Source organism: Sinohyriopsis cumingii, chromosome 6 (genome assembly GCF_028554795.1).
Source record: "Sinohyriopsis cumingii isolate HCF-2022 chromosome 6, ASM2855479v2, whole genome shotgun sequence".
Lineage (NCBI taxonomy): Eukaryota > Metazoa > Mollusca > Bivalvia > Unionida > Unionidae > Sinohyriopsis > Sinohyriopsis cumingii.
Genome location: NC_142966.1, coordinates 102,341,599 through 102,462,229, shown reverse-complemented (window position 1 = coordinate 102,462,229; position 120,631 = coordinate 102,341,599). Strand labels below are relative to the sequence as shown.

The window sequence follows — 120,631 nt, the reverse complement described above, 5'->3', positions numbered from 1 at the left end:
TGAATATAAGCACTAGCTCCATTGTCTCTTTCGTTTTCTGATGGACAGTATAAATCGACAAGTCCTTTCCAAATTGCTCAAATAATATGCAGCAATGTCAATCAGCATTGAATAATAATACCTGTTTCATAGCTGTAATTACGTTTGCATCCTTTAATATATCAGCTCGCCAAAACCTTGATGTACAGTTTTATATTTAAAGCTAAAGTGTTGTGGTTTTTTTTTTTTTTTGATGACTCGATTTGTTGCTAGTCAAAATGTTGGCCAAACATTAAGACTGAATCCCATTAAATTACATTGATTTATATAGTTGCTGAATTTGCTCGAGTCCAAAGCTTAGTCGTCCGGAAATGCAGTTTGCATCATAATAACAGTATATATATATATATATATATATATATATATATATATATATATATATATATATATATATATATATATATTAACATGAAGCTTGCATATCGATTTGACACTATCCTGCTGGTTATAGCATCATTTCATACACTCAGTGTCCCATACATGTTTCTTGATGGTGCATCCAAAAGTAACATAAGACTGGGAATCATAAAATAACTGCCGCAATCCAAATCTATCCGCATTCATCAATAGTTGGTTCACGTAGCTACTACATCTCTTTAAAGTCATTTTTCCATTAGAAGTTCGGCCGTGCCTTACAGATGCCTTTATTCTCTTACAAAAGGTTTCCCTTGTGTACAAGACATAGCACGACATTAATTTTCCGCTGCTCTCTCAAATCAAACCTCTGAGGCCTTCGAGCTTAGCTTAGTGCTGATAGGATATATAGTCTGTCAGACAAATGAATTAAGATGATTTGACCACAGCTGTAAAGTGATACAGATGATACATATCTGATGTGTTGCTTCTCCAAGACAGCAAAATAACTTTCAGTCAAAAGTGTTTTTAAACATGTATATAAATATCACAGCAATAACGATGTATATCATATAGTATAAGATCCTTATTCGGATCATTATAAGTTGCCAAACATGTTCTTACTTTAAATTAATCAAGGTCTGAAAAGGACTTTTATTACGTAATATCAAATTTATCCCACGCTCTACATCTAGCGTTGGATACAGTTGTTCAATCCGTTTATATACGGAATATCACTTACTCAAAATGTTACCTCTTAGATGTCTTTGTTACTTCATTGCTGCTACATCTTTAGAAATAATGAATCAAACTTTGCTAAATCCCAATGCGTTATAAATTTCAGTCATACAGTAAAGCTGAAACATTTTCAAATCAAACTTAAAAGGATATGTAATATATACTAGCCTGTGTTCATGTTTTGTTCTGAGTCGGATTAAGCAGCTTATTTAAGATGGCTTGTGACTATTTCTCGACCTGTAACGGCCTCGTCGTATCACCATGCCATGTCCAACTCGTTCTTTGGGTTGAGTCAGAACGAAACACGTATTTAATCATGTATGTGTACTTCACAATGCATGTTTGTCTTTGCTAAACTATTTTAATGCAATGACGAAAAATTTAGATCGGACACGTGGACTGATATGCGTGTGTACGATATAACAAGGGTATCACTATATGTGGCTTTAAAATTCGTGGCGGACAAGTAAAATTGTCACCATATAAATACGTTGCACAGTTCCATATCACTTGCTTCAATATCGATGCTTGATGTAAAGTTATAGTAATAACTATTACAAATCATGCTTTCAACAGATAACATTTAATAAAATTGTCTGGGATTTTGAGGTTTATTTTCAACAGTCGTTAAAATTCAATTATTATTATTTATATTGAAAAGACCATTATTTTATCGATAGTTGATACCTATGAGTGACCTTAAGGTTACCTTTCATGGCTTTTTATCAATCCTTCATATGATGATGTATTTGCTCATCGATTAATGACGTTTATTATGATGATAACTAATAAATATTGCATCATGCCTTAGCATGCAATGTGTGTTCACTGATGGTTCCTTCCAATCAAATCCGTCGTAAACATGGAAAGTATATTCACTGACGGATAAGTCCAGTCAGCTTCCGTTGTAAAGATGCAAAATGTACTCACTGATGAATACATCCAATCAGTTTCCGTTGCAAACTTCAGACTGGATTATAAAATTATAATTTTATAATCTCAAAGACATTAAAATGATGTGCAATTTGCTTTCCTTCCCATACCTAAAGTGAGTATTGGATCATAATTCTCTAATGTCTTAGCACCAACATCTGCTTTTTTCAGACAGTCATTTACTTGCGAGTAAATCCACATTAGCAAGAAACGTGACACCATGACTGAGAATTAAATCTTCCAATCATTACTAAGTTTAACATTAAAACGAAAATATGATTAGATAAGTTTGAAACGAATTATTTCACCATATTGACTCTATCTGTATACAGGTAGTTATATCTCAGTTTAAGCTTGATAATTTACATGGAGGTAATAATTAGCACAAAAGAGAGGAGACCTGAGACCAATAAATAAAATAGGACCCAAAACTCTTTATGAATTGTAGACCAACAACACAACCATGAAGGGTCTTTGATACTATACGTTTAAATTTATGGAAATCTTTTTATCATAGTAGAAGAGTAGGGCAATTACTAAATGTTACTATATAAAGGCATATTAAATCATATGGGAACATTTTTGTTGCATTAACGTATGAAAGAAGTTTAAAATAAATATTTTAGTTGTGCAGACTTGTAACAATTGATATTATTAAACTAAATGTTACAAGCCAAAACGTACACCTATCAGTTGCACTATCTATTTGTAAATCTATCGGTAAGATAGGTAGAAAATGTAAGTATATTCTTCCCATTCAGGATCTTTGCTGCAGATTGGCTTGCTTCTGATGGCAATGTCCCTTGCCATCCTAAGTTTAGTGCAACACGCAAGGCGTCTAATTGCATCATCACCACGGAACGGAAAGTGTCGAACACTTGCATAAGCATGACTCAAGTTCGATGTTTCCCGTATTTCCAAATACGTAAAGATAGTAATCGTTGTCAAATGAATGGTTCGTAAACGTGCTAATATCCAAACGATATTCTCTAACTATGGCCCATTATTTTCAAGTTACGTTCTTGCAAGATATTGTTAATATGTCAGTTGGATCTTTTCTTTGTGGCTGATCGTCTGAGAACGAGACAATTTTGTTCTATTGTTATAACTCCCATTCATCAAAATAGTTTCCTTTTCAAACTGACTCTCGCCGCCCGTGTTGTTATATTCTGATTACAATAAACATTGGTTCTTGGTTGTAAATCATTACCAGTTGTATATTCTTTGCTTAAAATTTGTAATTAAGATACTGTCTCAAAATATAAAACACAAGACATTGCTTACGACTTTTACATACTACTTCACATGATCTCAAATCAGAATGTGCATGCATTAGTATAATTTTCTAATTATATTTTAAATCCAAGTGCACTCACTGGTTCCGACACGCAAACACAACAAAGACTTATCTCGAGCATTTTAGCAACAAAAACAAAACGGTAATTAAATGTGAAATGAGATTAAATTTCATCGATAAATTTGTGAAAGTTATCCTGTTTGCTAATTGAGTGTGGGACACTTATCTTCTCTTTTTAAATGTTGATACCCATTAATGAAAAAACTTGAGATTAGATGGCGTAATGACGCCCCGATTTGGATGGGAGACAGGGATCTGTGTAATGGTTGATTATTCTATATTTACTGAAAATTGATGTAAATGCATGCCGTAAATAAGGTAATTTCCACATCCATCAGTTTTAGGCTCGAATTTACAAATAGTGACCAGGAAAGACGGCTTCAGTTTTAATTGAGAGAGAAATGGGTACAGATTATCAGTACAGTAACTTGATCTGGGTGACTGCATTGCGTATCGTCTGATACGATACTCACTTCCGATCTCACCAAACCCAACGAGATCAGTCATATATATATATATATATAGAGAGAGAGAGAGAGAGAGAGAGAGAGAGAGAGAGAGAGAGAGAGATACCTCTTTGTTTCAGACTGAATCTATTCACTGATGAAACCAACATGGCAGTTTTAGAAAAATAAAATAACTCTCTCACAAAAACCCACACACACAAATAAAAAGCAATAAAGGAACAATAGCCTTACCCCACTAAAAAGATAACAAACATCAGGAACGATAACACAACACACAGCATTATAAGAATCTGCGAACCACCTAAACGATCAGTTAGTGCATTAGTGTTCATTTCGGATCCGTTAAGGCTATCAGTTGTACAAAACATAAAACATACGAATTTGTAATATGCATTTAATTTCTACAGAAATTACATATATCGCAATTAGAAATATAACAAAGGAAAAATATTCAAGGTCGCATTTAAGTTGACGTAATATCAACTGCAGAGACAACACGCCAATCAACTGGTATTTTAATTACCAATGCGCGATTTCGAGAAGCATTCGATACAGAAACTGGAACGGATCTAGATGAGACTAATTTGTCCATCTAATTAGAAAATTCTCAGACACATATCGTTGTTGTAATTTGATGGGGAAATCGACAATTTACAAATAGTCTGCACTTACGCGACGATGGCGCTGTTATTGGATGAAATAGTTATAGTGATAATCAAGATACCCTAGGTGCCCATTATACCTGACAACTTGTTGGTCCTGCTACTGGTATAGATAGGGCAGACCAACATGTAACGGGGAGTTACTCAAACAAAATACTTTAAAGAGAATATTGATCTTACCTCCCCTACCAATGTCGGCAAACTTTAATTCACTCTTTCATATTAAATAATAATGACTTAATCTCTTTCAAGAATAAACTTTCTTATCAGTGAGATGTTTATTGATTAACGTGTATTAGGGTACTCTAATACAAATGTTGTTTGTTTATAAGAAGTTTGCATTTTGTCTTGTCTTTTATATAGTGGGAGGATGTTTAAATTATAATTTCTGTCGTTCAGGGATATAATAACTGTAAGTTTTCCAGTATTTCAAGAAGAAGAAAGAAGTAAATACACTCATTAAATGAACTTTTTAGACATGAATGCTCAATTAGATTGTTACACATATTCGGTTAAGTTTGCAATCGACCTTTCACGGGTTATATTGAATTCAACTGTGGTCTCCAATTGTATAGGCGAGAACATGATTTCGTTATTAATTTTTTCAAAAATTACCCCCACCCCCACTCTCCTTGTTTTAACAAATCAGTTGACGATTATAGATTAAAATAACTGTAATAATATCATTAATTTATTTTGTTTTGTAAAAGTAGATAACTCTGTCTCAAAGACCAGGCTAGAATTGAAAATACACTTTTATATAAAAGTACCATCGAGAGATGCATTAGATTCGAAACCTTAACACGTTTTGCTCTTTTCATACTTAAAAATACAGAAGCAAAATACCTTTATTTTGATATCCGAGTTAAGAATTATCAAAAAATGTATAAAAAAAATAAGTCACAGATAGAAATACAATGAACCATACTTTATAATGGAAATGATTATTCTGTATCCTTTCGTCTCCTGGCCCCTTCATGTTCATTGAGCCTGGTGGTATATTAACAAGGTCAGCTTGCTGGTATTCAAGATCGCACCTACTGCCACGTGGAGAGGGTTTTCGGAAACCCCTTGCGTTCGTCTGTATACGTCGCATTTTATTCACAAATTAAAATAATTTCAACAAATGAATCTTTCAGGAAGAAGCAGATCAGTTCCAAGATGTGGCACATGTATGTGGTCACATATTTTTAAAATTGGTGTTAATTTTATTATCCCAATGATTTATCGTACCGTATAGATTATTAAATGCAAGCGGCTAAGATTCAAAAATTAGTTGTGATAACCTGCAGCAGTGCTATAAAATAAATATGGTTAAAACTCTGAAAACTCCTGCATAACACCAGGCATATTAATTTTGATAACATTGTGCCTCTTCGATTTTACATTGGTTCGGCTTCATGTATTGAGATACCCTTACCTTCTACGGCGAATACAAGCTACAACCACTGAGCCATCCCTATTCTCCATTAATATAGCATATAACCATTTTCCATCATATTTAGTTTCTAAACATGCAAGCCGTTGTTGATTATGGAACCTGCTCATGAAGTTTTCTCACGCTGCAGAGTTAATCCAATATATTTAAGCTTGAGTTTAGTTTATGTCACGGGAATAATACTGTTTCTCCACTTCATTTTCCCATTCTCAACATAACTTCATTTTCATCTTGTTCTCTTTTATATAATTACTGTTGATTTGAGTTTCAGTGTTATAGTTTTAACATTGAAATACTGGTCAAGTGAAATGTTAAAAAAGAAATTTCTATGGGTTTATCTCATATTGGTTTTAAATTTATTATAAAATTATTTAAAATACCTCGATGGATCAAATGCCACAATACTGTATCGTTTTCGATTTTCTGTGAGAATGTGTACCTCATTCCTAACATCCTTTTTTGGCATTCACCTGGTTTTAAAAAAAAATATTAAAAAAAATAAAGCCATATAATTACACTTCTGCTGCGTAATTATTGACCAAAGAAATAATAGTAATAATAATAATAATAATAATAATAATAATAATAATAATAATAATAATAAATAGGATGTGATTATTTATTTCCACTTTTTTTTCTCTGAAAACTATGCCATTAATTAGTGCATGCTCAAATGTAAAGACATGAAAACGCATCTTAACAAACAACAACACAATGACCTCCAGGCCCCACAAAAAGTGATTAAATGAAGAATGGCTCCATTTTCCTCATTTTTCTACCTGTGCTGTGTATGACATTACGTGTCTTTGTGGAGGCACTGCCTAAAACTGATAATATTCTCTTGGATGCCGTACCACACCAGGATTTTCCAAGTGATGCTTCTTTTCACTACGTAAAACTACTTTCAGGAGGCATGCAAAAAATTTACGTGGGTGACCTAAACTCTAAGGAAGGTTATATGATAATACGGAATGTTGCTATATGGCGAACCAACATTGACTCCTGCTGTTCTTTCCTCAGTCCGGGATCTCCTGCAGACTTGGTTCCCACCAAATTTAGCCTGTGCGAATCTAGCTCTGCAGGGATAGAAGCTGCAAAAAAAAAAAAAATATCTAGCAGTTATTAAGGTCTCCTTACATTGGTATCTTGAAAGTATAGCTCTACCTTCGCTCTGGCGGCGCCTTTTCTGTGTTGAATATCTCCTGTGGAAAGTCAGTCAAGATATCTGCTGAAAATGTGCGAAATACTATAATGGGTTATGATGGGTTGTTGTCTGGGCCAGGAGCTTCTACCACTCTTGCTTTCCTGATTGCTTCTATGAACTCTTTTTTGATAATAGGCTGATGTAAAAAAGATCATCTTCCTCTTCTGTGATGGGTGGTTTTCCACAGGTGTGCCCATGAGTCAGCGGTTAAACTGTTCCTTTAACCTGTCTAGCTGTTCTGCTGGTTTGATCAGGGTATTACCATCCTGTCAGCGTACATGCCTGGTTGTGTCGGTTTTCCTTCCTGAGATTCGCCGGGTGATTTTGTAGAATGTTATCATGTTATTTAGTTTAGTAACTTTCTCTGCATCTGTCACATGTTTATCTGCATGTTCCCGCCTATCTTTCCTTGAGCTCGTCTTGACGTCCTTATTCTTTGTGTTGTATTCCCCCTGAAAAGTATTGTTTCTGTGCTCTGGTCTTAGCCTATGTAAGTCTCTGCTTGATTTCACGTCTGTCTACAGTCCACACGATTGTATCTCCTGACAACCAGCCCTTGATCCTCTGTCTTGTAAATCCGAGCAGGTTTACGACAATGTGCCTCGTAGGGTCGTTCCCGCTTCTTTTACTCAGAGCCATCATTAAGGTCAGCAAGAGACTGGAATCTGTCTGAATCTGTTGAAGAGGGAAATGGAGAATATCTTTTGTATGCAGTAATCATGAGCCTGGTGGTATCATATCGTGGGTGTTTCTGCAGTCTGGACTTCTTTATGATGATGCTTCTCCATTTTGCCATTACCAGAGCATTGTCAGAGCAAACTTCAGCATTTATATAGTCCCTCACATCCGTCAAAGTCATCATCCATATGTTGAAGATAACAAGGTGGCCGATTTTATCAACGGTAAAAGAACGGCTGAAATCAACGGTAAGGAACGACAAAATAACATTTTTGTATTATGCAGTAAATGCTATAGGTGTATAGTACACTCATCATCAGTACAAGAACGCGTGATCTTGGTGCTGATATCAAGTCTCGTTTGATAACTGAAAGACATAGGATCTTGTTGAGTTTGACACCTGCTTACATTATAAAAGGAAACGTGAAACATTCGCACAGATCAAGTTGTTGTACTGATAATCTGTAGAAATTGATATATCAATCAAAATTCAAGCCGTCCTCCCTGAGCCTTTATTGTAAACTTCGACTCTAAAATTAATGAATGTGGAAATATCTTTTACCACCACCTGCATTTACAGCGAGTACCTATAGAAATAGATCAATAATCCATTACATAATTCCCTTTCTCACATTCAAATCAAAGTATCAATACGTCATCTTATAACAAGGTTTTATCATTAAAGGGTATCAACATTTAAAAAAAAAGAAAATACGTGTCCAACACTCAATTAGCAAACGATAACACGTACACTAATTTATTGCCAAAATTCATTATCTTTTCATTAACGGTTGTTTGCTGAAACGCTTGTGAGAGGTATTTATTGTGTTTCCGTCTCTAAGCCAGTGAGTGCAGTGGACTTTAAATCATAATTAGGAATTTACACTAATACATTAATATTATGATCTAAGATAATGTGATGTAGTATTTAAAATGTCGGTGACACTGTTTTTTGCCTTAAGATCTTTTGAGACAGAGTTTCCGCAGTACTAATTTTATGCAAAGAATATACAACCATTAGTGATTTACTGCAAACAACGAAGCTTAATGTAACTAGAATATCAGAACACGGGAAGCCAATATCAGTTTAGAAATACACAGATTTGGATAAATAGGAATTAAAACAAACACAAAAATTCATCTTTCTCAGATGAACAATCACAAAGATAAATATACAGACATACAAATATTGTGTTACGAGAAAGGAAGGTTTTAAAAAATGAATCATCGTAGTCGTCAAAAGTTTTACATTACTTAATTTGTATCCCGCCCCCACCCCCAACAAATTTTGTTTTGGAGCTGCCAAAAGCTTTTCATTGAGATGAGATACAATGTACGTCATTTGGGTTAACACCTGATAAAAGGACCTAGTTGAAACGTTTGTACTCATTTACCTTGTCAGGTTAATTATACTTTCACGTCTTCTTACTACAACTGACGCAAGAACGAGAATCTAATATTCACACGGAGCTTCAACGCAGCGTTGGAAAACAAAACTAGTTTCTCTCAGCGTCACTTATGCTTATTAAAGACGGAATCAAGTTAAATCCAGCATTTTTAAGCATTACATTCATTCTTCAAGGTTGTTATCAATGTAAAAGAAAACATTTATTTATGAACTTGAATTGTACTGAGTGTATTTTATGATGGAAAAAAATCAATGAAAAATGCATTCAAATCTTCAAGTTTCCAATGCATCATGAAATTCCGCTTTTAACATGTATTTGTAAAGTAGGAGTGATGAAAGTTTTATATAAAAATAAAAAAAATTGAGTGATTATTTGTTTTGTTATGGGGAGTTTGTATTTGGAAGTTATTTATCAAACTGATTAATTAGTTCATTGCTAGAGCAGATGACAAAATGTATATCATTTTCCAGACTTGGTGGCATCTTGGGTACGTTTTGTTGAAAGGGCCTTCCATAATACCTTAATATAAGAAATTATATAAATCGTTTCACTTATAAGTATAGTGCTATGCTGCTACTTCATATATCTTCGAATGAACTGAGTTTAGCCACAACACGTTGTTGTAGTCGAATGTGGCCATTTTGAGATGTCCCCTCGTAGATCGCAATGCTGGTTACCCGTTCGCGTATTTTGTACAACAATACAAGATTTTAAAATTAAATTACCTGCACAAACATTCGAAGACGAGAATAATATATTCGGGTAGGTTTGTCAGACTGATCATATTGTATAATACTATGTTAAATTAGAGGAATTAAAACACCGAGTTGTGTGTATTACTGTAGTGAGGTCATGTTCCGTCAACATGGTCGATTTGGATTGGCCGATCGATTGCAATACCCACAATCCATGCTTTGTTTACCAAAATGCTTACACGTGCCAAACTTGTATATAAAGAGCGTCGTTGTTCCATGTCGGGACAGATAGGGGTAGGAAGAAGAGGCAGCAGATGGATAGAGGAAAGGGCTGGTGAAGATCGAGATCTAGAATAAAGATTGATTAAATCAGGAAAAATGAGAGAGGTACTTTTTAAAAAGGACAATTTAATGTATGAAATTTTGAAGAATAATTTGGAACTTAGACTTTAAGCTACAAGTTCTCATAAGCAGACGAATTTTCTACACACGAATTTCGGAACCCAAATTTGGATTCCGAAATTTCCACTATGGTTCTATCTGCTGGTATAATTTTATAAGTAAAACTTGAATCTGTAAACTGGTATAAAGGGTGTAGTTCTGTTTTACGGATGAGAAATGATTGAATTGTCTGACTGTCCTGAATTTATCATCTTTCTTTGTTGTTGTATTTATCTCCATTGCTAAAGTCAGGCGAACTCTTGTAGCTTCAAGGGCTGAAAAGGAAAGCTAAAATCCTGAGTAATTTTCCAGACCCATGACGTTACAATATAGTAGCTTTAGATAAGATTAATTCTGTGAATTGACTGTTTTTGTCATCTTTCGTAACAACAGGAATGAACTATTAAGCTGCCACTTTGAGAAGGCCACTGATAAGTCATACACCTGTGACGTAAAGAACATGCAAATGTTACATTAGGGTCTCGTAAATGATAGGTATACTTTGGACTTGTAATATTTATTTATTGCTATCAATTGTTAGAGGTTTGCACAATCAAAGGTATTCATTTGACGTAAATGATAATTGCAAAACCTTTAGAAGAAATATACGTATAAGCCGATAATATTATTCTGATTAAAGTATGTATGTTAAACGTGTAATTTTTCTGAAGGAATGGTAACAATCAGATAGATAGATAGATAGATAGATAGACCATAGCTAGGGCAGATGACAAAATGTACACCATTTTCCAGACTTGGTGGCATTATGGGTCGTTGTCATAAGATCTTGTTCATATATGCGCTGAGCGTTTAATAAACTGTTGCTAACATGCATAAGATAATAATAAATTCTAGTATTATTGGGTTATCGCCAATATCTCAACTAAATAGTATGAAATGATGCCATTTGTCAACCATTCTGTTTAAAATGTTGTCATATATGTTTCTTGAAACGGATCAATAAGTATACATATGCAATGGACACCTGCTAATATGTAGTCTGTATGCTACACGTGTCATGCTGTCTTAAGATAGCATTTGAGGAGAAAAGTAGAAGTTGATAAAACTATATAATCAGAATCTTTACTACATTGTATATATATATATATATATATATATATATATATATATATATATGTGTGTGTGTGTGTGTGTGTGTGTGTGTGTGTGTGTGTGTGCTTTTTCCGTTAAAAAAAATTACGAGTCACCCTCTATCTACCAGGCAAAGCAGTTGACCAGTATTTTTACAGACTTCTGTATATATGGCTCGATAAATGATCCGGAAGATCAATGTATTCCATAAATCTTGATTAGTTAAGACTTGGGTACAACTTTTTCGAAGCTGCATCAGTTTTTCTGAATTAAGGGTGATAACTGCTTTAAGCAGTTCGTTTGACGTTTCATGTATTACTTCCCTTACATGCATTTGCTAAAGAATGGGCTTGCAAGATTTCGTCATGAGTTAATAGGTTCTATATATCCTATGCTTTAAATTTGTCTTCCTTTTTATTATTTCGTATTAGCTGACACTTAATTGATCGTTTCCAAATAATTTTAGAAGGATTCTGATTTCTATATGCATATTTATGTACCTTTCCAATATGACGTCTTAAGCGGTCATTATGGTGATATATATTTATATTTGTGTATAAAAGTAATGTTGAAATACAAATTCAAATCTTAATAGAATCAATATATTGCTTTGTTGTTAATTTTTTCTTTGATTATAAAAGGTCTATTAAGAATATGATTGCAGATAATGTGACACTTTAATAATATTAATATTCTAAATGGCAATCACCTAACCTCCAAAAACAGTATAGAGAGTATTAAAAAAAACAAGGCAACGTAGGATGCAAAAATACACAATGATTGTCGATAAAATGATATCATTATCAATAATTAAGTAACTACAATATATGCACTAAGACACCAGCTGTAAAATTGCCCAAAACCAGCTGCATATTTTTATTACGTAATTGCAACATGCTTCATCAAACGGAATAGCTTTTTTACTTAGCTAATACTTTCTCCAATTGTTAAATAAGCACAGATGTTAATTTCTTTTTAAAGACTGAGAAATGTTTTGAGAAACGTGTTCATTACATATCGTCACCTGCTCTGAAAAGGCGTAAGTTCATTCGTTCTAGGATTCATGTTAACAGAGAGGTATTACAGTCTATATTTACATCATTTTCATTTACGTTACAATGGGTTTGAATATTGCGGATTGCAGTTCGTTAACGTGTCACTAATACAATGATTACATAAGAGTTTGCCAATATGTTCATGCTAAACCAGACATATTCCACAGCACACATCCAGAATTCATGGGTTTTGTATGAATCTTTTTCAAGTTATATGTATACACAAGGACAAAATCATGGAAATATTTTCTGTGTCATCTCAGTAATATTCAGATTATACTGGAGTGCAGACGTCCATATTTGTTTCAGATATGATGTTGCGCTGATGCACATAAAACATGATTCCTCAGCAACATCTGTCTTTATACATGCTTCTTTTCTTGTGGGATTTGTTTTGTTTGTTTCCAGGTTTTTGTTGTTTGATTTTTTATTTATTGGGGAGGTGGGACTGGTGAATTCACAGACTGCGGGTCGATTCCTAATACTTCTCTGGAATATAAGATCCAGAAGTCGATGGCTTGGAACGGTAAATTATTTTGACGTCTTTTGGCGAGCAGCAGAACAGTCTGACGAAGGCGCGCCGGAAACTTATGTTCATGAAGCAGTAGGTGATGGGATGAACAAAGGATGATGTGTAAGCCAACAGAAGAATCAAAGACCATGTAGTAGTTGACATAAGGTCGTGCAGAGACGGATAATCTATAGTCTTCCACGTATTCACCACATACACAGGACTCCAACATATGAAATACTGCACGACAATCACAAACAGCATCCGAATCACACGTTTCCTGTTTACTAATTCCTTCGCAAAGTTGACTTGTCGGACAACAAGAATGTTACGCTCACTCACTTGAGAACTCGAGCCAGCATGTAGTTTTATGCAGACACCGTTTTGTACTTTTTTGGATGACTCTAAAGATCAAAGAATAGAATGAGCACAAATTAGAGTAACGGAATCGTTAATGTCGTACATAAACAAACATAAATAAAAGGGGTCAACGTTTTCTTTATGGTTAAGTTAATTCCATTTATCAAGAAAGCTATTTTTCTTCTGATTAAGCAAATTTGTATAGTTTTCATCCCCAAAATATGAGATGTATTGTCTTATATTAATACTTATAAAACACACACACACACACACACACGTACATGCATACATACATACATACATACATACATACATACCATACATACAGTATTGCCTGTGAAACTCCAGTTCTTAAAGGTAATTGCAAATTATAAGGACACATTATCGTTAAAACATGTCTTGAAGAATATCTATATTGCACTTGCCAAATTCCAAGTTGATTAATAGTATTTATCAAAAAGCATGATTTACAGCTCAATAGTTTTTCCCACAAATCCAAAGAAAATGTATAGAACATATAGAAGAAAATAAAATGTTGACAGGAAATGAAACTCATATCTGTTTGAATATATTTTAGATGGACTGGAAATGATTTTTATTTTGCTTGTCGGTTGGGTTGATGTTTTTGTTGTTGTTTACCGTAATTTTAATTTTACAAATAAAAAAGGCTTTAACTTGCTTTGCCACACGTTTAATCTTTAAATGTAAGAAAGAAGTCAAAGGAAGTTTTACTAAGTTTCTGCTTTTAATTATCCATTTGTGTATTGCAATCGTCATATTATACATGTGTGTGTTGCAGTCGTTGTGCTATCCATTTTTGTATTCCGGTGGTCATGAGACTTACTACGTTCCCCTCGCTTGTAACTCGCATGGTCTTTTTCAATTCCTAGAAATATATTTGTGAATCCAAAATATGTTTAACAGTATGCAGGGTGCTTGATGCATATACAAGTAATAATACAGAGTACGCGCTATATACCGCATACAAAATGTGCTGTATTTTAGGATCTCCAACAAGGTTCGCTTGAAAGGAAGTGTTAAGAAGAAGCAATAGATATGCGGACATCTTTGAAAGACAAGTTGCAGACATTATCTTGCAATTCGATTAGTTTTTGTAGGAACTATCGTCAGCCCTATAAAACCGTGTACTTATGAAGGTACATGTTTTGGATTGAATTTTTTCAGGTTGAACATATCTCAGCGAACATTTGATATATAATCGACCCAAATACGCATTGTGCAATCCTGTTGAAACAAGAAGTTTCGGCGGTAACGGAACGCGTAGACACATTGCTGCAAAATGCTTCGGACATAATGGAATGTGCTGACATATTGAAACAAATGTCGGAAATTACAGAGCGCGACGAGTAAACATAGTACTTCTACGACGTGTTAGATATAATGAAACATGGGTGTATACTACAACACAATGTGCGGACAGACTGTGAAACGAAATGTTCCTGGCATAACGGATGACTGAGTACGGAAACTGTGGAATACGAGAAAATGGCAGTGAGTAATGCAAAGTCTTTTACCATTACGTCTAGATAAGCAGATAAACGGCGTATCATTATTCCCATGCTTCGTTATGTATGAACAGATAAACGGCGTATCATTATTCACATGCTTCATATCGGATAAACACTCCGAGCTGCTATGGCCTGCAATGATCGTCAACTGCTTGGAATATATTCAATTTCGAAAGTTCGAGAGTTTAATGTCAGTCTTGAAGCTATTGAAATTATAAATATCCGGTTCATGGTGACACAACTGTTTAGGGGTCCCACAGGGTTCACAGAGATATATTAGCTCATGTACTGAAGATTAATTTCTAAGTATTATTTTTGTGAATAGAGCTTTCTTTTGATGTCGAAAGTATTTCAAACATTGAATAACTCAAGCATAAATTCAAGAAAAGAACTAATGCAGAAGCAATAAATGCAAGTTTCATTTGACGTAGTTGTATCTCTTTGATTCCATTAGCAAGTTTTGCAGGAAAGATTATTTAGTGCTTGTCCTATCGCCGTCACAAGAGTACTTGCTTCAGTAAGTCTTTTGCACAAGCGTTGCAATCATCAGCTCTGAAGGAAGGAAGGAACATCTATTGAATTATAATAGTTATGATAATAATATAAATTCGTCGCTAGAGTTTGTACTTCAATGGATCTTTGAACAACAAAATATCATAATAAACTGGAAGGAGCTCAATACACAAAGCCTGTTTTGCTAACTCCTTGCTTACTATGCCGATAAAAATGACCTGATCATTACTGTGTGACAACACTGGTAGGACTTCACTTTTTCCAAGTTGTATTTCAGCGCTGTGAAATATGGGAGGGACGTGAAGCTACGTCGTTTCGACTTTTTTTGTTTCTTATTAAATAATATAGAAAAGAAATTATCGTACAAACATCAAATCTAACAGCGGTGCTTTGGGAAAGTAAAATCGTAGAGTCAGCGAAATGTCTTCGATGCCTTTGGAGATTTTCGGCAATTTACGGCCTGCCGTAAATCGTCTGAGCTGTTATCTATTGCGGAAAATTGATTTGATCTCGATAGATGTGTCATTATTGAAAATACTTTACTAACCATCTTGACCCATATCATTTGCGTGGCGTATTTGATGAAAAGGTATCGATTGTCTCCAGTCTGTGCAAATCTGATGAAAAGGTATCGATTGTCTCCAGTCTGTGCAAATCTGATGAAAAGGTATCGATTGTCTTCAGTCTGTGCAAATCTGATGAAAAGGTATCGATTGTCTCCAGTCTGTGCAAATCTGATGAAAAGGTATCGATTGTCTTCGGTCTGTGCAAATCTAATGAAAAGGTAACGATTGTCTCCAGTCTGTGCAAATCTGATGAAAAGGTATCGATTGTCTCCAGTCTGTGCAAATCTGATGAAAAGGTATCGATTGTCTCCAGTCTGTGCAAATCTGATGAAAAGGTATCGATTGTCTCCAGTCTGTGCAAATCTGATGAAAAGGTATCGATTGTCTCCAGTCTGTGCAAATCTGATGAAAAGGTATCGATTGTCTCCAGTCTGTGCAAATCTGATGAACGTTTCAACACTCGTTCATCTATTTTGTTTGATGGAAAATTGACGGAAAGGTTTTTGTTAAATAATTCTATGGAATGGCTTTGCCCTGTGATGTATATATTTCACTATAAAAAAATGCATAGTAAGAAAATTTACAAGAACCTATAAATGCATATTAGTATTAATAATATTAATAATAACAATAGTATTATTATTTTTAGTATTATTATTTATAGTAGTAGTATTGATTTCCTGAACCCTTAGTTTGACAAAAATAATACTAATAAGAAAAAGTAAAATGCCACAGCATTTCATAGCGATCAACATACAGTTATGCTAAAAAGACAACGAATTTAAGGATACATGTATAATATTCGTTACCTCTACAGCAGGCATTTGACCATGTGAGCTTTAAAAATTGATAGAATATATCAAAGACAGTTTGTTTGTACCCTTGTTATTTTTCTTTTGACCAACATTAACATGTCTTACCAGAGTCTGAAGGCTTTCCAATGTCAACCCATAATTTTTTAGCCACTATCCCATAGAAGATGGACATGAGGAGTAAAGGCACTAGGAGCAGCAGCAAAACCAGAAGGACGCTGTACGCCTTATCCAAAGAGATTTCCGACATTCCGGAGGGCCAGATCTCACGACATGCCTTCTTCCCATTCTTCAGGGTTAGAAGTTGTTGAAAGGCAGCTATCGGGCTCATGACTAACAATGTTGTCAGCCAGATCACCAGTATCATTTTTCGAGCATGAGAAAGCGTCTGCCAGCGTCTCGAGGTCAACGGGTGCAAAATGGCGAAGTAACGCTCCAGAGATATTGCAACTAGGGTGTAACAGTTTGTTCCAACGGAAACAGCTGTCGAGCAAAAAGATTTAAAAAATCAGATAATGTTACGATCCATAGCTGAATCATGGCAACATATATTACTATATCGTTTAATATTCCTCAGCCACAACTATAATAATCTGAAGAAAACAAAAGATGAGTTTTGTCCTTAAGTCTGGTAAATAGACACTTCCATAATTACCAGTTGCCATTTTGTTTCTGATATCACTGATTTTTTCAATATGTCATTAGATTACTTTTGATAAAATAAGGACTTAAAAGAAATTACCATCAATAATTGCAGAAGCTCCTGACATGGTATCTCACAAGATGGAGCTTTCAAATATCACATTCTAATGAACTAATCAGCTACAGGTAAGACCTAGTGATTCTCAGGGCTATGCCGGTTAAAGTTCCATATCTCATCGCCGCTATAGTAGCCGGATAGATCTGAGTATGAAGGGACGAAAATGAACACTAACGCTCTTTTACTTATTTCTATCTTTCATATCATTACGCTTCTGACTCTCCTTTCACTTCCGTCTTTACTCCATCTTTGACAACGCACCACCTGGTGTGACTGCGTCAACGGATTTAAGGATAGATAGATAGATAGATAGATAGATAGATAGATAGATAGATACGCATATTTCATGCTCAACACGTGTAAGACCATTACTGTGACAACCAGATAAGACTCACGAGCATTAGCAAACATCCTTTGATTCATAAATAGAAATATAATAATGACAGTGGCCTTCGCTAAATAAGGTAACAGTAGATCTAATCTTCGTGCTTCCAATACGTGCTTATTGTTATTTATAGCAGACAATAGCTCTTTAGAAAATGTGTAAAGTTACAGAGCTTACGTATCGTATACACCAACTTACAAGCACATTCAAACTGTAAACACAGACTTTGATCTGCTGTCGCATAATGCACCGTCGTGTAAGGGTCTATGTTGTTTGACTATGGATTACTAATAACACACTTCATAGACCAAGATATGCAGGTGCAAAACTCGGTCTCAGATCCACTCATGTTCATGTTGCAGTTGGACTCAACTTATATGTAAGTACAAACGGTACAAATTTGTCTGGCTGATGTTTTCGAATTTTACATTTCCTCAGATTCTTCCATATTAATCATATGATTATACATCATGGGTGAAGCGTAGTAAGTGAGCTCTAGATCAAACGAAAAACACTATATGCTATAGATTCATGATTAATTTTCTTTTCTCTTCCAGCCCAGCTTATGTACCAGGGCAGCAGTTTTGTGAAATATTGGAAGGAATTTTTATGTTACGTATAATTAAACAGTATATGTGCTTTTCTTCGAGTGGGCGGAAAGAACGAGTTTGATTCGGCGTAGGAAGAAGTCGAGGTCGTTAGGCCGAGACGTATGTTCCAACGAGTTTCTTCTCCAGACTCGGAACAAAGCATTTATGTGGTTTTGTATTTAATATATATCCCCTTTTTATTCACACATTCTTTACAATTTGTTTAATGTATACTTTAAAAAAATAAGTTTTTCAAAAGATACTAAACAATGAGAGTGGTTGATTAGTCAGTCCACACGCTATTAAACAAGATTTCCATTTAGCGGATCATTGCGCTAGTAATAGCAAAGCTTTCCATATTTCCATGACAGAAAAATTAAACTTCTTTTTCAAACAATCATGACTCAGAAATCTCCGCAGTCATTACAGTTCGAACTGTGTATTTTATCTGACTACCATAAAATGTTTCCAATTTAGAACTGATTAAAGTTAAAAGGCATCCCTATAAAATATATTCATTATTTATTGCTATTTTCATATGGTATCCATTAAATGAATAATACAGTAGTAATAATATCAACTGTCTTATGGTTAGAACTTAGAATACTTAAGAGTCGACTAGTGATCCCACTGCCCGCATAAAAATGCATCGTTTAATTCTATTTGATAATATCTTAGCATTTTGTAGCCAGTATTTAGCAATGTTGTTGGGCTCCAGATATGTATCTCTTCTCTTTCCGTCCAACCATTATATAAACATTGTTAATACCTTCCTACACTATACCCCTCTTTTCACTGTTCCTAAATATGGTATTGTATACATATTCTAAAATAGGTGTCAGTCGGCTACAAAATGTATATGAAAATTTGTAGATATCCCATCTGACCGCGGTGACTCTCTCTTGCTTCGTTGTAATATTGCTTTCTTTATTTCTTCTCCTGTAACGAACATGTAAAAGTTCAGTTTGGATTATTCTGTTATTACAGTAATTCACAGTAAGTGTCTACGCAGCCTGTGAGATCTTCTGTTTGGTGTTTAACTCTTTATATTAGGTATAAACTTCTCCGATGTCTCATGTTAAGTGTTTAGGCTCGACTAAACAGTAACACAAGAAAGAGTAAAAACAACAAGCTTTGAAAAATATAATCAATTTTTCCGTGGAAAAAAATCTGTAAAAAAATGAACAAATATAAATTTACGGTTTTAACAATCAACTCCAAAAACAATACAAGTATAATCCACGAATAAAATTTTTGAAGTCCTAATAATAAAATGTTCTAATGAGTTCAAGTTCGAAACCCGACAAAGAATCCAAAATGGAAGACGATGACGTATGCTGTAACATGTAGTGTTGAAGTATAGAATTCCTTATAGAGACAAGAAAAATCACTCCGGTTTTGGAAATCTGAATAAATATTTTATTGGAACTGTCTTTGTTTAAGAAATACAATTTAAAAAGAAAATTGTTTATATCCTAAACAACGCAGTCCCATAATGACCCCGACAACAAACAATCATTTTACAATAAAAATAGAACTTATTTACGTGGTGGCTACTAATTTTGAATCAAAGGTCAGGATCTAGGTCAACACGTGGTGTTTACTAAAACGAACAGTCAAGATCAAACTATTTTCTGGAAAAAGTATAATCTCCAGTGAACAAATTTGCATTACAATAGCATGTAATGAAAAATAATATAAAACTGACAAACAAACAGTCAAATTGAAATAAATGTATATTAAATCAGATATAATTAAAGCAAATAAACACACACACACACACACACACACACACACACATATATATATATATATATATATATATATATATATATATATATATATATATATATATATATATATATATATATATATATATATCACACTTAACCCCTCCTTAAAGAAAAATAAAGATATATATGACAAAGCTTTCTTTTTACCACAAACTAATTATACATGAGGTTAAAAAATCTTGTATAAATATTCCACTCAGTGTACATGAAATAACACATTGCCATACACTGCAAAGTGCGTCTGCTATTTAATTATCTTTTCCCTTGATGTGCCTGATGTCAAGATTATATTTCTGTAACAACAAATTCACCTTAGTAGTCTTTCATTTTTATTTTTCATCTTGCCGATGAAAGTAAAGGGGCTGTGGTTACTAAATACAATAATCGAAGAAGGAGCTGAACTAACATAAACTTCAAAATGTTGTAATGCCAATATCAATGCCAAACATTCCTTCTCGATTCTTGAATAACTTCTTTGGTGCTTATTTAATTTTTTTAGAAACATAGCACACTGGGATGATTGATGCCACTTTCATCTTCTTGAATCAAAACTGCTTCAACCCCAACATCACTTGCATCAACAGACAGTTTAAAAGATTGGCTGAAATTTGGAGCTGTACGAACTAGCGCGCTTTTAAGTATGGATTTCAACTTGTCAAAAGCCTCCTGACATTTTTCAGTCCCACGATGAATACTAGGAAAGTTACTCTAGCACTGAAAAATGACATTTAGATAAATTATTTGTGAAACATGCATCTGTATGTCTATCAAAGAATTTCCGAGTTGCTAAATGTGCCTTCCAGATGTCGTTGTAGATGATGATATCATTGATGTAAGCATCACAGTTGTCTAGACCAGAAGTAGTCATATCCATGAAACGTTGAAATGTACATGACGACCCATTTATTCCAAACGGCATTACTTTATATTGGTAAAGTCCATCTGGAGTCACGAATGCAGAAATTTCCTTTGTGCTTTCCGTTAGTTGAATTTGCCAAAATCCTTTGAGAAGGTCAAATTCGGTGACATACTTGGCATTCTCGATCTTATCAATTCAGTCATCGATTCTTGTTAATGGGAATGAATCTGTTTTTGTAATACTATTCACCTTTTTATAATAATCAGTACACATACGGAACGTTTTATCTTGTTTTGGAACAAGTATGCATGGTGAACTCCAGTCACTTTTACTGGGCTCTATAAAATCATTCTCCAGCAAATATTGAATTTCTTTTTTCAAGTATTCCTGTTTGAGAGGGTTCATACTGTACGGGTGTTGTTTGACATGTTTCGACTTTACAATTTCAACGTCATGGAAAATGTTCTTGGTTCTTGTAGTAACATCTGGACACAACTGCTCAAATGCAAATAATAAATGTTTAAGTTCATTTCTTTATTGCTCTTGCAAAAGTGAAAGTTTCAGGTCCAGATCTTTCATAATTTCTGAATTTCGAAGATTTAGTCACTCCAATATCAATATAATCCGATTATATTCCTTCACTTAAATCTTCATTGAGTGGGACAGGTACAACTAACTTAATTGCATGTTTAACCTGGCTATCTCTTTCAATATACAGGTTCTCATATAATTTATTTAGTTCCTAGAAGCATTCATAGTATAACTTAACTCGTTCATTTTCTTCTTAACTTTGTATGGGCCATAATATCTAACTTAAAGACAGATTTGAAGAATGTGCACGAAAGAGATAACTCCATTATTACCAAACTCAAAAAATATCTCCATTAATGTTCTGTCAAAACGTAGTTTCACTTTTGATTTGAATTGCTGAATGCCAAATTCAAGAATAGTGGGCTAAAAAGTTCCAGACCTAAACTTTAACCCTTGACCAGATTGGGAAGATATGGGAAGGTCAAATTGAGTAATAAAAACTTGATCAAAGTTTTAATATTCCTCGGAGGAATTGCCGTTGGAAACCTAGTTGACGCGTACATAATGGTCAAATGGTATTGGTTACCTGACTTGGTCTTAGGTAAGGGACTAACACAATCTACCATAATGCTACTGAATGGTTCGTCAAAGGCAGGAGTATGTTGTACATGAGCCTTGGGTATTTTCTGATTTGGTTTTCTTACCATTTGACAGGTAAGACAAGATCGACAGTATTTACCAACATCACTTTTGATTGTAGGCCAATATATGTGGATTAAGATCACGTGAGAAGTTATATTGACCACTAAATGACCAGCCAATGTCGTTTCATGAGCCAGATTAAGTATTTCCTGTCTGTAAGGTTTTGGAGCTACAGTTTGATAGTTCACTGACCCTTCGTCATCAGCAGGTACCTCGGAAGGTCTCCATTTGCTCATAAGAATTCCATTTTAATGAAATAACAAACACAAACTTCATTAGCTTCAGTTTTACTAATGGCCCACTGAAACAAACAGATCTCGGGATCTTTTTCCTGTTCGACGACAAGTGATTGTCGTTTATCACCCTAATTAGAATAAAGAGTGTGTGTGATTTGGATTTTTAACGTAACAATTTTTCAGTCATATCACTACGATGTCTGCAGTGTGACAATTTATAGTGATGTCTAGCATTGGGGTATCATGTCGCAGACATGTAGCAGGATGTCCCACCGAGTCACATTATCCTGATACCAGGCTGACCAGTCCTAACACTAACCGCTTAATGCTGAGCACCTAGTGAGGCAGCTGTTAGTACCATTTTTGGAAGTCTTTGGTATTACTCAGTCGATGATCGAACCAACAACCTCCCGCATCCGAGCTGGACGCTCTAACCACTAGGTCACCGGAGCAGTAGAATAAAGAGAATGATCAAGACATGCGTCAGCTAAAGGAATACCTTCCTTATCTACATCATTCTCAAGAGCTTTCTTTCCCATATCTCTGGTAACTGCACAAGCTGGAAATAAATGAGAGAATTCTTTTTTCAATTGGATCGACTTTCCGATCCAAAGAAGGCTTGTCAGTTACAAGTGGATTAACCACAAACTTGTCTCCAGCTAGGTCGTTGCCTAGTAATAAATGAATGCCCTAAACGGGTACAACAGAGACTGTTACACACTTTTAGTACAAACATTAATTATCGTTATCTATTGATATGCAGGCAATACAAGCCGTAAGCAAGGATATTTTATATATACTGATATACAAAGCCTATCATTCTCTGGGCTAAATAAAACAAAACTAGGCAACCATTATATGTTTACAGGAAACACACGTTACTGCTCAGACTGAAAACTATTGGGAGGCATAATATAGTTTCGGATGTACTTTAGTCATACATATAGCAATGGTGCAGTTAACGCCGTTCATTGGTGGAAATATTGTTGAAGTTTGCTTTTAAACAATAAGATGTCTTAGTAAATAAATCAAATTACAAACATTAATTAATCAAAATGTTGAAAGTATGATCAGTCTATACAGTCATGATGTTGATAGCCGCGAATTCATTATTAATCGAGGAAAATATATTGTTAATTTTGATAATTCATCTATTAACATATATTGTGACTGGAATGTAATTCAAGAAAGGGGACTTGATTCATATAACATCATTGATGATATAAATCAAATGGCCCAACAGGATATCAAGAATAAACTGGAGTTACTAGATCAATGAAGAGTACTCCATGCATGAGCTATGTTATTTCCATGGCATCAACCCATACCAAAACAAGCAGCAGATTATGCTAATTCCTGATAATTGAGGACCAGTTTTCATTTTTATCGGATTCAGATAGTATTCCTCTCGGCTGTAACTTTATTCTCATATACAGCACATCGAGATTATGGTTATAGGAAATTCAATGCAGAGCTATTCAAATAACAGGAAAAACAGTTCAAATATTATTTTCAATATAGTTCAAAAGTTCCTTCTTAAGGGCAACTCAAATCATTCCCTATAAGTAATGCTAATATGTAATGATCAACCCTCTCTCTCTCTCTCTCTCTCTCTTAAAATGGCTAGTGGAACAACAGTAATTGAACATTCGCGGTCTAAAGCAAACCAAGAAACACAACATGATAAAGAAGTGAAAACGTACATTTTATTTTTTAGAAAATAACCTAATAGATGAGATGACACAGAGATTACAAACGCGTCTTCGTACATGATTTAAAAAAAAACTTTACAATTGATGAGAAAAACTCGTTTGAGGGTAAGCTGACCATTACTGAGTATGGTCTAGTACTGAAAAACATGAAAAATTAGATCATTACTGTTTTGTATCTTATAACGTTTGGGTGGATTTATATATAGATATGTAAATTGTAGATCTCAAAACAAACATTTTTCCGATTTTGAGTCTCATGGAATTGTCACATTCATTACAAAATAAAAAAGGATAATAGATTAATAACATTGGAGACAAATTTCAACACTAAATATTGACAACACAATAGCACCAGCATCAACAACAAATATGCGAGAGTGCCGGGTGATCGAATTTTCTAAAGCGCTCGTGTTTCCCGATCAATTTTATCTCACCCATGTCCACCTGGGTTCGAGTACATGGATCTGACCGGGGGGGGGGGGGGGGGAGGGGCTGAGGAGGGGGGGGTGAGGAAGCGTGCCAGTAGTTTCGGTGGGTCGGTGGATTTTATTAAGATTTTCTCTGGTTATTCTTCCGCCAGTTATACTAGCCACCATGAATAGTCTATTATACGTTGAGATATGGTAACAACAAACACCAAAATAACAATAGCAAATAGGCGTAAAAATAGGATTATGTTATACGCGATACTCAGAAAGGTTTACAAAATGTAGATTTATTATTCAAGACACTGCAGTTGTTTATATGCTTTTGTGAACTACCTCGATAAAAACAAATCCGTTTGCCCTCCGCTTAATGACTGAATTTACGAAAGCATTTCTCCATGTCTAGTATGACGTTTTGTAAAATGCTCTAAACTCTTTTAATTTCTAGTGATTCTGTTTGCCAGTGGCAATATATTTAGTTAAGATGTATGTCTAAAATACACAATGATTTGCCGTTCAGATTACATTCATGGCCAGAATTATTGTCACAGATATTGTTGCATACGTATTCAACATTTATTTTATGATCACACAGATATATTGAATATTTTGGAAGTCCTATAGTTTATGAATTAGGAATTATATATTACGATTACCAAAAAGTGATGGGGTTTTTCTTGGCAATTGCAAATGTGGTACTATAACTTCTTCATCTTGATTGCAAACTATCAAATTTAAAAATCAAGTTGTCCTTCAAAAAAAGAACCAAGTCACGAAAGATATGTTTAAAAAAGAGAAAAGACCGGTGTAATAATAATAAATCGGTTGAATCTAACGATATCATTCTAATAAATATCTGCATCTTGTTTTCCAGAAAACTGATGTGTTAAAAGTGTGTTTGGAAAATTTTAATAGAGTCCAAAGAATTAAAGTTTACTATTTTTCTTTCTCAAGATTTGACTTTGACTCAGGAACTCTTCAGCGACACACACACACACACACACACACACACACACACAAACACACACATATATATATGCATGTATGTGTGTGTGTGTCGCTGAAGAGTTCCTGGAATTAAAGTCAAGCCTTGAGAAAGCCCCTCAGAATACAATTACGAAATGTAAAATCTCGTTTTCGTCCTCTCGAATATCTCAGCTGTTTGCTAAATCAAGCTTATTGTTAAAGGTATGATGAATCAGATACAGCTAAATCTGAATGTTCGAAGAAATGTTTAAATGGAGCTAGAGAACTGTTACTTAATTCCAATAAAACCTCATGTATATCCTTCCAAAGTCAAGGCATAAAACATCTATACTCAATAAAAGGTATTTTAAAATACAAAATATCTAATTAAAAATACACACTAAGTGAAAATAAACATCTCATGTTCGCAACAAACTCCAATTTATAAACTATGTGTCAAATCAATCCTTTCACCTCGAAAATTGAGGTTCATACGACATTCATACGAAAGGTTGAAACTTACATTATTGTGAGATAGTTTCATTTCGAGCAATAGAAACCCAGAGGAAACATAAAATGATCTATCAAAATCAAAAGCAAGCGAGTGTTGCTTGGAAGCTGCCTAAGTTATTATTGAGGGTGTTCTTTATCTATGTGAATTGTTCACATTGGGTGTTGTTTTTTATGAGTGTATGGAAATTGTTGTTATTAGGGTGTTCATAATTTTTAGTGTATTTCCATTGTTTTGTAAGATGTTCTTCATTTGTGAGTGCATTGGCATTGTTATTTTAATGGTGTTCTTTATTTATGAGTATATTGACATTGCTCTCAAGAACATTATGTGCATCCAAATCATATAAAAGAAGATATAACTTAACATTATATTTTATTCTGGCCTCATCAGATAAAATATACTAATGTGCAAGCGATGTTGCTGCTCTAGTAGTCATATGATCGGCTCAGATGTCTGTCTCCTGGTTACTGCGCTATACTTGCATGCTTAAAAGGGATCTCATTTGTCATTTCAAAAGTAATCATACAAATAGAAGCTTTCTCTTAGACAATCGTCCATATTTACATCCATGGGATGTCTAACTTAAGAATAAATCAATGCGTCCATTTACTACATCCATGACCATGATTAAGATTAGTTCAGACTTCATGTTAGTACATTGATCAATCGATGCAATGGTTATATTTCATAGTCAAACTTTGTTGTTTGAGTAGATGAAGCCCTGAAAATAATGATGCTGTAAATGGAAACCATTGCAAAATATATTATTGGGATGCCTGTGGTTAAATTCAATAACAAACTGTCACTCAAAGACATGTATTGTGATAGGTGGTGTATATACTGAACGGCTGCTTTAACAATAAAATACATTGCAACACTTCTATTTTGTTCAGTGTTAGGCATTATTTTCCTATTGTTGTATAGCCTAATGTTTCCTAACTGCTCATATATAAACATTTCGACCAGTGATACTTAAAGACGAAATTGTTTGTGATTAACGCATGAGAACATGGATGATATTCATCTATGCATTTCGTCGGGAAACATTTTCTTCCAAGAACTAAGCAATAAGTTAAAGTTACATTGCGATAATATTCACGCTTACCATTTGGTGTATTAAACCGTAGTCACTCTGCAGATACTGCTCGAAAGAAAACACCAATAAACGAGTAATGTTTGCATTCGTGATAAAATTAAGCCTGAGTAACATTTTCACTACTTTTTATGTACTTACCTATACTAATCGCTACGCTTGGTTCTGCCCATCACTGGTGTAGTTCGTGTCATAAATATTAGAATTATTTTGGAATGTGTCCACAAAAAAAGCGTAATATATTTGTCGATCAGGGAACGATTGCATGCGTTTATTGCATCACTTGTGTGAATATGGTGCTGGTACTATGTGCATAAACAAGATATTCTCAAAAGGTGACACAAATCAGCACTGTGCCAGCAAATTTATGGATCAGTAACTGTATTGGGTGGTATTGCTTATCTTTCTTTTTTCCTAAAAATATGTCGCGTGTTTGAGACTGAAAATTTAAACTAAATCAATTTAAACTGCCTTGAATTTTAATTATATCTCACGATCATTGGAGAAGCACAATTAAGCAATACATTGTGGAACATTGAAGGTCTTTCAAAATAAAATAAATAATGATGTTTTTTTCAGTGTTGTTCTAAATTCGACATTGTGAGTCTATGTGAAGCATGGGGAGGTGAATAGTTACTATGAACTTGATAACTGTTTGAATGGATGTTGGATGTAACATTTTGCTGATATAAGAACAAAGCGTTCTCGTAAGAGTAGAAACATGGGTGGTGTTTATGCTTTTGTTAAAGATATGTTATTGAAATCTGAAACGCAAATTTCGAGCGTTCGACAATTTAGGGATTAATAACTTTGAATGCATTATCTTAATATTTCTAAATATCAAGTTATATGTTGTATATACATTTCTCCAGAACGATCTCCTGTATATGAATAAAGTGAATAGGAAGATGGATTAAAGTTGTACCAATCATACATAGCGAGATCAAGATCACTTTTTCCAGATAGGCTACTACTTTTAGCAGGCGCTTTTATTGAAAGAATTAAGGCTTTTGCTGACTATCCGCGATGATATCTTAGGCTATGTTTTTGGTGATGTATTGCATTAAAGTGATTAGCTTTCACTTCTACGAAGAAAGAAAAGATTGTGTGGGATATAACAAATTTGTTAACTAATTTGTACAAACTTAATGTACATTTGGAATAAGCAATTTATGTGGCAGGTTGAAAGATTATTTTGATGGCCATTTTACATGCATGGCATTGTAGACTATATCGTTGCTTCCTGTGGACGTTACCAATTTATATCGTACTTCTACGCTGATGAAACAGACGATAGCTCGCATTTCCTGTTAAAATGTACCTTATGGTTTCCTTATAATATTAAAAACTCCAATAAAAACATTGCTTTCTCTGAACAGTTATTATATTTTAAAGATGAGTTTAAGGAACTGTTTTTGTCAACGTTTATCTAGAGTCTCTTAGTGAATTCAAATACATACGCATTGATCAACCAAAATATCGACACGGATTTTAGGATGTCGGGTGGGATTATAGGTGTCAAAATAGCAAATGCGTCAAAAATAAGTTCTAAAGTAGTTTTAGAGTAATTTGCTCTCAGGAGAATCTTGATTTGAAAAAAGGGGGCAAAGCATTCAGATATCTTTGTAAGATAAAAAAAGACAAACAGATGAGCGTTCTTTTTCTGTGAGAGACATTCCACAAATATCTGGATTGTGTAAGCATGCAAAAAATTCAAATATATCTGAAAGGTAAAGAAAGCAAATATCAAGGGAAACATATTAGTTTTCTTGTTTCTGTGGCAGATCTTCCACAAATAGCTTGGAATACGCTTTAGTGCTGTAAAAACAAACAAACAACTTGTTTTAGCAAATCTAACATAAATGAATCAGACTGGAATAATTTTGTTCTGAACGTACTATATTCTGAAAAAAGTCGCTGAAGAGAGTAACGAGGATATGACTCTTTTGCGTCCGTTATAATTTTCTTCGTTTATCAATGATTTCTTTCGGTTACTAAGAGAAGCTTGGAGCAAAGGAATTTTTATTTAAGAAAATATACCTGATATTGTAGTACCCTTATGTACTGGTGATGTCGCTAATTTCTCCGATACAGCGATAAAAAGACACACACACACACACACACACACACACACACACACACACAGTAACGATTCTGAAATACCAGCTGAATGGCAGTTAACTATAAAGGATTAATTTAAGAAATTAAGACAATCTGTCAAAGGTTAGTAGTTTCATTTTACATAAAACAAAAGGACATTTGACATAGTCAGCAACATTTGTCAAAACTCCGATGGAAATACTTCACTCGGGTTAGGTGAGACACGCCATATGCATCATTTTCAATGTGAATTTGTACAATATTTCCGCCTTATGTGTGTCAGTGCCACTAAGATGGATATAATATTGTATTTCGTGGGAGAATAACTTTATAGATGCTGAATATTATTGTGATGGGATGATTACTGGATGTGGAACTTGTTTTACATCTAGTCAAAATATGATTCTAAGTGTAGTAATTCCAGACTTAATGTATTTGTGAGTGGATATTTTCAATAGTTCAATTAGAAGAATGTTGTGATTGGATAACTTCCTGACCGGTGTGAGACCTGCATTTGGCGCCATTCTTTTCGAACGAGAGAGAAGTTTATGTACTCCCATTTGTTAACAATCAATAGATGGTTTACATAGGATTGGGAAACCATATTTATGACATGAAGCTTGTTTTCATCTATTCACAACAACAGATCTGGTGAACAAAACATATATCTCTTAGTGCGCACAGGAAAAAATGCTGAGATGTGGAATTATGTGTTCCATGAGCACCAGTTCCAACACCCTGACTATAAAGGTTTTCTATCATGGGACTTGGTACATGAAGAGAAAAGAAGTCTGGTGTGGTGGGAGAGAGCAATATGTTCACCATGCAGTTATACATCAAGAATGTTTCAACTGTATGAAGAAATGCCGAAGAGAGGATGGGGAAGAAAAACGGCCTGTGTAAATAATGCAGTACAGATAGGACTTTTGCAGACTTCTATTGGGAATGAAGGGTTGAAAACTATTCTTTTAAGTGAAAATGTCCCTCCCTGCTCCCTCAACAAAATGGATGTAGAAAAGTTCCAAAACTGTTTGCTGAACATAGAAAAAGGTGTCAAGGAGTTTAGTTCTATGATAAGAAATAAGACACATATACTTGATATTCAATGTGACTCGACATATAATAATGCAATTTACAGGCTGAGGCAATGCAGCATGTGCAGTTTTGCGCACAGTCCTTGATTTTTACAATGTTCTCTGCTGTAATCTACTGAATGTGTCTCTGATGATCAGTATTGATACATAAGTGATTGTGACATAAGTGGCTTACATTTAAAATCTCTCCCTCACCCCCTTTTGGGGAATTGTTGCATGTATTAAATGGTATTTAACCATATAGGCCAATCTGTGGGCACCATCATATGAAATTCTGCCATCAGGCCATACTATGCTCTTTTCTCCATGGCCTGAGCTATCTACTGCCACTGTCCAGTGTATAAAACCATTCCCATCTGTCTTTTGTATAGATTATTCTCCAAAATCACACGCAAACCATGGAAAAAAGACTCCATTATGATTGTCATATGCAACAACCACCAAAATGATACTATGGATGCACATGGTAACCATGGAAAAAACAAGTTCCAGTTATGGTATATGTTGCATATAAGACTCACGGTACTAATTCAACTCCAGAAGTAAACATATGGAAGCACTATCATATTCAAAATTCTATAACTTAAACTTTATGGGTGCTGATGATGGGACCTATAAATTTCCATGCACATCTAACATTGATGCAAGCTTATGTGTGGAAAACACCATATGTCCCGCAGCATTTTGTTTATCTACATATGCATGAAACACATGTTATTGATTCTGCACCAAATGAATCAGGCGCTACTTTCATTATTGAGAACTCTTCAGTCAAGCCTGTAAATTTACTAAAATTGCATCAAAAGAATTTTGTCTTTATTTTTTTAAAAATTACATATAGAATAGGCTCTCAAAATATACTTTAACTAAAGTTTTAATTTTCATTATTAACCAATTATGGACCACCAAACCCGTAAATAGTCTATTATTTGTTCACCCATTTCTAGACTGGTTCACAGTTCTTCCGTATAATTAGTACCGTGTGTCCTTAACAAAACTCTACTCCTTGAATGAGAACACTTTCACTGGAAGAGGACTTCTCATGCAGAGTCAAAATACATGGTAACAAAGAATTCCGAGAAACTACTATGTGCCGTATTAGTTTAATAAGAACAGGCTTGGAAGAATAAACAATAAGTGATACAGAGCATTCAGTTTTATAAGGTTCATCCGTCCTCAAAGTATATTCAGACAGGGGTTTATTTGACTCATTTTTTTCAATACAAAACCATGACCTTGACCTCCTTGAAACAAGAGCAATTGGAATAGCTCTTTATTTATTCAGCTGCATATTTTGCAACCTGTAGAAATAAAAAAGAACGCGTAATTTCCTTTTAATGTCAGTTCACATAGGAAGAGATAAGGATTTCAGACGTTTGATTTCTAACTTTTGTGTAACATCTAGAATTGTCTGAGACGATCGGTTACAAAACATGCTGGGAAGAAAACTTCCGTACAAAAGAAAGTTTGTTAGTCAAGGAAACATCATATGTGTGAGCAGCAGTTTCTAAAGTTTGCACGTTTTGCTAATTAAGATAGGTCTTGCCATCACCACAGCTGCAATTCGTAAACATTTTTATTAATATGAGTTTCTGAGCTTATCGTTTTCACTATGAACCTTCTTGGTTAAGCACCACGTATTAAATAGTTGTTATATTTCCCTTAAAAATTCAAATTTTTCCAGCTCCTATTATATAATGCTTAAAGCATTGTCGATATGCCTTAGGTACCAATTCATAACCCTGCAAGATGTATTACTTAACGAGATCATAATGACAGTGAATTATAGGTTTCACGAGCTTTGCCAATACGAACACATTGTAATAATATCGACAAAGAAAGTATTTGTTGTATTGATCGTTTCCTGATAGAGGCTACTGATCTAATATTTCTGATAAAATCATAACCTTTACTTGTGTGTAAAGAGGGTGGGGATGCTTCGACTGACAGTTCTAATTATTTTAATCTATATTGTATTTCCCTTTCCACTTCGTTTCTCTCTTTCTCACTTTAAATTCGTATTTCCAGCTTTTCTTTCTGAAACAGAAGCCTTCTTAATTCATATTCCATCTGGGATTTTCAATTGTAATTACATTAAATTCTTATCAAAATCACATACATAATTTCCAATCAAACCCAAATAGCTATCATCCAAAATGCCCGTTTCCATTCAATACTGAATCAAACATTTCATTATTTTTTAATTTTGTTAATGATTAGTTCTGCTCTTTAGAAATATCATAAGTATGGCTTTCTTGTGCAACTCGTTGACTCAAACCCATCATGGGATGGATTCGAAACAAATTTCCCAACAATAGCCATTGTGAATGCTTGGTGGGTTTACCAAATACTTCTTAAAATTAAAACCTCTAAATGAACAATGAAATTTTCAAAAGCAAGTCATTTTAAATTTCAAGTACAATTGTTTTGTATCTCTTACACGAGATTTTATACAATTCTGATGCTTGACGAGCCCCCAGTTTCTGTTACGATTCTGGTCTTAAATTAGGTAAAAAGATGTGAAGCCAAGACTTTCAGAAAGATCAGCAGACAATGTATTTCTCTACCTTACAAAATGAAAATTTATAAGACTATGACAGTATTATGAATTACATCCCAAATAATCATAAATGCCCTATCAGAAGTCGAAATATAGACTGTTCCGAATGATTAGCAATAGCATTGAATGTACAGATATCCCAAAACTATGCAAGCTCAAATGTCTTTGAAAGAGTTCCCATTAATTCTAACATGGGGTGTTCCCAAGAGATAGAGCACGTAGTAATTTCCATTTATAATTTAAAACAATCATTCCTCTTGAGTTATATATGGACACAACGGTTGACACTGGATATAACTGAAATCCAGATACTGGCCAAACAGGAATGCAGTATTTGTTTATCAAGTCCCTATATTATACATTTTCACCTGACATGTATGTAAGTCATTCCAATAGAATATTTCAAAGTGTAAACAACTGTTTCTTTATGATTCTGAACTCAAAAAGCTATACCAACATCCTATTTAAAACTTTCAATCATGTATGTGTTACTTACAAATGGTTTCCTAAAGTATACTCTAATGGAAACATTTTTTTTATAAATGATCGTTGTCTTAAAGTATAATATGTATGTATATGTATATGTGTATATATATATATATATATATATATATATATATATATATATATATATATATATATATATATATATATATATATATATATATATATATATATATATATATATATATATATATATTTCCATTAAGTTACATTGCTGACCTAAAATCAATAGACATCGAAGCAATTAAAGGAATTCACGTACGTACGTAAAAGCATTTATTAAATTAGCATGGATTTGTATTAAATAATTTATGGACATATAAGTTTCTTCTAACAGAATCAAGATTTTGAGATAGCACATGAAAGGCTCATTTCTGATAACCTCTCTTCCCTATCTGCTAAGTTAGTGAATACGATTTATTACATTTGATTAAAATGTTGGTATTCATACGTATTTAAAACATGTCATTTATTAACTTAATGACATGGGTATTCGAGAACGAGCACAATAGAAAACATACTACTGACGACAAACAGGCGTGTTAGTTCTTTGGGGGAATATACAATATTTGACATGTTACTAATAGTGCTGCTTTATCTGTTGGTTGTTTTTCCTTGCACAACATCACAATGGTGGGAAGCAGCAGTGACCCTTATATGCACAATGGTGGGAAGCGGCTGTGACCTTGAGATGAACATCGGCGGGAAGCAGCTGTGATCTTAATCGGCACAATGGAAAGGGGCAGATGTGACCTTAATCTGCACAATGGAAATGGGCAACTGTGACCTTAATCTGCGCAATGGTGAGGAGCAGCTGTGATCTTAATCTGCACAGCGGCGGGAAGCAGCTGTGATCTTAATCGGTACAATGGTAAGGGGTAGCTGTGGCCTTAATCTGCACAAGAAAAGTGAGCCAAATAATAGTTTCACAATGATTTATAATATTTGTATTATTCAGATTTCGTTATTTCTTTTTCAAAATTTAGGTAAAATAATATACAAGAGAATAGTTCAAATCTATCTTGAGTAGCAGCGACTAAAGATCTCAGAAAAAAAAACCCTAAGCGTGCACTGTATGATCAGGAAAACAACACTTTTTATAGGTCACACGAAAAACCTATTGAGTGTATACAGGCACGTGATGTACACTGTCAAGATCTATCTCAAAATTGTATACCCATGCCCTAATGGTGTATGAAGCAACGCCTTTTCACAAGCGAGGAGTCACAGTCGTTAAACAGTCCGGTATAACAAGGCCTTCAAGAAGGACTTGGAACTTGTCAGAGAAGGCCCACCCAGAAAATAATTGTTCTCCATACGCGTGCTATATAGCCCCAGTGGTTCAAAACCAGTTCAAGGTCACGAGGTCATGACAACAAAAGAATCAGCAAACAAAGCTTTGATTCGGTCATATGAATCTAGAATGTAATATCATCACCATGCAAGTGATGTTTACCATACCTAGGTGATTGTTGTCAGACATGTTTGCATTTTTGTTATTCCAGACATGTTCAAAATACGATTATGTTATTAAATGCATGTATATACTTATGACAGTATTCAGTTCATACATTAGTTTGCTTTAGTTTACTGCGTCTCATTTACAGTATAATAAATGAACTTTGAAAAAGTATTGATTTTGTGCAACCAACCCATTGTTGAGAACAAAACTCATTTCAAAATTCAGAGGTCTGACTGACTAACGGCAAATCACTGGCCATTTCGAAGTCAGAAACAAGATCACAGAGTCATTTTATTCAAAAACCTGATGCCCGATAAAATTATAAGTTGGCATGTCATGGCATTGGCATGGCGTAATTGTTTTCGTGGTGGTGGGGGTTGGGGGTCATTTTCTAATATTTTTTCTGGACGGATCCTATATCGACGATAATAAACTGATTCCTTGCTAATGATATGTATAGTGCAGATGTATTCATATACTTTTAATCTGAGACTGCTCCGGTAGCCTAATTGTTAGAGCGTCCACCTCGGATGCGGAAGGTCGTGGGTTTGATCCCAGGCTGAGTTATACCAAAGACTTACAAAAATGGTACTTGCAGCTGCTTCGCTTGGTGCTCAGCATTAAGAGGTTAGTGTTAGGACTGGTCGGCCTGGTGTCAGGATAATGTGACTGGGTGGGACATCATGCTACATGTCTGCGGCACGATGCCCAGTGCTAGACATCACAATAAACTGCCAAACTGCAGACATCGTAGCGACATGACCGAAAATTGTTAAAGTTAGGTAAAAATCCTAATCACACACACATACTTTTAATTTGTCTTTGATCAGTATATGTAACCAAAAGATTGACTGTCAACAGAAAGTAATTCTAGAGTTAGTTTTTGTAACACAGTATGACACTAGTATTAGTATTAGTATTGGCATTAGTCTGGTACATGCAATTTCATGTACTTTAGGTACAATACATGCACTTACAAATATGTGAAACGAGTACTCAGAACAACACTTCTAAAGTACTTATATATTATTTACTTACTATTCAACTGCTTCAAACTTATGTAACTAACTAGACGGCATACTTCGCTTAAATAACAATATATAAAACATATATTTTCTACATTTGACATGCAAATATTAATGGGCCCTCAACTTTGTTTTGTTTACTCCTCAGCTTTCGTTTGAGACCTGCAATTTACAGTGACTCTAGGGAAAGGTTCACTTTGTTTGTCAAATTCCGATTCTAATTCTGGTCTGCAACAGACTGATGATTATCTTAATGAGAACTTTGCAGTATCGTCTTATGGTGGTCTGTTAGTGCCGCTTTAAATATTTACGTTATGCTGAGTCGTAATTACGAATACGTTGTTTGTTGTTTTTTCTCATTACGAGATTTAGCAAGAATTTCTTTCAACGTGGCACATACAGGCTTCCGTAGTCTTGTTGTGATTTAGTTCGAAACTTAATAGCTAGTGTTTGAGGATCGGTTCAGATATTTTGCTTACTGTATGCTACAAGATGATAACTGTGATCTACTCTTTATACATGGTGACATGTATATATATATATATGGTAGGGAAGATAGGTATAATACTGCATTCCGTACTCTCAAATTCAGATGGAATATCGCTGAATAATACTGTCGCATTATATGTCAGTACCTGAGAAAGACGCAGTATATTTAAATAGAAGTTTGATACGATTCACATGGTGCAACATATGGTAGAGATTTTTGCAGCACTATTTCGTTGTCAGCGTGACAAGTAACCATTAAGATTAACATATAGGCGAGCCTCCCTAGTAATTGGTAGCTGGCGACAGGTAATCTTTATTCTGTTTGGGAAATGGGTGAATTGTCATTAGGACCCCCTAGAGTAACTGTCCGACATATATGTCAATGTTGGGTTAAGTGGTGGAAGTGAAAAGGTTGAGACAACCAGAGACAAACTTTGTCAATTTTGGGCCATTTGCAATAGGTACCTTAAGTCATATTTTCCAGAATAGTTTTGTATAAAAGGCAGAAAAGAGGTAATTATTCTACTCTCGTGTTAAGACTTTGGCGGTTAGAGAAAGTTAATTATAATTGGCTACCCTAAAAGCGGGCGTGTTTGTTTTCTCTGACGAAATTCAAGGTTTTAAATAATATTTCTCGCAATTAGTAAGATACTTTTTCTACCGAAAGGTAAGTCTCAAGGTCTCCGAGGAAATCATTAACTTATCATCCAAGGAGCTGGGGTCTGGAAGAATTTGGGAGACCAGGAACGAGAGAGAGAGAGAGAGAGAGAGAGGGTGGGTCTGTTGTAGAAACGGGAACGAGTCTCAGAAAAGCATGATCTATTGACTCAGTCACATACAATATGTTCAAAGGTGTAAGTTTGTAATTATTTGCTGCAAAATCTATTCATTTCCGTTCGAAAGAACATGATTTGCATGCTTTTGTCTCGCATGTTATATGATCATATGAATTAGTTCGAATTGATATGAAATTGTTCATAACACTTGGTTCATATATAATATAAATAATTTATTTTGGGAATTGTATGCATTACTCTGATACGAATTGTGAGAATGAAGTAATTTGTCTTTCTTAACTAATATGTATCATGTATACTCAGAATCGATTTTACTATATCTATCTGAGTGAATCGCTAGTTAGAACATTATGTACTTAAAAAGACTCAGATGTCAATTAATTCATTTCTGTATCTAATTGTGTGTTCTCTTAACCGAGAAAATCGACCGGTAATTAATAGCTACAGTCGGAGTAACAGTTATAAAAAGATGTCTAGTTAAGTCAGAGTCCTAGTTAAGAATGCGAGTAGCTGTTGATAAAGACATTAATTTATGTTAATAGGATTGCGTATCAATATTAGTGTGACAACCGACCATCGCCTTAGCCTGTCTGAGTTACGAGACGCTGATATCTGACATAACACGAATGGGAATATTGTTCTGGCCAGAAGGAAGAAAACCCGTACAATTATTTCAGTTGCGTTTAATTTATTTGAAGGAAAATAGCTCCATACATGTGCTATGTAGCGGAAAAGGACGGCAGTGATCCAAGTTACGGTTGATGACCCGAAGTAGATGGGCATAGAAATAAAGAGAAAGAGAATGAAAATAAATACGGCAACGCTATAAGAAAAATTAAAAATCTGTCAATAACTGATATGGTGAAATTTGTTTAATCATTATAACAGAACGGCTAATTGCATTTCGCATAAATGTATTATTCAAAAGTCTTGTTCAATTTCATGTTGTTTATGTAATTGATTAAATTGTTGCAGTTTACATACGGGAGCTCGTATTGTCCTACGCTATATCTTTGATCAGGTCTATGTTACTCCATTAATTAATTTCATATTCTATTTTACTGTTTGCTCAATCGGGTCAATAAGAACGAGGTTGATCATGTCCTAGATAAAGATAACCAAATCTCCACAGAAGTGGGGGATCATAACACATATGATACCACAATCTGCCCTCACATCAATTGACAGTTGAAGCACAGGTAACTACAACATAAATATGGCTTAATAAGACTAGCATTGTTCCCCCTACTAAACAAAACGAACTTCGTGTACTTCGTGTTCGCCTTTGACACCAGCAGCGGTTTGGGCAATATGCTATTGCCCTTTAATGACCTGTCAAAATGGTTTGCCTGAGAACATGCATGTTTGTGCTACCGACTTTTTTTGCGACCAATTTTTTTGTTGCAACTGATTTTGAGGAAACTCCTGTTGAAGGTATAAAGTCAGAGGTAGGTTAGGTACCTTAAAACGCTTCGTTGAGTATGTACAAGAGAATGTAAAAGACACTTGTAGAAACCAAGTATTACATCTGTAGATCGATCATGTGTCAGAAGAGCGTATCAAATTCGAAGGGTGGTGAAAGAAGTTGAATTTAATTGCTCTGGTCCTCTCTTATGAAGGTGGTGAATCTTCATGTGTCAAAGATTTATTGGTGATACATTAGTGTTAAAAATGACTTGACACGTTCTATCAGTGCGTTGCCTTCCATGAGCTCCAGACGGTCATCAGTTGTGCATAGTTGTTTAATGGATAGTGACGATGTCATGCCTTGCTGTCTCAAGAACTTGACAACCTTAACGAAAGATCAGGATTCACCATTCTGGTCATGTTTTCATCAGTTGCGGAATTGACAAAACCTCTCCTGCTGCACATAAAAGCTATGACAGAAGAAAAGTTGAAACACGCGAAATTGTTTTTTTTACTTATAGGTGTACATATAGGTATCTATTTAACCGTAAAGGGGAGTATTGTGAGTATGTTGGATCTATATACTACGTATTGAGTAATAGACAATGGTTATATCAGATGCTTCCTTACACCATTTTTCGGATCATTTTCTGTATGTAATGTATATTGTATCTGAACTACTAATCAAGCAAGACAAATTTACATTAGCATATATAAACATTGTCAGACAGAGTGATTGTCATATTTACGGGAATATCTTTCCTGTTGGGGAAGTAATTTATTGTCGTTTGCGATGAATTTTTTCGACATTATGAATGGAATCCTTGATTTGATTAGAATTAACATTATCTTACTTACCAATATTTATAGTCAGACCATTAATGTGGTCGCAATATGTAACGAAAGACATTCAACAAGTAAGTTTACCGTCTTCAAACTCCTCAAACTGCATTGAAAAAGGATGTAGTATTCGTACACACTGGATACTTTGAATTACTGAACAAAACTTAATTTTAAATCTCAAAATTACATGCTCAGTATGACAAATATAGTATACGTCATTGATGCGCTGAGAGAAAATAAAACCTCGGAACACTTTGCCTGTATAACAACCCAAGCTAGACTCGACAACTTCCTAACTTACGCGGCTTATGGGTTATAGTTAGGGATAGGGTTAGGGTTTTGCAAGCTATAAGGCATTTTGGGTTTTCTTTGGTTATTGTCTTGTTGAAATAAATACTAGATTGTACTTACAATTTGGATTATTCTCCTATTATGGCAGGCTCTTAATCTATTTATCAAATATGAATGATACCGTCGCATAATATTCCATTGATCAAACGGAAATTTCTAATACACGCGAAAGTGTTTATCTGCAAATCGTATTTTCTGGGGAGACACTAAGACTGTTAATGTAGGAGAAAATTATTAAAAATATGTTTCATGCGAAAAGAAAAAGACACAGTTAATAATGCTCTTGAAACAAAGATTGCATGAAATGTATATGCAAACTTAAGTCACGATAACAGTATCGAAATCATCCAAAATAAAGTGAATTAAAAGGTAAAATTCAAATTCAAATCGAAATTTGAGTGAGAACAAAAGCAATAAAAAAAATTCCCAAAATTAATAAGTGGAACAAAATCCAGTTTTATGAAGACCCAATTTTTGAAGTATACTTGAATACATTTTGAGATTATTGAAAACACTGAAGACAAGCCACAGTGGTTTGTAGCTTGCAAACGTTTTTGACAATTAATTGCAATTTTACTTGAAAATCCTTGATTCTTTTGCATTTGGTCCATCTTTCATGCATTTGTAAAATTGTGTTTTATGATATTATATTTAACTGTATTGTAAATAATGGTAGCATGTTCTTATTCATTGAAGGTTAGGACAAAGATAACCCTTCCCACAATACCTTTGAATAAACGATGCTGTGCAATTAAACTGTGCGCTAAAAAATACAACCCATCCATTAAAGGAATTGAAGTTTATAGTTTTGAATACTTCGTTAGAAAATATACATTTTACTCAGCATTAATTTTATTTGGTGATCAATATTCACAGAAATATTCTTTGAATTCACTTGATTGATATGATTTTGCTCTGGTTTAAAGGTCATTTGTGAAGAAAACAAAAATGAATCTGTTCGTTACATGATATGAAAATGATGCCGTGATGAAGAGAAGAGGACTGATACGATTATAAGGTGCAATCATTGTGTTATTTTACAATATATTGGACGTTAAACACACCCTTTGTAAAGAAAAGTTCACACTAATCTCAAGAAAGGATAATCAATTATAAAATGTTGAACATTGTTCTTTTTTGAAACGTATCATAAGTTGGAATGATACGTAAAATCAAAACATTATCTTTACCTTTCCTTGTTCATTTTGCAGCTGCTTTGCTAGATATACAAAACGTTGGATGAGTGTGATATACGGAATTTTGTTACGAGTAAAGTGAAACAATTGTACTGACAATAGTGATAACAAAATCTTTCCCATTTACGAGACAAATATATTCGTGTATCTACTCATAAACATAGATTAATGTTAATTGTCTATTGTTTCAAGGCAAAACCAACGATTTGATGAGTGGCATTAGTACATTGATAAAAGGACGTTCCTAAATTTTACAATAAATTTAGGACAGCGACATTTTACAAATTGTGCTTGTAAATATCACGCTTCTTTACTTTGTCAACCTAATGACTCTTTTCATAGGAAAATGAAGATAGTTTTATTATTTGTAAACATTTCATGCGCGGATTGATCCAGTTAAGGAGGAGAAAGAGAAACATCATACAGCTGTTGTATCTGACAGACTTCAGGGCGCAACATCTTTAAACAAGATATGTGATGATTGTTATTTTGATTGCTAGGAATATCGTTCTTCATTTTATGTATTCCTATATTTCAACGTAACTTTTATGAAACCTTGGCAAGTGCGCATTCTACCTCTGTAACAGATGCTATTTGCATGTTTCGATTGTCACATAATTGCCTCTTTCTATCAACACTAATTAACTCTCCGAAGTTTTTGTAACGTTTGTCTTAGAATATTACAAGTATACAATACTGAATGGGTGCAAAAAAGCAACAGTTCATGAAACTACAGTCACTGAGAGTTTCCAAGATTCTTGTACAAATCTAGCTGTAAAACGGATTTGTAGTCTACGTTTTGTTGATTGCAGTTCTAGACGGCACCTCAAACAGTGCATAATTGCACACTTGAGGGTCTGCAGTTGGCATGCTTTACAATCTGCACATCTAGATATTGAAGACGATAGTGGTATGACGGTATAGAGACAGGGTTTCAAACGAAGACGAAACATTATGAGGAACATTTCAGCTAACTAACAGAGGTTACCGGCCAGTAAACTGAATCTGTCCAGAAGATCTCAGCCGTCCATTATCCCTCTATTTTAAAAGATAATTTCTTCGTTTCTATCGAACTGTAACTCAAATATATACATTTTGTGGAAAAGGTTGTTAATATGCAACATCAAGTGTGTGTGTGTACATGTGTGTGCACATGTGTGTGTGTTTGTGTGTGTAGATGAGAGAGAGAAAGAGAGAGAGACATTTGGGGTTTTAACGTAGTTTTAAAACATTTCAGTCATATCGCTGTGATTTCTGCAGTGTGGCAAATTGTAGTGATGTCCAGCACAGGGGCCTCATGCAGCAGAACTGTACCTTCATGTTCCACCCAGTCACATTACCCTGAAACCAGGCCGACCAGTTCGAAAACTAACCTCTTAATGCTGAGCGCAAAGCGAGGCAGATGCTAGTAATGTTTTATAGTCTTTGGTATGACTCGGCCGGGATTCAAACCCGCGACCTCCCGCATCCGAGGCTGACCCTCTCACCACTTAGGCCACCTGAGCGGTCAACATCAATAGACGTAAATATAACTTGAACAAATTACTATAAAACACCGTTGGCAAAGCGACGAAAACATTTTTTCTCAGCCACAACATTTATCCATAAGATCATATGGTTTATTAACATCATAACAAAGAGTTAACATGCAATATATTTGTTATGAATGATTTTATTTTTAATGTCCGTTTAACTGTGCTTGCAGTACTATGTCTGCTTCGTTTGTTTACCTCATACACATTCATACTGAGTTCTGGTTCAATCAGAAAAGTCATCACAGCAGTACTAATTTATTGGTGCAACATTTTAATTTTGTAATGTTTTAAAATTGGTACAAAACCGGTAGTGGAAATATTCCACGGAGACTCTAATGGTGCAAAGTTTGTAGAATTGCATTTCTGAAATATAATTTCAAATTGATTTATTTTCTTGTTCAGCTTGACTGGTAAACATTGAGGTTGAAGTATGTATTAGCCTGCGATAAACTCAGTAGCTAGCAACAGTTAAGATCTCTTTCTTAAGGCCTGAAGTGAATTTAAATAAAGACTTGGTCTGTTAACAGTTAGAAAAGAAAAAGACTGTAATGTTTTATCGGTAAGCTGTCTAGAATTGACCAGAACAAATTGTAGGAAGTTGTGGTTCATTTGAATGAAGAGGATTTTTCTGAATTAGGAGTGATAAGGATTTTTTGCGGGTAAAGTAGTAATCCTGATTGGCTAAGCTAACAAGATGGTGTGTGTTCCCAATCGGCTGGATATGTTAGTCTCGATTGCATGCAATGTATATTGATTGACGTAAGTAAGTAATTATTGCTGAAATCATTCGTTTTAAATTCATTTCAGAAATAATCGTGCATTTATGATAAATGTATAAAATGAATGTCATAAATATTCCATTAACTGAACGAATTTGATTAATCTCTTTTGTACTTAATATAAATCATGTAGTAAAAGCTTTTCTGACACAAACTGTGAGGAGTGAATTATCTGTCATAAATGATTTGTATACTTAAAGTGTCATGCTTTGTATAAAGCATACTGATAATTAACTGATTTTTCCTATGTCTGGAAATATGTACCAGTGAATCGCTAATTAGCAAAGAAACGTAACTAGGACAAGGGGTGAATTAGCTTTAACTCAGAATGGAGTGTAATGTACCGATTGATATAGTTTAGCTGGTCAATGTGTAGGTATCGCGGGGTGTGATGGTTTATCTCAAGAGGTCTAGTTATGTCACGGTCAACTGGAATGCGGTAGCCGATCAGAATACATCGATTTACGATAATAGGATTGTGTATCAGTATTAGGTTGCAAGGGATACTAGCTAGTTATGTTGAGTTATGAAAGACGATATATGACACAAGAGTGTGGGAATATTTGTTGATCCCATTAGAAGGACAAACATTACATGTATTTAGTTTGGGAATTTTAAAGAAGATGATTTCACTTCTATTGAACAGTGGGAAAATGCACAGCACAGTCTACATAAAGAGGTTGATAATCCGAAGAGCCTAGAGATAGAGGGAGATGGAAAGAAATATGGAAATACCGACCAATCACTAGCAGTGATTTGGAAAAGACAGAAAACACCAGGTGATGATATCATTCCGGAAAAAACTGTGTTCGATTTGTCACTCAGTCAATTATATCACTATAACAGAACGGTTAATTGAATTTTGCATAATTTGTGTCTCTCTATTTCTGAGAGAAAGTGAATCAATCTCCTGTCATGTTCGATTTCATATTGTTTATGTAATTTATTAAATTGTTATATATTAAATGCTGTGGGTCGAGCTATTTTATTCGATATATCTGCTCAAATCTCCGTTATTCCATACTTTACATTCATATTTTATATTATAAATTACTCGATCCGGGCAATAACACGGTTGCCGATCATCTCCTAGATAACGATAACCAAAAACCCAAAGGAGTGGGGGGGGGATAACACATCATCGCCACCTTCTGACAGAGACAATGAAAGAGACATACTGAGCACAGAGATATTGGCAACGATATGAGTAAACAATCCTTTACATCCTTCACGATAGACAATACTTACGACATTGGGTATTTTCTATTAAGGTACCGAGGACTCTTCTATACAATATGATTACATTCTCTTACCTTGGATTATCAATATAAAAGTAATTCCTTGTTATCTTAGCAAACTTTCGATTAAAGCAGGTTTTGATCGTTAATTTGCTCTTTGGATTTTGGGACGAATCCAGTTCTAACCAATTCTTACATTAGTATGCATATCTCTTTTTAATAAGTACGCATTAACGTATCCAACAGATATCCTATTTAACAGAACAATGTATTCCTCATGATAGTAACATAAAATCCGTCTATTTCTTCTGCCTATTCTTCTTTTGGCAAATAATCTGTAATTGGCATCAAACTCAGACGTAATATGGCATTTACACTTAATGAGATGGTTTGAAGATGGGCATAACAACATACCGGTATATATGTCAGTATTTACCGATCCTAACCATACTAGAAAAGAAATCTGAGCATGAACATATTTTCTCAGCTAAATCTTTATTGTTAATATTGTAATTAATATATTTTTTCACACGATAAGAAATTTCTTGTAGAAAGAAATAAATTGATATTCATTCAAGCCGAGTTAAGTCGATTCCATAAAATCGCGAAATCCACCGATTTTCATCAACTTTCGGTTTGTTAAAATCGAAAAACGAAAACATTTTGAGTTTATCGTACTAGAGATATTTTCCTGAAAATAGGAATTGGCTAGCAATGGCTCGAACACACTAAAGACTTGTATCATTTCAATATATCTAACTTTCTCTAAACAGGAAAGTAAAACGGAATTACCATATAGCCCAATATTATCTCAGTGTTGGAGCTGTGGTTAGCGTGTCGAACTCATTTCCGAAAGGATACAGGTTTGAATCCTACAATCAGACCACCCTGGGTCAATTACCGCGGTATGCCCTTGGGCAATGCGCTTCAGTGCAATTGCATCAGTACTAAATAACTTATTTGTGTTGCTGTGTCTTAAAGCATCAAACCAAATTAATTTACTTTATTGAAGGAAGCTAGTTTTATAAATATGCCTCTGTACTATTGTAACGAAAATGTAATTAATTTCCCTTGGTAGCAATGAGTTTCTCATACTTGTTTGCTAGCTTGCTTGTAGATATGCATAATGTGATTAATTGCAGCTGTGAATTACGACAAACATAAAAAGACAAAATACAGGAGCAGAGTTTCCATTACATGATTACCATGATGTCACGTTCATTGTCATGGGGGTAGGTTTATTTTATGTAGCTTTAACAATATGGCTACAGTGTCTGCGGTGTGTCTAGGCAGATACTAGTAGCATTTTATAAGTCTTTGGTCTGACTCGGCCGAATTCGAATCCACGACCTCCCTCATCTGACGCTCTAACCACTTAGGCGACCGGAGCGGTCCTTAAAACGAGTGAATAACGAATGTATTTCAAGAGCGTCCGCCTCGGATACGGGAGGTCACGGGCTCGAATCCCAGCCGAGTCATATCTAATATTTTAATAAAAATTATACTAACAGCTGTTTCGCTTGGCGTTCAGAATTGAATTGTTAGTGGTAGGACTGGTCGGCCTAGTGACAGTATAATGTGACTGGGTGGGACATCATGCTACATGTCTGCCGCATGATGCCCCAGTGCTAGACATCATTAAAACTGCCATTGCAGACACTGTACCGATACGACTGAAAATATTTTAAAGCTACGAAATAAAATTCAAAGCACAAACACACGAATGTGTTTCATCGAGTGAATAACGGACATATTTCATTGAGTTAGTAAATAATGATACTGTTTTGTAGAAGTTATTCAATATATATTGTCTCAAAGAAAACAAGTTACTTTTTCAGTTTATGCTGAAACATATTGACTAGCGATATGTATAACAGATTGAAGTAGCTGATTTCTTATTGTATTCCGCTCGAGATTGTAATTGGTTTACCGATTATGCTCTTCTGTGTTTTGTGAATATTAGCAAAGAAACTATCAATAGTAACATATTTCTCCCTCCCAATGCAAGGTACATGCAAGACACAAAATAAGCAAATTATTTCGAAATTGTGGGATTTGAACTTGACTCGTCTTCTATGTAGTTAGCCATATGTGCAATTAGAGAACATGATTTTCCAAGATACAATTCTGTAATGGCATTTTTCTTTGTGTATAGTTTAAAAAGCAATACTAGTATTTGTAATAGTTGTATGTGTGCTATACGTTTGTACACTTCAAGAATTAACTGTGTGCTGTACCTTTGTGCACTTCAAGAATTAAATGTGTGCTATACGTTTGTACACTTCAAGAATTAAAGGTTTGCTATACGTTTGTACACTTCAACAATTAAGTGTGCTATAAATTTGTACACTTTAAGAATTAATTGTGTGCTTTACATTTGTATACTTCAAGACTTAATACGATTGTCTTGCTTTTACCCCCTCAGTTAGCGGTTAGAGCGTCCGCCTCGGATGCAAGAGGTCGCGGGTTCGAAACCCGGTCGAGTCATGCCAAAGACTTATAACAATGGTACTAGGAGATGTCCCCAGTGCTGACTATTTATATAAACTGCCATATTGTAGACATAGTAGCGATATGACTAAACATTGATAAAATCCAAATCACACACAGACAGACACACACACACACACACACATACACCAGCCGGCATGAAATTAGCACATACAGTACAGTCAGGTGATGGTTGCAAATATTGATGGGCATAAAAGAAAACAAATTTGTCTGAATCTATGCTAATGCATTAGCGTTACTGACTTTTCTGGCTAGCCTTGATGAATTTGTTTTCCAAATCAAGTTAGATGAACATCATGCACTGACACTTTCTAAAGTCTATTAACTCAGTCCTGATCAGTGTGACCGTCCTATTCCTGTGTAATCAAGCCCTTTATGATAGACTACCAGACAAATACAATTACATTGATAGTACCAGAATGGTTTAGCACCGTAAGGAAGAAAATTAATTTGCACTCCAACTCATATATCCGCAGCAGTCAGAGCTGCATATTTTCAACTTAATAAGACAAACAATAAGATATTAGTCAAACGGGTTGTGGAACTGAGTTTTAAGTACACCATAAATCATGATGAATTACCTTTCCTCTCTGAACTAATGTTAATGAAATATATTTAAAAGATTTGTGTAATTTAACTTCTATTTCTCAAGATTGCTTAATTACAATTTGTAATTAAGTTATAACGATTAATAAATGAAATTATAAACTCGTTGCTTGATGATTATATTGTGATTTGCTTGAACTATTTTCATCAATAGCAGATTGCTTTGCATTTTCTGCTCGCGAGACGTTTATTTGAAAATCACTAAAGTACACAATGGTGTTGTTTACCCTTGTGTATGTGTGTGCCATCGTAACAAAAAAAAAATATTTTTAATGATTTGTATGTTTGTGCCATGGTAATAAACAATAGTTTTAATTGATGTGTGTGAGTGGGCGGGGGTAATACACACTATTTTTAATGATGTATGTATGTTTGTGAAGGGGGAAACAATGTATCTGCACAGCTTTCAAGAGGTTTGTGTCATTTGTAGTCCTTCGACAAAGTATGCAAGAAATATGGGTAAACAAACCATTCATTTTTCTAAATGTGTAACGACTACTAATCAATTCTTCAAGACATTGAATACAAAACGAGGAAGCAAAATTGACGATATATTTTAGTTAAGGCACACAATGCAATGCATCATTTTAGCCTGGAATCAGCCTACTTTTGAAACACCATTTCTGTGTGTCTAAATATGAATTTCTGTGTCAAAAAACGGGATATTTTTTACCTTTTACAGAGCTTAATATCATCTGCTAGGTTCAAACTTAAAATTTTCTAGTTTAACCTTAGCATTCGGAACATTATTTCCAGAGCATGGTTCCAATGAGAGAAAGTAAATTTCTGCAAATTGGATGACGTCATAATATGTTAAGACGCATTTAAATGTAGTTAAATTGTAGACGACATCAATCATTTGTGCAATTAAAGTAAAACGGTGGCATATTGGAAACAGAGATAGGATATGTTTCTTATTTGAAGATCACTACGATGAAAATGCAGTTAATGTAGAGTCTAGCGTGGAGATAATGAAACTCAATTAATGAGTTGAGCTGCTTGTATTTTCTCCGTGGAATCGTGTAGTGGACAAATAATGCAGTCGTATGACTCTAATGTCCTGGTCTCAGCCCCATCTTAGATTATATTTATCTAATTTGTTTTGTATCTGGAATGTTCACAAAACACCGGTTTCCCTGCAATATCCTGACACGGATGAAATTGGATTGAACGAGTCACATACAAACTTATTTGCTTCGAAATGCCTACATATGTATATGTTCTTACCGCTACCATTAGAAACAAAACAGCAGTGTATGATTGCAGATAGCTTTCATTTTAAACTACTTGAGCGTAAACAATATACCAAGACTAACTATGATAAACGAGACACGGTGCAATGTAATCGTAATTTGCTGAGTAGCCTGCAAGAACGGTTCATCTTTTATCTCATTTTATCAAAATCTAGATGGCATAAGAATACATTTATATTCCGGTGTTTAAATTATCTTTTCACTTTTATTGTGCTCTCTTAACGTTGATTAAATGGATTTCTACTTACAAATCGTTTGACCGCTCCTGTAGCCTAAGGGGTTAAAGCGTCAGCCCCGGATGCCAGAGGTCTTGGTTCGAACCCAGCCGGGTCATTCCGAAGTCTTATTGGAATGGTACTAGCAGCTGGTTGGCATGGGGTCTCACTAGATAGTTTCGTGTTTTGACACCTTCCTGATTTTTTTAAGATAGAAGGCAAGAACCTAATCATCACAAGCCTAGCATTTATAACTTCACACAGAAGCTAAATCTGTAATGTGGTTTAGATTTACATTGAGTTAGGCTTGGAAATGGGCTGGCTTGTTGGTGAATGACTGTTACAGTTAGACGAGCATTGGAGATCAAATGCGTAACTTAGGCTGCAAATAAACATCGGACGTATTTACGTATGTCTGCTACAGAGGTAAATATCTAAAAATCTAGATGGTTGAGGGGTGTTGAAAAGTATGCTAATTTGTTATAATACTAGTGAACATTATTCATGCATAAAGCAATTACTGATTATTTTATCTGTCTTGTCACAGGAGAATATTCAAAATAGCTCTTTGCTGTCAAAAATGAATGTAAAATTTAAGGGTTGATGGCAGTGTTGGTTCAGTATAAAAGCCACCAGTTGCATCTGGAATTAACATGATTGCCGCAGTAAAATCTCATTTGTATGCTTTCTACAAAAATCATTAGTTTGTTTTTATTTGTATCTTCAGTGTAAAATTATTCTCATTTTTCTGCAGTAGGCCTTTTCGGATGAAAATGCGCCAGATAAACTGTCCAGTGAGACCTGGGGCTCAGCATTAAGAAGTTAGTTTTAGGACTGGTCGGCTTGGTATCAGGATAATGTGAATGGGTGGAATATGATGCTACAAATTCAGCGGCATAATGCCCCATGATATATATCACCATGACATGCCACACTGAATACATCGTAGCGATATGACCGAACAATTGTTAAGACTAGGTTAAAAATGTAAATCACACCCAGACGCGCACGCACACACACACGCACACACACACACACACACACACAATCAGACACAAATCGTTTTGTGTGCAAAAGGGTTCAAAAGTTACTTTTCAAGTAACATTTTACTAGTGCAGTGAACTGATGCTTTAAAAGAAAACATACTCTTACGGTGTTCTTATTTCTTTCTTCTATGCTCGAAAATGCCACGTTTACTTCACAAAACTGTGTTTTCAAAGAACAAGAGAAGAGGGAATTATTTTGTTTCTTATTTAATAGCTACTTTTATTCCATTAGATTCAAAGTATTCAAGTATGAAGCCTTTTTCCAACTGCTGTTTAAGCTGGATACAACTGCAAACTGAACAGACCCAGTATGTCAGATTCTATGATGTTTGAAGCTCCCACCAAAAAGCGATTAATTACGAGACTGGTTACGATATGTGTTACACACATATTGTTTTTCATTTAGATTCTATGATGTTTGAAGCTCCCACCAAAAAGCGATTAATTACGAGACTGGTTACGATATGCGTTACACACATATTGTTTTTCATTTAGATTCTATGATGTTTGAAGCTCCCACCAAAAAGCGATTAATTACGAGACTGGTTACGATATGTGTTACACACATATTGTTTTTCATTTAGATTCTATGATGTTTGAAGCTCCCACCAAAAAGCGATTAATTACGAGACTGGTTACGATATGTGTTACACACATATTGTTTTTCATTTAGATTCTATGATGTTTGAAGCTCCCACCAAAAAGCGATTAATTACGAGACTGGTTACGATATGTGTTACACACATATTGTTTTTCATTTAGATTCTATGATGTTTGAAGCTCCCACCAAAAAGCGATTAATTACGAGACTGGTTACGATATGTGTTACACACATATTGTTTTTCATTTAGATTCTATGATGTTTGAAGCTCCCACCAAAAAGCGATTAATTACGAGACTGGTTACGATATGTGTTACACACATATTGTTTTTCATTTAGATTCTATGATGTTTGAAGCTCCCACCAAAAAGCGATTAATTACGAGACTGGTTACGATATGCGTTACACACATATTGTTTTTCATTTAGATTCTATGATGTTTGAAGCTCCCACCAAAAAGCGATTAATTACGAGACTGGTTACGATATGTGTTACACACATATTGTTTTTCATTTAGATTCTATGATGTTTGAAGCTGCCACCAAAAAGCGATTAATTACGAGACTGGTTACGATATGCGTTACACACATATTGTTTTTCATTTAGATTCTATGATGTCTGAAGCTCCCACCAAAAAGCGATTAATTACGAGACTGGTTACGATATGCGTTACACACATATTGTTTTTCATTTAGATTCTAGCAGCATTATTATAATTTATAAAATTAGTTTACGCTTGGTACAGTAACTAATAAGATTATTGCACGTTTGATATATTAAAAATATACTACTTTAAACATTATTACACGCATGATATACTAAAAACTTCATGCATTATTAAACTCTTGATGTACTATTCTCTAGGTGTAGTAAACAGTATACGTCAATGTTTCGTGTTGTAGCTGGTGCTAATAAACAAACTCTGTTCTACAGTACCTCGGTGCTTCTGAGACTCCCTCCCTTTCATATGAAGTTTGCTCTCTGTGTAGTTATACACCTGTCTCTGTCTCTCTGTCCCTCTCTGTCTGTCTCCCTATATATGTGAGTCTGTATATGTCTCTCTCTCTCTTTCTTTATCTCTGTCTCTATCTATCTGTCTCTGTCTGTCTGTCTGACTGTCTCTGTCTGTCCCTGTATGTAGGTATGCATGTATGTCTCTCTCCTTCTCTCTCTCTCTCTCTGTCTCTCTCTGTCTCTCTCTCTCTCTCTCTCACTGGTTACGGCTTTCTTAAGCTTTTCCAGAATACTGTCTCTTAGACGCTTTATTGAAAGTAAAAAATACTTGCTAATTTCCTCGGGGACCCTCGGACATCTTTTTCGGCAGAAAAACATGGATGCTGAATTTCGCAGGTGAACTTACTTAAGACATTGAGTTTTGTCTGGGAAACACGACCTTCGTTTAGCTTAGCTAATCAGGATAACTTCCTCTAACCGTCAAAATTTTAACTCTCCAGTTGAAGTCGAAATAAATCTCTCTAGCCCGCCTGTATTAATAACTATTGTGGAAAATATCATTTTTGACACCTATTTAAAATGGGACTAATTGTCCCCGGATTGTTTCTAATTTGTCGTTTCCTCGACTTGACCCTAGCTTAACATCTCTGTTTGACTTATACTATCTGGTCCTAATTAACATCCAATCATGCTCCGAAACAGAGCATGTTCCATCTTTTGCTGGCAGCAATTTGTTGCGAGCCTAGCCCTTACTTTCAAGTTAATGGTTACCTGTCACGCTGACCACGACAATATCTGCTGCGACAAAACATCTACAAAAAAATTGCACCGTTGCGTACATCAGCTTACATGACATATATGCTTTTACCTTTCATAAAGATAGTTGTTAGGGCCTTCTCCAGTAGATGAACAGGTATAGCGCAGGTGCATGCACGATACATGGTTTGTATAGGTGAGATAATTATGTGTACGCACTAAACATGTGCTGTAATACCTAATTCTCGAATGGACCAATCCTCTTTAATTTTTATATTTTATTGCAAGATCATTGGTATGTAAACAAAAGAAACTAATGTTAACATTAGTTTTATGTTAATACTTCTTTACGTGTGAACGGGACGGAATTTAGATACTCATACCGCTTTAAGGGAACGGGACTTTCTTTATGCCTATAGCGGACTTTGTCTTTACATAATCTTCACGCGTGAAGGGGACATGACTTACTCTTGACACGTGAAGTGGACGGGACCGACATACCCTTTACGCGTTAAGGGGACCAGATTTAACATACCCTTTACGCGTGAAGGGGACGGGACCGACATACCCATTACGTGTGAAGGGGACGGGACCGACAAACCCTTTACGTGTGAAGGGGACGTGACCGGCATACCCTCGTTGATTACACTTTTACCTTACCATGCTACTTGATTGCACGTTTTATCCGTTATGACTTTATAATTCATTCAATATGTTCTCTATTGTCATATGTTACAGCTTAAAAAGCAAGCTGTTTTATGACATTAATTTAAATTAAACATTCTTGTACATTTTATCGCTAAGATAATATTACATAATTTAATTCCTTCACCCACTCGCCAGATCATCGATCATAGGCTATCATTGTTGATTGCAAATAATTGCAAACGTTACTTCTTTTAAATCTATATTACAACATGGCTAGGGACCGTACCGTTGAACTCCGTATCCCAAAAGAGGTTTATGGTATTAAACAGAAAGCTGTAAGATAATAATGAACAAGCCATTTTACAATTTCCATGTCCCAAAATAACATAAATCGACAATTTTATATATGAAATAAAAAGCAATAATAAATCATACGATGATTCGTTATCATTTTCATCAATGTGTGAGTCGACATTATAGCTCGTCTGTCTTACTATTGTAGACATACATTTTGTCCCATAGAGTGTTAAAATCTCTCCAGCATATTTTCCAAATCTATGCAGATTATTATAGATGTATCAGTTTTTTAAAGCTTATCAATAGACATTTTGGCTCTTTGTTTTACTATATTTTAAAGTTAGGTATTCTCCATTATTTCCGAAATTCAATTTTGGCAATGTTTAAGATCGGGAGTGAAATGCGGACTTAATATATTAAATGATAGTGGAGTGCTATCAACTGTAATATTCGTAATTGGTATTGATTTTACTAGAAAAATATTATTTACGTTTATTATTTCAATTGTAATTCGTTATTTAATCTGGCATTTCGAAAACGTATAAGAGAAACTTATTGACGCTGGCTAATCCGATTGCTTTCCAGATGCAGCCACTGGGATAGGTGTGTGGACGGTGGGATAGTTGTATGGACGGTAGGATAATTGTGCGGACGGTAGGATAGTTGTACGGACGGTGGGATAGTTTACGGACGCTGCAATAGATAAATATTCCAAACTGCTAAGGAATTTGTAAATGAAAGTACTAACCGTTAATAAGAATCATAAATATTATGTCCAAGTGATTGAGAGACCCAGACTAGATTACTTTAATTCGTCATGCTGACGTGTCACTTTGGCTGAATCGCTTCATATGGTAAAATTGATCTGTATACATTATAAATTATTAACGTTTTTTTTGCCACTATATACATCTCCACTTAAATGTATATTCCCAAATTAAATTGGCCTTTTTCTCCGCCAGGTGTGGTAAACTAGTTTCACGAAGAAACCACCAAAGCCCTACAATGGCAACATTTTAATCACCCGTGCAAGGATGCTGTATTAAAACCATTAGTGTGATCCCAACTGATCCCATGAACAGTTCAGCAAATTTTCAGTTATGAACAAGCACTTCATCCAGCCTAGAACATATCACACACACCTAGGAATAGAGCATATGGAATTGCTCCATGATTGTAGGTAGTACTTTAAGATAAAGATCATTTGTAAACAATATGTTTCATTAGATTTGAGTTCAGGACATTGGTTTTTCTCTTATATATAATTCTGACTTATCGAGGCTTATAGATCCGTATATATCCATTATGGTATGTCCATATAAATAAAACAGTACAGTAATTCATCAATTAGAAAAGCCAAAACAATTCAATTTACTAAAGTTTTAAGTCAAACAGTGATAATATGTATTGGAAATTGCGTCGGGGCGCCCGGGGCGTCTATTAGAATAACTACAGTATATATATATATATATATATATATATATATATATATATATATATATATATATATATATATATATATATATATATATATATATATATATATATATATATATATATATATATATATATATATAATGCAGCAAAACTGACACTTATCGATCCCTACAATACATATAGATTTCACAAAAACTGTTTTCATTTAAAAACTTTCTTGTTGGATTTCATAATATCATTTTCGTATTCCGTTGCCGGTTGGAGGAATTTTTATTTCTCACAAAACAGGTTATATTGATATTACAGTTATAAAGAAAGTTCCATTGGCTTATTCCTGTTCATCTCATGTAAAATATAAATCAATCAACTGGTTACTTTTGAAATATGTCTGTCTAAAATGTTTACAGTTATAAATAAATATGTCAATCTTGGCAATTCTCCTCTGTTTATTTCAGTAATGCAAGACATACTATGTATGCGCGTACAAAAAAAAATACAGTTTGCGTTCGATTTTATATTTAACTCTTCTGTCGGTTAGCCTGATTCATGTCTGTAAGATTTTCAGGTTTTCAGGTGTAATAACAATCAAGTGATGTTATTTGACATCCTCCAATTATGCTGAATGTATTTTTCAAATGATTAGGAACTATGACGCTTGTTAAGGTTATAAGCAGTGAAGCAATTGAATATTTAATGTTAAGTTTAGAAAACACGTCCGACATTTTTGCACTGCCTCGGATGAAGGTGGTAGCGGGTTCTAACCCAGGCCGAGTCATAGCGAAGACTTATATGTACCATATTAACGTTATCTCCTCTGTATATCTGCCATAATAACAGCATTTACTCCATATATGTAACAAAATAGTTATCTACCCGGTAAATGTTCCATAATAGCATTATCTACTCCGTAAATGTGCACAATAATGTGATTGGACAATACTTCTCACAAAGAAAGTAGAAGTTCCATAACACTTATAGATTATTCAACTTCGGCATATTTCTCTTTATAGAGGAACAGTTTATATTCATTGTATTGTGTATTGAAAAAAAAACCTGCAAAACGTGTATACAAGGATTTAAGATTTGATGATGCAAATTATAAGTTGTTCTAATGAGAAGATGAAACATTTCATCTATATATGTATGTATGTATGTATGTATGTATGTATGTATGTATGTATGTATGTATGTATGTACGTATGTATGCATGCATGCATGTATGTATGTATGTATGTATGTATGAATGTATGTATGTATGTATGTATGTATGTATGTATGTATGTATACATACATACATACATACATACATACAATACATACATACATATACAATACATACATACATACAAACACACATACATACATACATACATACATACATACATACTCCTGTGAGGAACACATATCTGAAAACAAAGTAAGCGGTGGTTTATAGAGACAAAATAACATCCTCAACACATTGAAGTCAACGCGTCTAGACGAATAGGAACATATTATATCAGATACTGACGAGTAAGGCATGTGATTTACCGTTCATGCTTGATAGGTTCATACATGAAGAGAAATGAACACCAGTAACACACAACCGGGTTTGTAGATAGCTTTTAATTCATGTGACAATTTATAGAAAATACGGCAAAACGTCTAAATGATGAAAACGATACAGAGATACTGAAACATTATATAGATATGACACCTAAATATCTTGAAAACCATTAATCCCCGGTTAAATGAAGCAGCTAAACCGTCCATATATATGTATACGGAGATCTACATGGCATTCAGTTTTGAATGTCTCCACGTTTTCATCTATGTCTGTGTTATCTCAATCTACGTCTGTGTTATCTCACTCTATGTCTGTGTTATCTGTTTGTCTGTTGTGTCAGTACTACCCAGCCTTGAACAGTACCGATAGTATCAGTAACTTCATTGTCAGCATATTGTTTTCTATGTGTTATAACTATTTGATATATGTTGTTATTATTATTTATTATTATTTTCTATATGTTGTTTTTATTATTTATATATTATTCACTAGTCTATTCCAGCATATACTTTGCTGTAAAATGATGTGAATGCCATAGCATTCACTATGTTGTCCTCATTCAAATGTTCAATAAATAAGATACAAGTTGCATTCATATATCTAACTGTGCTTTAATTAATATTTATTTTGTTTTGAGTCGCGACTGTTTTCCGGTTATCTCTGTCCAATCAATATCCATCTGCAGCTCTGGCAGATTATATGGTCTAGAAATTCATGTTGATCAAGGTAGTTGCATTTGTACTATCTTTATTTATCATCTTTTTTGGTCTCTTGATCCTTCATTTCTGTTCGATTCCTTAAAGCTCTGTGTAATGGTACTAACTTGCTCTCCACGTTTTATAGTCTGAAAGTGATTTTCTTATTGTACGTTGGTCTCCGAAGCTCCTATACCACGGTTAAACATATACCGGGTAGACTGTACTTATTGTTGAATATTAGTCACTTTTCCTTCCAAACCTACTCTTTTTTTATTATTGTTCTCAGTATTTGTACGGTATTACATAAGGCTTCTAATATCTGTTCTATACATCTAAATGTTTGTGTTATGTTGCTATCATTCTATTGGGTTTCTTCTTTTTATAGTTTCCTTCGCTCTTTCGTTCCCATTTAAATGGTATTTAATTTATTATCTACTTTGTTTGACCATGTGTAAATTGTATACAAGTTATTAACAGCCAATGGCTTATGTATTGGAATCTCGATTTGTTTTTGTACACACTATTACCTGCATAAAGAGTTTGTACGGGATTTGCCATATTACTATTACAAATATTACCACCAAAAAACAGTTATTTGAGTTTTGTTAACTTGCCTATTTTCTTTCAAATCATCATGAGATATTATGCTTTGGACAGTCTTCGATTCCATCACACTATATGAGTGTAAAGAAATAAGTTAATTTATAACTATAAGAGGTTCTTTTGGCTTTTGTGAAGTAACGTTCTCAGTTTCCTTGCGAACCTAAAATTTGTCTTGTGTTTTTGTGATCGCTATTTTCCATTTAATTTATAAGATACTGTGGGCACTTAAGTCACCATCATATCAAGATGTTAAAACTAAAATCTTTTTGTAGCTGATTTACATAATACTTTAAGGAGTGGAACATTAATTTGAATATCAGAATTTTATAAATCCATCAGTTATTTGAAACGCAATTTCAAAATGCATATTACACGAGAAGGTTTCAAGATGTCAAAAAGATCCTAATGAGTGCTGGCTAACTTCATCATTGGGAACATTTTAAACAATTTTGAAAAGGTGTCTCTCACTACCATCAACAAACATTTTATTAGAGAGAGAGAGAGGGAGAGAGAGAGAGAGAGAGAGAGACTTCTACACTATCAACTGTTATAACATGTGTGCTTAATGGCGAACATCCATCAACCATATAGCAACCAGTACACATTTGCGTGTTATGCAATTTATCCATATTAAATTGATGAATTGTCATTTTGAAATTAATTTGTTTGAAAGTTATCAAACCTGAACTCCGTGCAGTCTGGCGCAATCGCATTGAAAACGGGAACAATTTAATAAAGTGTTAAATTTCCTTTGATAGTATGTAGTCATCTTTCGTTTCGTTCTGTAAATTGTATAAGTTATCGATTGGAATGCATATGTTATTCAATCCTGTGATCATGTAGGACATTACTTGCTGTTTTTGTCTTCGACGAATACTAATTTTTGTTCCACTTGTCCTTTGTTCAGTCGGTAACGTGCGTATATGCCTTATACACGGCTCTATCAGTGTACACTTGTTCATTTGACCTCTATTTAGAAACGATGGTAAATAGCTAAGGATTGTGGCCATGACTTTGATTAATCAATTGAAAAGTAAATCACTGTTATCTATTTTCATGACCATGTCACTTATTAATTTAAGGAAACCTTCGCTACAAGAGCATAGTCCAATTCAGTTATTAATGTAACCAGTGAAGAATGTTTAAACGTAGGTAAAACCTGTATATTGTAAATAATAAGATCGCTTAACTTAACAAAGAAACGTAACCTAACGGCTTTTGTGCATACTTATTGTTGGTGATAATATTAGGCGTTGTGAAACATCAAAATTATATAACTATAAGGGTAATGTATTTGACATTGAAATTAGCTTATTGTGTAATGATGCCAAGGAGCAGTCGGATTATAAGGATGATGGGGTAGTTTTGAAATTGTAAATCAATTTTTCATATAAAAGCAATCGACTCCCGAATGTTCCTTGTTACTCACGGTTGTACAGTCCATGGTATATACCGAGTTATTGTATAATTCCTTCTAACGCAATGCCCTGACTGCAAGTACAGTTAAACCTGGAAAAAAGGTAAGTAACCATAAAATATATAAGAGAAAGTGAAGTTATAACTTCCTTTTTAAAATACACCTACTATGTAACGTTTATTGTTTCAGCTCTAATTTTTTACAGCTTTTATTTTTCCTAGAGCTGGTTAATTTTCAGTAAATTGTTGTTTATTTTAGTCTACAGTAATGTTAGCTTCGCGTCTGAAGTATGACAAATTTTATTAGTAGTAATGTTTTAGCCTATTAATGATGACAATTATAACTCATGCAAATAAAGTATGCAATGTATTTATTTTAGAATACCATGCATTTTGTGCCTTGTTCTTAACCATAGTATAAAGTCTGACCGGAATTATTACAAGGATTAAAAATTAAACTCTAATCTAGGACCCTGTCAACGGATTAAATCAGGAAAGCTACAACTTTAATTTAAACCTGGAAAGCTACAACTTTAATTTTAATCTGGAAAGTCACAACTTTAATTTCAATTTGGAAAGCCACAACCTTAATTTCCATCTGGAAAGCCACAACTTTAATTTCAATCTGGAAACCACAACTTTAATTTCAATCTGGAAAGCTACAACTTTAATTTCAATCTGGAAAGCCACAACTTTAATTTTAATCTGGAGAGTCACAACTTTAATTTCAATTTGGAAAGCCACAGCTTTAATTTCCATCTGGAAAGCCACAACTTTAATTTCAATCTGGAAAGCCACAATTTTAATTTCAATCTGGAAAGCCACAACTTTAATTTCAATCTGGAAAGCCATAACTTTAATTCAATCTGGAAAGCCACAACTTTAATTTCAATCTGGAAAGCCACAACTTTAATTTCAATCTGGAAAGCCATAACTTTAATTCAATCTGGAAAGCCACAACTTTAATTTCAATCTGGAAAGCCACAACTTTAATTTCAATCTGGAAAGCCATAACTTTAATTTCAATCAGGAAAGCCACAATTTTAATTTCAATCTGGAAAGCCACAACTTTAATTTCAATCTGGAAAGCCACAACCTTAATTTCAATCTGGAAAGCCATAACTTTAATTTCAATCTGGAAAGCCACAACTTTAATTTCAATCTGGAAAGCCACAACTTTAATTTCAATCTGGAAAGTCACAACTTTAATTTATGTCTGGAAAGCTACGAATTTAATTTAAATCTGGAAATCTACAACTTTAATTTCAATCTGGAAAGCCACAACTTTAATTTCAATCTGGAAAGCCACAACTTTAAGGATCAATTTTAGAAAGATATATGCAAGATTGTACCTCCATCAGTCAGGTTCTTGCATTGTTGAAGTTGAAAATATAGCGTTCGGTCGACGGTATTTTCAACGCCAGTCTTGTGTCTTTTTTTAAAGTAAATCTAAATTAGCTTTTAAAAGAACAAACCCTGAGTTTACGGGACTTAGATGACTTGGGTAACCTGTAGCAAGAACGATTAATTTTCAATCGACCGCTTATGTCTTCGCCAGTCGAAATTATGAACGTTTGACTAGATTTGCTAAACAAAGCCGACTTCCCCGCGTAAGTGAGGATATAAAGAGTATTTGATATCGATCAGACATCATAAATCATACTCAATGATTTAGATTCAAATTAGTGGGCAGTAGTGACAGTGATTAGTTAGACTTTAGAATTATTATCTATTTCACTGTGATCTTATTGCAAACCAGTGTAGATGTGTATGACTTCTATGACCATGATTTACGATATATACATTCCGGTTATCTATGATTTCCACTCCAACTCATCACTGCGTTAGGTGATGTCAAAATTGGTGTTAAGAAATTCTACTGCATGTAAATGTGTGCTGCGATGCTCAATAAAACATGAACACACTATTTCACAAGGTTATTCAAAGTGATAAATTAAAACTCGTTTCATAAATTCGATATTAAACCACTTCCGATCTAAGATTCACTATTTATTCGGTATATAGTTCAATCTTAAATATGTTATGTGGATGCGTTACTATATTATGTACATTTTGAATGCAGTGAAAACTTCCTGATTATAAGGATTAAACCGGAAGTGCGCTCAAGAGCGAAAACTTAATCATGCACTGGTTATAACGGAAAATGCTATTAAATAGGCAAAAAAGCTTTATCCCAGTGGTTGTTTATATAAGTATATAATTTCAGCCTCGACTTCAATAATTAGAAATGCATAGCATACGATGGATATTTTAAACGTTCTGAATATGTTGTTGTCTTTTTTCTTATTTAATCTGTCAATAAATTTAAATGTGTGTGTGTGTGTGTGTGTGTGTGTGATTTGGATTTTTAACGTAGCTTTAACAATGTTTCAGTCATATCGCGACGATGTCTGCAGTGTGGCAGTTTATAGTGATGTCTAGCACTGGAGCATCATGCCGCAGACATGTAGCATTATGTCTCACCCAGTTACATTATCCTGACACCAGGCCGACCAGTCCTAACACTCACCTTTTAATGCTGAGCGCCAACGAAGCAGCTGTTAGTACCATTTTTGTAAGTCTTTGGTATGACTCAGCCGGGGATCGAACCTCCCGCATCCGAGGCGGACGATCTAACCACTAGGCCACCGGAGCGGTTAAATTTAAATGATAGACAAAATAATATTTTATAAAAATGATCTGAAACTTCACGAACACCTGCAGTTATACGAATGTTGCATAACATAGGTAAATGGAGAAACATTACTGAAAATAAAGCATACTGTAAAATCAAGGCTCTCTTAGGGCACAGACGTATATCAAGGTCAACCAGGATGACGTTTGCGGATGAAATTATATGTCATATCACACAATGTTGAGGTCTTTTCTTAGTTTTAAAGATGCTCACTAATCCATGGAAGATGGCCCAATTCTGGAAGACCGTTGTCTGAGATCATTGAGAAAGTGGCTGTTATGAAAGGGACAATTGATTCAAATGCTCGATACACGGTGGAAGTTAGTTCTGTTAACACGGAATTTAATTCGTCGGCTATTTTTATTTTACTACAGTAACATTTGAAGCTCGGAAAGGTTTGTGTAAGACGTACCCCTCATTTGCTGACCGCAGCTCCATAATAGACTCTTGTTTTGCCATAAACGTTTGAATGGGATTGTATTTAGGTGATGAAATATAAATTTACTTTTCTCAACCTGACTCAAGGGAAAATGATAAAGTTTGGATGGGAAAAAAGTACAGACCAAAAATCACTCGATATAGACTGCTAAACGCGTTTTATACGCACTACTTTTCTATGCAAAGTCCGAGCGTCCAGCTACATGGGACTGACTGATAGTGTCACTGGCCATTATTGTGCAGCCAAAGTGTGTCAAAATGTTACGGCATTCTACCAAACCACTTCTCTGCGCACCAGGATCTGAGGTATCCATCTACTCTATGGCAACGTGCCGGCACATACATTCCGAAGGGTAACATCGAAAATTTGCCACATCCTCCATAGAGCCCAGATTTATCTCCAAGTTATTTTTGGTCGAATCCCGTCATCACAGATTCAATGACGGGCAGACAAATTTTGAAAGCCGCCATGTGGTTGTAAGTGAAGTTTTCAAATATATAAACAACATACCGAAAGTGCATACAGAATAACCAGAGTGAGAATGTGTGTAGAGGTCCATTGGAAATAATTTTTGAGTCTGATAATCAGACTAAGAATGGATGTAGAGTACCATGGTGAGTACTTTTAGAGGCTGATAATTAGACAGTGAATGGGTGTACAGATCCATGGGGAATACGCTTAGAAGATCATATCTAGACAGTGAATGGGTGTAGACTCCAATATGGAGTACGTTTAGAGACTGATAATCAGACTGAGAATGGTTGAAACGTTCGATTGGGAGCACTTTTAGAGACTGACAATCGAACTGATAATGAATGTAGAGGTCTATGTCGAGTACTTTTGAGGATACAAATAGTCAGAATGAGAATGAGTGTAGAGTTCCTTGGGGAGTACTTTTAAAGGATACAGATAGACTGGGAATGGGTGTAGATTGCCATGTGGAATACCTTTAGAGGCTGAAAATGAAACTGAGAATGGTTGTAGAGTTACATGGGAAGTACTTGTAGAGGATGATAATCAGAGTGAGAATGAGGGTAGAGTCCCATGTGGAGTACATTTAGTGGCTGATAATCGCACTAAGAATGGATGTATAGATCTATGGGGGAGTACTGTTAGAGGCTAATAGTTAGACTGAGAATGGGTGCAAAGGTCCATGAGGAGTGCTTTTAGAGGCCGATATTCGGACTAATAATGGATGTAGAGTTTCATAGGAATTACGTTTAGATCCTGCCCATACATATTTTTCACTAACAAGAAACTTTATTAAGTAGCACACCAATAATCTGACTTTTATATAAAAAGATCGTATAGTAACAACTGCACATCATATATTTCAAAATGCAGTGTATGATTAAACATATAGCGTTAACAGTGTGTGATGAAACATACACATATATCATTAACAGTGTGTGATGAAATATTCACATATAGCATTAACAGTCTGTGATGAAACATACACATAAAGCATTAACAGTGTGTGATGAAACATACACATATAACATTAACAGTGTGTGATGAACCTTACACATATAGCATTAATGCACAGTGTGTGATGAAACTTACACATATAGCATTAAATGCACAGTGTGTGATAAAACATACTCATATAGCATTAAATGCATAGTGTGTGATGAAACTTACACATATAGCATTAAATGCACAGTGTGTGATGAAACTTACACATATAGCATTAAATGCACAGTGTGTGATGAAACTTACACATATAGCATTAAATGCACAGTGTGTGATGAAACATACACATATAGCATTAAATGCACAGTGTGTGATGAAACATACACATATGGCATTAAATGCACAGTGTGTGATAAAACATATACATATAGCATTAATGCATAGTGTGTGATGAAACATACACATATAGCATTAAATGCACTGTACATAGTATGCAGTAATAAATGCACATGATGTAAGTATAATCAATTCAGTGCTTAGAAAAATGAATGCACTAGATATATTAAAGAATGCACGTTGTTTAATGTAGTTCCATTCTCGTCAATGAAATGTTGTCCACTCTGACCTTTATTGTCATATGATACGCATAACCGTATGTGTTGTATTCGTTGCAAAATCCGACCAACCTGAGGGTTTGTAATATATCTATTAATAACAACAGTCACTTGTAGTGTCTCTTTCACCATACTTATATTTCAAGCCATCGGAAATGGCACACAAATTATATCCACAAAAAAGATGTATAGAGATTTATAAATATATTAGAACTTGCATTTTTTATCTTTCTGTATGAATTTTCTTTCTCGCGGTGGAGGGGGGGGGGGATATTGTCCTATTTTATGTCTTACTTTCCTCTAAAAGAAATTTTCTGCATCTTTAAAAAACACATGGCAATTCCCTTTACTGTACATGTAATCCATTGTCCTAATTCCCTATTGCGTAATTCCCCGGTAATGCAATGCAGACTATTATATACAACGAGAAACTAATTAAATTTTGTGCGCAATTAGAAGTCGATCTGCTTTAAGTGATTGTTCAAACTCTTTTCGCCAAAACGTTTCCCTTATTCAGAAGCACTTGATCATAACGACATCACCTTCTTATAAATGAAATAGTGCATTGCAAAGTGTTACAAATAATCGATGCTAAATTGTAACGGCCCAAGTTGTCATACACAAAATATCACGGACCACAAAGTGAACTGAAACTTAAAAGCCCACAAAATTGTAGAAGTAATAAACGTAATGTACATTTGCAGTGACAATAATAATTGACCAACACGTATGTCAATACACCTTCAAGGGCGTGACCTTGAGAAAAAAAATAATACAAAACAAGAGAGGTGATTGGAAGACAGACTTTCTCAACATCAAAACTGACTGTTTAATAACTAATTGACTTGGATTTCATCGCTGTTTAACGTAATTCGGATTTCTGCAAATGAGTTTCATTTTTTTTTCAACATTATAAAATAGATAAACTTTATGGATAAGAAGCAAATATCAATTTCATAACTGTTTTTGTGAATATTTCGATCAGACTCCATTTGACTATTTGTTTGTTGAATGAAAATATTTAACATAAAAGAACCTACTTATAAAATGAATTTGGAACGTTGTTTCTAAAATCAGTCTTCCAAGCAATTGCCAACTTAATAAATTCGGTAGCTGGATATTTACCATCTATTCAGATTATCTTAGAGCTCGCCATTCAAATGACAAATGTAACAAATCATTGCATGCAAATTGATTATGTGCCATTAAAGAAAAACAATCCTGATACATTTCCTTGGTTGAACTATAAATCCATTCTAATTTGCACAAAACCCGAATCGCACATGGCTACAAACGTGACCATTAATTTACAGCTGCATGACCTAAAACTCGTCACAGTGACAGACATTGATAGATTATGTGTACTTAGCTCTGGAGTGTTAAGATGCAACTTCCAATGTATTTTGGAGTTATTTTCTTTCGGAATATAAGGTTATTGGGTATAACAAGATTGTCTTCTTTGCTAGGAAGGGTCGCTTTTAAGACTACCCACAGTGCATTTCGAGTCGAAGTAACAGGTATAATTTAATGAAGCAGAGATAAACAGAAACCTAATGACATGATATTAGTGTTATATATATATGTGTGTGTGTGTGTGTGTGTGTGTGTGTGTGTGTGTATAAAGGATTAATTCAAGTAGCGAGTGCATAATGTCTGCTAGCATACATTACAGCAATAAATTACTTTGGAGTAACCATTACCGGCAATACTGAAGGACTCATCTATCAAGGATCATCCATTGTTTTGCATGCTAAGCTAAATCAAAATATATTTTATTCATGTTATTGTTCTGAATAATGTCAGGAAAATATTGGAGTGTTCTTACTATTACGGATATTTTTGTAAATATATACAATTATTATTCTTGAGGATTTAAGTAATAGTTACAACAACGTAGGTGCTTACCGTGCCACATGTGCTCACACTTCGTACTCAATATTGACTACTTAGTGATCATTACCGCCATCTTATTAATTTATATCGTCTACTTAGTACTCATAACTCATTATCGGTTTCTTAGTATTCATTGTCATCTGCTTCGTACTCATTATCGTCTACTTCGTACTCATTGCCGTATGCTTAGTACTCATTATCCTCTACTTCGAAATCATTGCCGTTTGCTTAGTATTCATTATTGTCAATTTATTACTAATCATCGTCTACTTAGTACTCATTATTTTCTATTTAGTACTCATTATCGTTTCCTAGTACTCAATACCGCCTACTTAGTACTCACTACTTTCTACTTATGACTCATTACTGTCTACTCAGTATCAGTACTCATTATCAACTTCAAAGTATTTATTGACGTCTAATTCGTACTCATTATCGTCTACTTAGTACTGATTATCGTCTACTTCGTGCACATTGCATTATACTTTGTGCTCATTATAAACTACTTATTACTCATTTTCGTCTATTAATCTACTTATTACTCATTATCATTACTCATTGCTCATTAATCATTATCGTATTCTTCGTGCTCATTACCTTCTACTTAGTACTCATTACTTTCTACTTTTGACTCATTGTCGTCTACTTAGTATGCATTACTCATTATCGTCTACTTCGTACACATTATAGTCTAATTAGCTCTCATTGTCGTCTATTTCGTACTCATTACTGTATACTTAGTACTTATTTGTCATCTACCTATTACTCATTTTCGTCTACTTAGCAGTCATTTTTGTCTGCCTAGGACTCATAGCCGCCATCTGAGTAATCATTACCTTCATCTTTTTACTCATATTCGTCTACTTGGTACCCATTACTCATTATGGTCTTCTTAGTACTCATTGCAATCCACTTCGTACACTTTATCGTCTACTCAGTATCGCCTACATATTATTCGTTATCGTCTACTACGCACTAGTTATCGTCTTTTTCGACTAATTGCCGTAAACTTAGTACTCTTTATCGTCTACTTATTTCTCAGTAACGTCTACTTAGTACTCATTATTGTCTACCTGGTATTCATTACTGACTACTTAGTGCTAATTATTGTCTACCTAGTACGAAGTACTAACTACTTAGTAATCATAACTTCTACTTATTACTTTTTTCGTCTACGTATTACTCATTATCGTCTTATTAGTACTCATTGCCGTCTACTTCGTACTCATTATCGTGTGCTTAGTATTCATAATCGTCTACTTCGTATTCATTGCCGTCTACTTAGTACCAATTATCGTTGACTTCGTACTCATTTCCATATACTTCGTATTCATTATCGCCTATGTATTACTCATTATCGCCTACTTAGTACTAATTGTTGTCTATTTAGTATTCATTGTTGTCAACCTAATACTCATTACCGTCAACTTAGTACTTTTTACGTTTTACTTTGCACTCATTATCGTCCACACTAAATACGAAAGTGTGTACTTTAATTTACAGTCCTTCATGCTGTCCTCTTTCCAAAAACAAACAACCATCATGCCATGAATGGATGCATTTATAATAATAAATCTTTAAAACGTGCGAGAAATAAAAGTCTTCAAGCCCTGTATGAAATGCACCGGAAGCGATCCTTAAACTGACTTTCTCACTACTCCATTTTGGCAACTTCATGAGTATGCCAATTGGAGCTTCTGAAGTGTTATACTTATGGTGATTTATAAACTTGATGTTGAGGTTGTCAAGATACGCAGTCTTTTCAAAGCTATATGAAATGAGTAATTGAAGCCTACGTGTGGTCTAATACTTACTTTCATTAATATATGATTTATTCTGTTCTGCTAGCAAATGATTTTGTGGTGGCTTTAAGTCTTATGGTATATCATTGACTGGCTTAATGGTAAGGAAGGTTTTGACTGGCATCTTGAATTAATAACTCTCCACTTCCTTTTTGACCCACTCTTAGAAATATCTAAATTATAGAGCTATTAGATAAATAGCAAAATCACAAGTTGATTTAATAACAGGAGTTTATGGTTAACCTCAATAGACAAAGAAATTGACGATTCAAATGTTCTAAATTTGAATACGAAGGAGCTTAGAGTTCAGCTGATTATAATATGTCTTTGTGTGGAAAGAGGTTACATGAGAAACCCGTTAGACGCGATTCGTTATGAGGCTTTTAACGCGATGGCAGCTTTTTTTAATTTAAGTTGACCTCTATTTTTAACATCCTAAATACATGCTCTCCAAAAAGCCGATTAATCATATCCTAGCAGGTTTTTAATCCCAGTACTGGGTTTAATGTTGCCTTGACTTCACCGTGTGCCATTTACACCATATTGGCATGTATACAATTCAAAACTGAGGTATATATGATGTATGATGAAACCTGGCGAACAAAGCAAAAGCTATATCATCAAGAGATTAGTTAAAATTGATGACATTGAAATTTGAATGCACATATTCTATGGAGAAGTTTTTCTAAAAATGTGTAAACGCGATCTCGCCTATATCGCTATGTTACTCTTTGGACCCAAGCATCGCGTTATAACTGGTTTATGTGTATATCTTTTAACTTATTTGATTTTCTGTCACATTCTTTTAAGCAAATAAGCGTCATCCAAAAGTGAGCTGTCATGTACATATTTTAACACTGCTATCACTACCCCTCACAATGATTATTTAGCAACTTGCAGTGGATCTGTACCCATGATACCAGTAAATACCACAAGTTTTACATTGTTTACAACGCCGTATATAACATTAAGCTTAAAACATATCTAACCTATTCAGCCCTGTTTCTAACATTTATTTACGCTCTAGATAGATAGATAGATAGATAGATAGATAGATAGATAGATAAATAGATAGATAGATAGATAAGTAGGAAGGTAGGTAGGTAAGTAGGTTGGTTGCTAGGCATATAACACTAAGGGTAATTTATGTATCTGCTAAAAATCAATTTCTTTTTACCTCAGGAATGAAGAGCCGGTCCAGAGAGAAACCTGAAAAACGCTGTTGGAAACCCTATCTATCCTCAAATTATGATTTGTTTTGCGGGGGGAAGGGAGGTAATCGATCTCATACAAGATAAAGTTCAGATTACGAACTCCTTTAAAATGTCACAGCCGTCTAATGGGACAGCAAGTTGAAGCTTCTTCAATGCCCGTTTTAATGTTATTATAGTATTTTATAGCGATCATGTTCTCAGTAGAAATTACTATGTTTGCACTGCGTCTGAGATTGGTAACCACCATTTCATAAACATTGTCCCGACAATTCGAACATTGTTTTAGGAAACCTTTCTCCTTCAATGACTTTTGCTGGGATTTTGTGAATCGTCCTCTCCTCGGGCCCTATGGCCAACAGTCATTCTTTAGTTGTATCATTGCCTTATCAAGAGGGAACTGTTTTCCTTTATGATATGTCAATTTCGCCTTGTTTGACACGTACACGTTTATAACATCAGCTGTACTCAAACATCAGAATAAATATCACACCATTTGGGAGGAAACGTTTTATTTTTGTCTTCAAAAAGTCTCTTCTGTTATTTTACATTTAATTTATCTGACTAGGAATTGATAATGCATTTGCAACACTTTTTGGGGGCGTACAAATGTTCGTCTTTTATTCATATAAAGATTTCACTCTTTCTTCGTACCCTTGCAGAAAGGAACCCGTACATGGTCTATATAATATAAATACACAAAGCTACATATTTTTTTGTTCAGAGTCGGTGGATAAGAGTCTAGTGAGACAGAGACATAGTCATAGACCCTATCATAAGAGCTCTTTATTTTTTAAGTCGTAACAAAAGAAGAAATGTTATTGTATTTCTATTACAAAAACATCCACTCTTTAACGCTTTACAAATAATTTTAACTTTTCTGTTTTGAATGAAATTTAAAACAGATTTATTTTCATAAAAGTTCTATTCACTGCGTCTGAGCAACACCAGAGTAGTTCCAATCTGCGTGTCTTATACGCAGATACGGATTGACTGAGCAACACCAGAGTAGTTTCAATCTGCGTGTCTTATACGGAGATACGGATTGAACTTCTGTATCAAACGCCAGGTCAAGCTTGTAAGATTAAATGGATATGTAAAAATAATTTATAATCGCGTATCAGCAAGGTCTCAGAACATATTACCATTATCTCTACATGTTTCCTTTTTGTGTGTGTATGTGTGTGCTATACTGTCAACACATCTGACATCGTTCAGCCAAATGTCAAACCTTTATCCGTCAGATAAAATGGTGTAGTTGTACCTAAAAACGATTACGATATTGACCAGACCACCGCCTAAGTTAGCTATAAACATACTTTGATATTTTAGTTACGAAACTGGATTCATTATCCACCAATCATATAACGTGTAAAATTTTTGCCCTCTACTATGCACTAATCGAAGACGGAAAAGGGAGATTTTTGAAAACAGAACCAGAAAGGTAATATTGCTTCCATCGTGAAGAGCTTGATTTTATTGGCTAAAATATGCAAAACTGCATGTCTTCGTCCAGTTATAAATGTACAGGATTTAAATTAAGGATGATGAAGAGAGATATAGAAGCTAATAATAATAATAATAATAATAATAATAACAAACCAGTTAAAACGGATGGATTCAGGAAAAATATATAAAAGCTGATCGGAGAAAATGGTGGTGCGAGGAAGGAGGCAACTGAGCTCGAAACAACCGAAACGTTTTCCTAAAATATAATTTTCTTTACAGTTAGATTGTTAAAATTTCTAAAACTTATAAAATGCATGATGGTTTTGTCTCACAAAGACCCGGCCTAATTGTTCACGTCCTCTCTTACAGCCACCCACCCATACCCCTCAGCCAATCCTATTTCTGGATCTGCCACTGATATTATTTTCACAAAAAAAGGGTAAAATATTAGAAAAAAAACTTTAAAAAGTAAGCTATTTTTGAGAAATAGAAACACAGACGTGAACATTATGTCTCTTTGTAAAACGCGCCTTATAATTTTCTCTTTTCTGCACGTTCTTTCATGAGAAAAGATGTTATAACAAACAATACATGAAGCAAGTTATACATGAACTAATACCATTTGAATTTCAACCAAAACGTTGCGCGAATGATTATATAGTCTGTTTCAAAACGTTCTAAAGGTATAGTAACCAGTTTTCTCAACAACAAAAAACACTTGACAAAATAAGCATAATAAAAATACAAACATATTCAACAAGAAACTCCGCTATCTGGAGCGGGTACATACGAAGTATAATCTGCAGTAATTTTTGCTGGGCATTATGGGTAATTGTCTGAAGGACTCACGTTACTAATGATATGGAAAAATGGGAACCAATCTGTAAATTGATGAAGATAAAATAGAGTATGTACTGGCTTGGCTGGCCAGGAATGGATAATAATGAAAGTTAGATATTAGTACGAACAAATGATCTTTTGAGAGCTTATCTTAGTTGCAACTGAAAACATTAGAGACATTATTTTTTTAAGGAATTTCATATCTTTAACTGACTTGATTATGTAACACTCATTACTGAAATTAGCACCTGACTCTTTGGTGCGGAATTGAAAACCAAACACACATCGATGCAGAAAATGCAGCGGCTCATATGGTTTTCTTTACACAGAAGCTGTCATCCAGAATGCTTCTATGCTATAAATATAGGTTTAATCATGAGCACTCAAAAATTTTAAGTAATTGCTGGAAGGCATTGTGGTAAATATTGATAGAGTTAGACTTGGACTAGTAGAACCCCTATAGCACATTACAAAAATATTCAAAGAAGAAGGTAACACCGGTCATTATACTTTTTCCTGAAATTGATTTATATTAACCTGCTTCAAAGAACTTAGCTTTCGTGTTGTTAAGGTTTGCAATTATCGGTTATAATTTGGTGAATTTTTTTCTTCTTCAGAAAATTGAAAAGACATACCAATTATTTTGTGTTTAAATGGACTTGAAAGATATACAGACACAATTTCAAGCGACCTTCAAAAATTAGCGAGAATGAAGCCATTTTGTTAAGACTGACATTACAAAAGCAGCTTACTATGAAATATGTCTCTGTAGAAATTATTTACTCCTCCACCTCTTCTCTCTCTCTCTCTCTCTCTCTCTCTCTCTCACACACACACACACACACACATACACACACACAGAAAAGGGCACTCAATTCACAGAAGTGGAAATTTAGTACATTATCCAAAATCGCAATTAGCATTGCCTTAAGGTGAATATTAAAAATTTACATCAGTCGTTATCGATCTTTGCACATATTACAAAACTCCCGATTTAATTAAGTGGAATAGGAATTACGTTACCTGGAGTAGATTACATTCTGAAAGCTAAACATGTATGTTTGTAAAATTCTCTGTGTATAGCAGAAATATTGTTTTTAAATAAATCTTTTCTGACTTGAAGTGAATCAGGACGTCCGAATTATCAACGGAATACCATATGTGAGTCACTGTACGAAAATCTTACACCTCACTACTTTTTCATACATCTGCTGATAGCTATAATTGTTTTTATATCAAACAGCGATTCTAATCTCTGACATGTAGCGCTTCGCTAGTATTCGCATCTCAGCACATAAGTAAACATGTAACTTTATACCTTGTTGCATTTTTATTACTCGGAAAGATTTTTAAGAAAGCATTTATGTTGACGTCATGTAGTTTAATTACAGGGCACAAGAAACTTAAACGCCTAATCAAACCGTTTACACAATCACAATTCTAAATTATGTGCCTAATTTAGATCTATCTCTCTCTCTCTCTCTCTCTCTCTCTCATCTTAATGAATAACTATCGATTTTAAAATCTTCTTCGTAATACGATTCCCAAAATATTTGATTGAAGTAATATGTTAAAATGATTTAAAATATACATAATAAGCGGGAAACTATTATAAAATCTATATATCTGGAGGAAATGTAATGTAGACAATCGTGTAAAAATATCAGAAAGTAACTTTTTTATTCCAATTTCATCGAAAGAATCCATTTAACAAATAGTTGGAATCCTTGGTAAGAAAAGATAACTGTCTTTAACTTTCAAAATTACAAAACATACGAAAAACATTAACAATGAATTCTTCGAAAAGCAACAAAAACAACAAAATAAATTTTGCGGAACGAAGCATTCAGTTTCACAATTTGATAATGAAACCGTTTCAATGAAATTACCACTGTGGTTTTTCCAATGGAACATACTTTCTCTAATAGCATTATCAACCCAAAAGAAAAAAGAAGAAACTAATAAAATAGTAAGCTACTCGAATGTAAAATTCTGCTGATGGCCCTTCCAGAACGTATTCTGCAAATATTGGCCTCTGTTGGTTGCTCTGTTGACCAGCGTCTTTGCTGACATGTGGGAGCTTTATCAATGCGCTGAATAAAATGTTGTATGTATTTACTTTTTGTCGAGTCCGCCTTGGTAGAAGCGATTATTTGTGAGTCCGTACGTCCGTTTGTTAATATTCTTAATTACGGTAAATTTTGAAGTTGTTAGATTAAGTCCAATATTAAGCCTTTTTCAACCTTTAGCTAAATAAAATATGCGCATCTTATTTTTAAAAAATTATTCTTCATAAATCAAATAATATTGTGGACTCTGCTTATTATATACGTGTGCAGTGCACGGTAGGAGAGTTTTAGTGGTTAGAGTATGTGAAAATGTGACCTACTTTTGTACCGACTGATGCCAAATGTACATACTTTGTTGTCCCTGGAGCAATCGTAGAAAAATAAGAAAAGCCATCAAGTGTATCAGTGAAAACAAATGATAATAAAATGTACCTGTCTTATTTATATTTTGGTTATATGGTGTACTTCGCCTATGCCTATGACTGAGTGTAGAGTTCTGATTTTCCTGACCACTGTCATTTTGTAAAGATATTTACTTGAATTTGAATTCAAGACCGAGCCTTGATTATGACCTTAGACTGTTCTGGAAGTGTACTTGTTTCCATTGGAAATGATCCATAGCCAGGTTATTTTGTCATATGGTATGTCTGGTGATAGTCTGTATATAAAGGACGAAGTAAACATTCATTCCTGTTTTAATATCTGTCTGTGGAATACTTTCAGTCGTGTTCAGTTATAATTTGAGAGGAATCATTTATTTAAATTCTTCATTGGAATTACAAGGTTCGCATTGACGTTTCGGACTAAAACACCATTCGGAAGTTATTGAAGACTCATTCAAAAATATTATGGATATATCATTGTGGTACATCAAGACTATTGGTGAATCAACTAATTCAAAACTCTTTGGTACATCAGCAGATTCAAGATTATTAGAATTCTTTCAGAATATTCTTTACTTTTGGACCTGTGATATGACATTTAGGATTCTTTAGGATTTCTTTCACACTGCTTTAAATTCCACTTTAATTTCCTCTTTGTATTCTTGAATTAAATCATTTGTTGAATTTTACCAGATTTGTTGGTAACGCATCATTCTTTACATAGTTTAAGACCACAGAGTCGTTACACCTGAAATCAGAAACGTATGAACATAGTTTATAACGAGGAAAACGTAATTTCGATGGATATTTTACTACATGTGTACAAAAGGCGACATTTTCCATAACTGATCAAGAAGATAACATGCAGATGCCATGAGGTACACAGGTAAATTTCGAACCCAATTGTCGTCGAGTCTTTCATATTGATCCGGTTCATTTCTTTCTGAATTTCCCCGTAAGCATCAACATTTTGTAGAAAACTGGGGAAAATGTAGGTTGATTTTCGCTCCAAGAGAGTAAATTTGTTTGAATAACGCTGTTATTCTACCATGTCCAGTATATATAATGTGTGATTTTTTAAATTCTTTTCTTTTGTATCTCCGATTCTGTCGTATTGCTATGAAATTTGTTTATTGTTTTTCAAAGCAGAAAATATAGAACGGGTACATAGAAAATATTACAGGTGGTTAGCAGATGTTAAACTTTCTAGGAACAATATATTTGTATATAGAGAATTGTGCCAATATCTACTCTGTGTAAATAGATTTGTGCGCACCATCAACAAACTGATTTAAATTGCTAAACGCAACAAATGTCATTCTTCTAAATAGAAACCATTCCATGCTTACCATCAGCAAAATGAAGAATTATAATACTGGGTTTCTCATCTGAGAATGATACTACTACTGATCGCAGGCCTTGTGGAAGTCTGATATTATCCATATTCGATCCAGACAGTTTCCTTTTTATCGCATCTAAACCAAAGACTTAAAGATTTATTTCTTTCTCACTGGAGTTTTACAGTTGCTTCAAAAATGCTTCAGATATGTATAAAGATATAAAGGATATTTTTGACATCGCTTCGTACATTATAATAATTTGGAAATGCCAGCCACTGAATAACTTTATAAAAGAATTAAAAGTTTGATTACATCAATTAAGTATGGAGAATCGTAGACGTGTACGAAAGGGACTTCACGAAAGGATGTGAACTTTATGTACAATAATGATGCCGAAGATGAATACCACTTTGTCTTTATCTTTCCTCTATAGATCTCACTTAGAAAATCTCGTATGGATCATTATTATTGGTATAAACCAAGCATGTTTAAAATAGTTCAATGACTTAAAATGAAGATTTAAAATATGTAAATTAATTAGATAAATATTTGTATATAGCACTCTTACTCAGATTACCCTCTCTCTCTCTCTCTCTGTATCTCTCTCTCTCTCTCTCTCTCTCTCTCTCTCTTGGATTTTGTACATTTATTTATGCAAATGTGCATTGAGTATACATTTAGCATTGTACTGACTGTCAGCTTTGTATACAGAACGTCAAATCAATACAGTTTTGTGGTGTTTCCAGTTTCTCAATACCGAGTCTTTTCTTATATGCACGTTACAAATGTGCAATAAGAACAAAAGTTCATAATTATATCGGACTTATTTAAGTCAGATTTGTTTTGAACCGAACGTTCTATGTCAGAATGTTTTATATATTTGTATACAATAACTTTAATTTGTATTTTATAACACCATGTGTAATAATGATTTGTTAGGCCCTGCACTAATGATATGTCTAGCAATGTATATGCGCGAAGCCCTATCACTAGCAAAATACATGTGCGAAGCCCCGATTGAAGCAATGCATATGTGCGAAGCCCTGTCAGAAGCAATGTATATGTAAGAAGCCTTATCACAAGAAATGTATATGTGCGACGACTATCACATGTATATGTGCGACGACTATCATATGTATATGTGCGACGACTATCACATGTGCGATGCCCTACCACAAGTAATGAATATTTGCGAAGCCTTGTTTCAAGCATGTTCGACACCCTATCAAATGCAATGTATATGTGAAAAGCATTATCACAAGCAATGTGTATGTGCGACACCCTATCACAAGCAATGTGTACGTGAGACGCGTTATCACAAGCAACTTATATGTGCGACGTCCTATCAAAAACAATGTATATGTGCAATACCCTGTCGCTATCAATGAATATGTGAGAAGCATTATCACAAGCAATGTACATGTGAGAAGCCTTACCACAAACAATATATATGTGCAACGCCCTATCACAAACAATATACATGTGTGAAGCTCTGTCTCAAGCAAAGTTCATCTGTGACGCGCTATCTCAATCACTGTATGTGGGTTTCACGGTTAGTATCTCCCCTTGAAAACACCAGAGGGCATCTGGGTACAATTCACTTTCGGATAGTTCAATCAATTAAGATGGCAGATGTAGATCAAAAGAAAGATGTCACAGACCGCTCATATTCTGCATGCAGGGTCGATATCTCACTATCTTAAAAAGAAATTCTATCAATATTTGATCAATTGTTTTTACATCTTTTATTTATTTTTTCTCACTAACTTGCATTGCTTCCAGCTTTCAAATAAATATTATCTGCCCATTTCAGAACTTCATTATCTTTCCATTACAACATTATACTCAAGTTTGTATTATCTGAGTGTGCGAAAGTTTATCGCTGCTTAAAAAGTTCTTGCAATTTATCTCGCTTGAAGAATAATGAAAATATGTTTATTTTTTACAGCTTCAATCATAGCAGTTAATGGAGGTTGAACGTCAACGAGAAAAAAAGTCTATCTTCTTAAGGTTCTTTTATTATTGATTTAGACTGTTGCTTTTATATTAATGTTAATTATATTTTTCATGAAATAACTTGAGTATTTTTTTAAACTGTACAAATGTCAACCACGCTTAAACAGACAAACGCACGTACGAGTCTCATTGATGATTATTTTAATTTTATTTCCTTGAACGGTTGGAAATTTTAGAGTATACAATTTGGACAAATACTGATGTTATATACACTATGCATGTTTAGGACATTTGTGGCTCTCACATACCTGCCTGTCTGTCTGTATGCATGTCTGTCTCATTTCATCAGGTGTATAGGTATGTATATCCTCGAGTGAATGTTTGTTCGCATACGTATATTACATAAACATACTGCAAGTTAAAAACGAGTATAAATGATACTAAGATAGAAAGATTGAATGATAGGTAAAGAATATTTGTGAGTATTCATTTATTATTGACTTGTAGTGCATATTCTTACAAGCAGTTTTTTTTTTTAAAAATCATACTGTTTGCAATTTTATATCCGGTCACGTAGATCAATATTGATTCAAAAGGCGAAGCAAAGTAATAGAACGGAATCTGTGAACTAACTGGATCTTTAAAACTTACAGTTTTGATGCGAGGAAAGTTAAACAGAATTAAACTAACTTTAATAAGGCTGTTCTAGATGAATTTGTTGGTGGCAATCAGAAATGTTTGTCTAAAGACCCCAGCAAATTTGAGAGTTATTACGTGTCAGCATAAGCAAAGAAAAATCTCGCTGAAAGTTACTGCATGCACCGTCCAATACTAGATGTTTCAAAAGTCAAAAAGAAAATGAAACAAAATACGTCATTGGGCATGCTATTTAATCTGAATATTGTACGATATTTACACCCAAATATGGATAAATATTCGGTCTGCATTAATTACACTCCTTTATCGTTATGATAGTTAATGTAATTATTGTTTTGTTAAGTTCCTCCGAATACATTAAAATACGTGTTCCATTTTTATTTTTTTTTAAAAAAAAAACATTTTCTGGTATAAAATATTCAGCATTACAAATCAGCAGACTTATCGAATTCGTGTTATAATTTTCTTATCAAATTTGTGTTATAACTTTCTTAACTCGTTTATAAACGATCTATTAGCCTTGAGAAAGTAACTGAGAAAGAAGGATATGTCAACATTTGAAAAATGCAAATTGTTGAGATTGTTTTCGTTAAAGTTATATAGCCTAAATGTGCAATAAATGTTTAAAATCGGAGAACAAAGTGAAATGTTCCTACAAATGTATCTGAAATTATGGATAATGAATCATATTATCAGGTATAGACAGTGTATTTAATTTAATTATTTGATATCATTCAAGTATGGAAAGTAAATATTATTTAAATAACTGATATAATGTAAGTATGGACACTGAATCTAATTATTTGATTTAATATCTATAATTATTCTCCTAGGACGAACAAAAGATGTTTGACATATAATTGATTCATTGGTTTAACCATAATGATCTGTAGTACAGCTAAGATTCCTTCCTTTATTGACTTTATATTTCGCTAACCAAGGACACACGGCACTAACTATACGGAAGAACTGTGAACCAGTCTAGAAATGGGTGAACAAATAATAGAGTATTTACGGGTTTGGTGGTCCATAATTGGTTAATAATGAAAATTAAAATTTTAGTAAAAATATTTTTTGAGACCTTATCCTATATGTAATTTTTAAAAAAATATAGACAAATTTCTACTGATGCTATTTTAGCATTCTTACAGGCTTGACTCAGGAGTACTCAATAATGAAAGTAGCACCTGATTCATTTGGTGCAGAATCAACAACATGTATTTCATGCACATGTGTGTAAACAAAATGCCGCGGGTCATATGGTGCTCTCCACACATAAGCTTGCACCAAGGTTAGATGTGTATGGAGAATTATAGGTCTCATCATCAGCACCCAGAAATTTTAAGTTATTGAATTTTGAATATGATGGTGTTTCCATATGTTTACCATTGGAGTTGAATTAGTACCGTGTGTCCTAGAACGGTGAACTATCCAGAACTGCAAATATTTTGTGTGCATGCGCATTGGAGCTAAGGGGGGTAATTTTAGGCCCTACGATCAGTAACTCCGTTGCAACCGTGAAACCCCCTGTATGTACCACGCCCTATCTCAAGCAATGAATATGTGCGACGCCATATCTCAAGCAATGTAATTGTGCGACGCCCTGTATCAAGCAGTGTACATCTGCGACGCCCTATGTCAAGTAATGTATATGTGCTACGCCCTATCTCAAGCAATGAATATGTGTTACGCCCTATCTCACAATATGTAATTGTGCGACGCCCTGTATCAAGCAATGTACATCTGCGATGCCCTATATCAAGCACTGTATATGTGCCACGCCCTATCTCAAGCAATGAATATGAGCACCGCACTATCTCAAGCAATTTAAATGTGCGACGTCCTATCTGAAGTAATGTAAATGTGCGACGCCTTATCTGAAGCAATGTAAATGTGCGACGCCCTATCTGAAGCAATGTATATGTGCGAAGCCCTATCTCAAGCAATGAATATGTATGATGCCCTATTACATCGTCTTTCAGTCTGCATATTAAGAACTTCTAAAATTTTGCACAAATAAAATTTCGGAAGTAACCTACATAAATCATATTTTCTATTATGAAATATAAAATTGGGATGGTTTTGTTATAGTCAGCGGTTTAATTTCCGTTTTAAATTCTGAGTGTAAAAATATACATAAGTGCTATACGTTCGTTAACTAATCTAATAGTGGCCTGCAGGTCGTAATGATTTGGTTTAGACTAGAATCTAGGGAAGGACTCTCGAGGGAGGGTGGGGTGGATTGAATTAGATATAGTCTGGTTTTCTTTCGTCTCTCATATCATTTATATGTACATTTAAAAATAAGCTCTCTTTTTTTAAGAAAGCTCATCAAAGAACGACAAAAAATTCCCGGGGGGGGGGACAATATCCATTATATAGACTTATTATCAGAAATTTAGAAAATAATTCATAAGATTAGTCATTAATAGCAATTCCTATAATTTCAAGCCTTTTTAACAGGAAACTCCAATATAAGCTTAAAGTGTCCTCATTTTGAAAGTCTATAGTATCAGTTAGAATAAAGCAAGAATCAGTGAACTTTCCGATTTTTCTCAAGTTTGACCTCTATACCAGACTGATAAATCTCCATGACGTAGTTTCATTCTAAATAACCTATCTTATTTGGGAGATTTTAATTTGAATTTAAGCTTATTGCTCATAAGTAAGAAATCTTTAGGACAGGTGTCCTCTATACGGTGTACTCCTCATAAATGAAAAACCTTTAGGACAGGTGTACTTTATACGGTGTACTCCTCATAAATGAAAAACCTTTAGGACAGGTGTCCTTTACACAGTTTACTCCTCATAAGTAAGAAACCTTAAGACAGGTGTACTTTATACGGTGTACTCCTCATAAGTAAGAAAAAACCTTTAGGACAGGTGTACTTTATACGGCGTACTCCTCATAAGTAAGAAATCTTTAGGACAGGTGTACTTTATACGGTGTACTCCTCATAAATAAAATTATTTTTAGGACGAGTGTCCTTTATACGGTGTAATCCTCATAAATAAGAAACCTTTAGAACAGGTGTAATTTATACGGTGTACTCCTCATAAATAAAATTATTTTTAGGACAAGTGTCCTTTATACGGTGTAATCCTCATAAATAAGAAAGCTTTAGGGCAGGAGTCTTGTATACGGTGTACTCCTCTGCAGTAGGTTTTGTTGTACATTTTTTTATACTCACACGACAATATAGATGGGACTAGGCTGTCTTAATTTGTTCTCTCTAGTCAAGTGTAAGTGGTTAACAACTTATGAACTTTACTGAGAATTATTGCTAAAAAATAATAACCAATCCAATTTTGCAAAACATTTGTTCTGCTCATGACATTATTTATAGTGAATGATATCACTGCTTTATTACCTTTCTTGAAATTTATATTGGGATAGAATAAAACATGACATACTAAATCCACACGTATCCCTCAAAATATATTAATTCATCTTTCATTTAAACGATAAGTGAATTAGCTCCTAAGATTTGTACTTTTTGCTACTTTCATTGAATGTTATTTTTTGACGGCAGAATGAGTACAAAGAAAAAAAATAAATCCGTTATAAGAAGGAAAAAATACGGGACCAGATAAAGAAATCCCTTCAAAGTGAATCTAAATAAGCCGCATTTTGGACGGAAGAAAAACTGGCATTTCGCCAATGATGAGTACCTCTATAAAATCACGAATATTAATCAGATAAGTAAAACAAAGTAACTTTTATTTCTGAGAAAGAATTGTTTACGTTAATATTACGGGGGGGAAAAAAAAGCTTTTAACGGATCGATAATTCAAGCCAGATTGTTCGAAAGACGTAAATACAATTGAAATTAGGCATACGATACCAAATCTTGTGGAAAAGGCATTACCATACATCAAAAAGAAAACAAGCCACAATGAAACAACTGAAAATACTTTTTGACATGGAAAACTATGCATACTCGTGTTGTTATTCACTAATGTTCATTGAGGTGACGAGTGAATTGAATCGAATATATCAGCAAAAACTTTGCAGCGGTTATAGAGTAAAGTGAACTACCTCATCATGTTAAAAACAAGGAGTTAGTCAAAAGATTGATGAAAATTCAAAATGCCAAACGCATGCTCTATTCCATTAAATGTACATGTCAACACATGATTAAATTGTCTTTACAGACAAGATAATGTAGGAAACTTTAAAACTATTCGTATCTTCACGCAGTTATTATTCTATGACTCAAGTATGTTGAAGGCTGACAGCGTATTGTTTCGAGATAATTTTAGAGGACGATTTAAATCGATCGACATGGAAAATATATATTATTGGTACGTTAAACAATCTTTGGACCTTAAGCTTTATATTGGTTCGAAATTAACGACTCTATGATATTAGCTGGAATGTAACATATACTAAAAGCAGAAGTAACTAACAATGAGCTTGTACTTATGTATCTCCTAGACAAAATAAGGTGGTTCCATATACTGTGTTATAGTGTTAGTCTTTGAAACATCAAATTGCATGATGGTATTTAGCTATTCCAGGTGATGATGAAATGGCCTTAAATTAGATTTTAAGAAAGGGTATTCAGTTTCCAAAGCTCTTCAGGTATGCAAAACTTTGGAATAAGAACATAGGGAAACCAGCTTCCAAACGCTCTGTGGGTATGCTAAAATCGGGACTAAAATGATACGGAAACCAGGTTCCAAACGCTCTCTGGGTATGATAAAATCGGACTAATAAGACAGGGAAGCTAGCTTCCAAACACTCTTTGGGTGTGATAAAATTGGGACTAATACGACAGGGAAACCAGCTTCCTAATTACTAAAATCGGGACTAATAAGGACAGAGAAACTAGCTTCCAAACGCTCAATGGGTATGCTAAAATCGGGACTAATAAGACAGAGAAACTAGCTTCCAAACACTCTCTGGGTATGCTAAAATTGGGACTAATAAGACAGAGAAACTAGTTTCCAAACGCTCTATGGGTATGCTAAAATCGGGACTAATAAGACAGAGAAACTAGCTTCCAAACGCTCTATGGGTATGCTAAAATCGGGACTAATAAGACAGGGAAACCAGCTTTCAAACGCATTGTGGGTATGCTAAGAATGTACCATAGTATCGGACCTTTTACCAAACATTCTATGGTACCAAGTCATGAAGTCTAGCATCCATAAATCATTCGACTGAGCGTCTTACAAATATCCATCAAATCGAGCAAGGAAAATGAATGAGAAACATATTAATGGAAATTCCCCGTGGCTAAAGTCAACTCAAACTCCTGTGTTAAAACTCCAAGATTAATTGTAAAATATGATATATCGGCAAACATATGCGTGACGTGGAAACAAATGCAACAGTTTATTTCGCATCAATTGTTGCATGAAAGGTGTCGACTTGCAAGCATTGGAAAGGATGTCATGTCCTAAAATTCTGATTGGAGTCATTTGTTTCTGCGAATAAATCATACTGAATAATGGTGATTTACACTGAAACAGCATAATAAATACCACATTTGTCAGATCAATAACTACTGTTTGTGAAAGAGACGTGTAGTTCAATTGCTCAAACAAAAGAAAGACTTAATTAAAATATATTGCCAATTTTCTGATTTACATATAACTATTTCCAAGCTTAACTAATTTTCTTTAGTTCTTGGTCAAATGTAAATTTCAGGTATGACCTCGTGACACTGATTATTCTCTTCACTGTATACCATTCCTGGTACTGGGAATTTATGGATTAATCACCATAATGTGCATTTATGGATAAATCCTCATATTATCCATTTATGGATAAATCCTCATACTAAGCATTTATGAATAAATCCTCATACTATGCATTTACGGATAAATCCTCATAATGTGCATTTATAGATGAATACTTATAATATTCATTTACGGATAAATCCTCATACTATGCATTTATGGATAAAATCCTCACGCTGTGCATTCATGGATAAATCCTCATGCCATTTATTTATGGATAAATCCTCATACTATGCATTTATGGATAAAATCCTCATACTGTGCATTTATGGATCAATCCTCATACTATGCATTTATGGATAAATCATCATATCTGCATTTAGGGATAAATCCTCATACTATGCACTTATGAATAAATCCTCATACTATGCATTTACGGATAGAATCTTCATAATGCGCATTCATATATAATTCCTCATAATATGCATTTATGGATAAATCCTCATGCTATTCATTTATGGATAAATCCTCATACTATGTATTTAGGGATAAATCCTCATACTATGCATTTATGGCTAAAATCCTCATACTGTGCATTTATGTATTAATCCTCATACTATGCATTTATAGATAAATCATCATAATGTGCATTTAGGGATAAATCCTAATACTGTGCAATTATGAATAAATATTCTTACCACGCATTTATAGATAAATCCTCATAATATGCATTTATGGATTAATCCTCGTACTGTGCATTTATGAATAAATCCTCATACTATGCATCAATACATAAATTCTCATAATATTCATTTATTGGTAAAATCCTCATACTATGCATTTATGGATTAATCCTCATTATATGCATTTATGGATTAATTCTCATTCTGTGCATTTATGAGTAAATCCTCATACTATGTATTTATGGATAAAATCCTCATACTGTGCATTCATGGCTAAATCCTCATACTATGCATTAATGAGAAAGCTTTTATAAAAATCATCAAACTGTACATGTATTGATAAATCGGCATACTGTGCATTTATGACTAAATCCTCACACTATGCATTTATGAATAAATCCTCACACTATGCATTTATGAATAAATCATCATACTGTACATTTATGGATATATCGGCTTACTATGCAGTTATGACTAAATCCTCATACTATGCATTTCTGGACAAATCCTCATACTATTTATTTATGGATAAATCCTCATGCCATTCATGTATAGATAAATCCTCATGCAGTGCATTTATGGATAAATCCACGTACTGTAATGGACAAATCTTGATTCTTCGCATTTATGGACAAATCCTCATAATATGCATTTATTGATAAATCCTCATACTGTGCATTTATGAATAAATTCGTATTTACGAACCAGTGGGTGAATGAGATGCGTCCTGTTCTTTCATTTCAGTACGAACAAAACGGAATCGTTACTCTAAAATCGGGTAGATAGATGAATTCTGATTTACATCTTTACATTTCATTATCCGCACATGTTGTGGCCAAGTACTCATGTTAGAACCTCCTCATGTTAAAATTGAATTATACATTCGATATTTGTTCTATGTTTATAGGTTTCTGTAGTTGTATCGGGAAATATGAACGAGTTTTTCGGATGGAAATACTGCATGACCATGGGAGTGCAGTATATTCATCCGACAAAACGAGTTCACATTTCCCCATACAAATGCAGTAACCTTTTTATATATGCCCATTTTCTTATTCTACCTAAGGCTTAATTATGAAAACAAAAATACACTAAACGAAACAAAGTAACTGAACGTATGGCGTATTCCAAACTAAAAATACAAGTGAATATTCTTCATTACACAACAACAACATTATTAATGCGCACATAACTCCGCCCAGATAAATTTGAACTTAGTCGAAAGAAAATGGAGTTTTGGTCTACTTAAAATTGAAATTTGGAGTCATATTGTGAATGAATGCGCATTGCAACAACTTTTCTATTTAATCTGGAATGAATATATTTTGGTATTTGTGTCGTATCTACGAAATTTCGTGATTATGGACTGGATTTATATGTGCCATTTCTACATGAACAACATCGGATTTCAGCTGCGACGGAGCAGCGTGTTGACATCTGCAGGTGTGTTTCTGTTCTGTCATTGAATGTTTGAAATCATAATGTGGTGAAAATATAAAGTTTTTAATTGCAATTATCAAAAAGACGCTATCGAATACAATGTTATCTTTATTTTGAATGCAATTAGGAGGATGTAATTGTACTTGGAATATAATTGAAATTTACAGTACAATTTCGAAATGTGTAATCAAGCTTGAGAACCCATAATATGGCTCATGTAATTCGATTTGCCGAGCTTAGAAAATACATTTTGAAGAATTCAGGATGTAAAACTGTAAGTATGCTTTTTGCCATTCTTATAACCGTCTAGAAAAGATAGTTTATGCCTTGTCATTTGCATGTTATTTGTAGGGACCAAGCAATTTTATACAATCTGGCGTATATCGCCCACCCAAATCCGAAACATTGTATCAAAAAAGTTAACGAGCAATGTAGCAAAGCAGCTGGTACGCGGTAGTCCACGAAACATCTGCTTTAGTTCATTCAGAAACAAATTTAATCAATCATAACGTAAAGCGCCTACCACGTGAATGTACATGATTTGTTTACATATCAAAAGTACTGGCGTCTGCGTTCATTGTTTATTACAATAGAAAGTGGTTCCTTTACGAGTGCAATATGAAGTGCACGCGAGTTCAAAATCGTAAAATATTGAACGATTCCGACAATTTAAAGTTAACGGAGAAAGAAAAAAAATGAGCATATAATAATCGTTATTTTGTTCTGCTGATGAACGTGTTTACTACAGACCTAGTAAACAAATGCACTAATTTTCCTTTCTTGTAATTAGCAAATATTACCTCAGTGGCATTAGCTGGAAAATATTAAGTCTTCAGCTGAGGATCTCAGGTAAGCCAAAGCTTAATTGAAGATATATTTAGAAAATAATAGGAATTCGTGAGAATGGATTCCAAACAAGCCTGTTAATTTTCATCTTGTGTGATACCTTTCAAGAGCCAAAACATTCTAACACCATTAATGCTGTTGATCAGGTTACAATGTGCTCTCATTAACATTTTAGTCCTAACGTTACCATATTTAATAATTTATTGGAATGACTGAAGTGCTCGAAACTATCATTGACCAAAAATGTGTTCTAGACTATTTGGATGAAAACGATTGCATGCAATCTTCATTTGCTTTCGATCATATCTATGCAACTCATAAGTGAAAATAATTTTGACCCAGTATGGTAGCATATTATTTACCGATATTCGCATATTCCTTACTAATTTTAGGAAGTGAGTCACTTTAACACAGTGAGATTGTTCGAAGTATTCTTCTCCTAAGATGATGTTTAGTTAGAACTGAGACTGGCGAAAAAGAACAACTAAAATTTCTCAAAGATAGATATAAGTTCTCATGTTGCAATAGAGTGGTCTTAATTGTTTTCAATATATTACGTATTCATCATGATATATTGAAATGGATCTCTTGTCATAATGATATATTAAAATGGATCTCTTGTCATCTTGCTATTGAAATGGATTTCTTGTCATAATGATATATTAAAATGGATCTCTTTCCATCATGATATATTGAAATAGATCTCTTTCCATCATGATATATTGAAATGGATCTCTTTTCATCTTGATATATTGAAATAGATCTCTTATCATAATGATATATTGAAATGAATCTTTTGTCATCTTCATATATTGAAATGGATCTCTTGTCATATTGATATATTAAAATGGATCTCTTTGCATCATGATATATTGAAATGGATCTCTTGTCATAATGATATATTGAAATGGATCTCTTTACATCATGATATATTGAAATGGATACATTTTCACATGGATCAAAAATGTATTTCCTTACGTATGGTATATTTACATATTAAGACTTAATTATTTTCCTCTCTCTCTCTCTCTCTCTCTCTCTCTCTCTCTCTCTCTCTCTCTCTCTCTCCGAACGTTTAAAAAGGTCAACACCGTAGACCTTTTAAACAACGAGGAAGTGTCATCAGAATGTATCAAACCAAACGATAAAGTAAAACAGGTAAGTTTCAAGTGATATCTTATTTTTATTTCATTTTCTCTTTATTTTGTATAGGAGCTGTACAAGTAGAGGCTCATTGTTATTTCTTCATTGTTATCACATTCATGTCATGTTTCTGCTCAATATTCAGTGTGACCCATACTTGTTACACTTTAGTCTTCGACAATTTGTAACATAGTTAAGTGCAAGTCTCCGGAGGAAATACAATACTAAAAATTGTTTAATTGGGGATTTAAACTTTCATGATACACAGGATCATGTTTGCAAAAATGGATAAAAGGGGATTGGTGAGCGTTGTTTGCAAACCAAAATAAGCTGCTTATGAAATCAAATTTGACAACAAGCTTACCTTGGCCCCCTAATTAGTGGTACAGCGCAAAAGTAAACAAAATAATTAAGCACGATCTAAAAGATAAACTCCCAAGTCATTCAAAGCTTCAGTTTAAATAGGTCGGATCTAACGGATCTGTGACGACTCTAACCCCTTCACCAGCAACGACCAATGTATCAATCTGAGCAAGCGATGTTTTAACAAAAAGTCTTCTGGTTTTTCATTTTTCGTATTAAAAGTGTTATTAATTGGAATTTGAAATTATAACAAACGTTTTTTTCTTTAAGTCTATGTTACCACATTTATTGTGTTTTGTCTTTTAAGGTAAGATTTTGTATATGTATGTAGGGCTAGAAATTAACGTTAATCCTATATCCGGCAGTTAGATATTTCCTGGCGAACCAGTAAAACCCAGTAAAGTGGAAACATTTTGTTTAGTCCATTGCAACTCTGCCAGTCGTAATAATATTTTCACTTCACAGCTACCATAGCAGTTTATTGTTTTGGAGATGGCCGTGATTCGGACTTCTCTTTCATGTTTCATTGATATGTTTATTGTGTTAACGAATACGTACCAACAACCTGCAGCTGACGAGGTGTATCCTCGCGGCGCAAATGGACAGGTTTTAAAAAATTCATTGTTCTTCGCTCATGAAGTAAATGAGTGAAATTAGAGCCTAAAGAGTATTCACGCACGTAGAACTAGACTTGTGCACTGCCCTCAAGAATTTATTTCGTTACTAATAATAACAAAATGCTCAAGGTGTCAGGCTAGTAATGACCAATCAGAACTGGTCGTTTGGTCCAGAATTATGCCGAATAGTATGATTTAATAAACAGTAGAAAAACTGTGCGGTGACAACTGTAGACGTGTAAGTATTTGAAAGGTGTGCAAAGGAAGAGAAAATAGATGATGACCGAGAGAGAGTGCGGTCGTACATATGTTTACGAGAAGAAACCAAGAAAGTACCAAACAATGATGGACAAATGAACACAGGGCTGAAGTAATCCCGGGAGTTGCTGTATTGTTGAGCACTTTCTGTATAGGCGCATAAAAGCCTTTAATATTTTCGGAAACAGAGGGGGACACTTCAATGGCCGTTATCTTGACATAAATAAAGTATGGAGAAGTGCCCATAAATAGAGAGGTTCCGGTGAAATACAAAGGTGTGCTGTGTACTTCATTCGTTGATTGTTGACCTAAAAGCTTTCATAAATTGTAACTGAAATCAAAGCTGGCTCATCAGCAATAGAGAAAATGGTGGCATTTTTAACAAAAGCATCTTGAAGATTCTTGTTGGTGAAATACGGTTGTTATTGTTTTGCGCTGATGCCAATACATAATAAATGTTAAATTTGAAGCTGATCTGGCTCTGTTTCGTTTTAACAGGATGAGTGAAATTTAGACGGGATCAGTAAACACGTTACTGTGGCATCTTGCATGTTATTTATATATATAAAAAAATCTCAATTTCGAACCTGTATGTAATGTATACATAGGTGTTGTTACCCAGCTTTGTGATATCCCCGCCATCAAAATCGCAGATGCTTTACTGTCTCCATAAAAGACCATCGCGTACATGATCACCATCTCTCCGCTCCATTTTCTTTCCTTCCTTTCCTCCCTCCGCAAACGCATGCGCACATATAAGTGCCGCAAGACACCGATTGTTAGTGTGACGCAGCGGGCTATAATGGTCTTTTAGCATGTCTTACATGATTCGTTTCTTTATTAAATTATTTACATGGTTCCGTTTTTTTTTAAGTTAATTCGAATGTCAGCTGGATTCTGTGTTGGAGTATAAAGTATAAGGTTAATCGAATTTAACGTTGAATTTAACGAAAACACACCCAAAGTACATTGTACGGTTTCTTTTATACTTGTGAAAATGCACAGTGAATTTAGCAAGGACGTTATTGAAAACATCTTTAAATCTTTGCTTTCCTTTAAGGCACAAAATGGACTGATGTTTTATGCGGCAAGGACTTAACAGAAAACTGTCTGTGTTTTATAAATTATATGTAGAAGTACTAAGTATGTTGAAGTTTTTAAAGAATAAACGGGTTTAAATTAAAATTAGAGTACGCGTATTGAAAACACTCCGTGTCTTCCTTTACTCTTTAGAGTACAAAGGTAATTAATTTTGTATCTTACTCGACATAATGCGTTTCCACTCTCTGAGATTCATGTAAATGTTTTGTCGTTAAGTATTATCCTATTGTTACGTGCAAAGGGTCATTCTACCGAGCGAATGAAACGCCCGCGTGAGCATAGCTTGAGGACGATATTTTCCCCTATTGCCAGGGACCTCAAGATAACAACTGTTGGCAACTAAAATGTTTTTAAACGTACATACAATATAGATAATTTTCCTAATTATCGCTAGGCGCTCGGCATTAACAGGTTAGTGTTATGACTGGTCGGGCTGGTGTCAGGATAACGTAATGGGGTGGGATATCATGCTACATGTCTGCGGCATGATGCCCCAGTGCTAGACATCACTAGAAACTGACATTCTGCAGACATCGTAGGGATATGACTGAAAAAATTGTTAAAGCTACGTTAAAAATCCAAATCACACACATACACACACTCATTTTGTGATACACACACCTGCCCATTGTAACCCTTCTGACCAATGTTACAGCTGTATAAATTTTCGTTGTTTAGTGACACTTTCTTTTGAGTACATTTATTAAACCCCTTAATTGATTTTCTTCCTACTTTAGATAATTATAATGACGTACAGTTCTCTTTCCGCTTGTTTGCCATCTTGGTCTTGAGTTCAAGGTCGCAATCTTAGAAACTTTTCGTTTAGGTTTTGGATAAAGTTTGTTTTCATTAGTTTACATATCCCGAATTCTTGGATGGACTTTGTTCTCTCTAAGATTGAGTCATTATGAACAGGGTCGACAATGGAGGAGGGGGCAACAGTGGATATATCCTCTGGACCTCGGGCTACGTGAGTGGCCAGGGTCGAACAAAACTTTATAATTTTATAAAAGAAAATCTTTGTTTGAAAAAGAACTGTGAGAGGCCCGGGTGTTTCTTACCAGTGGGCCCCTGGTCGCCCTCTACGGCCAAAATATAATATTATAATAAAGTCTCTGAGTTATTTTTTTTTCTTTTTTCGTTTCAATTATACCCTGTCTTCTTATTTACCTGTACTAGGGTGGTAGGTAATGGAGACTAAATAAATCGAGATGCAAGAAAAACAAATTGATATTTTGTTTAGTCATACTTTTTTTACAGCATTTAAGACTGAAGTATGTATACATAAAGTAATTTTGTGGTAAAAATAAAGGCTTACTTACATACTGAGTCAGATACTGAGAAACACAGTCTTCTAGTCTGTTTATCAATCATTATTTATAGTCTCTCCCTAGTTTAAATGGTTATAAAATCTTCTTGGTCTTAGAGTTACAAATGTTAATCGCACCACAACGGTTTCTTAGTGTACAACAAGTTTCGAGTCCATTGAAAATAGACAGGCAGGAAATTTAATTATGCCATCACTCGTACATTTCTCAATTCGTTCAATATGTTTCCTATTACCCGGCATTTTATGAGACAGAATCTAATTATTTGTCTTTCTTCAGATTAGATCGTAGTTACACAGAATCAGTTCATTTCTTTGACCCTAGTTTTCATTTAATTTCATAGAAGGGTTACATTAATTCCTCACCTTGGGCTATCCACTTGTCTTTAACCTTGTAATAGCTGAGAAAGATGAACCTTCTTTGTTAATGATGCCACATAATGATCATTGCTTACTGAAATCTCTCTCTCTCTCTCTCTCTCTCTCTCTCTCTCTCTCTCTCCGCTGTCTGGACAACTTGGAAAACGAAATATGATTTAAAGTAATTGTTACAGAAAAACCCACGCATGCTCATACTCACTCATATCATAATTACCAGGATCCAACCATGTGAAACTCCCATTTCAACGATGTATACATTCACCAATGCAGACGTAATAAATTACTATATTAAGTGTGTATACATGAAAGCTAGGCATATTATTCTAGACTATATGCTCATGAAGCATCAGCGTTGAAATACCACTGGTTCTAATGAAACTATCAGATAGAGAATTGATACAGGGATTCACAATTGTTTTTCCTTTTAACTTTTAGCGTAGAGTAAGATAATCTATGTTGGATTATGTTGGGGTTTGCACCGAGACAAGGAAATTCTAGTAAACGGGTTAAAATAGGTATCTCCCCACAAGGCTCTGCCGAGGGGTGTGACAAAAGATGTAAGCCCGCCACTAGGATTTCCTTGTCTTGGCACACACACAAATTAGATTATTTTTCGCAACCATTTTTTTAACACTTAAATTAAAATAACCCAGCACGTTTGCAAATTAGATAGCATTATTCATCAGGTACTGTTATTGCCTCTCACTTTATGTAAAGGTAATCAGGTTTTGTATTATTTTATGAAGATCTCAATAACAATCGAAGTAAAAATCTAGCAACATATGCTACTCTTAGAAAAGAAGTATAAAAAAATTAAGAAAAAGTTATGATTGTTACCTGTTTCAAATATTCTATCATGAATTTCTCGATTAACGTGCTTTTATTTTTTTAATCGCGCATTAATACGAATATGATAACGAGTGCAATGGCGTGAACTGTTAATTCTACGTACGCAAGTTCTAAGCATAAGAAAATAGAACCATAAAACCATTTAATATTATTACTGTGTTATAACATTAAATCGATGGCTGTCATATGAAAAGAACAGTACGTAATGAATATATTGTATGCGATAACTTTTAACTTTGGACAGTTCTAATTTGGAAAAAGTTCTATGGTAGGCAACCGTTCGATGAAGTACACAACTCCAATGCGTCTTGACTGTGAGGAGTTTTCTAATTCATGATATTCTTGGAAATTAATATTTTCTGTCTGGAAATATGGCAAGTATTGCTATTACTGTTACAATGATACGCTGCATGGAAACCTTGTGGAATAACGTGTGGACTTACGAATAAAATACTCTGATTGGTAAGGATTGATGAATGAACCGCTCTGATTGGTAAATGCAAGAATGTTCATTAGTTTACAGTGTTTGATATAATTGGGGCTAGTTGAGGATGTTTGAAAAAGTTTGAAACCCGCAGGTCTGACATAACATATTTCTGGTTTTTGCCAGATTTGCGGATGCTCTCGCGTGTGGACTTTTGTAGCCTGTGATGTGTAATGTCTGTGTCTGGAGCAGTGTTTTCTCTTATAGTTCGTAGCATCGTTAGTTTCATCCTATCTGTAGTTCAGTAAATTTTCAGTTCACCGTCATTAAATCTAGCTAAAAGTACCTAAGTAGTTTCACATGAAGCATTTCGATAGGATAAAATTCGACATGATGTGTGTAGTTTCTAGCAAAATACCAAATATCTCAACTTGGATGTGTGTGTGTGTCCCTCTCAAAACGTTTTATAAGGTGTGTTAGCAACGTTGGTGACACATTAAGTTGCTTAACGAATAAATATATTTATATTATATATCTGCTGTTGTTGTTTTATTTTAAACAACTTCGTCAGGTACAGCAGAAGACAAGAGGGGTTTCTTCTTTTAAAAAGTAGTTCCTAGCGCGTAGACGCCATGATTGAGACGACGGTACTGAGACGACCAGACTGAGATAAGAAAAATTGTGTCTTTATAGGGAAAAGTATTTGACATCGTGCACATTCTGGAAAAATGGTAATACAACACTCCCTCGTCATGTCACTGTTCATGGGACCTATGGAATATTCCGCCGTACAGGAAACTGCCTTATATTAAAGTACGTTACTCATATAATTTGACTTTTGTGTAATAAAATGATATCCGTAATGATGCTGACCATTTACAAGGAGTCGTGCCATAACGCAGGACAATATAGCTGGAATAAGCTCCATTAATTCTCCAAAACCATTGCACTAGTCATTGTAAATACTGAAAATGTTCTAGCATGAAGTAACTACTGATGTTTACAATCAGTGATTATTCCATATTCATTCATATCAATAAAGTGCAAGGCAAAAGATAAAAGTAGATAGATAGATAGATGATAGATCGATCGATCGATCGATCGATGGAAGGGCAGACGAAAGGATGGATGGATGGATAGATGTAACAATAAATATAGATTAGAGAAGGAGGAACGAAAGAGAAAGTAAAACGAAATAAAGAAACATTGGAAACACAAGTCAAAGAAACGGTATAAAGTACATCTTAAACAGATGTAAACATGAATACAATGCACGAATATGAAAAGATGTAAAGAAAGGAGAGCAGACCCCAAAAACTAATAATTAAGTAACGAATGGAATATTGGGAGAGACATGGGGTGGAAGTAACAAAAAACAAAGAAGGCAAGAGCGTGTAACAGCCGATTAAACTGATTGTTGATTTGTTTTAAAATACTTCTACTGATTTATCGTCATGTCAAAAATGTAACGGAGGCTAAAAGCTTTTGTGGTAATTGATCACCAAATTATACTGTAAAAAATAAAACTTCATTCACATATATAATCCAGATATGGCATTGTTAGTCATTAATGATTCATTTTTCCGGTCAAATCCAAGCTAGCCTTTGCTAACAATTAAGATCTCAGAACGGAGAATAAATAAACTTAAAAGTAAACTTACCTTGCAAGTAACGCACCAGAACACACATAAAGGCCCCGAAGATAAATTCGTTCATTAACATTGGCACAAGAGAAAAGGGCATACACAGAACGGAAAGAAGCAAATCGCTTATCGCCAAGTTCAACAAGTAGATATTTGTGACGGTCCTCATCCTCTTATTGCGCACCAGTGTTAGAATCACCAAAATATTCCCTACAACCGATAATACAAATATTACCGAGTACAGGGGAATACTCGTCTCTGGCCGCATCAGTGTACTGACCTGATGACGCAGCGGTCGACAACATGTCAGGTTAGCAGTCACGCTGATTGTCTCGTTAAACAGTGCATTTGATTCCACTTTGAAAACAGAAGTTATGTTTTCCATGAGAAAGTCCTATGGTAAATTATTTCCGGATTTTACTATTTAAAAAATTGGAATTCTTTGCTTTTGAAAGTTGTGTTCTTTTCCAACGCTGGCTGTGTCAAAGTCATTAGGTTTTATAACCGGACTGAAAGGTAGATCAAAGTTTGTTGCAAGTTCCCTGTTTATATATTTAAACATTGAAACTTTGTGCACTATTTTGTGCGGAAGACACAAAATTATTTTTAAAGCAGTAAAATAAAAAAATAAAAAAGGATTAATCAAAACATAGTTAAAGTATTTAAACTTCGATGTATTTGCAGCATGAAAACACTAAAAGATGTCACCAATACATGTTGACAAAACTTAGAACCAGCTTTAGATTTTAAACTGAGCTCAAGGTTCTACCCGAGGCAGATACACTCAACAAAATTAGTATGCATTATTAAGAAACTAAACATTGGTGATTTGATTCCAGTTTAGATGCAATTCAATTTGTGAAGGTGTCAATCATTAAAGAGTTAAATTCCTCCACAGAATATAACTCAAATTTTCCGCCCAAATACTCCTCTAAGGTCGGACTGCAATCATGTTAATGATAATCAAAAGCAGTTTCCCGATAAATACTGATGCTTCTGTTCCATCGGCACTATCGGTTTTGCATAGCAGTACACATGTTGATAGCCTTTTATTTGATCCAGTGCATAGATAAAAGCCAGAGCGTATGGTTATCCTACCAGAGACGTGTTTAATAGTGTTCGGAGGCAGAGGCTTTTCAACATAAACCCGTCTCACTTGTTTTACGTATTGTATTCCTGATCCACTTTCGTTTTGTGATAAGCCATGGAAATAAAAGTTGGTTATGTAATACATAAAGAGTAGTTATATCTTTCAGTAATTAAGTCTAGCACAGAATTTTAATACCACTTCGCTATAGAGGGAAAGTAATTTAAAACTACTGAATATTAAAAGGTATCAATGAAATTCCAACCACAGCACTTGTTACTTTAAACAGATGTAGAATCATATACCTTCACCATTAGAGTTTTAGGATCAATAACTTATTTATTTACAAAACCAACAACAGCATGAGGGTACATCGCAAGTGCAGAAAGGTCAATATATTCGAAGATACGGAGGCTTATCTTCTAGCCAATATATATGAGTGTGTGTGTGTGTGTGTGTAGCTGTGTATGGATGTGTATATGTGTATATATATTTATATGTTAATCAGAAAGTGAATCAGGAATACAATACGTTTAACACGCGCACGCATATATGCATACAAACATATATGCATGCATACGTGTGTCATGTAGAAAGAATTACATATATATACATATATATATATATGTAGTTCTTTCTACATGACACACGTATGCATATATATATATATATATATATATATAGTTACTCTTGTATAAGTTTTCCATTTCCTTTTCGTTACTATTTAAAGGTTAATGTTAAACATATAACAATATAGTCGTATTGACATTTTCGAAATATTTTCATCATCAAGCGATTGTTACAAGATCAGTGCATTGCTAAACCAAATGCTAGTTAGCTCTGCTTACAGATTTGCATTATTGCAGGTATTTGAGATATTTCTTTTTGTGAGTAGGGTAGCTGACATAGTACTATTGTTGTATTTTTGTCACTTTTCTGTTGTATTTCATGATCTTGTATTATCCTGAATTTGATTAATCTGATGTAATCTCTGTTGAAGAGTAAATAAAGTCATTCAGCCTGTCAGACAGACATACACACACACAGACACACACACACACACATACATACATATATACATACATATACATCGACAAATGAAGCTTTGATTTCTATTGACAAGGATGTAAATCTAAATTGTTGTCAAAATGTCAAAAATCAACGTATTTGAGATTTCCCAGTGATAAAGTCCATATTTATATAATCCTCAGTTTTTGTTTTGTTATGTTTGTTTGTTTGTTTGTTTGTTTGTTTGTTTTAACGGCGTACCAGCACTGTTAGGCTATTTAGCGCCATACAAAAGGTCATGTGTATGATTATGTGAAAATGAATAAAATGTTTTACATCTGCCAGCGATATCAAAACTAAATAAAACGATAAAATGGTAACGGTAATAAACAGGTTTTCCCGATCTACGGGAATGTAAATGGTATATGTTAATAAAGGCAGATCAAAGGTTATTGAAGATAATGGACGGAAAGTACTTTACATAACAATGCTCAAGTTGATGGCGTAAAAGTTAGAGCTTAGAGTAAATGTTCACTGCTTTCAGGAACTATATAACACAGGTGATGTTTATTGTATCAAAAAGTTCCTTCATGTCATGAACATTGTAATACTGATCGCGCGTAGGTTGCAGGTAGAAACACTCCGTCATAAAGTGTTTAACAGTGAATGGTTCATTGCAAGAAACGCACTCTGGTCGGTCTTTGCCTTTTAATACGTGGGAGTGTGTTATATAAGTGTGACCAATTCGAATTTTTGCAATGACTAAATCCTCCTTACACATAGCTCTGTTGGAGGGAGTCCATTCTCCTAGGGTTATTTTGATGGCATGTAGATTATTATTCACTGCGTCATTCCATGATGTCTGCCATTTCTGACGTAAAGTCTCTTTGATACTAGGTTTAAAATCATGGTATTTTAAACTCAGATGGTTCTTGGGATAGGGCCATTTTAGCAGCATGATCTGCATTTTCATTACCTTTAATACCAATATGGCTAGGTAACCAACAGTATACGATATTGTGCGAGGTACTCAGCTTGCTATGTTGAACGAGAAGATTGGTCAACAATGGGTTCTCCAGTTTTCTATTGTGCAGTGACTGAAGTACTGATAGGGAATCAGAGAAGACGATGCTGTTTAAAATGCGTTTATATTCGATATATTGCAGAGCAAGGTCTATTACTCTGATTTCGGCTGAAAAAAATAATGTGCCATTTGGTAAGCGAACTTGTGTTGTGTGTTTTCCACTAATGAAGGCTGTGGCAACCTTTTCCTGATCCTTTGATCCGTCGGTAAATATTATTGTATAGTTTTTAAATTCGGAGAGGAGTGCATGATAGGAATTGTGGAAGATGGAAGGGTTTGTTGTATTATGTTCAAGACCTCACCCGTGCCCTAAGTGGTTTTAGCGTCCGCCCTGGATGCGGGAGGTCGCGGATTCATACAAAAGACTTGTAAGAGTGGTACTAGCAGATACCTCGTTTGATGACAAGTGTGTGTGTGTGTGTGTGTGTGTGTGTGTGTGATTTGGATTTTTAACGTAGCTTTTAAAAAAATTAAGCCATATTGCTACGATGTCTACAGTCAGTCATAGATAAATGCAGACATGTAATATAATGTCACACCCAGTCACATTATCCTGACACCAGATCTACAAGTTCTAACACTAACCTCGTAGCGATGAGCGCCAAGCGAGGCAGCTTTTAGCACCATTTTTATAAGTCTTTGGTATAGTGTTAGGATATTGTGACTGGGTCGGTCATGATGCTAAATGTTTGCGGCATAATAACACAGTGGTAGACATCACGATAAACTGACACACTGCAGACATCGTAGGAATATGACTGTGATATTGTTAAAACTACGTTAAAAATCCAAATCGCACACAAAACAAAACTGAAAATTGTCTGCACAATCCCGGATATGTTTTGATTGTGTTATTGACTTCAATGCTGCGTTTTGTAACCAATCTTCTTATCATTCGTGCTCTTCCCCGATGGGGGACCCAGGTAGCAGAGTGGTCTAAGGCGCTCGCCTTTACCGATCAACGCCATCACTCTTCTATCCACGTCGGTCAGAATTTCAGGCTCCACCGTTGTGGATATGTGATCCAAGCTATTCCGGGTTCTTCCTCCATCATTTATATTGGCCGCCATGTATAGCCTATCCAGCAATGAGAAATGGCATTAAACCCCAACAACAACATCTTCTAATGTGAGATAAAGGTTGAACCTAGAGTAGCAAAAATTATTTCAAATATTATTATATTTATTTTGAAGCAAAATTACAAAAAGAAATATCCTGGTTTTCAAGTTAATCTCCTTCTGCAAAGCGTTTGTTCCTGACGCAACATGTGCTTGATGACCATCTCTTCGCAGATATGAATAGATCAGATAGAAATAACAAATTTGGGTATCCAGTCTGCTACTCATTTATCTTTGCTTTAAAGTGCTATGCAGGAAGTAACTATAGCGTAACTAATGTGGAAATGAAATCCTAATCAGTCGCCAAATTAAACAAGGCTGAGGAATATTTCGGAAATATTTTTGTTTCAAATTCAAATATCAGCGTGTTTCATACTTCCTTACAATCTGCCAGTGCAACGAAGACTATTCGTTGATTTTGGTTTCCATGGGGCATGTGTGTTTTGGACAAAATTAATTCAGAGAGGCAGAAATGAAATTTCAGATCATATTAAATTACTCCGCGTTTGATAGGGTGAATCAAGTTATTTGTTTAGAACTAATTTGTATGGAGGAAGTTCGTGACATACTGAATTCCCAACGAAAATGCAACTGCTGAAATCTTCATAGATAGTTCGATGAGGTTTGTTATATTTGGAGGGTAATTTCTACATTATTCCTTACAAGTATTGTGTATGAGCTCAGTGGCATAATGCATTTAACATGGACGCCAGCCTTTACGTCCTCTTATAGCAGCAGGTATCACACTCTTAGGGTCAAGTTGAATTGTGACAATGTTGATTAAACCCATCTTTTTTAGGGCAGCAAGCATCGCACTCGTTGGGTCAAGCTGAATGCTGGCAATGTCGATTAAACACGTCGAAAAGATTCTACCCGAAAAATGAAATAGTGACTGTACGACTACTGTAGGTGGAAGGGTGTCAGTTAAATATGTAGCGAAAATCAAATAGATTGATACCATAAGTAACTTTGATGGACACTATAGATCAATTGTTGTTGCGATACGTTACATTTAGTTGTCACCGTCATCCAGTTTAGTCAGTTATTGTCTTTAATTATGGTAGCAAATTAAAGATGAATAAATTTTAAATCCATTTTTACACAATTAATGTATCATTTACAATAGTTGTGGATACAATTGTTGTTCTTATCTTAACTGTTTAAATTGTTCCAATTTACTAGCCAAATGTTACATGACGAGTTCAGTTTTAACTTGCTATGAATAAAGAATTGATGGTTATTGTTATTTTATGTGTAAATCATATGCAAACCATACAAGAACAATACAAATAGACTTAAAGCTTTAGTTTCAGAAAAGACAAAACACTTTCAATATGTTAATAAGGGAACCTAAATGTTTTAAATGTCATAAGATTAAAACATGACATTAAACATATGTAATAATAAAGATAACATTGAACTAATAATGGTCAGATAATTAATCAATTACTTCTAGTAATAACGATTTTACATTGAAACAATTCATTAGTAGTGCTTGCATAATTACTCAAAGATTTAAAAACATTAAGATTTGTGTTACATAATAACTCAATGACTTACTGACATCAAGATTATTAATATAATAAATCAATGACTTTTAATCACCAAAATGTTCACACAATAAATCAAATGTTTAGTTATCAACACTGTTTGCATAATGCATTAATGAATTAAACTAATGAAGATAATATACATATTATTTCATTGACCACTGTAATGAAATGTAATAAACTCTTCTCGGCAACACGTCGAAGCCTTTGACTCGAAGGCAATTATCTAACAAATTACGAGGTGAACATAAGTAAAACACAAACCGGTTGAAGTCACGAAGCCTGGAAACAACTGATTATAGAATATTCCGAAATTCAAGGTATGCAAAAACCACAGCGTCTTAAATTCTTGCAGTGAAGCGAAGCACATCGTATTAGATTATTGTGACAAAGACAACCAAAGAAAGATGATATGCAACATCGAATAAACTTTCAGGAGAGGTACGAATGCAGCATGTTGGAAAAAAACACACAAGCAAACACGTCTTGGCTCGAAGCATTTCATCAGATGTTCGTTCAAATTTGTCGGACTGAGAGAAAGCCAAGAAAGATGTGTAAACGCAAATAGTCGCCAATCTGGAAGAGAACACTTTGATGTTGAATTTTGTTCTCAAATAGTTGTACTACAGCTTCCAGTGGGATTTCTATAGGAATGTCTGACAGGTATAATTCTCCAGTTTGCTTCTTTACTTTCCTTAATATGGGTGTTGGTTTCTTTACTGTAGCTTTCTCTTTCCCTATTTATATCTCTCCATAAGGTAGAATTGGTTTGTTCCATTTAGGTCTGATTATATATCCTTAATATCCATTAGGGTTAAGTGAGTACAAATTTTTAGTATAATCTGGGTTCCGTACTTTCAAAACAACCATCGCCGCTGCTGTTCCAGGTATTCTATCTATTGGTATATGGGACAGGTCTAGCTCTTGTGTTCCATCTTTGTAAGCACATTCAATGAAGTTTACCTCGCTAGTTTCAATTCTCCAGATTTGGAAAAATGTTGCAAGGTTCTTTAGTTCTTTCCTCGCTGCCGCCATTTTTATCTCGTGCTTCACGTGCTAAGTTCACCTTGTTAGATTTCGTTGTAGTTTTGTAATTTCAGTGTACTGTTTTAAGCTATTGTTTTCCGTTCTACATACTCCATTGTTGAGTTGTTAGCCCTTTTACTGGCTATACGATTCCATGGAAGAAAACATAGACTGTGAGGGGGTTCCAAGTTGCTATTCCGTTTGCTTTGTACGTGCCATTGCCGACCATATAACAACAGACTGTACTACTCAAGAAGGAGTATCAGAATCTACATGCAATTCACTCTTGTAAAACAAAAAATACATTTCAAAAAAGATGTCATTTTCAGCAGACTAATGGCCTCTTTTATCGCAGTTTCAAGAATATGGTACAACTACAATGCTAAAACCTGACCCATCATGTCGAGACTGTGTGTCAGAAAGGCAAACAATCTCCTTTGATCACTAGTCTACAATTACAGACCACATGTGCTTACAATGCAACAAAAGCAAACGAATTAATGCCTTCAGGCCACTGTGAATTGTCTTAGAGATATCTTATAGAGCCCTTGACTTAATTACAGCACGTGGGGAAGCATTGTGAATATTACCGTACTTTTCACGCTGTAAATGCCACAAGTAAACATTAAGGTTTCCAAAAATAATAATCACCTAATGTATTCTGCGATGTATAAATTTGTTGAAATATCTCGTTTCGGTATTTCTATCAGGCACGCAACAATAAAGCAGTCGCAGAAAGAAAAAAAAAAGAATTCAGATGGAATAACATATCATTAATGGTGCACACCAGAAGTGCTACAAAGCAACATATTTTTGGCAATGCTAGAATTGGTTTCTGAATGGAACTGCATATCAATGTTTTGTAACCTACTTTATTTGCATGATATCATCGAAGTAGAGCTATCCAGACGCCAGTATATAACTAAAATCTGAGCAAGATGAGAAAGTACACGGACACAAGCCCGTACCATAATAAGCTTGTCGTCTGTTTAATAATTAAATGGGAACGGGAGAACGTAAAATGGGTGTTGTAATTTCTGTCCATGCGCTAAAGGATACGGTTGTCTTGTCTTGTAAAAAAACAATGACTCATTGAGACAAATTCGATAATTTATACGAAACTATATTTACAAATAATTACCATCTGGTCTGAGTTATGTTGTGAATGGGCAGTTATATCTCTGACAATTGAGTGTGTGCAAAAAATCACGACAGTCTAGCTACATAATTTAGTTCTTTAAGTAAAAGATAAATTGAAAATTAACATATGGAATCACAAACAAAAAGAAAAATAACGATGATTATAATTGTTTAAGTTAATAAAATAACAGAAAAAAATGCACTCAAAATTCCTTAATAGCTGCAAATACCTACTGTTCATCACCTGTAAGTTTTTGCTAGCGATCTGTCTTTAGTGTTGACAATTAGCTTGCTTGCCAAACTAATTCTTGTGTCTGAGAAAATAACTGGAAACAAATGTCTATCAAAGTGGAATACTATTTAAAATGAAGCAAAACTTTATGGTAAATACCTTTCGGGGGGTCTAACATATTTATAATTTTCCTAATGTCAACTGTCCCATTTCATTATGCATAAGATACTGTTGGCTATTAAATGCATTGGTAATTGGTAATAATCCACATCTACCGCTGTGACCACGTGATGGACGGCGATAAAAAAGTGGGAAAACCTCTTGGCACCAGACTGAGATTAGTTTCAGCCACTGGAGAAGAGTTGCAAAATGCACTTAGTGTCAATGGAAAACATCGACATTATCGAACATAACGGCTTGCACAGAGAGCTTCATGGAGTCTTCGAACACATTGTTAGGAAAGGAGCTGGGGAGTACGGGGATTGGTGGGTTGGAGTGAGGGTACTGTGCCTAAGTAGTGGCTGCGGTTATAGTTCCAAACCGAGGTGCGGATTATATTAATTTCGGGAAGAAGAAGAAAAATACATACATATATATATATATATATATATATATATATATATATATATATATATATATATATATATATATATATATATATATATATATATATATATATATATATATATATATATATTGTTACAAGCCATAGGTCTTTACTCGACCGAGCGGTGTCAAACCCTGGCGCGAGAAGTCATACGTTTACCCCAAGTTTACAAAGACTTCCATACAACTTCAGTTTTACTTTCGAAAGCCCGACGTGTCCGTTCTATACATAAATTTTTATTATAATCATTGCAAGACCACGGATCTCACAAGCTGTCAAATATCTATCAACTGCACACCTGCATGATTTCTCTTCGTTAGGTTTGTCGTACCGCCAGCAGTTCACGCCGTAGAAACTATACAACTGTCCCCTAACACAGTGAACTATTTTAGCTAGGCCACTTTAGACCAGTCTATCCACGGTTTCCAGGCACATTTCGCCAGTAAAACTGCAGCACGTTTGTTACCATGGCAACATAAAAGGTATCTGCTAAGTCCCTTCTTGTTGATTCCGTTGTGTAATTTACAGGTTTCTTGCCATAAATAAATCCACTGCAGTCACACCACCAATGTACACGACTAGATTTTAATAGGGACTTTGTTATTCCAGGGACACTCATTCGTCTTTGACATGGAAACTCACTAACACTTCACTCCGCGAAATTAGTAATTAGATAATTATTTCGGGGCTAAGGAATATTTACATCGCACCTAATTCCAATAATCAGACAAGTAATCACAACAATCTAAGAATTCTTAAAACGGGCCGCTATAACCAAATGCGCATAATCCAAGTGTTAAATATGTAGTTTTGTAGACAATAAAAAATTCTTATATGTTGTCATGCATATATATGAGATCAGGTGATGTCAATTGAAACCTAAAATCAAAGTATTTTTAATATGATTTTTACTACGATTACATGCATATCTACAATTTGGTAATATCTGTAATCACCAGACGATAGACGCGCAATGATTATACGATGCGTAATGTAGAAGTATTGAGAAATCAATAACCAGACTAATTGGTATACCTGTACTTCGCAAACTTTTCTATGAGAGAGGAACTCAGACTCGTGCACTGATATTTTGCGATATGTGGATTTCCTTTGTCAGAGATATCCAATTTTGCTCTAATATGGTAAGACATATATATACAAAACTGCATTAAATTTACCTCACACCTGCACTTGTAAAACCGGCATTAAGGTCAGTCCATTCCTGTACAATTTAAAAACAGCATTAAAGTCAGTCCTTACCTGCATAATTTCAAAGCAGCCTTAATGTTAAGCCTCACCTGCACAACTTAAAGTGAATAGGAATTCATCAAAATGTATTACCCATTCAACTTCTACTAGCCATTAAAATTGTTAAAAGTTTATTTCTTTCGAAAATAAACAATGAATGGAACATCCCAAAGCCTTCAAGCATTTGGAAAATTAACACTCGTGATTTATCTGCCACGTCATGACGTAAATTGGTAAATTATCAAAATCACCAATATTATGGCACCGTCACGTTATCTAACAACTTTGTCAGCCTGGTCGAGACAAATGTTTAAATGTCGACAAATTTACCGGCCCTATAACATCATTTTTTTTTAAATGCCAGCATATATCATCATAAGGTTGTTATTGGCTTTCATGTAAAACTACTAAAAGGCATTGGCTCACATCCACGAAATTTTATCACAGATTTTGTCAAAAGTTTTAAAACTACTTGTATAATTTTTACTGCTTTCTCAGATGCAAATAATTTAAACAAATAAAATGAAAAGAAATAAAACAATATTTGTTTTGTTTTTGGTAATCTTTTAATTTCAGTAGCCATGTAATTGTGATTAATCAAAATCCCATGCAAAATCGATGGCCAGCTGTTTTCTCATTTTTGTCGTCACTCACGTGCTATTTGGTAAACTTTCACTCAAGAAGATAGCATAAAGCCATTAATTTAATCCAGATAAGCGATATATTCGTCCCATCCCCAACCCACAACAAAAGCGACCTTGATACAAAGAACCGTTTAATACAAATACTATGTTGAAACTATTTCGACCACGCTCACGTATTCTATAATCTCTATGTGCTGATTAAAGAGACACTTTGAAGCGAAATAGGTTTCAGGTTTATATTATTATTTTAGGATGCTTTAATTTCCTCAAATCAATAAATGAAATATTTTATATAAAAGTAAGTACATTAAATCGAACGAGAGATTAACAGGATCCCCTGAACTGACAGGCCCGCTAAAATGGTGGATGATAAATCGAATTGCTAGCTGTGAATCCTTCCTTTCTACCACATGTCTCCATTTAGGGATCAGAGATATTCAGTTAGTTGCATCATGTTTACAAGTATTTTAAGTATCTCACTTTAAGATTCCTTCACAGAACATACAATATATAGTTTATCTGGATTAGACATAGAGAATACTGCAGAAGAAAAAGATACCATTGGTATGGTCGATATTTACAGATATAATAATAATAATAATAATAATAATAATAATAATAATGCTGATAATTGTTACGTATATCCGATTTAATTTACATGTATTTTAATTTTTGTGTTTGTCTGTCAGCTTTAAAAAATTTATATTCTATTACATGCTATTATAATATAATCTTGTTTAAGTGATTTGGATTTTTTTTCTCCAGAAAATAGTTTGACCCTGACAGTTTATTTGGTAAACACTTAAAGCTAACCTAGTTCCCGACCTTATTTCAAAATTAGTAACAACCACGTGAACAAGTTCTTTTTTTTAATTTTATTCTTTTATTGTGGGAATAAGAGTGTGATCGAGTCTGTATTAAATACGTGATCCTAGGCTTGTAAAAGTTTTAATGAAGTAAACAACTTTTTTTCTCGGATTAAAATGATTGGTTTTTTATCAAGCTCATGTTGGGGTTACGTGATTTTTTTTGTAAACATGATCACGTGATCCTCTATTTTGTAATTAGGCATTTCCAAAATTGCGCATTACACAGGTTTAATAGTGATGTTCAGAGAGACAGAGAGAGACAGAGAGAGAGATCTCACAGTCTCGGATTATAACACTTGCTGTCAAGGTCTTCTTTTGTTGTCAGTTTGGAGTTATTTCGAATTATTTGGATTCAAATGGGTTAATTCTTTTTTCTTGGAAATATACGTGTGCTCATACAAAATTCTTTGAACATAAACATTTCTTATAAAATTATTCGGATTTCCGACACCGGAGTGATGTTTTTTTGTGTTTCTACAAGGAACTGTAGACGACAACACAATACCGGATACAGTATGCGTCATCGCCTTCCGTCATGGATTCTTCGTCAGGACTCGAACTTGAAATCATTAGAACATTTCATTATTAGGATTTCGTGGATTATTCGTGGTTTAGTTTTGGATTAGATTCTTAAAACCGTAAGTTCTTATTATTTTTTTTTACAATAATTTTCAAGTGGCATAATTATTTGTTAGATTTTTCAATGTTTATTGTTTTCACTTTTTCTAGTGTTCTGTTTATTCGAACCTTAACACGTAACATAAGAAATGGGGGCTCGTCCGGGATTATTTTGAATTTTGGCTAGAATTATTTCAGAAAAAAATGGGTTTTTTTTTTTGCAATTTGAATTCTTCTAGTTTTTGAAATCTTAGTGAAATCGGCAAGCTTTCTTTCTAAAATGTCATCCCATATCCAAATCATACCCAGGAACAATTATATCTTTTCATAAAAGATGAATTGATTCAACAAGCTAGAACAAGCTAGAAAACACGATCTTTCTGACGTAAAACCTTCCGCAACCAAACAAGAAATAAGAACTATTTTGGTTCAGTATTTGGTAGAAAAGAATGTTTTGGATGAAGGTGCCTTGGTTTCATCAGTAAAACTGTAACAGACTCTGGCATACAAGTGGAGGCATTACAATTAAAATACAAGATCGAATTGGAGTTAAGGAGACAGGAGCTTCAAAAAAAAAGAGAAAAAAAGATAAAGGTAGTTACAAGAATAAATAAATACAGTTACAATAAAAGAGAGAATGACGAGAAAGAGAAAACGAAAAACGAATACATTTACAAGCGGCAGAAAACGAGAAAGAAAGACAATTGCAGTTACAAAAAGAACAATTGCATTTACAAGCAGAAGAAGGAAAGAAAGAAAAACAGATACAAATGCAGTTACAAGAAAAACAGATGCAAATACAGTTACAAGAAAAACACAGATATGGAAGAAAGAGAGAAAGAGAGGGAATATCAATGTAAAATTAAAGAAATGGAACTGGCAAGCGAAAAGCACATTCATACTTAAATCGAAATGTATGTTTTGATCTTGCAAAGAATATTAGATTAGTGCCCCTTTTCAGAGAAAAAGAAGTAGACAAATATATTTTACTCGTTTTGAAAAAGTTGCTGAAAATTTGAAATGGCCAAGAGAACATTGGTCTCAATTATTACAATGTGTACTCACTGGTAAGGCTAGTGATAATTACAACTATATGTCAGTTCACCATAGTGGTAAGTATGATGTGGGTAAGGAATGCATACTAAGTGGTTATGAGTTAGTCCCTGAAGCTTATCGGCACAAATTCAGAAACTATGGAAACGAAGCTGGACAAGCTCATGTCGAATTTGCTAGAGAAAAAGAGCAGTTATCTGACAGTGTACTTAGCCAAGAATGTTGAACGAGACAATGAAAGTCTCCAACAATTTGTATTACTTGAAGATTTCAAGAACTGTGTCCATAGTGACATTAAGTCTTATCTTGATGAGCATCAGATTGAAACCTTGGAAAATGCTGCTCGTGCTGCTGATGAGCGTTCGTTAACGCATAAAATTCCTTTTGTAAATAAGACTTCTAATCAACAGTCTTCTGGCAGAAAATTATTTCATTCTAATACAAGCCCTTCGAAACCCAAAACTGGCACAACTTCTAAAAATCAAGTTTCTGATAAGCTTGATTCAAGAGTCTTGTCACTTCCTACGTGTACCTATTGCAAGGGAAAAGGACACGCTATCTCTGATTGTTACAAATTGAAAAATAAGCATCAGACTCAAGAAATGTCAGTTAATAAAAACTTCACTGTCAAGTCATCTGTGAACTTATTTTAGATTAACATATGATTTGTATTGATTTGGAAAAGTAATTGTTAGCTGACGCCGTGTATAACCGATCTTGCACAAACAATGTCGTCAAAAACAATATACCAACAAAGACACAGCGCACATGCTATACGTGCAGATCTTGGTCTGTGCAATTTGTTACGAATAATCAGTAAAACAAACAACATTGACCCTGACCTGCGTATGCGTTGTGCTGCAGTAGATCAGGATCGTTGTTTGTTGCTGTTTGACTCATCTTACAAGAGTATATATAAGATAATATGAAATTCCGGAGGAACGGTGACTTGCCAGTTGCTAATCATTCGGAGAACAAAATTAAAAAGATAATAAATCAAGAAAGATTATGTTTATCAGAATACAACAACACTTGTTTGTAACAAAAGTCTTGGCATCCCCTAATTTATTTTAGTTATTCTGTTATCATGTTATGACATATATACAATGCTTCAACGAATATACAGGTTCACTTCGTAGAAACTGTTTGCCAGTTGCTTGTCATCCTGATTGAGTTTCAATGTCGAATAAAACACTATTGTAAAATTATTTTGTTCAACAATGCCAGTAATTCACAAATTGGTTTGGATTACAATTCATTGAAGTAGTGTCAGTTGGCATTTTCGTCAGAAACAAATTGAATCATACTCCCACCACTCTAAACTAGAATATCACACTTTGCGAAGTACAGAATTACAGCAAAAATTGTTCTCCGCAGGGTGGTGGAGGTGAGGGTTTCGGTCAGGTGGGGCGGTAAAATTTGATAATGGCACCTTTCTGGTTAAAGGTTTTTCATGACCATTCTTTAATGTTTTCTTAAAATTCGCTGAAAATGGGTTCATATATGTCCATGCACTTTATTTCCAACCATCTAGGAGCGCCTTCCATTCGTGCCTCCACAATTTATTGAATTCATTTTGCCGCTGTGAATGAAAAGTAAAAGGATTGAATGCATAAAGGTACAAATAATATTGTTAGGTTTTCCCAATTAATGTCGGTTGACTGCATTATAAGACTGCAGAAACGAGAATAAAATACAAATAAGACCGAAAGACAATAGCCATGTAATGGCTGTATATACAATCCTCTTCCGTTCACACCAGTTATCTCCAATTTCCTTTTATTCACATTTCACAATGCCAAACCTTCTAAGAATGTACAGATAACGATACGTTGCAAGCAAGGTATAACCGAATGAAAAAATGGAGTTAAACCACTTCAACAGTCGCCTCTCAAAAGGATTCAGTTGCCCAAAACTTGAAGAGCCAGTTACCAAATGATTAAAGAAACGAATATCTATTTTTTCAAGAAGCCGCCTTTATCATTTCTCATCGATTGCTACATTAGACTTAAATTTAATTATGTATTCTATTACATCGCACGAGGAAGGACTTTATTATTGTTGCTTAACCACTGTCAAGAATACGTTTGTACATCAGCATCGGGTTTAGGATACGATATATACATATTGTGATATAATAAATGCTTTTAGCTACATGAAAATCAACAAAACTGGATAACGTATTGCTGTAACAATGGAAACAAAAACAAAAAACATTAATGTTCATTTTATTGAATAAAAAAATATTCTAAACTAAAATATTTAGCTATAGCGCCTTATTGGAAATTTCATATATCAGCTATTAAACATCCAGTTACAGCAATAATGTTAACGCACGTTTAATCTATTGTTCGTAGTATATGGGGCCACCCTAGCGACAATGGGAATTAGCATTACAGAACCCCTTGGGCCACTCTAGCGACAAGGGAAATTTAATATGGAGAAAAATCCGGGGTCACTCTAGCGACAAGGGGAATTGAACATGGAAATTGAACATGGGAATGTCACCTGGGGATCAGTGGGAATTAAACATTGGTAACGTCATAGGTTTATAGGGTCAAAACCTTTTATAGGGTGAAATGTATTTGTAGGGACAAAGGGTTGATAGGGACAAACATAGACATACAGAAACAAACAAATACACATTCAAACACACAGAAAAGAGGACAGAAATATTCTAAAGAAAGACTCACAGATAGAATAGAGACTCGATAAAGAAAAGTCTGTTGTATGGGTTCAAAACATTTATTCAAGTACATATATACATGGGCTCTCTGGCCTGTGCTTTGGTCTAAGCACTATCCATTAAATACATAAACATTTGAACATAAAAGAAACATATTTACGAGTTGTTTAGTTATTGACTCTAGTAAACCAATGTTTAAAATTAACGTTCACTCCTTTCTAAAATCACTTCATATGCAACGAATTTATATTAAATGTTCGTTTATAAGAAAAAGTTAAAACAAAACAAGTAACAAACAATCAAATAAGAGAAAGTTCGTGTTTGTCTCTCTATCCGTTACACACGTTGTTTAAAATCTGGTCAGCTACCACTTGTGTCCCAGTATAGATGTTTCCGATCTTGTATTCCCTGTCAGTCGTAAATCTGCTGTTACGTCCATCGTGCTAGGTACACTTATCGGTAAGCAGATCAAGAGCAGTGATCGTCTTCTTCCCATGGAGGTACAACATATGCCATATGAATAGTCACTTTTCCATCGATGATGTCAAATTTTACTCTCACCGACCCCATGTCTTCAATAGCCCTCAAAAGTTTGGAAGAAGTTATTTCTGCAGGTGTGCTAAATCCGAGACATACAGGCGAGTTCAAACTGTCGTGTTACATAGATAGGCTCAAACGACCTTCATCTTTGACTTGGCAATGACATTTGAGTTCCTCTAACAGTGAGTCAAGTAGATCCGTAATGAAACCTGATACTTCCTCGGCTGGAACGTCAGACGCGAAGTCTTTAAATTTCACCGTGTAGGTGTAAGTTGTCGTTCTAAATTTTCTCGAGGTCGCTGTCTGGGTCATTTGGATGCTAAAATACTCCTTTAGGTCTATTGAATCCTTTCCCTTCTTGAACGCACTTTGCTGTGACGGTATGGTGGTGAAAGAGATCAATGATGTTTGTTCCTTCTCTTTTTTCTTCTGCGTAGAGTTATTCATCTTTCTCGTCGCTTGTCCTCGCAATGAAGTGTCGTTCTTGGAAGTCGTCCCTTTTTATACTGGGTGATATCAGCATGTCCATAAGGTAAAGTTTTATGGTCTGGAAGTTTCACTGGTTGCACGTAGTTTGTCATGGCATTAGTACATAACAACTAAGATGTGGTATTGCATTGGTGATGTGATCGTGAGGCATAGAATCACACCCGAGTTTCTCGTTGGACTTGAGTCTTACGCTCTATACTTGCTGTTTGAAAGGATTCATTTTTGTCGATTGGTCTTGGTAGTGACAATGAACTATTGGTCTTGGACGTTGTCCCTTTTTATATGCTGACCAATATCGATGTGACCGTACGGCAACGTAAAGTGATTGGGAAGTCTCACTCGCTTCTAGTACACGATTTGATAGATTTTTTCCAGGGGTCGACTGACGATGTGGTGAGTGGGTAAACGTACAATCTTGTTCGGTTGGTGAGTGGTCACTTTAAAGTTTCCATCCTCTCCCGATTGCAAGGCTTCTTTCAATACCCCAAAGTTGACCACTCGACTGGTACGATAATTCAGAGTCAGTCCTTTCACTTTGCACTCCGTGTGCACTTCTCCTTGTTTGTCCCGGTATTGGTAGCCGTAATTTTTAGGACCGCCACTCGCGAAACTTAGAATCTTGTCGTCGGGGTGTTCGTCTGTCCAGGCTCCTAAACGGTTTTCTTCGATGTTAGGGTGTTGCTGACCCGGTCGATCGATGTAGATGCAACTGTCCGTGTCAAAGTACAGGACGCGTTCCCCTAACAGTTCTAAAGCTTCGTACAATTTTAAGCGAGCATGAGCTGTCACGTAAGCCGCAATGATGACATTTCCAAAAGGGTCGTCTTGTACAAAGTCCAGATCTTCTTCGTAATTGACCAAGATCAAATTCTCTCGAACGACGTCCACGTGTTTCATGTATTTGGTTTTGTCGTGAATCATCTGGAAGTAGCGGGAAGGTTCTGTCAAATATTTCGTCTTGGGTAAACACGGTCGTTGTGCCATTTTACCCCACAAGCAATTTAACATCACTTTGGCAAACGATCGCCTGCCTTCGTTTTTCTCGATGTGATCTAAAGAGATGCCTTCTTGTTCATAGTATTTCTCTTTGAATGGTATTTGGTCTTCGGGAGTGTGACACCAGGAAGGATAGCCGCTGGCTTCTTGTTTCAGTTTCAAAAAGGCATCCACGTAGTCAGCGAAAATGCCTTTCTGACTGGGATCACCCTTGTGGTATTGTTGTGTCTTGGGAAAGTGGCAAGTTTCGTACACTTCTAACAGTTGGTATCCCATGTCCAGAGCTTTGAACAATTCTACGCTGACCCAGGTTCCCGTCAAGGCACGTTCTTCCTGGGTGTGCTGACAAGGTTGGTCTTGGTTGCACGTTTCGGCACAAGTACGGCACAATGGAAACATCAGTTTGCCTTGACAATGGTGAGGTAAGACGGGATGGTATAGGTTCGTGGGAGGCAAAACTTAACACTTGATCAAGCCTTCGTATTGTCGAATGTTTTTCAGGTCGATGTATTCCGTTAACAATTGCGGGTGCCCTACAGGACAGCGACAATATTTGCACACGTAGGGATACAGCGAACACCCGTCCAAGTATTTGATTTCTTCTCCTTTCTCTTCGTCGGCTTGGTACAGCAAACAGGTGGCATTGATCCTTCCTCCGTACAAACAATCCCTCGGGTTCAGCGGGTCCATGAACTGGTAACTTTCCACGAGGCGTTTAAACTCGGAATCGGTTTTCATACGGTGATCGTACTCGTGTTCCCACATTTCCACCACTTGGTATCCTTCCTGTTCCAACTTTAGGCGCCGCTGACATGTGTCCTGGTACAAGTCTTCCATGGTTCGGTGTGAAAACTGATTTTTAGTGCTACGATCAGGGTAACAGACGGGACATCCGTGAAATAAGCAACCGTTAAACTCGTACACGATCTTTGGGTTTTCTAAGTCCCAGCCATCTACCGAATACGTTCCGATGGTCTTTTCACTCCCTCCATTGTGGGCATGCTGAATCCATTTGTTTTCCTTGTCGCACAAGTAATGTAACCAACGTAGGGCTTTGACCGAGTATTGACGTTTGACAAAGTTGGTCGTTTGAGGGCTGATGACAGCAACGGTGTTTTCAGGCATGAATCGTTGTCGATACACTAAGGAACACGCTTTGGCAATGGTGCAAGCTTCTTTCAAAGGATCGACCCCTCCGTGTTCCATGAACAGTTCTCGAAATTTTCCACAGCAACGCCGTAAAATGTCCACGTCGGAACGACAATACTTTAGCATTTCTTCCTGAAAGTCGAAAGGGTCCGAGGTGTGAGCCTGGTACCAAGCGTAGAAAGCTTCTCGTTGTTCGGTACGCATGTTGTCGGGGTCGTAATAGTGAGCCTCAGGTAAATGGGGTAGAACGGCGTGTTGATTGGCTTCCGTATTGAAAAAGTGTGGAAAGTACCCTTTAGCCATTTCTGTCATTCCAAACGTTTTAGGCATTCGACTCAAAGGCATGGCCAAATAGCTCATCGAATCTTTAAACTGTACTTGTCCCACTTGCATGAAAATGATTTTGGCTCCGTTCAATGTTACTTTAGGACGTTCGGTGCCATGTTCCGTATAGTATCTGAGAAGAAACTGTCCATCGTATCCGGAGAAATTGTGAGCCATCACCCTGGCATGACGATGACAATCTCCGTAACGTTCGATGTCCTCTTGGTTCCATGTCTTGTCGATGGGGTCTAAGACCCATCGAGCGAAATCGGCTAGCGTGTTCGGTCCCCGAAAGATTTTTTCACGTCCTCCAGGAATCTTGCTGCAGTGAGGGCAATGACTGAAGATAGGTTCTTGAATGCACTTCTCGCACGCTCGATGAGCCACGCAGAAATTAGGAATGTGAATGCCAGTCTCTTGCATGCATTCGAAATCGAAAAAGATGAAATTGCTTTTCTTCTTGTGACCATCCTCTTTCTCTGGTTGGGGTTGGTATTTTTGCACGTAGCATTGGTGTTTCAAGTCCGCGATGTGATGACAAATGTGACATTTTTTTTTCCTGAACATACGTGTGCCTTGGTACTATTGGTACGTATGCCTTGTCCACACGTAGGGCACAATCTCAGGAGTTGACAAGCACATTTCTGATGTGAACCTTGCGTCTTCAGATGTTGTTGGTAACAGGCAGGGCAGACAAACGTGCGCAGACAAGCAGGACAATGCAGTGGTTTTTGCCCTTCGCTCAGACAGGGTGGAGAGGCCAAACATCCTGGGCATTTCGATCCACAATGTTTGTGTTGCTCTCGATTATTATAACCACGGTCACATTTCTCACAGTAATATCTGTATCCCAGGAATCCGGGGATGGCGGTAATGGTATCGAAATGTTCATCGTGATAATAGACATGAATGTATTTTCCGTCCTTAAAGTCTTGGCCTCGAAACAACAGAGGTCCGCGCACTTCTTGAGGGTGCACTTTCAAGGTGTATCGTGGAGCTAGGGCATCTTGCAATTTTTGCATCTCAGGAATGCCACAGGGTGTGTCTTTGGACAGTCCGGCTTGTTGTAACAGGAGTTCTGCTTCATTTCGTTGTTTGGCTCGATCGGATCGTTGAATAGTTTTCCAGGTTCTTTCCATTCTACCGTGTCGTTCTTGTTGGCATAGGTTCGTCCCACCACGATGGCACGGGCTAAACACATCTGGTCTTGAGGGTTGTTAATTCGGACGAGACTTGTTTTGGTGTTGCGAAGGTCGTCCACCAATAAGACCATTTTGCGTCCAGTCCCTTGAGGAGGAGAGACGTGGGCCATTTTCAGTGTGGCTTTACCATCGGTGATGTCAAACTGATCATTAGATTGTTGTACGTGTTGAATCTTGTCCATGACTTTGGAAGGGGTTAGTTCTGCGGGTCTGCTAAACTCGATCCAATCAGGGGATTTCAAGCTGTCGTGATCTATGGATAGTGTCAAGAAATCGTCTTCTTTGGGTTGACATTGTCGCTTTAGTGTGGTGAGCAAAGAATCCCACATCTCGGTGATAAACCCTTCTGCTTTCTCCAATGGTACGTCGGACTTGAAATCTTTAAACTTCACCGTGTAGGTGTAAGTCGTGGTTCTAAATTTTCTAGAGGGTCGCTTTTCCGTCTCTCGAATGTGATAGTACTTTTCAGGGTTAACTGGTGGACTTTGGTTTGGAGTCGGCTCTCTATGTCTGGTCGCAGACGTGGAATGTGTTGGTTCAGGTTTGCTCATGTCTTCGTTTTGAGCGAACACTTCTTTTCGTGTGTGAGGCGATACGTCACTTCGCTGCCTCTTACGTTCTTCTTCTCTCTCACTGAAATCGTGCGATCGTTTCATCTCGATTGCTGATTCAGAAATGATTTAACCAAGTTCATTCTCTCCATATATACCCTCTCTACCTCTTGTTGTCACAATGACTTGGTATATTTCACAAGGGCAAGTGAAAGCCAAGCACATAGGAGCCCAACGACAGCGGTGCGTCTTAAACACCTCATGCATTTTGATGACCCTTCGATTCAAACCCTACCACGAAAGAAAAAAGTTGCAAGAAAAAACCCCAGACAGTTGGTGTCTTCAAGAGAGCTAGAGACGCCGGCACTGTGTCGCTGGGACACGTACGTACTCCAGAAAACTACGCCACTCGACAACGTTGTCTCCTTCTCTCAGTCACTTCTACTTTGTCGCTGAATACATTCTACCAACCCTGTTTTAACACACGTTTCTTCATCTGATATTTTTTAAAAATATACTAAACGCATTTTTAAAAGAACTACCCTTTTTCGACAGCAGTGACGGCGTCTCCTCCTACTGTTACCACTGTTGCTGCACAAAGATGATCTTTCCTTAAGATCAAAATATGAGACAGAGCAAGTAAGTTGTGAAGTTGAGCGGAGGTGTCTAAACAACAACTGTCAAGCCCCTATGTTCCATTTCTGTTTGTGATAATAACTTGTGATACTTCACATTTTCTAAAGTGGAAATCTTTACAAACCGTACAAAAGTTATATGACTTTGGCTTCTGACAGTTGTACAGACTCTCCACTTTATAAGTGTCACGAGAAAATAGTGTATCCAAGTTTTACCATTTTCCAAAACACCCACACACTTGCAACGTGACCAGAATCTGTACTTCTTTATTTGTGGATATCCAACAGACCCGTCCCAGCATATATAGCTGGTTAAGAACTGTAGGAATATCACCTCATTTTTTTCAGAAATATCAAAGCTTTTATGTGTATCTTCCCTGTTCCACCCTTTATTAGTGCTTAGGTATATTCCCTAAAAACACAAACAATTTGGAACAAAATTAAATTTTGAATTAAGTTTTCTCTCTGTTTATACATTTTTTTTCAAGTTGTTGGTACATGGCATATGACATCCAAATACTTTCTCAAACTGAGAGGCATTTCTACACATGTCATTGCCTTTGTTAAATTCGGTTTTGTTGGTTAGTCATCGTTAATCTTTAATTCTATTTTTATGATGTATTTCTTTTTCACTAGAAGATTTAATTTATTTATGTTGTTTAGTCTGTTGCTGCAAAAAAGAAAATGCATGTATCTATAGCAAAGTGTTTAAGTTTGTTCAGTTTTTTATTTCAAGCTCTACAAAAGGTACCAAGTTTGTCTTGCAAGGGGATTGAAACTTTAAGTTACGCGGACGTGAAGGAAAACATACCTTTGTTACTACAATTTGCTGTCTTTGTGTTCGTTCTAATCATGCTTGCCTTATATCTTTTTGTTTTAGGATCATATTTCTTCTGATGTAAATACATACATCAATGGATAGACAGCTTGGGTTATCATCCTTGAGGTTCACTGTACTTTTAGTTTCTTTACTTCATACAAACCCCAAAATCATTAGCTTGAAGGGAAAAAAATAACAAAAAACTGACACCTGGTACTGTAACACATCTGTCTCTGTTGATGTGAGTGTGCTTGACAAAATGTTTGAGTAAGATTAAAAATGTTTGTCAGTTTCAAAACTCGAACCAGTACTGTGGCCGTTTAATATTTTCATGTGGCAAGAAGAAATGGTACAATACGCAACAAAGGGATTGTACATTTACACTCCAATCTGTCTGCACTGCAATGGTAACAACGCTCTTGCGTTGACATTATTTTGCCACACTACCTAAGAAAAAACAATTCATCACTCATCATAAACGATTTCATTGGCTAAAAGGTACTGAAGTCAATTCGAAGCGAAAGCGGTAAGAAAATATGTATAGCCAATGAAATCGTTTATGATGAGTGATGAATTGTTTTTTCTTAGGTAGTGTGGCAAAATAATGTCAACGCAAGAGAGTTGTTACCATTGCAGTGCAGACAGATTGGAGTGTAAATGTACAATCCCTTTGTTGCGTATTGTACCATTTCTTCTTGCCACATGAAAATATTAAACGGCCACAGTACTGGTTCGAGTTTTAAAACTGACAAACATTTTTAATCTTACTCAAACATTTTGTCAAGCACACTCACATCAACAGAGACAGATGTGTTAAAGTACCAGGTGTCAGTTTTTTGTTTTTTTTTTTCCCTTCAAGCTAATGATTTTGGGGTTTGTATGAAGTAAAGAAACTAAAAGTACAGTGAACCTCAAGGATGATAACCCAAGCTGTCTATCCATTGATGTATGTATTTACATCAGAAGAAATATGATCCTAAAACAAAAAGATATAAGGCAAGCATGATTAGAACGAACACAAAGACAGCAAATTGTAGTAACAAAGGTATGTTTTCCTTCACGTCCGCGTAACTTAAAGTTTCAATCCCCTTGCGAGACAAACTTGGTACCTTTTGTAGAGCTTGAAATAAAAAACTGAACAAACTTAAACACTTTGCTATAGATACATGCATTTTCCTTTTTGCAGCAACAGACTAAACAACATAAATAAATTAAATCTTCTAGCAAAAAAGAAATACATCATAAAAATAGAATTAAAGATTAACGATGACTAACCAACAAAACCGAATTTAACAAAGGCAATGACATGTGTAGAAATGCCTCTCAGTTTGAGAAAGTATTTGGATGTCATATGCCATGTACCAACAACTTGAAAAAAAAATGTATAAACAGAGAGAAACCTTAATTCAAAATTTAATTTTGTTCCAAATTGTTTGTGTTTTTAGGGAATATACCTAAGCACTAATAAAGGGTGGAACAGGGAAGATACACATAAAAGCTTTGATATTTCTGAAAAAAATGAGGTGATATTCCTACAGTTCTTAACCAGCTATATATGCTGGGACGGGTCTGTTGGATATCCACAAATAAAGAAGTACAGATTCTGGTCACGTTGCAAGTGTGTGGGTGTTTTGGAAAATGGTAAAACTTGGATACACTATTTTCTCGTGACACTTATAAAGTGGAGAGTCTGTACAACTGTCAGAAGCCAAAGTCATATAACTTTTGTACGGTTTGTAAAGATTTCCACTTTAGAAAATGTGAAGTATCACAAGTTATTATCACAAACAGAAATGGAACATAGGGGCTTGACAGTTGTTGTTTAGACACCTCCGCTCAACTTCACAACTTACTTGCTCTGTCTCATATTTTGATCTTAAGGAAAGATCATCTTTGTGCAGCAACAGTGGTAACAGCAGGAGGAGACGCCGTCACTGCTGTCGAAAAAGTGTAGTTCTTTTAAAAATGCGTTTAGTATATTTTTTAAAAAATATCAGATGAAGAAACGTGTGTTAAAACAGGGTTGGTAGAATGTATTCAGCGACAAAGTAGAAGTGACTGAGAGAAGGAGACAACGTTGTCGAGTGGCGTAGTTTTCTGGAGTACGTACGTGTCCCAGCGACACAGTGCCGGCGTCTCTAGCTCTCTTGAAGACACCAACTGTCTGGGGTTTTTTCTTGCAACTTTTTTCTTTCGTGGTAGGGTTTGAATCGAAGGGTCATCAAAATGCATGAGGTGTTTAAGACGCACCGCTGTCGTTGGGCTCCTATGTGCTTGGCTTTCACTTGCCCTTGTGAAATATACCAAGTCATTGTGACAACAAGAGGTAGAGAGGGTATATATGGAGAGAATGAACTTGGTTAAATCATTTCTGAATCAGCAATCGAGATGAAACGATCGCACGATTTCAGTGAGAGAGAAGAAGAACGTAAGAGGCAGCGAAGTGACGTATCGCCTCACACACGGAAAGAAGCGTTCGCTCAAAACGAAGACATGAGCAAACCTGAACCAACACCTTCCACGTCTGCGACCAGACATAGAGAGCCGACTCCAAACCAAAGTCCACCAGTTAACCCTGAAAAGTACTATCACATTCGAGAGACGGAAAAGCGATCCTCTAGAAAATTTAGAACCACGACTTACACCTACACGGTGAAGTTTAAAGATTTTAAGTCCGACGTACCATTGGAGAAAGCAGAAGGGTTTATCACCGAGATGTGGGATTCTTTGCTCACCACACTAAAGCGACAATGTCAACCCAAAGAAGACGATTTCTTGACACTATCCATAGATCACGACAGCTTGAAATCCCCTGTTTGGATCGAGTTTAGCAGACCCGCAGAACTAACCCCTTCCAAAGTCATGGACAAGATTCAACACGTACAACAATCTAATGATCAGTTTGACATCACCGATGGTAAAGCCACACTGAAAATGGCCCACGTCTCTCCTCCTCAAGGGACTGGACGCAAAATGGTCTTATTGGTGGACGACCTTCGCAACACCAAAACAAGTCTCGTCCGAATTAACAACCCTCAAGACCAG

The 120,631-nt window shown here is 35.0% G+C and overlaps 1 protein-coding gene across 1 annotated transcript; it reads right to left on the bottom strand.

The window, feature by feature from the left end:
* Positions 1 to 12,095: 12,095 nt before the first annotated feature.
* On the bottom strand, positions 12,096 to 95,910 carry LOC149797584 (cholecystokinin receptor type A-like). Its single transcript, XM_089962487.1, has 3 exons — positions 94,929 to 95,910; positions 16,962 to 17,336; positions 12,096 to 13,477 (listed from the first exon to the last, which is right to left on the bottom strand). The coding sequence occupies exons 1-3, from the start codon at positions 95,293 to 95,295 to the stop codon at positions 13,041 to 13,043; spliced, it is 1,179 nt and encodes a 392-aa protein (XP_089818613.1). The 5' UTR covers positions 95,296 to 95,910; the 3' UTR covers positions 12,096 to 13,040.
* Positions 95,911 to 120,631: the final 24,721 nt, after the last annotated feature.

Coding starts and splice junctions, on each gene's coding strand:
- LOC149797584 (XM_089962487.1), bottom strand. CDS start 95,295: ATGGAAAACATAACTTCTGTTTTCAAAGTGGAATCAAATGCACTGTTT. Junction 17,337..94,928: donor TCTGGTGCGTTACTTGCAAG/GTAAGTTTACTT, acceptor TTTGCTCGACAG/CTGTTTCCGTTGGAACAAAC. Junction 13,478..16,961: donor TGGAAAGCCTTCAGACTCTG/GTAAGACATGTT, acceptor TTTGATCTTTAG/AGTCATCCAAAAAAGTACAA.